General features: G+C 41.0%; 1 protein-coding gene across 1 annotated transcript; it reads right to left on the reverse strand.

Annotated features, from left to right (window-relative positions):
• Positions 1-3,580: 3,580 nt before the first annotated feature.
• On the reverse strand, positions 3,581-118,732 carry GDA (guanine deaminase). Its single transcript, XM_033237098.1, has 14 exons — positions 118,284-118,732; positions 61,918-62,006; positions 52,470-52,641; positions 43,922-44,009; positions 41,932-42,037; positions 36,388-36,415; positions 32,540-32,647; positions 30,367-30,474; positions 28,103-28,200; positions 25,310-25,377; positions 14,861-15,007; positions 11,183-11,313; positions 8,687-8,714; positions 3,581-7,866 (listed from the first exon to the last, which is right to left on the reverse strand). The coding sequence occupies exons 1-14, from the start codon at positions 118,404-118,406 to the stop codon at positions 7,796-7,798; spliced, it is 1,365 nt and encodes a 454-aa protein (XP_033092989.1). The 5' UTR covers positions 118,407-118,732; the 3' UTR covers positions 3,581-7,795.
• Positions 118,733-144,179: the final 25,447 nt, after the last annotated feature.

A 144,179-nucleotide genomic window follows, 5' to 3' on the forward strand; every position in this document is an offset into this window, starting at 1 on the left:
ATGCATTTATACTGACTTCTTATTTAATCAGGGCAATAATTTTCTAGGGAATGTGAAGATTTTCTATGAGTCTCATCATGAGTTTCCTCCATAAGTTACAATAAATAATACATCCATAAGAGATTGCAAAATTGTCCTGGATGACATAAAAAGCCTATTACCCAGCTTTAATAAATAAACAAACAACCTAAACTCCATAGCTTCTCTTTTACCCTCATGTTTCTGAGTCACTACCATGAGATTTTACAGGATGGATAGCATGCCATTGCATTATGCCAGGACATATTTATGATGCTGGAGGGTTTGTTGTGGTTATATAAATTAGTCCAAAATACATAAGTTGCCAATTCATCTTTCATAGTTCTACTAAGAAAGTTTATGAATTGAAAGAAGTGTGTGCACTTGTATTTCTGAGCCCCTTAATTTATCCTTTTGAGTATCCTTTTGAGGTAGGAGACAGGCAGGACTTGTTTTCTGGTCACAACCTTGCTGACCAAATCAGGATCTGGTCTAAACAGGATAAAGTGAAGAAACTTGTAGGAACCAGCAGATGGCTACCAAAGCAATCCATAGATGCCCTCATTGCTCATTAGCATAAGACACTCCCACCAGCACCATGACAATTTACAAAAGCTATGACAATGACCTAGAAATTACCACCCCTTTGTTAGAAAATCCTAAACAAACTGCCCTTCAATTTGCATTCACCCACCCCTTAATTTGCATGTAATTAAAAGTGGGTTTAAGTGAGTATACAGTTGCCAATAACCCATATGTTGTCAACTTTAGTTGCACTGCCTATGAGTTATCCCTGCTCTGTAGGGAGCAGTACTATTCAATAAAAGATGCTGTCTAACACTGAATTATTTCCCGGTTAACCTTCCTGGACAAAGCTCCAATTCGAGGGCTCATCTGTTCTGCAATACTTTGATAAATTAAGCCTTTCTTGCCTTTATCTGTTTCTGTGCTTCGGTCAAGGTTTTCAAAATGCTTTACAAACACAAAGCCATCCTTCACTTGTTCCTTAACTCAGGTGCGGATGAAACCAACTTTTGTGGAAGAAAAACAAAAACGAAAATCACCAAGGCCATTTGAAGTCTCTCAAGTGTTCCAGGACAGCAAATTTAGAAATTTGGAAAACACACACACACAAACAGAATTCTTGCTTGGGTTATTCATTTATGGGTTTTATTTGACAGCAGTTAACCAAAAGTCTGATCTGGAGAGTGACCCAGACTAAAAGGACAGAAGTTAATTTCACAGTGAAGCTACAAGTTCCAGTTTTCAAGCGAGTGGATGTCATCTGACCAAATAACAATCTTCCAGGGCCATTATTTCTGCAGTTTGATTTGACTGCTTATGACTTTGGGTTCTCTTTCTACAGACAGGGAACAAATGTTTGCTTGCTCTCTACAGAATCCAGGCAATAGCAGAGGGCTCAAGTGGACTATGAAATTCTGTGTGATCTGTTTTTGTTTTTTTTTTTAATTGCATTTTGTACCGGGGAGAAAACATTTATTTTTTACTTTTTTTAGTTACCACTGAAGAATTTCCCCAAAAAGTTTTTGTTAATAGAGAAAATGCTTTTAGCTCTCTATCTATATTCCTGCTCCAAAATTTAGATTCAACTATTATAGAAGCATGAACCATTTTTAAGTATGATAAATGCAATGTAGTCTTACAATGATGTGGTAGTAGGTTAGGGCCGGGCTGGAGATAAAAGTGGTAAGTCTGAATTAGTTTGAAAAATTAATTACACTTTAAAATGCTGTCCTATCAAAGACAGAGAACATTTCTCTTTTGTCCTATTTTAAAATAAGATTAAAACAAAACAAAACACCTGCTGCCACTGGTGAGCGTTACTTGTGAGTTCCGGTCCAGGAACTAAGTGGTCTCTTGATGGAATCTTGAAACACCATAACACAAGTCCTGTTTTGCTATTGGGAGGTGTTTATCTTATATCCAAATCTTTTTTTTTTAATTTAAATCCTGAATTTAGTACCATGTAATAATCTGCACATTTATATATTATCTATTGCAATACCCAGTGTCCACAATACGCAAACTGGACATACATTATTGCTAAATTATGCATGTGAAATTTCTTTTCTGGATATTTTATACTAAATTGATCTTTAGGAGAAAATAAGTGCTTAGTAAGTTATGGGAAGCAGTTTCATCATGCCCACTGTATCTGGGGACTGCAATTTCCACCCCTTGCATGAGTCTGGTGAGAAAGAACAATCACACAGCAAAGTAAGTGAAGCAACTTTATTCCTCACAGATAGGCAGCAAGGGACAATACAAGCTTAATATTCATGGCAAGTCTGTCAAGGCTCAGGATAGTTTCCCGGGGCAGATAGAGTCAGCTACATCTGCACGTAGCTGAGGGAACTTTGAAGCATGCTCCACCCTGGGTTTTATACCTTGAGGATACTTGACATGCTGGGCTAAGGCACCATAAGAGCCTGTTTCAGGAGGGATGGGAACACAGCCCAGTCTGTTCTGGCCAGTTCCTCCTTATCTGAGAATGTTCCATTTCCAGCACATTCTACAGTTATTCTGAGAACTACAAGAGAGAAAGGGGGGATGAGCTGGGTCACCAGTGCAATTGAAAGATTTGTTCTGCAAGCTGCTCAGGCATTGGAATGAATTTATAGACCTAATCTACTACTCTATGTTTCATATTACAAAAAAAAAAATGAACATATAATACTGTTGAAAAAATCAGATGCAAAGTGTTTCTATGTAAAGGAGGATCCATAATATCACTTGATTTATATTATAAAATATATACTGATAAAAATATTTATAAAATTATTTCTATTTTCATTTGGTCTATATTCATTTTTAGGATAATAGCTACCACATAGTGAGCACTCACTGTGTTCCAGCTGCTAGCTTAAGTGCTGTCTATGTATCCTTTTATTTAATCTTCATGACTGTAAAGCAGGCACTCATGTTATCTCCATATCACAGAATTAGAAATGGACCCGTGGAGACTTAAAGTAACATGTCTGCCACCCAGCGAGGGAATGACCAAGCTTAGACTCAAACATACTGGAGTATTGCTTCCGAATTGCAGGTGATTCATTAGAAGCTCAAGAAACCAACTGGGGAATCATCCGCAGCATTAAAAAGTAGAGAATAAAATAAAATGACATAGAATAAAATGTATAGAAAATAAATAGCCCAGATCTCCCTCAAATAGAGAAAGTATTATTATGTGAAACTTTTGTTTTAAATACACATGCACATATGTCTGTGTGAACTGATTCTTCATATAGAGTGCATTACTCACTCTGGGTAATGTCTTAAAATATATAAAATATACACTATGCTGAAATCAAAAGCAATAGCAATCTGCTTCTAAAAGGCTGAACATTCGAGCTTAATTTTTAAAAGCTATGTATAGTGACTATCATAGGATGTTAGATACATGTTGGCTCACAGCTAAGTATTCTATTCTATTTTTTAAAATTCATGCTAAAAGAAGAAAAACACTGTAAAATCAATTCCCCTTCCAGCAGATTGATAGAATTCACAACAAAACCAAACAGAGAGAACTCACAACAAAAAATAACGTAAACACAAAGTCTCATTTATTTTTGTCTGAAGCACATAGGAGCTCACTCAGCACAATAACAGTAAGCGAATCATACAAATATTGAGAAAAAATGTTCCTATGAATACATACATATATATTCTTAAGAGTAGCGATCAGGAGTTTCACAACAAATGTAAACTGGTTTCTCTAAATAATGCTTTCTGACAGGCTTTTGGGTTGGAAATGGTATGGACAGGTAAATCACTGTCACATAACAGATAAGCTCAGAATAACTTCTATTACCCTCATTGTGATTTGTTTCTGCCCCACCCTAAATGATCAATGTACTTTGTAATCTCCCCCACCCTTAAGAAGGTTCTTTGTAATTCTCCCCACGCTTGAGAAATGTATTTTGTGAGATCCACCCCCTGCCCACAAAACATTGCTATTAACTCCACTGCCTATCCTAAAACCTATACAAACCAATGATAATTCCACCACTCTTTGCTGTCTCCTTTTTCGGACTCAGCCCATCTGCACCCAGGTGAAATAAACAGCCTTGTTGCTCACACACACACAAAAAGAGTAACTTCTGTTACCCAAGTCATTTGAACCCCATGGACTGTGAAAGTCCTCTTGGAATTTACATTTAATTCCACCATTGGCCTGGTTGACTTCCACATTTCACTAAATTCAGACAAGATCCACAAAGCAACCCCTCAACTCTCAATCTCTCACACTCAGGGCTGTGGGAAGGAAGGTCAGGTGAAACCAGGTGTGAATACATGCATGGGGAACCAATGTCAGGATTTTCTAACAGTGTCCTTCTGTTTCTGCACTTCCAAAGTCATACCTAAACTGGCTAGTAGATCTGAAATTGCTAACATCTCCTTGAAGCCGTACAAAAAAAAAAAAAGCACTTCAAAAATTCTTCACAATCCAAACAATTTAAAAACCATTTCAAGTCATTACTTTTTCATTTACCTGTTAATAACTCACACCATTGCTTTTAAGCATGTGAATGTTTCCAACCATCATCATCAATTTTAAAAATGGACAACAATGAAAAGATGTCCAAGAGTCTCCAGAAGCATCCAAATTTTGGATCTCTCCCACGTATAGCACAAGGTAGAATTGATACAATGTGCCTTCCAGCTTGCCTTTAAAGCTCTCCATATGTCTGGTTCTGAGGTGAAAAGATTAAAAATAGGAAGAGCCTGGTAGGGAGTGAGGATTCAAAATGCATTGCTAGATCTCACACCCGTTACATTTCCTCTGTAAGATCTCAGCTGCAGTTGCCAGTGGGGATATTGGAGGGTACACTTTAAAGTTGGCTAAGCATTATGGGGAGAGTTTCCCACCATTTCTTTCCCTTTAACCTGTAGAATTCTTTCTGAAGTAAAAAATAGTCTTAATGGGGGCTCAATGCTCACAGCATTAACTTAGAAAGACCCCTGGCATGAAGGGAGCTTGTTCCAAGATCTCCCCTTGGGGTCTGATAATTCAACGAGAGAACCAGCCAAGAGAATAAATTAGGGCACAGTCTCCTTGGTCTGTTCAGGACAACCTTTCACATCCTAATCTTTTACTTCCCAGGTTTCCCTCTCATTTGAAAATGAAATTTACCTTAGCTGATCAGCCTGCTTTTGTGTTTTGGTTGCAAAAATATTTTGTGAGTTTATGATAATCGATACTTTTGAATGGTTTTTACCTTTCAAAGAGTATTCTGTTGAAAACACCATGGAACATGAAGGAAATGGTGGAGGGTGGGGTGAGGAGGCTGTTAAGTTAATTGTTTCTTTCCTGTCAGAGAGCAAGATATTCAAACAAAAAGTGACAAATAAGATTGGCTTGGAAAAGTGCCACTCCAAAATTCAGAAAGTCAACCTACATTAGGCAAAGGCAACATTTCAAAGTGCAGAAAATCTGGCCCCAGGTGTAGCTAATGCCCGTGGTACAGAAAAAAAAAAAAAAAAAAAAAAAGCATACATAACATTCAGGAACACCACACTTGGAGAAATAGAACACGTAAGTTATAAGCAATGCAGAGAGATCAAAGTACATATAAACATTTCAACACATCCTATTTTTACCAGGAAAGATATTCAGGTCTTAACACACTATCAGAGCTAAATTTAAATGTTTAACAGGATGGTTGTATACGGCCATTCCTACTGCTTCTGATGCTACACTTATTTATATTTACTGCACATGAGTCCTAGGTCTACATGAAAACTGATGTTCAACATCAAAATGTACACCCTTAAAGAAGGTAAAAGTGTAGGATCTTGCAAACACTAGAAGCAGCTACTGCCTGTAAGTGGATATTACACATCTCATCTAAATTCCTAAGCCTACTCATTTGGTTAGACACCATGTAATCAAGTTCCTTTGGCAGTGATTGAGGGATAAAGCTGAAGATTCTTGCTAGCCCCGTAGAGAAATGGGGAGAAATTTGGCAAGGCATCTTTGACATGGCTCAGGAATTAGAAATATTAGAAATACAGACTAAGACTGGAAATTGAGTTTACTAAGCTACTTATCTCACAAAACAAACTCTGTTGTTTATTAAAAAAATAAAACTAAACTTCTGTTCCCTCTTTAGGTGTCATGTATACATAAGCAAATCTAAAAGTACTTCTATTAGGGAAAAAAACCTGGGCCAATTACTGCTAAATTAGCATAAGTATGTGAAAATAAAATTTACACTATAGGAGGGGGAACTATGTTTTTTGTTCTGTAAATACGGAGTTAGCTATATTACATAAAGTTTTCAACTATAAGGTAATATTAAAGACTCACCCCTAAGCTCTAGGAATGAGTGTTATAATATATTAAGAAAGTCTATTCCTTTTCCTTGCTCATTTATAGTATTTGCAATTAAATAAGAAAAATATAGAATTTAAATAACATTCACACCAATACTTAAAGATTTATCATAAGGTCATAATTTGGTTTTAATTCTAGGTTATGGGAAAACACACTGTGTTAGGAAGCATAAAAATATTCTTTGCTTTGTAATGTTCCTAAATATCTCATAAGAATTGTCCTGTTAATGTAAATATTAAGTAGGACATTATGTACTCTTCATTATCCTAAAATTCTAATGTCCTAAAAATTATAGGGAGTTAAACAGAAAATTGGCTAAAATTAGAAAATAGAGTCCTTTCAATACACAGGGTTTAAAGATTTTTAACAGTATTTCTTTAACAGGATTTGTCCTTTATTTTAAAGTTCTAGCAGACTGATATCCGAGTATGGAGTTTCCAGAAACTACAATATATTGTTTGTGTGGAATAGGCCATGGCAATGGAACCTGTCCTGTTAGTATTGGCGGCTCCTGGATGCCCATCACTTGCCCCGGTTCACGAAGACTCCAGTCTACATAAATTTCATAAAGCACAGAATTTGTTTCTCTTCTGATAAAATGGAAGCAATGACATCTCACAGTTATAAGTTGATTTTAAAGTGCACAAAAAATACAACTATTTATGCCATGTAGTTACATGAATAATATTCCTAAGAGACTTTAAATCTTTAATATCCAACTTCTGTCAAACACTTTGAAGCACAAAACTATATTAAGAAAGCATGTGGCATTCAATTTCTGACATTCATCCCCAGAGAAGGCAAAGCACAACACTAACACATCTCTGAAATGCAAATTCCATTAAGTGCAAATTTCTAAAACACAAGGTCAACCTAGAAACACGTTTTGAAATTCAACAAGTTCTCTTTTTAAATGAGTATGCTCGGTATATAATTTTCAAACACAATCTGAAGTGATTTTCTAACATTTGTTCGCAGTCTAACTTTTGCTCCCTCATAAAAATATACTCTCATGGGTCCATTTTCTGTTTTCTAATTTTTGCATTTATTAGCTCAAAATATCTAACCTTTTAGGAACATCTTTTCTTTCCACATTTTCAAATATGAAAAAGGCTTTGCTTAAGTTTTATCGTAGGAACACCACCAGTCATAGCATTCCCTTCTGTTTGAGCTTAAAGTACGTCTGAGCAGCTCCAAAGGGAGACATTTTCATGAAATTTATGAACCCTCTCAACCAGAGTTGAGAATTAGTGCAACTTCCTTCGAACTATTTGTCAAGTGAATACTGTAACTAGACACAGAAAGGGATAGTCATCCCAAGAACAAGGTACTATTTTTTGACTTTCTAACTCCACCTGGGCACAAGGGAGATGCAGAACCACGCTAATCCCAGGAGAATGTCGTAGATGCCCGAGGGTCTTACACCGAGCTGGAAAACGGAACCACCTGCTTTCCGCCCACATAAACCTCCTCAATATTTCGATCATCTCCTGAAAGAAAAATCAAGGAATCATGTATAAAATCCTTTTGTGTCAATAAGTATCTTCCTTGCCATTGGGAGAGATTTTTTTTTAAGATACTTCTAGGAGAGGAAATACTAAAAGCTGCTTTCCCCCCACCCTCAGATTGTTTATAGTCTGAACAGGAAGATATGATCAGTAGAAAATGTCATAGTTAATTTGACGATTAGGGTCTGAATTCTGCACCAGAGGCAGAAATCACATAAAGTTGACTCAACCCCCTATAGCTGTCCTTTCTCAGCTAAAGTGGTTGGTTTATATTTTGCCCCCATTGAGAAATAAATACTACTCTTTACGCTCCAGAATCAGCTCCACAAGAAGCAACACATGTGTCTTTCCATCTCGAGTTCACTCAGTCCTGAGCTCACTCAACAGAATGGGAGGGAGAGTAGAATCTTCTGCATTACTGTTTCTCTCTCTGAATGGAATTGAATGTGAGTACATCATAAGCACGTGTGGTGAGACTCTACTATATATTTGTCACAAAAACATGGGAGGGGAGAATGTCAGATACCGAATAAGTACAAGGGGGTTGAACATGAAGATCTCTTCACCTTTGGCCTTCCATTCCTCAGCTTAGAATTTATGACTAGAGATTTCAAATAGAACCTTTAAATAATGTGCCACCAATGGGCTTGACGCTTCAGAGTGTTAAAAAAATAATGGATTAAAGCAAATTATCATACATAGAGTTTAATATATGGTATGGTAAATATATAGAGCCATACCCAAGAAAAAGACAGGGAAAGGTTTTATTTAATATTTAGCATAGAGACATACATCTACCTACCTAGATAGAGGAACTTCTGGATAACAGCCTAAAATGGAAAATAAAAGTAATAAGAAAGACTAGTTTGTGCATTTAGAAAAGTAAATTCACAGGCAATAGTGGTTGGCAAAGCCCAGAAATATGAATTTATTTCTTAATGTCAAAATCTACTTCTATTAATTAAAAAAGAAGTGGCTGTGTGCTTCATAAAAACCTCCCAGAACAACAAAATAATCCACTGGCAATTAACAGAAGTTTACCTATTGTGTGAAAATTCTGGGTATGTAACTTTTGAGTCATCAGAGAAACGGTATTATATATATTAAAGAAATTAATTTAGTAAAATAATTCAAATATTTCAAGAGGGGTATGATATAAGACAAGCTCGTCCAACCTGCCTTATTTTGTTTTTGTTGTTCTGTTTTGTTTTGTTTTAGGCTTTTAGCAGCCTGAAGCCACGGTTTTTAGTTTGTCTCTACTGATAAGCAGAAAAGAGGGATGAGGGAGGGGGCTTTACTGGCACAACCGTAACAGAAACTAAGACCCCATGACTGTATTCTCTCCCTTGGACACCCCTGATGTAAGAAAAATGACTAGGACCATTTCCTACAGCCCTATTCCCAGAAATTTACTCTAATAAGAGAGTAAAATAATAAACAATATGAAAACAATGATGGGGTCAGGACACATTACCTCCAATCAAACACAGGAAGGTCACTCTGACCCTCCCCTCACCCCTCACCCAGATGCAGGTCGTAAGACCATTAAGTAAAGGGGTGCCCTCCCTATGCCAGATCTCTGAAGACAAATGGTCACAGAGAAGAATCTGAACAAACAGGCCTTACTAAGTTCCCTCTAGCTTATTACCACTGGATCACACTCTTTGTCCTATCATATTTCTCTACAATTTTCCACTCTTCATCAAACCTAGCATAAAAATACCCAAGTTTACCTGTTTCTTTGGGTCTTCACTTCCTTATGAAGGCTCCTGTCATGTAAAATTTACATTAAATAGGCCGGGTACAGTGGCTCATGCCCGTAATCCCAACACTTTGGGAGGCCAAGGCAGGTGGATTACCTGAGGTCAGGAGTTCAAGACCAGTTTGGCCAACATGGTGAAACCCCGTCTCTACCAAAATTATAAAAATTAGCTGGGTGTGGTGGTGGGCGCCTGTAATCTCAGCTACTTGGGAGGCTGAGACAGGAGAGCTGATTGAACCCAGGAGGCAGAGGTTGCAGTGAGCTGAGATTGTGCCATTGCACTCTAGCCTGGGCGACAAGAGCAAAACTCTGTCTCGAAAAAAATTTATATTAAATAAATGTGTATGCCTTTCTCCTGTTAATCTGTCTCTTGTTACAGTGACCTCAGCCTTGACCCTAAGATGGGTAGAGAAAAAGATATTTTTCCTCTTTTATAATAACAAATGGTACAAACTTCACATAATACAAAATTTTTCTTTTAAAAACTTTAATGTATTTATTATCACATTTACTCTCATAAGTAGATCAATTTAGAAATGGCAATAGTTAATTCTGTTTTTAGGAAGAACTCAGTATCTTATAAGAAATCATTTTTCAGGTGAGATGAACTAGTTTATTGTATCCATAGAAAAACATTTTATAATAAGAGAAATAAAGTTCATTTTCTTACAAAATTAAAACCATTGACATAGCATCACGGTCAAGAGCCTCGCCTCCAGTAGTTAGAAAGTCCCGTGTGTGAATCCAAACTCTGCCTACTAATCACTGGCTATGAGTCTTTACGTAAATCACTTAACCTCCCTTAAGTCTCACTGCCCCTATAAATTAACATGGCAATATTAATAGTACCTACTCTCTTAGAGTTGCTCCGATGATCGAACAAAATTAGATATGGAAGTGCCTAATCCCATGCCTACCCAGCACATAGCAAATGTTCAATGAGTGCTAATTACATTATGGCTGTTTGTGGCCAAATACATTCAAATATACAAAAACATTCAAAATATAAAAGTTTTGTTGGCTGGGCACAGTGGCTCACGCCTGTAATCCCAGCACTTTGGGAGGCCAAGGCGGGTGGATCATGAGGTCAGGAGATTAAGATCATCCTGACTAACATGGTGAAACCCCGTCTCTACTAAAAATACAAAAAATTAGCCAGGCATGGTGGCGGGCACCTGTAGTCCCAGCTACTTGGGAAGCTGAGGCAGGAGAATGGTGTGAACCCAGGAGGCGGAGCTTGCAGTGAGCTGAGATCACGCCACTACACTCCAGCCTGGGCTAAAGAGCGAGACTCTGTCTCCAAAAAAAAAAAAAAAAAAAAACAAAAAACAAAAAACAGGGTTTTGTTAATACCATTATTTTTAACATTGCTGTCATAAAATTATAATAATTATTAAAGGGCTCTAGTGTCCCTTTTAAGATTTTCCTGCATTCCATTAAAATGCTTCAGTTTCTATTTTCCTTTCTACAGGGAAGCTATTATGACAAGGACTTTATAAAATAAATGCCTTTTGATTAACTTTTTTTTTTACTTACCTCAGAAATATCACCCAAAAAATCCCCATAAAACAGATCAATGGGAGAGTCGGATGCTTTGGGGTTGATCAGGAGGGCATCAAATTCCTTGCCCACTTCAAAGTTTCCAATTTCACCATCCAGCCCCAGGGCTATTGAGAACAAGTGAATAAACAGTCAGGATTGCAAGCCATCAGACCACACTAATGTCTCAGTTTGTAAGGACAGATTTTGCCAACATGTCGCTAGGAGAGAAAAAAAATAATATCTTAACAGTGAGACAGAAAAGCACTCTCATTCTAATAGGTCACAAGACTTCTACTTACATAAAGCGGAGTATGCACAGGAAAGCAAAATCTGAGAATAAAAACAGTTCCCTTCATTACTGTATCATAACTCTGATATGTCTCTATTTCAGCTCTACCAGTGCATTTCATTTCATAGCCCAGCTGGTCTATGCTTTTCATTTATCCCTCTAAGAAACATGATGATTAACATAATACCTTTATTCTTCTTCCCTTCTATTCTCCCCCCAACACTCCAAACTCCTTGCATTGCCTTTTTTTATTCTTTCTGTTCCATGAAATAGCTGACAAGATTTATTTTTACGGAAGTGAAATGAACCTTGAATAAATAAAAAATAATTATCCTTTTGCATATTTGTCAATGCAGGCATATCCATCAGAAATTCCTTAGTTTAAATCCTTTGAATGGAAAAAAAAAAAAAGCTCACTTCTCAAAGTGAACAGATTCTGATAACTCAAAAGTCCCAATGGCTTTTGAAAACAGACCAATCTCTTTCCAACCCTGAAGGTTTTCTGGTCACCAGAGAAGAATGGTTTTCTAAAACAGAGCACAGGCCAATAATTATCTATTGACTTGGCTCATCTCACAGCTACAACTCATGTTCCAAGATTATTGGATACCAAGGAAGAACATCTCTCATTTTTATGATTTAGTTTCAGAAACTTGGCTTTCCTCGCCAACGGAGGTATTGGATCTAAAGTTCCTTAAAGCCTGTAATCTGAGGAAGGTGTACACTGGGGTCACAAATGGAAGCATGAATGAAAGGAAGGTTAACCAGAGTGCAGTATTATTTATTTCAATTTTCACATGTGTTTGTTGCATTCTATCACTGCTAAGATACACTTTCATGTTAAAATATTGAATCGATTACCTTTGTTAGGAAATATCTAATACATTATATTTCTACCTGTAGGTATCCAAAAGTTGTGTCATTTCTCTAAACACTGACTTAGCAATCTTACTTGTTCTTAAAAGGTTCTTTAAAGGGCAACTCTTTTATTCTCAGAAAAGAAAAATGGCTTTTTAGCTGAAGTACTCTCTTTAGCAAGACAGGGGTATGAAAATAATCTGAAATGTTAAAAGGAGCCAGGTGACTTCTACTAATTGTACGGGGAAGGACTGAATGTAATAGAAAATCATTGGAAATTCTCTCCTCCTTCACTGATTACTCGACTTCTTTTTGCCCTTGACAAAGAAGCATGTCAAGTATAAGTTTTTAATGACTGACTTCAATGTAAAATTGTTGTGCATTTAATAGACCAGATAACCAGGTGCAGTGACTAGGGTTTAGGCAAGGTTAATGGTATATATAAACCAACTGGGTTGTTCAGTAGAGCCTGGAGACTTCAGGAATGAACTAACCAAAAAAGACACAATTCTTTTCAGTGAATTTGTAAACTGATATAAATAAAAATTGTTGCCCAGAGATCCCATTGGGCTGGTAAGTGACTCAAATGCATTTCAGGAAATGTGGTTTTGCTGCCTTTGGAGTAAATGTTGATTCTGTGAAGATCATTTTTGCTCATCTTGATCTTCTTGAGAATGAATGTAAAGGCCATGGCAGTGCTGGGAAAGTGCCACACTTTAAATACGGATCCATTCATCTCATTTTACTCTGACTATAGTAAAGAAACAAACTAAGGAAGAGAAATTCCATGAGTAAGCCCAGTGACCCAGAAAATAGATTTAAAAGCTACACAGCAAAGTACAAATGATTTCGTAGGCACTCATGCTGGCTTGATCAAAGAAAGAGGATACTGATGAAGTAACTCACAGAGAGCCTAGAATTCAAAAGGCACTATTTAAATACAACTTGTTTGTACCATGAACACAGATGGTAGAATAACTACTCAAACTCAAATTCAGATGTGAAAGGACAATGGTGGTGTGGGTGAAAGGTTGTAACACTTATTAAAATAGTGGGTGATTTGAAACTTGGGATTTTGGAAAATAAACCATAAGACTTTGGGAAATCAAAAAAAAAAAAAAATCCAAAAAACAAAACAAAAACAAAAACAAAAAACAACCCTGTATTTGTTTTTCTTGAAATGTGCTTATGGTGTTCATCCTAGTCCCCAACACTCAGAGAACATTTGAGAAGTTTCTCTTCCCAGGATAATCTTGGCTTCGATCATCCTCCATTTATAAGACTCAGGGTATCTATCATAAATCTACACCCAAATATGTTTCTAAATCTGTATCTACATTTTAATTTCTCACTAGCTACCTATGGTTTCATGCTGTGTTTCACTATCATCTATTCCGATTACATTTATAATTCTAAAGTGACTTAAAGAAATACAATGACCAATTTTTATTTTTTTCCATAACAATACAGTTACACGTGAGAACTGGGAAAAGCTGATGAGCAATATTTGCATATCAACCAACTAAATTTTTACATCTTTATCCTTTAAAAGAGGTCTGAGGAATTAGTGTACTTAAGCATATGAACCAAATGCATGGTCTTGGCAGGGATTTATACAGTAAGTAGTGGAAGGGCAGAAGGTAAGAAATCTGCATGCTGGCATCCGATTAGGTGGATTCAAATCACAGCACACTGTGGCTTGATAGCTGTGTAAGCCTCACTCAGGCTCCTTGTTTGTGAAACGAAATGAATAACAGTGGTTGTGAGGATTAAATAACAACACATATAAAGTATGTTGTATGATTCCTATCACAGGGAAAGAGCTTAGTAAGCCTTGGCTACTATTTTACTATTATGATCATCACTCAGGCCACTGGAGAGCAAGTTACCTGACTCAGTGGAAAAACAGATTCTTTAATTTATTTATTTGGAGACAAGGTCTCACTCTGTTGCCCACGCTGAAGTGTAGTGGTGCAATCACTGCTCACTGCAGCCTCTACTTCCCTGGGTTCAGATGATCCTCCCACCTCAGCCTCCCAAGTAGCCGGGACTACAGGCACACTCCACCAAGCCCAGAGAATTTTTTTATTTTTTGTAGAGACAGGGTTTTGTCACATTGCCCAGGCTGGTCTCAAACTCCTGGGCTCAAGGGATCTGCCTGCCTCAGCTTCCCAAAGTGCTGGGAGTACAGACGTGAGTTACTGTGATTCTTAGGCGCCTAGCCTAAGAATGGATTATTTTAAAGAACTCATATCCATGTAACCAATGTAATATCCATTAAAACAATCAATATGATAACTGTGTCTCAGACACCTATTCTACCAAAGACAGTGAAATCACTGAAGGAATGATTCCTCCGTCAGTGAACTTCACTTTACTGGCTGAGTTCTGGGTATGTTACATGAGATGAGATCATTATGAATATTGGAGTTTCCTAATATCAATCATGCACCTTCACACTACATCCAAGGACGCAGATCAGCATGGTTGTATATTATGTGAGAGAAAAATGTAATAGTCATTACCTTGGCTTCCTCCAAGAGTAGCTAGTCTGAAGACTTCTTTGAGTGTGAGGCTTTTCTCATTTACCTTATTAATTAAAAGGATATTGGAAACCATCACTGCTCTTCTGATTGCATCAAGCATGGAATATGAATAGCCACCAGCCACGTCTACAGTAGGTAAAATAAAACCAGAACAGTAACCTTGTGAGGATAAATGGTATAATACATATATAGCGTTGTTTTTATGACAGAAATTCAGTCCTTAATATACTTTTTTCAAAAAGCTCTTAACTATAAACACAAGATAGCCATAGACTAAGATTTAAAGCAATTCAAAAGCTGCAATTAGTGTCAAACGCATACTTGTATTAATTTCCTACAGCTGTTGCAACTAATAATCACAAATTTTCTAGCTTAAAACAGCAGAAATTTATTCTCTCACAATTTGGAGGTCAGAAGTCTGAAATTGAAGTGTTGGCAGGGCCACAATTCCCACAAGAGCTCTAAGGAAGAATTCTCCTTTACTTCTCCCAGCTTCTGGTGGCTCCTGGCATTCTTTGGCTTGTGGCAGCATCACTCCAATCTCTGCCTCCATCCTCAAATAGCCGCCTTCTCTTCTCCCTGTGTTTTCTATTTGTCTATCTTTTCCTGTCTCTTCTAAGGGTACTGATCACTGCATTTAGGACCCACTCTATTTTAGAAGGATATCATCTTGAGATCTCTTCCTTAATTATATCTACAAAGACCTTTATTCCAAATGAGGTCACATTTACAGATTCCGATAGACATATTTTAGGAACCCACACACAACCCACCACAATACTCAAATGGTTTAAAGAGTCAAAAGAAACTCTCTTATCTCTGAAGAGTCCATGAACCCTCACAGAAATTGTTGAACTATGCCCGCACAGTTATAAAGATAATTTAGATAATATGTGGTTTAAAATAAGCTCACGGTTCTGTTCACTAAAAATTTATCCTAACCTTGTTCTAATCCAGATGAGAACTTTGGGAAATTAAAAAGCCACTTCTTTATAATTTTTATGAAGAGCTTTTAGAATAAACTTGTATATTTTGGGAAATTAGTGTAATAAATGAGCAATGCTAATGTAGACAGCTCTATATTTTGGTAGGCATCATTACATGAGGAATGAGATTTTAGTGATTTAAATAAAGTCCCTAATCATAATCAAATGAAATACAACCTTTAACAAGAATGAACATGGAGTTAAGTGAGTTTATGTAAATAAATTTCAAGTTAGTATGCTTTATTAAAGGAAAACACATTTATAGCTAATAAAGTAAGCTTCGTATTTCAAGTGTTCCTTCTGTCATTTCTAGGTAGACATACGTAATTGTTAGTGCCTCTATATATGTTGCCAAAACAAAATCATTGCCTGTGTAGTAGTAACTCTAGATTGTAGCTCAATTTTATGCTCAACTATCTTACATGTCCTTAAACTTGTATTTAAATCAGAGAATCACCCAGCTCTCTAAAAAATTTCATTACATCTACTTAAGTTACTAGTCTGTGTTAGTATGTGGTAACCATTCCTTAAATCTTCATTTTTATCATAGCTGGGAAAACAAATACTAGGGAAACAAACACAATTTGGGAACAGCACACATTAAGCTTTGAAATATTCTGTCTGCTGCTTCCTTCTTTATTGCTAAAACCACAAAAATGTTAAATATAAATAAAAGTGGAATAAAAATTACATCACTGTGTGGTATGAAAATATGTAAAGACTGTGTTTTATAATATATGGGTAAAGACTGGAAGTAAACATAGAGAAACGAAAGCAATGCAGTTAGGATGGTGTGAATATGGAAGATTTAAATACCTGCAGTTATAAAAATAAGGTATACAATATCACAGAAAGTAGCATTTTCCTAAATACCTACTCAAAGTTAACCTTACAGAAAGAATAAGGATAGATTAGGAAATAATGCTATGCAATTTACTGGAAAAAAATTGAGAGATGCCTTATGATGTTGATTTAATCATCCTATATTCTTCTGGTTGCCAATGTTATGTCAGTAAAATAACTGTAAACCAAGAAACAATTTTGTGCTCATCAAAGAAAGAACCCTGGGCTGCACAATTTCATGGTATTTAGTCAGGACCATTTATGTAAGAGTCAAGCCTTTTTTTCCAGGGATTTCCACTGTGATAGTAACTTGCTGATTCTTCCCAACTGGATTAGCTTTGTAGTTCTCCCCTTCCATCTACAACACATTTAATGTAGGTGGAATCCCTACTTTATCATACGGCTAGAGGCACTGTGGTAGGATGGAAGGAGAAATCATGAATATCTACATTTTACAGACCTAGTTTTAAACTGTGCACATGGAACTTTTTGCTTTGTGGACCTTTGATCAGTAACTTAGGACCTATGAACCTCAATTTTCTCAGAAAATAGAAATAACATCACATATCTTAATAACTGCAGAGAAAATTCAGTTACATAACCAAAGTGCTGAAGAATGAGGGCCAAAGGGTGGAAACTGTGTGGAGGAGGGAGGAAAATTGAAGGATTTTCTCAGAAGATCTGTCTCCTTACCCCAAGATTCCCCCAGGACCATCACAATGAAGATGGTACCATTACTTGCTCGTCGGAGTCAATATTTGGACACTATTATTTATAGGAAGACTTTAACAAAATTATACAAGAGCAAAAACTTAAGCCAGAGGACAATGGAAAGACTAAAAAATGATTTCATATGTACGTACTCATTTCCTAAGCATTCATTCACTTACTCAGCAATCATTTACTACACCCCTTACATGTACTTGATTTACTGAAGCACTTGTAAATAAAACCTATGGGCTCTCCACATGAATGAGCTAACTATCTTGTTGGGGAGAAAGAAAAGAATCATATAGGCCGGGTGCGGTGGCTCAAGCCTGTAATCCCAGCACTTTGGGAGGCCGAGACGGGCGGATCACGAGGTCAGGAGATCGAGACCATCCTGGCTAACATGGTGAAACCCCGTCTCTACTAAAAAATACAAAAAACTAGCCGGCGAGGTGGCGGGCGTCTGTAGTCCCAGCTACTTGGGAGGCTGAGGCGAGAGAATGGCGTAAACCCGGGAGGCGGAGCTTGCAGTGAGCTGAGATCCGGCCACTGCACTCCAGCCTGGGCGACAGAGCGAGACTCCGTCTCAAAAAAAAAAAAAAAAAAAGAAAGAAAAGAATCATATAAACAGACACATATTAACAATACATTTTTTTCACTTTAGTGATCAAGAAAATGGAGATGAAGGGCCCATATTGATCGGATGGTGAGACAAGACCTCTTTAAGGAAATGACGTTTTAATCTAAGACAAGAACGAGAAGAACTCAGCCATATAAACAGAGGCAAAAAGGGCATTCAGACAGAGAAACAATGCATACAGTACTTTTGAGAGAAGGGAGTGCAATTTATAGAGAGGATAGCCAGGGTATTCAAAAAGCCAAATCTATTCATAAAAGATAGCCAGGGTAGGGAGGAGAGAGTAGTGTGAGATGAGGCTAGCAGTGGATGGGTGTCAAACCAATGCGGAGCTTTGTAGTCTTTGTAATGAGCCTTACACATTCAAAATCCCATTGAAGGGTGATGAACACGAGGGGGTGCCATGATCAGATTTTCATTGTGATTCTTTTGTAAAGAGGAGAATGGACTGGAAGGGCCTAGGATGGGTATGAGACCATTAGGAAGCTGGTGCAGCAGTTCAGCAAGAAACGATGGCAGCTTGCATCAGGTGGTAGTGACCAATGAGGGGAAAGAGGATGGTTCCAGGATATACTAAGGAGTCATGAGGTTGGGCATCATGCTGGAGAAGAAGTGAGAGAGAAGAAGGTCCCAAAGATAATGACCAAGTTTCTAGTTAGAGAAAATGAATTCTCTAAAAAGGAGAGCTATTTTAGAGAACTAGGTTTGAATGTGTTTTGGGATAGAATGAAGTTTGGGGGTTCCTTCAGGAGGGGTCTAAGAGAAGGGAGAATGTAGTTAGTTGAAAACATAGGTTTAGAATTCAGAGAAGTCTGGGCTGGATATAAAAACCTGTGTGTCATCTGAGTATATTAAATCACATGAAGCCATGGTTGTAGATGGTACCTCCTAAGAAGAATGTGTAAAGTCAAAAAAGAGACTGCCAAAGACTGAGCCTTGTAGCAAGCTTTCAAATGGCCAGGAGGAAGAGAATCAGCCTTCAGAGAAGACAAAGACGGGAAGAACTAAGGTTCTTCACTGGATTCAAGATAAGATTATTTGGACAATGGAGAGAACAGTCAATAATGGCAAATACTGCTGAGAAGTCCCATTTGCATGGATGAGGATAGAATGGCAACCTTTGGAGTTGGCAGCAGAGATCCCAGTGGTAATACCCACAGAATAAAAAAGCAAAGGCAGTTGTCATGGAGGGTGGGGCAAGAATCCAGACTGAATTTGACGGAAGAATGGAAAAGAGCCTAGAAAGTGGTGACAGTGTGGATCCCCACTCTTTGAAGAAGCTTTGCCATGAAGGGAGGCAGACAGGTAGAGCAGGAGCAAGAGGAGGATGTCTGATTAATAATGGGTTTTGGGCCAGGCATGGTGACTCATGCCTGTAATCCCAGCACTGTGGGAGGCCAAGGCAGGTGGATCATCTGAGGTCAGGAGTTCAAGACCAGCCTGGCCAACATGGCAAAACCCTGTCTCTACTAAAAATACAAAAATTAGCTGGGTGTGGTGGCGTGTGCTTGTATTTGCAGCGACTCGAGAGGCCGAGGCAGGAGAATCAGTTGAACCAGGGAGGCTGAGATTGCAGTGGGCCGAGATTGCACCACTGCACTCCAGCCTGGGAAACAGAGACCCCATCGCAAACAAACAAACAAACAAAGGTTTTGTTTCTTTGCTTAAATGTTTGTGTACCAGCAGGAATGATCCAGCAGGAAGGAGACACTGATGATATAGGACGATCTAGGGCCAAAGGAATTAGTTTATTGAGATGCTGGGAGAGGGAAAGACAACAGAACACATACTGGGGTATTTTGGTATTTTTGCCTTTGATTGGAAGAAGGGCTTTGTTGTTTTGTTTTTGCTGTGACAGGGAAAAGAAGAGAAAATGCCAGCAGATGCAGAAAGGTGTGTGAATTTGGTGGGAGATTGAGGGAAGGATTTCTGGTTATTTCTATTTTCTCAATGACTTATGAGATGAGGGAGGCCTTAAGCTAGAAGTTAGGGTAGAAAGTTTAAGAAGAAATGAGAAAATGCTGTCTTGGAAAAAGGAGATATATGCTTATTACAGACTAATAACTGTCTCTATTGCCCAAGCGGAGGGCCATTTGGGATTTGAGAACAAAATTTAAAATGAAAGCCCACTGGACGATTTTCTCCAGCAACTTCCAGATGCTCCACTGAAGGCACTGAGAAGGGAACTTTAGAGACAAGGGTGGGGCTTTTGTGATGTGAATACCAAGAAAATGAGAGAAATATGGGAAGCGAGGATGTTTCCAAGGGAATGATGACAGTGATGTACTCTGACATCTAAGAATTCGAATTAGAATAATGGATTTTGAGAAAGCATGGAGTCACTGGAATAGCGTCTACAAGAGATCAAAGAGCTGTTGTTTTTGGCATAATGGAAGAAGTAAGTTCGGAGAGGGAACTGTCACTGAAAAGTGAGGGACTGGCTCCACGTATGTTGCTTGTTTTAATGAGTTTAAAGGTCTTGTTGATGTAAACTTTTTCCATGTTTAAATTTTTCCTTCAGATGACTATTTTTGGTTATTTGCTATGTTTTCTTTGTTTTTATTTTGTTCATATTTCACCTAGGAGGTATCCTATCTTTAAAATTCTTCAAGTAGTTATCTCTAATATTTTTATACTGAAAAGTCTATAGTAAAATATGTGTAATTCCCTTTTTTCTGAAACAAGAATTTTTTTTTTTTTTTTTTTTTTGGGTCTCTGTCACCCAGACCGGAGTGCAGTGGTGCGATCTTGGCTCACTGCAACCTCCACCTCCTGGGTTCAAGCAATTCTCCTGCCTCAGTCTCTCATGAAGCTGGGACTACAGGCACGTGCCACCATGCACAGCTAATTTTTGTATTTTTAGTAGAAATGTGTTTCATCATGTTGGCCACTTGCCAAATACATCCTCCTCTCAGCCTTACACATAAATGACAACTTCTTGGGTTTTGTTAATAAAATTAGAAGACAGAATTATGTATTATACTTGGAAAATTCTTTCTTGCAGAGCATATATTATTTTTTAAAATTTTGTGATAAAATACTGAAGACATTCAAATCACACAAGGAAAGCATAAAACCAAAACTCAAGGACGTAACACTCAGTTTTTAAAATAAGTGCCATGTATTTAGGTTCCAGGAACCTCTTTCCAGCCTGAGGGAAACATCTTCCTGATTTATGTTGCCATTCCGATAGGTTTTTAACATGTGACTATTCTCTCTTGAGATATATTTTTGGCTTTTACTTTCATTTTTTAAACTCCTTTACAATTCTTTGATCTTCTTATTCTGATTGATATTAGCTTTCCATGACATCATATTGTACCATTATTTCCCCACATGGCCCTTCATTTGCCTCATCTTTCATTGAATGATGTAGATTTTCAAGTAAGTTTTTCAAAGGGTTCCTACGGAAAATATTTTCCAAGTCTTTGTATAGCTGAGAATTTTTTTGCCTTCCTACGTAAAGGAGAATTTGGCCAGATATATTATTCTTGGCTAACAACTGCTTTGTCTCCAAACTCTTTTCTTGCCTTTTGGTATTTTGTGTGCCAACAAAAACATCTGAAAGCAAACTGCTTTTTAATTGTTTTGTTGATAAGTGACTTTTTTCCTTGTGTCAATATTTTAGAATTTTTAAAATTGCAATTAAAATATTTTGCCACCACATGTTCAGTTATGATTTAGCGTAAAACAGGGTAAGCACTTTCAAGGCAGTTCTTTCTTAAGCTCAGAAGAGATTTACTCTTCAAAGCTCTATCGCATCTGTCCCATTTGTTCTGTGTGCTCCATCAGAAAAAACCCCATGTGTTGGCTCTGTGCTTTCTGGGCTTCACATCGATCATCCTCAAAAACCCTCTATCATCTTTGGTTGGCTTTATTCTCCACATCACTGATTTGATTTTCTGCAACGATAATTCTGCTTCTCAGAGCTTCCTACAGGGTTGGTGGGTTTGTCATTTTTTTAACTGAGGTATAACTAAAATATCATAATACATACAGAATTTAGATGTTCAGTCTGGAGAATGTTAACAATTATATAGCTTTAACTACTTTGCAAAAAAACTAAGATATTAAACATTTCCATCACCCCAGCAATTCCCTCACGGCCTTTTCCTGTCAATTCCCCACATTCTTACCTACAACATTTGGCAACCACTTTCTGATTTCTACCAATATCAGTTAGTTCTGTTGGTCTGTGAGTTTCATACATATGGAATCATGCAGTGTGTGCTCTTTAAGCCCACACACTGGCATATATTTAACCACATTTTGCATATATCAGTAGTATGTTTTTTTATTGCTAAATAATATTTCATTATATGAATATACCTCAACTTGCTTATCCATCCTCCTGCTGATAGATGTTTCTGATTTGGGGCTATTATAAATAAAGCTGGTATAAACATCCTCTTACAACTCTTTCATTTATTTATTTATTTAGAGACAGGGTTTCACTCTGCCACCCAGACTGGAGTGCAGTGGCATGAACACGGCTCACTGCAGCCTCGACCTCCCAAGCTCAAGCGATCCTCCTGCCTCAGCCACCCAAGTAGCTGGGACTACAAGTGCATGCCACCACGCCCCGCTAAATTTTGTATTTTTGGTAAAGACAGGGTTTTGCCATGTTGCCAAGGCTGATCTCTGAGCTCAAGCAATCCTCCTGTTGTGGCCTCCCAGAGTGCTGGGATTACAGGTATGAGCCACTGCATCCGGCCTCATGCAACTATTTCTGCAAATATATATGTTTATTTCTCTAGGGTAAATACCCAAGAATAAAATTGCTGGGTCATATGTAGATGTATATTTAACTTTATAAGAAACTCCCAAAACGTTCTCCAAAGTAGTTGTACCATCCACTCTCCTTCCAGCATTGTATAAGAGTCTACGTACTTTTTAATCTGATTTTTTTTCAGTTTTCTTCCTTGATTTCTAAAATTTCTAGCACAATCTTTTCACAGTATCATGTTTTCCTATACTTCAGGGATGATGGCAATTTTCTGAAATTTTCTTCTGGATCCTAAAGCAGATCATTTTCAGGTATTTGTTCACACTCTTAATCTTTGTGGTATCACTTGATCTTGTTTTGCTATATTTCTGTTAAATTTCATGTGGGTTTCTTCTACCTAATATTTCTGCAAGTCAAGATCTGTCTGCACTTGTTATAGACAGAGTGTGTGAATTGCTCTTGGACTTGCTCTCTATTCATAGTATGAGGTATAATAATCTTCTAAAGTTTACAAATTGAAGGGCAAATTGATACATAAAAGTCATGCTTAGGAAATAGTGGAGTAGAGGGTGACTATTGCAAAAAGGACTAGGTAAAAATGAAACATCATTCTCTGAGTAAATAAGCTAATAGGTCATCAAACGTTTGGTCAACACACCAACCTCGCCCTTTCTCTTTTAAGTCAATCTTTATTTATTTGTGTCATGTGCCAGGCAGGCACTGTGCTAACCATTTTGCATGCATTTTAAAATTTAATTCTCTAAACAGCTTGTAAGATAGACACAGTTGTAACTGCTAGTTACTATTGTTGCAGAAATCAGGAAATGAATCCTTGACTAACAACTGCTAGAAAATTAATTTTCTCAAGCTCTTACAGATAATAAGTGACAGCTAGAACTCGACTTGAACTTTATAGACCATCACTAAACAACCCAAAGTCAAGAAAGGAAAGCCATGTGATGAACTTAAATTATGGAGACCAAAATCCTAGAATATCTGAAAACAATATCTGACTGATTTTTATGCGAATGCAAAATTTTTCATATTAACTGACTATAGTGTATAACCAAAACTCTTGGCCATTTTTTTTCTTATCCCTTAAAGCTTTTTGTGAAAGTAAAATCACTGACTTCCTCCTTTGACACCTGTGACATTATGTAGAATTATCACAATCTTGATGATTTAAGGCTTAAATTAGAATTGTCAAAATCTTGATTACTTTGATTCCCATAAAATTGGGAAAAACTTCTAATCTAATATATAGCTCTCTTAAAATACTAAAATCATTATGCCTATTGTGTTTTACCAATTAATTGCTTTGTAAAATGTCTCACTACAACAAACTGAGACTTGAGTTACTGCAGAAAGTTATAAAAACCACCAGTGTCAACATGCACATAGCCTGATGCTCTTAAATATGAGGAAGACAAAGGTATCAAGAACAGAAAACACGTTCTCGTGCCCCATACCCATTAAAAAAAATTTTAATTCAGTCATTCAGTCATAAAAGAAGCCTCACAGAGGACACCGAGACATTTGGGCCTGACTCCTACTTTCAAAGCGAGTACTGCTTGCACACTTTCAAGAAACACAACTAAAATGTGCTGTGGGGAAAGGAAACATCATGAATCCATCACTAATCCATATGCACTTAGAACGTCCCTCAGCCTAGTAGCCAAGCAGGCTGCCTGTGGATATGGAGAGGTCTCATTTGGCTAACTATTGCTTAAAAGCAAAACCAATTCTTAACATACATCAGAATTCTCAATTCTGCCATAGACTGAATCTGTGCTCGCTACGGCAAGGACAAAAAAATTTCTTTTGAGACAGTATTTGTAATGACACAGTTACTGAAAACTAAAAATATACAAATCCAAACCATTAAAATCTAGCCAGAAGAACAAAACAAAATGAAAGTCAAGGACTGTTTTTAAAATACCTCTGAAACACGTTAGAAGGAATTAATTATCCTTTATAGCCTAATCTTTGAATAATAAACAGGGATAACAGCTTTCAGGGGGTTAGTGTCATCAAAACTTCTCCCTTTGCATACATTTTCTTACTGCTTCTAACCCCTCTCTATTTTGTTAGATACTTATTATCAAGATATTTCTACTAGATAATCAAACTTTTTTTTTGAGACAGAGTCTCGCTCTGTCGCCCAGGCTGGAGTGTAGAGTCACAATCTTGGCTCACTGCAACCTCCGCCTCCCGGGTTCAAGCAATTCTCCTGCCTCAGCCTCCTAAGTAGCTGAGACTACAGGCGCACACTGCCACGCCCGGCTAATTTTTTGCGTTTTAGTAGAGACAAGGTTTCCCAGACTGGTCTTGAATTCCTGACCTCGTAATCCACCCGCCTCAGCCTCCCAAAGTGCTGGGATTACAGATGTGAGCAACCGCGCCCGGCCCAAAACTCCTTTTTTTTTTTTTTTTTTTTAAAACAGAACATTCACCCGCAAATTAGTCACATTAGAAAGTGACACAGTAATCAACCACTTTGCCATAGCTCCAAATAGTGAACTACTAACCTGTACCCAGCCCTATCTTGACTTCATGCTTCAGGACTTCTAGCACATTTAGAAAGCCACTGCTGAGCCTGTAGAGAGAGGAGACGTCAGAACAAGGAGATCCATGTGGTTCCAATAAAAGACGAACACTAATAACAACGATGGTGATATCACTGAAAATTGCGCTTCCCAATATATCAGCTCTAATGTTGACACAAACATATTAGCCAAATCAGACCATCCAAGTCCTGGAGTAAACAGGATCATAAAAGAGCCTAATCCTTGGGCCAAGGTTAATCTCAGGTGGGCACAAAGCAGCAAGAGCCAGAAGGAAAAGCAGGGGATCGTTTGTATGGGGAAAAAATGAAGAAATCAAACCTTGCAATTAATACAAAAGTCTTACCTGTCTTTAATATTTTCTAACCAATACATCCCTTTATGTTAGGAAGTAGAAATTATAAAGCATTACCTATTCTCTATGCCTGGAATAATTTGTTACCCTGAATGAGTAGTAACTTACAAGATCAAAAAAGGGGTGTACAACTGGAAAAAGGGGTACAGCCTAAAGAGTCAGGACCTGACCAAATGCTGCCTCTGAAGACAGGGAAAGTAGGAGAGATGGTTCCTGGGCTGAATTTGGGATCTAGTGACCCTGAGTTTAAGAGATGTGCCAGCTTCTTCTTTTTTTTTTTGAGACAGAATCTCACTCTGTCACCCAGGCTGGAGTACAATGGCACAGTCTCGGCTCACTGCAACCTTCTCCTTCCAGGTAGGTTCAAGCGATTCTCCTACATCAGCCTCCCGAGTAGCTGGGATTACGGGTGCCCGCCAGCATGTCCCACTAATTTTTGTACTTTAGTAGAGACAGGGTTTTGCCACATTGGTCAGGCTGGTCTCAAACTCCTGACCTCAGGTGATCCTCCTACCTCGGCCTCCCAAAGTGCTGGGATTACAGGCATGAGCCACCACGCCCACCATGTGCTGCCTTTCTAAAGAGACAAAGGAAAACTAAGGTGATCCTTAAAATTCTAAAACGTTGCAAAGTTCAAAGTGGTCTGCTGGCAGATGCACATAACTCTAATTTCCAAAGCCCCAGTGCGTACACAATAAATCTCTCTCAGTTGTTGGAGAAAGAACAGCAGTGACCATTTAAACAGAAATGTGTCCTAAAGAAATTTAACTTCAAAACTCAATTTGCAAAGCTAGATTATGCTTTAATTTAGAGGATATTAACACCCAATGGGTGTTAAATCCTTCCACTATCAAGTAACTAGACCATAATTATAGTCACTAAGCTGTACACAGACAAGATTCCCTGTAATGTGTCACTCCTTTAAGTCTGGAAACTCAGACCCTCTGGGGTCCCTAAAGCACTCCAGAAATATGTCACTGTGGCTCTCAGCACCCTTCTCATAATGACACTGACATATATCTTTGGAATTGCAAAGTCCCTAGATTTCCAACTGTGAACGCCTCTAGCTCTTTGCCTAGGAGCTTTCTCAGCTCTCTCCTGTGCTAGAGCCTGCTCTGCCCTTGTTTGGGGAAGGCCAGAAGTTCCAGGGAATGAATACTGTTCTTCCCTCCAACCAGGAGCCCTCAACAAGGACCCAAGCATTTGGGTATTACTATCACAGCCAGCTCCCTCACTTCTTGGGCAGGATAACTTCGAGTTCTGTTTTGGACACTGGTTCCCTGGGTTTTCTATTAAACAGAAGGATTAAACTCCGGGAGCCCACAATGGTAACTTCCTTGATGATACAATCTTTACTGACTTCTTTCCCTTCCCTGCTTTACTTCCCTGAAGGTGTTTTCTGAGATCACCACCCACAAGCATGGGTTTTTAACCTTAGCATCCATGGACTGGCATCATGAGCTCTATGATTTCCCTGAAATTAGATGCAACATTTGTAATATCCATGGGCTTTTTCCCCCTGAAAATACAGGCTATAATTTATTTATTTTTCTGAGACAGAGTCTCACTCTGTCACTCAGGCTGGAGTGCGGGGGTGCAATCTTGGCTCACTGCAACCTCCGCCTCCCAGGTTCAAATGATTCTCTTGCCTCAGCCTCCTGAGGAGTTGGGATTACAGGCGCCTGCCACCACGCCCAGCTAATTTTTGTATGTTTAATACTGATGGGGTTTCACTATGTTGGTCAGGTTGGTCTCGAACTCCTGACCTCAAGTGATCTGCCTGCCTCCACTTCCCAAAGTGCTAGGATTACAGACGTGAGCCACTGTGCACAGCCAATAACTTTCATTTTATTCATTTATGGATCCATCACCTTTCAAAAGGTTAAGAACCAGTTAATAAATAACACCTCTGTATTCTGGGGAATTATAATAGGACAAGGTCCTCCTGGGCTGGACTGTGTGGGCTGGCATTCCATCAAGTCCAACAGGGTAACATACATCACAGTGTATTGACTTTGGTATTGCTGCGTTTCCTTCTAACACTACAGCACAAACAGTAATGGGAGTGACTACCCTCTTCCTAAATTTCCTGGCTGACATATGGGTTCCCCTCAGTACTTTCACTAGAAATTTTTTATGTTGTATTCCCTATTGTCCTTTTTTTTGTACAAACTCAGATTTCAGAAGATACTGTGCTCTTCACATGTGTCCTCTGAGACAAATACCCTCTCACGTGTTCTCTTTTACTACTCAACAGCACGAGTAAATGTCTATCTATCTGGTTCCTGTCAAACACAGAATAGAGGAGAGATCCTGGAGGAATGACAGAGGAAACAAAGGCATTTGGCTGCTAATCTGCAACCCAACCATTCACAGTCTACCAAAAATCATTGTCTACTTACGATAAATTAGAATTGGGACAGTGTGCGATGGACGCTCCTCGTTCATGGAATACATTCAGTTCTTCTGCAGAGAGGTAGCAGCCGTGTGCCATCACTGTCTGGAGAGAAGAGTGCCCTACGTGGAGTTCACCGCTCACAAATGATTAAGTGGGTGCTCACTCACAAGGTATTTGAGAGAGAGATCGAAGCTGTAGCTTGACTGTAGGCATCTTTACAAGAACATTTATGATGATCTATATGTACAAAGTGGCTGGGTACAAATTATACCTCAGAAAAGGACTGTAAACACATTATCTTACAAAAATCTCAGCAAATTTGTGGCATTTACTTAGGTTCTTTTTGTTGATCTACAGAGTAATGAGGGTTTGGTCCAGGTGATCTTTAGCACAGAATATCCATCCAGATGGAAGGAAACATGATTTTTTCATCTCTACTTGAGAAGACTGTCAAGTTACTTTCTTTTCTAAGTTTTCATGGTGAGCGACTGGTAGGGTTGTGCTTTCTCCAATTTTAAACACTTTTAGAACTAAAAGTCCCTTCTCCGTACGTGGAAGCTGTGAGAGTAATCCTGCAAAGCGCTGTTCTTTATTTCTGCCCCTAGCTTCCATATAGGTGCCAGTGACCTTGATATTTTCAACTAAATAAACTTTAACTCACCTATGTTTAAATTTTCATAAAAACTAGGAAATTTAACATCTTCTAATCACTAATTCAGAAAGTAAAATTGATCCAAGAAAGCAGGCACTACACACATATGAGACCTCTCTAAATTTTTAATCTTGTTAGTATTTATTTGTAGATTTTCTTAAATAAGACTTTACTCTTTCAAAATTATTTCTCCCTCAGTACAAAACCTGTATCCAACTTGCTTTCTCCTTTGAGAGGCATGGTTCAGTGATTATAGAATTATTATTATTTTTTTGAGACAGAGTCTCGCTCTGTCACCCAGGCTGGAGTGCAGTGGCGCGATCTCGGCTCACTGCAAGCTCCGCCTCCCGGGTTCACGCTGTTCTCCTGCCTCAGTTTCTCGAGTAGCTGGGACTACACATGCCCGCCACCACGCCTGGCTATTTTTTTTGTATTTTTAGTAGAGATGGGGTTTCACCACGTTAGCCAGGATGGTCTCGATCTCCTGACCTTGTGATCTGCTCACCTTGGCCTCCCAAAGTGCTGGTATTAAAGGCATAAGCCACCACGCCTGGCCCAGTGACTACAGAATTATTATTAAAATATAACTTTCCCAATCTCTGTGCAAATAAAATTAACATGCAAATGGAAGCTTAATTTATTAATCATATGGAAATATATGTAAAGGATGAAAATTATGGTGTAGCTTTTACATGATTTATGCAGAGTATTAACCTTTTAAATCAGTTATATTCATATCTCCATTCATATAGTCACTAAGAAATTATTTGCTACAGTAAACTCTCCACGTGGTTTGTACATTTCATTGAAGGCCAAGGCCAAGTAGTACATTATTGTAATGAGGTCTCTTTACACATATTAATTTTAATTATAGAAGTAATGCATACTCATTTTTTAAAAGCACTCTCAGAGTATTTAAAAATAAAAAGCAGAAAGTTCTTCTGCTTTGTCCCTCAGGGTCATTTTTAATACTTAATGTATGTCTTTCAGACAGTTTTTTTCTAAGTAAGCATCCATCTATACATATGTACATACACATCAAATAATATTACACAAACATTCTTCCTTGTAAGCTTGTATACCTCTTTCTTTGTGAATGCTGGATAAAATCCTATGTATGCTCTGTAATTTAATTCCCCACCAATAACAATTTTTAAACCTTAATATTAGGTTTAAAATAATAATTAGCATCCCTATTCACATTACTTACAGAGTGAATTCTTAGAAATACATCTGCTGACTTAAAGAAATGCACGTTTACATTCTAATAGATACTGTTAAAATGTCCTTGGACCAAATGACATTCCCATCTTCAATGAAGCCTTTAGATTTAACTAACTAAGATGAAACTTCGGGCCCATTTTTAACTACACACACGCACACACACACACACACACACACATACACACACACTCTGGGCTTTACTCTAGTTTAAGAAACGTATGCATATATACTCCACAGATATATAAACCTTCTGTGTACCCACAAAAATTAAAAATTTAAAAAGTTTTTTAAAATAAACGTATTCATATAAGAAATCTGAAGACTACTATTGAGATTTTAAAATTTAGATAATGCCCTCCTTTAAACAGATTATGTCATGATATAAAACTTACCTTAGTTGTCAAAAGATTGTTTTTATCATACACATCTGTGTAGTTTTTATAATTGGGGTGTAAGTTTTTCACAGCTTCAACTTCATCACGAGTTTCACTTATATGGCTCTACAAGAAAAGAATAATGTTTTCATTTTTCTTCTGTAAAATACCATTAGAAATTACACTTCCTATCTCAAAATGGTGTGAATGGTTTTCTACTTGCATATTTAAGGGACCACATAGAAAGGCAATGAAGATTGCACGCGCATTTTATTAGAAACAATTATATACATCACAGATAATATAATGTATATGACAAAGAAACTGAATATCATGAACATGTAGTGTATATGTGTGTGAGTGAGTGTGGGTGTGTATGTATATGTGTAATCTCAAGACAAATTTTTCCAACAAAGTCTTGCCAAATTCTAACCTACAGCTAGAACAAATATGAAGTCCTCCTTGTAGATAGTCAGGAGCCTAGCAACCTGCCTCTTCTGGAGCTCACCTTCTTTTTGTTTTGTTTTGAGATAGGGTCTGGCTCTGTCGCCCATGCTGGAGTGCAGTGGCACAATCTCCGCTCACTGCAACCTCTGCCTCCCAGGTTCAAGTGAGTCTCCTGTCTTAGCCTCCCAAGTAGCTGGCATTACAGGCATGTGTCACCACACCTGGCTAATTTTGTATTTTTAGCAGAGATGGGGTTTCACCATGTTGGCCAGCCTGGTCTCAAACTCCTGACCTCAAGTAATCTGCCGACCTCAGCTTCCCAAAGTGCGGGGATTACAGGCATGAACCATTATGCCTGGCCATGCTGGCCATTTAAGAAAAGAGCCCAATGTTCATAAAAAAGCGGACAGTGGGGTTCACTTATATGCGCCCCCACACTGAAAAAGGCCCCTAAGACCCTTTTGTAGGGCACCACAAAACCCAAGAGGGCATAATTAATACTTCCAATAATGGCAATGCCGTTTCTCTCTTTCCACAAGGTAGAACATGGATAACTAAATTTTTAAAAGAAAAAAATAGCAGTGTTCTGAAAACAGGTGTTTTACCCGGACAATGAACTCCATCCCTGGCCTCGAGGAAATCCCAGACCACTGATGAAATGCATGGACAGCAATAGAAGATAGGCCAACCTGATGATTCGAATCATTTGGATACATGTGAGTAAATGTGCATACATTCACATGCATCTGTCTGGCAAGGATAAATTTGATTTTGTTGTGTGTTCTTCTCATCTTATTTTTCATGTATTTCTAAATGTTCATTGTATTTTATTTTGTCAGTGACAGAAGCATTTTGTTTGCAAAGCAGAAACATCAGGTAAGTTTTGAATTTTATCTCCAGGAGAGAAATGTGTGGGACTGAATTAAAAATTCAAATATTATAGGCTGCAAAAAATAATAATAATAGGGAAGGTGAGAGCAGTTAATGGTTCCTAAGAAAATAGATTTGGGAAACAAAAACCAAAGAAACACCAATCTATAAATGATAAAGAATGAATGTGTTGTCTCTGCCCTGATCTGACCTTTCTTATAAGACCATCAACTCCTAAGAGGAGAAATTTTAGTACAGTATGTAATTAAGCTTGGATGGGAGAAGGGGAACTCTCAATTTTAACCCAGATATAAGCTTTAAAAAGTGTTTTATTCCTAAATTGCAACAACTTAATGACAAAGTAAGGTACACCTTTTTGTTCTGATTTTAAATTAAGAAACTCAGAACAAAAGGGGTTTTAAATGCTATTTTGTAAGGTGGAAATAAGGTTATTTTGGTTTTTCAAATAATAGCTGGTTTCTCTAAGAATGAAGGTACAGAACACACTGAGAAAGTATCAAGTAAAAGAGAAGTAGGAAATAAATGCATTAAATGTATCTTATGGAGAATAGATAACAGTCTGTTATTGATCTTGCCATTACTTATAAAGATTTTCTTGTCTTTAGAAGACTGATCAGAAAACTTTGAGGGTATAAGGAACTTTGGGTTTCTTATCTGCAAAAGCAGAGAATTGGATTAGGTGATATCTACAGAGGTCCTTTCTCTCCTGTTATGCTGTGACTCTAGGAGATCTCAGTTGAAGAATTAGAGATTACTCAGTAAAAGAACTATAGATTATTGGAGATGATGATTTAAGGGTGCTAAGAAATCTTGCAGGTCTGCATAGAGGCATAAAGAAAATAAGAATACCCACCTGAATGTGCAAATCACGGGTTTTAGCAAGGCTGCCGAGTTCACCCATCAAAGTCTCAGAGCAGGAGAGGGAAAAACGTGGTGTCACTATGGGCTTCACTCTAGAATACTGGAGATAATTAAAAACAATTGAAACATCTTCCTTACGCCATATACCAAAATTAACTCAAGATGGATTAAAGACTTAAATGTTAAAACGAAAACTATAAAAACCCTGGAAGGGCCGAGCACGGTAGCTCACACCTGTAATCTCAGCACTTTGAGAGGCAAAGACAGGCGGATCACCTGAGGTCGGGAGTTCGAGACCAGTCTGACCAACATGGGGAAATCCTGTCTCTACCAAAAAATACAAAATTAGCTGGGCGTGGTGGTGCATGCCCCTAATTCCAGCTACTCGGGAGGCTGAGGCAAGAGAATTGTTTGAACCTGGAAGGCGGAGGTTGTAGTGAGCCGAGATCGTGCCATTGCACTCCAGTCTAGGCAACAAGAGAGAAACTCGGTCTCAAAAAAAAAAAAAAAAAAGAAAGAAAGAAAAAGAAAAAAAAAAAACCTTGGAAGACAACCTAGGCAATACCATTCAGGACATAGGCATGAGAAAGTATTTCATGACAAAGATACCAAAAGCAATTGCAAGAAAATCAAAAATTGATAAATGGGATGTAATTAAACTAAAGCGTTTCTGCACAGCAAGTGAAACCGCCAACAGAGTAAACAGACAACCAACAGAATGGGAGAAAGTTTTTGCAAACTATGCATCTGACAAAAGTCTAATATCCATCATCTATAAGGAACTTAGACAAATTTATGAGAAAAAAAAAAACAATTAAAAAGTGGGCAAAGCACATGAACAGACACTTTTCACTGTTTTTCATATGATTGATGCAGCCAACAATCATGTGAAAAAAAAGTTCAACATCACTGATAATTAGAGAAATGCAAATCAAAACTGCAATAAGATACCATCTCATACCACTCAGAATGGCTATTATTAAAAAGTCAAAAAAATAGCAGATGCTGGTGAGGTTGTGGAGAAAAAGAAATGCTTATAGACTGTTGGTAGGAGTGTAAATTAATTCAACCATTGTGAAAGACAATGTGGTGATTCCACAAAGACCTAGAGACAGAAATACCACTTAACCCAACAATCTCATTACTGGGTATATACCCAAAGGGAAATAAATCATTCTGTTATAAAGACACATGCACACATATGCTCACTGTAGCACTGTTCATAATAGCAAAGGCATGGAATCAACCTAAATGCCCATCAATGATAGACTGGATAAAGAAAATGTGGTACACTATATACACCATGGAATACTATGCAGCCATAAAAAGAGAATGAGATCATGCCCTTTGCAGGGACATGGATGAAGCTGAACGCCATGATTCTTAGCAAACTAATGCAGGAAGGGAAAGTCAAATACTGCATGTTCTCACTTATAAGTGGGAGCTAAATGATGGGAACACATGGACCCACAGAGGGGAACAACAAACAGTGGGACCTATCGGAGGGTGGAGGATGGAAGGAGGGAGAGCATCCAGAAAAATAACTAATGGGTAGTAGGCTTAATACTTGGGTGACGAAATAATCTGCACAACAAACCCCCATGACACACATTTACTTTTGTAAACAAACCTGCACATGTACCCCTGAACTTAAAAGACTTTTTTAAAAAAAGGAAACTATGGATATCATGAATGTGAAGGGTACCCCAAAATGTGTATCATACAGCAAGATGATTTTATGTCTTCATTTTGGGGAGCAGTCCCCCATTCTAACAGTCGGTGGAAGTACTGGGTTTCATGATAACAGCTCAAAGTGGAGAATAAAGGAGGGTATATTCTTCAGCACCCAATTTCAACAAAAGATCCTATCTCAAATGACAGATGCTCCTCTGCTGCTACATTAAGGCTCCGATGAAGGCTAGACTGGGTAGTCTTTATGAAGAGAAGTGGAGGCTGAAGTTTTAAAAGAGTGCTGCGGAGACCAAAAGTGAAGTGATAGCCTATCCCCTTTTGGGAATACATCTTGTGCAAATGTGCTGGTTACAGCCTTCCTGAGAACTATTCAGTGGTTGGATTGGCTCTGGTGCCACCTGAGGCGAGTGGCCAGGCAGGAGAGAAGGACTCAGAGAGGGGTGGTGAGGATAAGGATCTACAAAGTTTCATCTAAATCTCTCAAGGTTAGATGGAAAGAAATTTTGAGATTTCTTACGATTTCCAATCAGGCCTCAAAAGATGACCAAGGAAGGGTCAGGCTTGCCAATCTAAGAGATCGCTTGATGGAGCCACGTGCAGCCTGTTGGGGTGGAGGCAGGAAATAGCATCGTCTCCATAGGCTCACCAACACCAGGGGACCACAAGGGGGGTGCCTGCCGCAGGCCTGCAGCCCATGTGAGGTGTCGCGCACATGGGGACCAAGACAGCCAGTGGCAGGGGCATCAGGACTGGACACTGCCTGTGTTGCAGAGCAGGCCAAGGGCACCGGTGGCCAGAGCCAATGTTGAGGTAGCCACCAAGCAGTCCCCAACTTCCAGGTGCCACCAGTCAGCCCATGCCCATCAAGCCCTCTCCCTGCTTGCCAGAAACCAATCCTGTGAAATCAGAAGATCCCAGAGGAGGGTAAGGAAAACCACTGAAGAAGGGAAACCTACCCTTAGACGGTAACCCTAACCTGGGTAGTGACTGAGATTGTCCTAATAGAAAACGGATCAACTAAAAGCTTAGTGAACTTAAGATGAAGTTTACCTGCCTGACAAAATTTAGTTTTTCTGTTGCATGTAGGCATGGGTTTGGGAGCCAAGAAAAGTACACACAAGTTTAAGAGTAAAGCAAGCTTGATGTTTGCACATATGTGAATGGTGTCTAAACAAATCCACTAAAATCGTTAATATTTCATGATTTCAAAATTTATTTAAAACAAAACACAGAAAGCTAGGTACACAGCTGCCCCCAAGAAAGCAAAAAATGCCTGATCTCTGTTTCTGTAAGTTTGACTTTTTTTGGATTTCACAAATAAGTGATATCATGCAGTATTGTCTTTCTGTGGCTAACTTATTTCACTTATTGTAATGGGCTGTAGGTTCATCCACGTTGTCACAAATGGCAGGATTTCCTTCCTGTTTATGGTTGAATAATATTCCATTGTGTTTGTATATAGACCTACACACTGCATTTTCTTTATTTACCTGTCTACGGACACTTAAGTTGTTTCCAGAGCTTGGCTATTCTGAATGATGCTGCAATGAACATAGAGGTACAGATATCTTTTCAAGATGCTTATTTTGCATCTTTCGGATATACACCCAAAAGTGCGATAGCATGCTGACTTATGTGGGTCAAAAGTGGGATTGGATATACACCCACCAAATCTCACATGCAAATCCCAAAAGTGGGATTGGATATACACCCGAAAGTGGGATTGCTGGCTTATGGGGGTCACCGTGTCAGCCAAAGATGATGGTCAAAGGGTAAAAATTTTCAGTTATAGCATGAACAAGATCTGAGGATCTAGTGTACAGCGTGTGTGGGAATAGATGTGTTAATAAATTTTATTCTAATAATCATTAAACAGTGTATAAATATATCTAAATCATCACATTGTATATCCTGAGTGGATACAATTTTTATTTGTCAATTAAATATTTTAAGATAATTTTTTAAAAACGTCTGACTTCACTGAGCTGACAGTGACAGTCCACAGTGACACATCAGGCTCTAGATAAATACTTCTTTATGCATGGGATAAGTCAATCGTACACAGACTAATCACTATCAAGCAACTTTATGAATCCTACAGCTAATGCAAAGGCAATCTAAAAGCGAGCTCTAAACAAAGTTACTCACGTTCTTTTGAAGCATTTCTGACACAAATCTGAAATAAAGCAACAAGTGGGTTAGAAAACTTGAGCATTTTCTTTTTTTCTTTTCTTTTTCTTTTTTTTTTTTTCAGACAGAGTCTGGCTTTGTCGCCCAGGGTGGAGTGTAGTGGTGCGATCTTGGCTCACTTCAAGCTCTGCCTCCTGGGTTCATGCCATTCTCCTGCCTCAGCCTCCCGAGTAGCTGGGACTACAGGCGCCCGCCACCATGCCTGGCTAATTTTTTGTATTTTTAGTAGAGATGGGGTTTCACCATGGTAGCCAGGATGGTCTCGATCTCCTGACCTTGTGATCCGCCTGCCTCGGCCTCCCAAAGTGCTGGAATTACAGGCGTGAGCCACCACAACCGGCCATTTTCAAATAAACATCTTAAAAAGGTAAAAATATGATTCTTACATATCCTGATTTTCATGCAAACATTTCTAATGCTGCACATGTTCCACCACTACTAATTAAAGATTAACAAGTAGTAATTACTCTGCTTTTTTACTTGCAGCCAGAGATGGAGTGCAACATCACAGGGAAATGTAATCTTATCATCTAGCATCAGTTGGGCTGTTCTCAAATATTCCCACAGCACTCAAGCTGTTCTACTAGCTCAAGCTCTGTTTGGAGAAATGTTGCAATATATTGTGCTATATGGATGTTAGAGTCATGAAGTCCTATGCACCTGGAGGCTTTCAGAAGCCATGAAGCTCTTTACTTCAAATTCTCCTAAAGTGGAAGCTACTTGTTCCCACAATATCACCATTTATTTCCAAGGGCAGAGTTATCTTGGGGATGAACATTGGAGTAATGCAGAAGGAATAGTCGAGAGGTGGTTATGAGGTGCGTGGGGAATAGGATGGTAGTGATCCCACCAGTTTATGCCTGCAGGGATGGTGCCAACTGTAAAGACATTGAAATGGCTCCTTCTGCCCTGGCTAGGCAGCTGCAGTTTTCTGCCTTCCGGCATTTCTTTGTTTCAGAACAAAATGAGAATTAAGGTTTACTATCACCACAAAAATGGATTAATACATGAGCTGGGCTAGGCCAATGCTAAAGGAAGGTGGGTACTTCCTCCTCTCTGTGAGCATATAAGCAGCCCCTCTGCCCCCTTTTCAGAGGACACTTTTAAGGGGAAAGAGGTCTGGGGAATAGAAAAAAGCTGAACTTCTAAAACTTGCATCAGAGTATGTTTGGTCTTGGGAAAGATTTATATCTAAAGCATTTTCTTCTGTATCTCTTAGATGTTGAACAGAATAAAATTACATTTTGGCCAGGTGCAGTGGCTCACGCCTGTAACCTCAGCACTTTGGGAGGCTGAAGCAGGCGGCTCACTTGAGGTCAGGAGTTCGAGGCCAGCCTGGCCAATGCAGCAAAACCTCATCTCTACTAAAAACATAAAAATTAGCCAGGCATGGTGGCAGGGGCCTGTAATCCCAGTTACTAGGGAGGCTGAGGCAGGATAATCATTTGAACCCGGGAGGGGAAGGCTGCCGTGAGCAGAGACTGTGCCACTACACTCCAGCCTGGGCGACAGGAGACTCCATCTCGGAAAAAAAAAAAAAAAAGAATACGATACAATTTCTTGCCAAATCCTTAAGGTACTATAGAAAAGCCATTTTAAAATATAAGAAAAGTATTTATATGGTCAGTAGAATCTCCTAATGTTATATGAAAAAGAACATAATGAAAATTCATAATCTCAAGCCATAGTATAACCAATAACCAAAAGTAATTTAATGAGCAGGCCGTATGTACTTAAAAGCAAATCCAATCTACAGGAGAAACCCTGATCTATAATAAAGGGTAAGGAGAGGGTAAATTATTTACTTCATTTTACAAGAGGATTTACCCTGCGACTCCTATAGCAAGTTCCTGGAGGCTTTACATATAATTTGTTACACGAAAATAATACTGACATGCAAGCTGGACAAACCCGTACACTGACCTTGGCAAATGGGAAGAATGCCTCAGTGCATTAATTCATCTTTCAACTTTAATTCGACGGAGTGTGTTAATACATCTTGAGCTTCTCAGGCCTTTTTGGTTTTGGCTTCAATGAATCGTGATTAAGGGAGAAAAGTGAGGGGAAGAATACTAGAAGCATCAAGGGAAGCTCTACTGTACCACAGGAGCAAATCACAGAGAGCTGGGGTCTCTGCACATATGCTCACAGCTATTTATTCTGTACAAAATCTTCTTTTTAAAAAATCTAATCACTTTCTACTCAACTCTTCTCTAAAGTGGATGTGAACTAGAAAACACAAATGTACACGAACACAATCTCACCCACATACTGCCATTGTTAAAAACTATTTCTGGCCGGGCGCGGTGGCTCAAGCCTGTAATCCCAGCACTTTGGGAGGCCGAGACGGGCGCATCACAAGGTCAGGAGATCGAGACCATCCTGGCTAACATGGTGAAACCCCGTCTCTACTAAAAATACAAAAAAAAAAACCTAGCCGGGCGAGGTGGCGGGCGCCTGTAGTCCCAGCTACTCCGGAGGCTGAGGCAGGAGAATGGCGTAAAACCCGGGAGGCGGAGCTTGCAGTGAGCTGAGATCCGGCCACTGCACTCCAGCCCGGGCGACAGAGCAAGACTCCATCTCAAAAAAAAAAAAAAAAAACTATTTCTATCGAAGTATAATTTACATGCCATAAAATTCACCTGTTTTAAGTGCACAAATACATGATGTTTAGTAGATTTATTGGGTTTTACAACCACCATCATAATCAAGTTTTTGAACATTCTCATCACCCCAGTTAGATTCCTTGGGCTCATTTAGTTAATAGTTATTCCTACTTCCAGCCCCAGGCAATCGCTGGTGTTCTGTCTCCATGAATTTGCATTTTCTATATACTTCACATAAATGGAATCATATAATATATGGCCTTTTGTGTTTGGTTTCTTTGTCTTAGCACAGTGTTTTTAAAAATCACCCATGTTGTAGTATGCATCAGTACTTCATTCCTTTTTATGGCTGAATATTACTCCATTGTATACAACATTTTGTTTATCCATTCACCAGTTATAAACATTTTGGTTGTTGGCTGGGTGCAGTGGCTCACGCCTGTAATCCCAGCACTTTGGGAGACTGAGGTGGCAGATCACGAGGTCAGGAGACCAAGACCATCCTGGCTAACATGGTGAAAGCCCGTTTCTACTAAAAATACAAAAAAATTAGCTGGGCGTGGTGGCGGGCGCCTGCAGTCCCAGCTACTCGGGAGGCTGAGGCAGGAGAATGGCGTGAACCTGGGAGGCGGAGCTCGCGTCACTGCACTCCAGCCTGGGCGACAGAGCGAGACTCCGTCTCCAAAAAAAAAAAAAAAAAAATTTGGTTGTTTCCACTATTTGGTGCAAGACTAGTTCCCATATGGCCTTGGTGACCCAGTTTTTCCCCTTTTCTTACTTGTAGTTATCAGAATAACTGTAGAATGTGCTGGAAATGCAACTACCCTGAGATATGGAGAAATTGGTCAGAACAGCCTGGGCTCTGTTCCCATTCCTCCTAGAACAGGATGTTTTGCAATGTTTCAGCTCAGTGAGTCCAGTTTCATCTGGGTATAAAACCACAGGTAGAGCATGCTCGCAGGGTCCCTCAGCTATGATGTGATGTGGGGTATGCACATATGAGACTGCTGAGCAACTTTCCTGAGCCGTGGAGGATCAGTTCACCTAGGCTTCTATTGTCCCTTGCTACCTATCTGTGCATAATAAACTTGCTTCACAGGTGCAGCACACGAACATGGCACAAGTATACATATGTAACAAATCTGTACGTTATGCACATGTACCCTAGAACTTAAAGTATAATAAAAAAAAATAAAATAAAAAAATAAACTTGCTTCACTTAACTTGTTATATAAGTGTGCTACCTCACTGGACTCATGCAAGTGGTGTGCAGTATTGGTGAGGTGTTTGGAGTCCTCCCCTGGGACTAACACCTGTATTCAGTGAACCTGCTCCACATTTGTCTTCCATAAATAATGACACTACGAGCATTTACCTGCAAGTCTTTATGTGGAAACATGTTTTCATTTCCCTTGCACATCTTTACCTTTTATGAGCCTATCTGCATATGGTACCCTGTTCTTTGAGGTGGAAATCTTCCCAAAGTAGGCTGTCCACGACCTCTGGGAATCCAGCTCAATGGCCAGCAGCAGCAGAGTGGGCCTTGTTCCCTCCTATGGTCTCTCTGTAGCCTGTGTCACCACAGAACATCCTCAGAGCCTTTATTACAGGCAGTAGAGTGAGGCCCTACTCCCTGTGAGCACAGATGTGGAACCAAAGCAGAAACAGGAACCACATCTTCCCCCCGTATGCCAGCGCTTCAGCTTGCAGAGATGTTCTTTCAGGTCACCTTTGTGGAGAGGGGATATTCTAGCTCCCTACATTAGCATATTATGGCCATTCCAGCATACATCCAGAACAACTTTCCTGTTCCCAAGGTAGGACGAAATAGTAGTGAAGGATGCATATACCACCTTGAGAAAACAATAAAAGATACACAATTATGGTAACTTTTGGTGGTTTCATTACAAAAAAAATTTTTCTTTGTACCTTTTTGTGCCTCTCTAAGTTCTGTACCATGGAAACATATATTACTTTGGTATCTTTTTAAAAAATCCTTTTGTAGTGAAAGTCTCATTAACCTGTAAATATAACTCATTTTTCCTAACTTCTTATATAATATTTCATTTCATAAATAATTCTTCACTTCCATCATTTTTAAATTAACATATGCTATAGCAAGTATTCTTGCATACCCTCTATTTCTCTTTTATTCTCTTTATTTACATTGAATATGGGGTGAGATCTGTATCATGATAGAAAGAACTTTGAGCTGGGCGCGGTGGCTCACGCCTGTAATCCCATTACTTTGAGTGGCTGAGGAGGGTGGATCACCTGAGGTCAGGAGTTCGAGACCAGCCTGGCCAACCTGGTAAAACCCCGTCTCTACGAAAAATACAAAAATTAGTTGGGTGTGGTGGTGCACGCCTGTAGTCCCAGCTACTCGGGAGGGTAAGGCAGGAGAATCTCTTGAACATTGGAGGCAGAGGTTTCAGTGAGCTGAGATCACGCCATTGCACTCCAGCCTGGGTGACAGAGTGAGACTCTGTCTCAAAAAAAAGAAAAAAGAAAAAAAGGAACTTTGAATTTAGAGTCATAGGCCCTGGTTGTGAATTCTGGCTCCACTACTTAAAAGCTGTATGACCATGAGCAAGCCTCTTAGCCTATGTCAGACTCAGTTTCCTTATCATAAAAGATAGATGCTTCATGGAGATTTCTATGAGGATCAAGTGTGGCACTACAAAGGAAAGCTCTTTGTAAATCATTAATGATTATCAAGTGTTTGATCAAATTCACTGTAGACTACCTGACTCATTGCATTAAACAAAGCATTCTGAGTATGTGCACATCCCAAATGGGTGATAACAGTATCCTGTTTCCTTTTCCCATCTATAACTCCATCAGTGCAGTACAAGAACTAACCTGTAAGACAAATAAAGACAAATGGGCTTTTTACCTCTCGGTTTCCTTGATCGATTCCTCAGTGGTCTCCTTGTATTCTGGAAAAGTGTCATTCAAATCCATGCAAACTTTGCCCACAAATGCCCGCTGTCCAAATTTATCTGTAAAGCATACACAAAAAGAATATGAAGGCATGTTTGTTTCCGAAACAGTACTCTTTCTAAGCTTTTAACAATCAGTTTCAAATCAAAATCATTATGGAAAACATAAAGGAAAATGTAAAAGATCATCCACCATCACACCACTTACGAACAATAACCACCACAAACTCCCCACTATATTCAGTAAACAGTAAAAGTTTTTCTATTCATCACTTTAACCCACTACCTCCCCCATCCCCATTCTCAGGCTGTCAGGTGGGGTTTTTTTGTTTGTTTTGTTTGTTTGTTTGTTTTGTTTTTGAGACGGAGTCTCACTCACTCTGTCATCAGGATGGAGTGCAGTGGCATGATCTCAGCTCACTGCAACCTCCAGCTCCCTGGTTCAAGCAATTCTCCTGCCTCAGCCTCCTGAGTAGCTGAGATTACAGGTATGCACCATCACGCCCAGCTAATTTTTTTATTTTTCGTAGAGACAGGGTTTCACCATGTTGGCCAGGATGGTTCAATCTCCTGACCTCATGATCCACCCACCTCGGCCTCCCAAAGTGCTGGGATTACAGCAAGAAAGTTGAGGCTACATGGGACAATGGTAATTGTTTTTACAGTGTCTCCATCTCTGTCATAAAGAGATTTTCAAAAACCTTTCTGCCTCTCTCCTTACCCTGTAATTCATTTTAATAACTGCCCATTAGATTAATCTTCCTTAAAATACCACTTTCATCACATCACTCACACCTAGACTCAGAACCTGTTTTGGGTCTTTGGTGTGTATTTGAGCTCTTCCACAATCTGAGCCCTCCCATCTGCCTACCTTCTTCTCCCACCACCTCCAGGTGATGAATCCACTCCTCCCATTAAACTACTGTGGTCCTTGCATCCACTATTGACACTCCTGTTCCCATACCTGTGACCACATCATTTCCCCTATCCGGAAGACAGTTTGTCCTCTCCTCATCTTGTCTTTACTTCAAAGCCCAGTTTAAAGGCCCCTTTCATAAAGTCTTCCTAGATGTCCTAGTTCTGGGTTTTCTTTGCCTTCTCTGAAAACTGTACTATCTATTTTCAGAGTCACCCATTAGGTCTTTTGCATAAGCAAACAGTGGCATCAGTGTATCAGCCAACAGTATTTACTGAGCATCTGCTATGTGTCAGGCACTGTGCTGGTTGCAAGTTTTGGACTCATCAACCTAAATCCAGAATCAGCTCTTCTTACTAGCTGTGCAACCCTGGGCATGTTACTGACCCTCTCTGAGCGTCAGTCTAACCATCTGTAACATGAAGACGTCAGTAACCACCTCAGAAGGCTGTTTGCTGCTGAACTAATCCTCACAGAGTGCTTTGCACAACACTAGACGTCTAGTAACAGCACCATAGAGGTTACTAAGGTTAGTAATCAATGTGTGTAGGTATTCTGTCTGGCTCCTCAAGGGCAGAGACTATTTTTTATCTCACTGTGTTCCCAGCATCTAGCACAGTGCCCTGACTCTAGTCAACAGCTCTACCAACAGCCACCATGTATCTGCTGATGTAAGAAACTATTACCACAGCTAGAATTAGTAAAGTTTCCCTAAAAAGCCCTAAATTAATACACAAAATTCAGACTCATATATGTCATTCTATAACCAAAAATTGTAAGTAAATAATCAGAGTATTTAGAAAATAGAAAACACTCTATGATACAGTTTTCTATTTTCTAAGTACTTCAGAAAATTTTCTAAGGGCCACAGTGACACACAGACACTTAATTACTTGCAAAAGAATGTAAATGCTCATGTTCTAGCAATTAAAAGGCAGATCTGCCCACAGGGACATGTGAGTTGTTTGCCACGATGGTCTGGCTGTCTTTGCTTGATGTGCCCATAAATCATGCTTTCACTTGCTCACCTGTAATTTCAGCAAGGAGCAGAGATGAGTCAGTGTGAAGTGTTCCAAAGTAACAAGCTGTGGTTGTTCCATTCTTTAGTGTTCTCCTCTAAAAATAAATCACAAAAACCATGAATCACGTGTGCTCAGAAAAGTCACATGATACATCCAGAGGAAAACAGAATTTTAGTTTTTAATTTTAAAATGTTTTTATTTGAAGGTATGCCATCTTGATGTAGAGTAGTTAGGTAAATGGCAAAAAGTATTTATATTTCAAAAGTTAGCTGGAAGAGAAGCTGATACTTCTGATATTTTCTGGATTCACACAGTTCTGTGCTTCAGAATTCATTAAAATGTGATACTAATGAATTCCTTCTTTCTTAGGATTGTTTAAGGATATCCAAATTTTATTGCATCTGGGAGTACATAAATAAGATTTTTCTTCTACTACAGAATAAAAATATTCAGCCAGACTTTTAGCTCAACCTGCAAGGTTGATCACATATACCTCCTTTCCTTCGCAAATTACAACTAACATAACAGTAAAGGAGTACAAACGTTATTAACCCACAAGAAGAACATGAGAGGAGAAGCATGAGCAGAGAAAATATTTCATCATCTTCTCAGAAGACAAAAAACATGGACAAGAACCTGGAAGCAACTTGGAAAGAAGGAGAGAAGTGTGTGGGTTTTAGCAGGGGATTGGGTGGAAGTTTGTGTGGGTATGATTAAACAATGGTAGGAACCTTGTTGAAATCAGCCAACCACCCTTAACCTCTTCCTTGTAGGAGAGATTTACTCTTTATAGAACCTGGATAGTATTTAGAGGTTACAAGCCCCAAGAGAGAAGGTAAAGCAGAGGTTTAAGTGAAAATCTGGCCAACCTCAAGGGCACTCAGTCATTTTCCTCAGAATACCGCATGTAATACTCCCACAACTCCTGGCAGGGGACTAGAGGATTCTTTTCTAGAGAAAATGAATGGCTCTAAAAGAAAGATGTCTTCACAATGACATTTGGGACCCAAATTCACTGCCTTCACTACTCATCCTATAATGAAGTTACCAATCAGCACCTTACAGCATCACAGTATGAATGTATGTCCAGGGTTTGATAGGCATTGGAGGGAATCTATTATCAAAAAGATAAGGAGGGGGAGAAAGAATCTGGAAAAAATCTTAGAGGAAACATAATCTATAAGGTCAGAAGAAAACTCAGTTAAAAGAAAACAACTATGACTCACATCCTCAAAGAAATAAAAGACACTATTGCACCCACAAAACAAGAACAGAATGCTATGAAAATCAGAGAGCAGGAGCTCTCCAAAAGTAAAAATATTATAAATGAAATGTGGAAGCCAGTGGGAGGGTTGTAGGATAAATTACAAGAGAATTGCTCAGGAAAAGGAAAAGATGAAAATCAAAGGTGAGAACATAAGAAAATTAGGCTCAATCTAGGCAGTCCGAAGTTTAGAATAAGAAATCTAATTTTTTAAAATAAATGGAAAGGACAAAAATATGAAAAATAATATTCATCTCCAAAATTAAAATCCTCATAGAATTGTCAGCACAGGGAATAAAAAGAGAACCCAAAGTAAGGCATATAATTGTGAGATATTAAGTCCGTAAGTAGAGAAAAGATGTTAAAAACTCCAGGAAAAAAAAAAAAAACTGGTCACAGATAAATGACAGACCTCACAATGACACCGGATTTCTCACTAACAATGCTGGAAGCAGAACAATGCCTTCATATTCAACTCATATATATCATTCTGTAACGAAAAATCCTAAGTAAATAATCAAAGTACTTAGAAAATAAAAAACACTCTATTATATAGTTTTCTATTTTCTAAGTACTTTAGAAAATTTTCTAAGGGCCACAGTGACACACAGACACTTAACTACTTGCAAAAAAATGCAATGCTCATGTTCTAGCAATTCAAAAGGAGGTCTTCCCACAAGTACATATAAGTTGTTGGTCACAACAGGAGTTATTTTTTAACATACAATTTTATACCCCGGTAAATTATCAACCAAGTGTGAAGGTAGCATAGAAATATGATTAAGTACCGAATGACTTGAAAATGTTGCTCTCCATGAACTCTTTCTTAGGAATTTTTTAGAAACTGTCTTTTAGTAAAACATGAAAGTAATCCAAAGAAAAGTTAATTCCTGGATCCAGGGAGTGGGCATTAAACGCAGGAAAGAGGCAAAGAGAATACCAAGATTACCATAGTGCCAGAGAGAATGCTGACCAGAAACAAAAGAATGGGAGGAGGTGAGAAGATCCTCAAGAAAGAAAATGGAACTGATATTGCCTGACCTGTCTGAACACTTGGAAAAAGGACTAGTGAATTGAGTACTTTGGGGCATATCTTTAGCAGAAGCTTTTAAAGTGCAGAGGAAAACCCTCCAGATGGTGGCTCTTGCTGATGTTTTGCCTGTGATTAGCTATGTGACCTTGAGAAAGTTGCTTACATTCCGTGTTTCCTCCTTTGTGAAAAAAGAGAGTTTTCTTGACTAATACTGACATCAGAAGCTCAAGTGTCTGTAGGATTGAAATAGTTTGGAGTTAGGATAATAGAAAGGAACATGCTGTTCCTTGGACAGTAGCCTCTAACAAGATTCAGTGTGTTGCATTTTGTTGTTGTTGTTGCTATTTTAGGTTTTGTTTTTTGAGACAGGGTCTTGCTCTGGAGTGCAGTGGTGCCGTCACACATCACAGCTCACCGTAACCTTGAATTCTTGGGCTCGAGAGAGCCTTCCACCTCAGCCTCCCAAGTAGCTGGGACTACAGATGCATGCCACCATGCCTAGCTATTTTTTTTAAAGACAAGCCCTTGCTATGTTACCCAGGCTGGTCTTGAATTCATGACTCCAAGTGATCCTCCTGCCCTCAGACTCCCAAAGTTGTTGGAATTACAGGCATGAGCCACCGCACCTGGCCCAGTCAATTGTTTTAAAAAAGCAAACGAGAACTCAGCAACATTGGTTAGTCCCAAAAGTCAAAAGAATTTGGAAACCTGTCAATTTTTCCAAATATTAAGACAATTTTCATGTAAAACAAAAAGATCTGGCTACCAGTAGAGAATGTTTAGAACTTGTCAGTTACAGACAAGGATGAACTCTCCATCACAAATCCAGGTGAAAAGCCAATACCATGACAAAGGTATCAAATTTAATCTCCAGCAACTAGAAAAGTGTATTGGTTCTAGGAGGTGCTTAGTAAATATCTACTGAATGAACACCTGAGGAAGCAGAATTACTAAAACAACAAGAGACATAAAATGAATGAAAAATAGCATACTTCGATGAATAGGACAGGATGTCATATCCTTGAAAGAGGAACAGGTTATTATAAATAGTAAGAGTGAATTAATGATTTACAAAATTGGCCCATACCATTTCCTAAGAATGTAGTATGAAAGAAAAGTTTAGAGACATGAAAATAGAACAGAAGTCTCAACATTTTTCTAATAATAATTATCAAAAGAAAGAATATATTGAAGAGAGGAATATACTCAGAAAGAGAGAGACAGAAGGAAAAATAACAGAATTCCTAGAAACAGAAGGAAGGCAGGCGTTCTCCTATTGAAAGAACTATGTATTAAAGAGAATGAACTGAAGAATTAAACTGAGAATGAATTGAGATGATCAACAATTATAATTTCAAAATATCAGGAATGATGTCAGCATATTGGATGCTGATAAATAATTTCAAATAGAATTCTCTCTACAGCTAAGGCATTGTTCAAGAGTCAAAAAAAAAAAAAAAGTAAAGCCATTTTTGATAATTCTAGGTTTTAGAATATTTATCACCCACCTGATTGGAAAGAATTGTCAGAGGATATAGTCCAACAAAAATGAATGAAGACAGGGATCCAAGTTGCAAAATAAAAAGCAAAGTTCATTGTTAAATTATAATTATAATTATTATTGAGACGGAGTCTTGCTCTGTTACCCAGGCTGGAGTGCAATGGAGCACCTTGGCTCACTGCAACCTCCACCTCCTGCGTTCAAGCGATTCTCCTGCCTCAGCCTCCTGAGTTAGCTGGGATTACAGGCACCCACCATCATGCCTGGCTAATTTTTGTATTTTTAGTAAAGGCGGGGTTTCACCATGTTGGCTAGGCTGGTCTTGAACTCCTGACCTCAGGTAATATCCACCCGCCTAGGCCTCCCAAAGTGCTGGGATTACAGGCATGAGCCACTGTGCCCAGCCCTCATTGTTAAATTAAGTGCAGATGTTAATAAATAAAAAACTGGAATTAAATTGAGATAATTTTTTAAAATTAAACTTAAAAGTTAAATATTTCTTAAATACAGTATACATGACAAAAAAATGGAACTAAAATCTCAGATGATATACCATAGGACATGGCAAAAAGGGTAGGGATGAAGAAGGGAACAGAATGAAAATGCTCTTGGCCGGGCACAGTAGCTCAAGCCTGTAATCCCAGCATTTTGGGAGGCCGAGACGGGCGGATCACGAGGTCAGGAGTTCGAGACCATCCTGGCTAACACGGTGAAACCCGTCTCTACTAAAAAATACAAAAAACTAGCTGGGCGAGGTGGCGGCGCCTGTAGTCCCAGCTACTCGGGAGGCTGAGGCAGGAGAATGGCCGGAACCCGGGAGGCGGAGCTTGCAGTGAGCTGAGATCCGGCCACTGCACTCCAGCCTGGGTGACAGAGCGAGACTCTGTCTCAAAAAAAAAAAGAAAGAAAGAAAGAAAATGCTCTTGTCTCACCATTATGGGAGAATATGGAGCAAAATAATAGAACTGTTCAAGACTTTTAACAGCTTCATCTCATAAAGACAGAAAAAAATGTCAAATCAACAGAGAAAACACAGTTTTCTTTTAAAAAATTGCAGAATAATCATAAAAATTAACCTTTTATTCGGTCATAAATCTCAGCTATCCCCAAGAAAAATGACACATTACATTTACTAACCAAACTAAAATAAAACTCAAAATTAAAACAGGCATGTAATTTAAATTTTTCTAAATTTTCAAAATTTTAAGCACTTTTCTACAGTCTTAAAGATGAAATCAAAATGGAAAGCAGGGGCTACTTAGAAGCACTACAGGCCGGGGGCGGTGGCTCAAGCCTGTAATCCCAGCACTTTGGGAGGCCGAGACGGGTGGATCACAAGGTCAGGAAATCGAGACCATCCTGGTCTACACGGTGAAACCCCGTCTCTACTAAAAAATACAAAAAACTAGCCAGGCAAGATGGCGGGCGCCTGTAGTTCCAGCTACTCGGGAGGCTGAGGCAGGAGAATGGCGTAAACCCGGGAGGCGGAGCTTGCAGTGAGCCGAGATCGCGCCACTGCACTCCAGCCTGGGCGACAGAGCTAGACTCCGTCTCAAAAAAAAAAAAAAAAAAAAGCACTACACAAACACTGACAGTAAGCCCCTTCCCTCAGTGTCCGGCCTAAACCAGGAGGTATGTGGCTTATGTGGGGAGAAGCTTTTAATGAATGAGAAATTGCAGCTTCAAATTGGACTGTGTTAAACTAAACTAAATTTGGCCTGAGCATGCTTCTCAACTTTGAGTTCATAAGGAACTGCAACCTAACTTAGTATATCAACTCACTGAAAGCCTAATTAGTAATATGCTTTTGTAACAAATAGCTGAGTCTCAGCCAGTCACAGCAGCTGAGCTCTAGCCAGTCACAGGTGCCAAGTGATCAGAACAAGTTTGAATAAGGCAAACCCAGAGCTGTAACAATCAAGCTGTTGCTGGACCTCACTTGCATTTTCTGTCTTAAATGCTGCCTGCCCACATTGCTGGGCAGAGTTCTCTGAACCTTTCCTGGTTCTGAGAGCTGCCTGATTCTGGAATCGTTCTTTGCTGAATTTACTCTGTTAAATTTAATTTGTGTGAAGTTTTTCTTTCAACAACTAGAATGAACTGAAAACATTAGAAAGTTCAGGAACTGCCCTAATTACAGTAAAGGGACCGGACAGGGAGACCCCTGAGAAAGGGAAGAAGGAAGGGAGGAAGGAAACCCAAAGCTACTCCTGTTTATTCCCACTGAGCTCAGCCCACTGAGTAGGCTACGTGGCTAGTTAACACATCTCAATACCCTTAAACAGATGTCAGCCATACCCTCAGTGCCTCCAGCTTAAAAGTTTGTGGGCCCACACTCATTCATTCTCAGACACATAAGAAACATAGGAGATGTGCTCTCCAATTTATTATTTATTTATTTATTTATTTATTTGAGACAGAGTCTTGCTCTGTCACCCAGGCTGGAGTGCAGTGGCCTGATCTTGGCTCATTGCAACCTCCTCCTCCTGGGTTCAAGCGATTCTCGTGCCTCAGCCTCCTGAGTAGCTGAGCTTACAGGTGCATGCCACCATGCCCAGCTAATTTTTGAATTTTTAGTAGAGACAGGGTTTCGCCATGTTGGCCAGGCTGGTCTTGAACTCCTGACCTCAGGTGATCTGCCCACTTTGGTCTCCCAAAGTGCCAGGATTACAGGCCTGACATCAAATACTTAAACCACCACCACACTCGGCCTGACATCAAATACTTGAACAAATCTCTGATGTCAGAAATAATTTATATGGAATATTGCCCGAAAAATATATAGTCCTTGATACTCTCTCTCTCTAAACATAAAAGAATGATCTATCTGGACTTTTTGGTAGTATAGCATCTTTACAATATATATTTTGACAGCATAGTGTCTATCCATACTAAGGAATACTGAGACTAATTTTCTTGAGTTTCAGTATGAAGCATAGATATGCTTTACCTTAACAAATGTGTTTTTTAATCATAAAAGCAATGTAAATTTCATAACTGATTTCCCTCTTTGGGTCAGGTTCTAGAAATGTAAAGCCAAATTCATGACAAACTAACAAATGCATAGACCCCCACAGTAGACACTGATTTCTTGGTTTTATTTTACTTTTCCCTCCCCCTTGTTTTCTTTGCCTTTATTTCATGACTCATTTTCTTTTGTTGTATATTACGTAATTTTCAGCTATCTCACATTCTTTTAGAACAATGTGAGGTATAAATAAATTTTGAGAATAAAGATTTGGTGTGGTTAACATCATTCATTAACACAATGCGCCAGCTACTTTATACACAGCTTTAGTCCTTCTCAGCTTTTCTAGTGTCATGTGGTGCATGCTAAATGTGTAAGATCCACAATTGCACCGAATTTATAATTACGTGAGGCAAGCGTATAAATGTTAGCAACTGCTCGGCCAGGCGCGGTGGCTCACGCCTGTAATCCCAATACTTTGGGAGGCTGAGGCCGGTGGATCTTGAGGTCAAGAGTTCAAGACCAGCCTGACCTATATGGTGAAACCCCGTCTCTACTAAAAATACAAAAATTAGCCAGCCATGGTGGCAGGTGCCTGTAATCTCAGCTACTCGGGAGACTGAGGCAGGAGAATTGCTTGAACCTGGGCGGCAGAGGTTGCAGTGAGCCATCATACCACTGCATTCCAGCCTGGGTGACAGAGTGAGACTCTGTCTTAAAAAAAAAAAAAAAAAAAAAGTTAGCACTTGCTTTTACTCTTTAAGGCTGGAATGATGCAAGACCAAAAAAACTGGCAAGGTGGTTAGGTCAGTAGATGTGGAAGGCTTATAATACTGCCACCACCACATGTAGTGAACACCTTAGGAGGAATCAATGGGTCCGACAAAAATCCATGAGTGTTCAGACCAAGTGCGCTGAACACCCGAGACGTAATGGTCAGATAAGGCGGCGTTTCCGCTTTAGCTCCTTTACTGCAGAAACTGTTTCTGATTCCTGAGTGGATTCTGGTTCTGGGCATAGGATTGGAGTACAAAGAAAATAACTGATTTTCCTGAAAGAGGAGAAGGAAGGACACTTTCAGAGCCTTCAACATATGGCTGGCACACACTGCTGCCACTGTTCAATGACTGTACTAGCCCTAGAGTTCCCTCTAGTGGTGCCAGTGCTCAAGTCACATTACCAAGTGCCTCCTTGCAAAGCTCCCAGAGTAACACAATATCCCTTCTAACAGTAATTTAAATTTTTAATTTTAAATTTCCTTGGCTATTTTTAAAGCAAACAAATAGAGCTCTTACCATGTGCCAGGCACTATTCTAAGAATTTTACAAATATTAACTTGCTTAATTATCATGAGAATCCTGTGAAATAGGTACTATCATGATCTCTATTTTTTACAGATGGGAAAAGTGAGTCACGTTAACTCTGCAAAGGTCACATAATGAATCCATATGGTCCTGAAAACAGCATTATGGATTGGCAGGAGCAGGGAAACACACATATTCAGTAAACCCAAATTTAGTAAAGTAAAACAGAGGAAGTAAAAGAGTAACGTAAACCCACCAGATTGGGGTTTTGGAAACTTGGATTCAAATTCTCTCTTTGCCACTGACTAGCTGTGTACGTGAGGTAGTCACAAACTCACTGGACTGTTAAAAAAAAAACTTAAAAATTCTCTGTGGCCCATCTTAGGCTTAACTGCCTAGGCTTTATAATTTAAATCTATCCTAGGAAAATGATACTCCTATAGATGACCCAACAGAATATTGTACTCACACACAAGATACTTACGACAACTCTGGTATATACTTCTTCCGCAAAGTCAATGTTCTGGAATCTGTGTTCTGCAGGAAATGTGTACTTGGTCAGCCACTCCAGGAGTGGCAGGTCTACATTACTTCCAGAAAAGGAATACTGAGAGGCATGGATGTGTGTATCAACCAGCCCAGGCATGAAGAACTCACTGGAAATTAAGATGAGAAGAAAAGTGTTTAATAATATCTTTAGTCATTTTCCGTATTTTTTAAATCACATTTTTTCCCAAGCATGATTTCACTGTTCACCCCACACAGGTTTATAAGTGATGCAATCAGACAACTGTAAATTCTCCAATTATTTAGAGGTCAGGACATAAAAATGAAGCTCTGCTAGGAGAGATATAGCTCCTAGGTTGGAATAGCTGGTGGGGGGTTAACCAGTGATGATGGAGGGAGGGAAAAACACAGCATTGAGAAGAGGCAAAGCAGTGGTGGCACAAGAAAGGAGGGGAGCCCTGATTTAATCCTGAGACTTCGTTCTCACAACGGGTGGCTGTAGGTCAGAGAGCAAGAATGGAAGAGGAGGTCTTTAAAACTTCTATAGCCATGCTGAGGAATATGCACACGAGTCACTAAGGGGGACTAAAGGTGAGAAACAGACAGGCTGCAATTTTAGACTCAGCAGTCATCTTGATCTTGTCTGACCACAAGAAACCTAGTCTTTTCCCAGGTGTTACAGAAACTGAGTTCCGAAATAGAAGCAGCAAGAGCAAGCTGGTTAGGGACAGGCGATCTCAGGAGATGGACCACAAACGGGCAGTGGTGTAAGTGGTGAAGTGAAGAGGGAGTTATGATGCTGTGGCAACCATGCTCAGGAGGCTTGTGATCACTAATGCTGCCACCATGATCCACCAATTCATATTCATATTTCTATTAATTCTTAAAATTAGAAAGTCCTGGAAAGTGTTCAGAAGCAGTACCCACAGAATCGAGGCAGTATGGTGCTGACAGACACTTAATGTTTTTCTAAAGAGCTAATGCAGTTCACCACAGTCTCTATTAAGTATCCAACCTCATCCAAACAGATATTTGCCAAAAGATGGGACCCTCTACTGCCACCATTATCCTAGGTAAACATTCAATCACATAAGCAACTTGAACTTGAAACCTGACATCACAAAGAATTCCTCATGCTATCAATCAAATGTATACATACCACCTAACTGTAAGCCTAATAAAGCCATGAGTAACTCTAAATGCTTTATTTTAAAATAAGAGCAAGGAATGGCAGACTCAGTGGTCATCTTGATCTTGTCTGACTACAAGAAAGCCTCTACATCACATGGAAAAGACTAGCTTTTTTGTAGTCAGTTATTATAATAATGATGGTGACGGCAGCTAATGTTTCCTGAATATGTACATTCACTAGGCACTGGCACAGCGTTCTACATACATCATCTCATCTGTGGGCAGCAGTTAAGTGTATACATTCTGGTTTTGGCCTGCTTAGATCTGAAATCAGGTTTGACCATAAATCAGCAGTTAGATATTTGACATATTTTTTTTTAAAAAAAATTTCTGTGTGACTCAGTTTCCCCTTATGTAAAATGGAGATAGTAGTAGCATCATAGAGCTGTTGTGAGGATGTATTCAGTGTGTGTAAGAACAATGCCTAGATAATGGAAAGCATCAATAAATGTTATGGATGATGATGATGATGATGTAATGTTCACAAGAAACTTACGAAGTATGAGAGTACTGTTACCCTCCTTTACATAAGGGTAAGCTAAAGCTCAGGAAATTTATGTAGCTTGAAAAAAGGTAACTGTTAACTAGTCAGCTTTGGAGCTGAGATTTAAATCCAGGCAGTTTGTTGGTTCAGTACTCTTGGTCACTACGTTCCACGTGATGGAATTGTTAATTCACTAACTATGGAAATAAAGAACTTTTAAGGACATCAAGAAGTCAGCATTAAGTGGGCCTATAATGTGGGAAGCACTCCGAAAGGGAAAGTGGAGTATGGATTTCTCTCAGGTATCAGTTACTGACCTCTCCACAATGTCAGTCCTTTGGGTCTTTGCTTTCTCTCCCATCATAAAATAGAATAGCAGTGTAACTTCCTCATGCAGTTAAATCGTTTAACCAAATAATATTTCCCAAATGTCTACTATGTTTAGGAAACTCTGCCAAGCCCTGTGGAGAGTCCAGAGAAAAATAAGGCATATTGTCCTCAAAGACTTTATAATCTAGTTGAGGAGATTACGGGGTGAATGAAGGGAGAGAGAGAGGAGGAAGAAACAGGAGGAGAAAGAAAAAGGCGAGGAGGAGGAGAAGAGGAAAAGGAAGAGAAAGGAGGAGAAGGAGAAGAAAAGGAAGAGGAGGAGGAAGAGGAAGAGGGAAGAAAAAGAGGAAGAAGAAAAGCAAGAAAAGGAAGAAGAAGGAGAAGGAGAAGGGAGAAGAGGAAGAAGAAAAGAAGGAGGTGGAGGCCGGGCGCGGTGGCTCACGCCTGTAATCCCAGCACTTTGGGAGGCTGAGGCGGGCAAATCACGACGTCAGAAGATCGAGACCATCCTGGCTAACACGGTGAAACCCTGTCTCTACTAAACACACACACACACACACACACACACACACAAATAGCTAGGTATGGTGGCAGGCGACTGTAGTCCCAGCTACTCAGGAGGCTGAGGCAGGAGAACCGTGTGAACCTGAAAGGTGGAGCTTTCAGTGAGCCAAGATCGCACCGCTGCACTCCAGCCTGGGTGAGGGAGCGAGACTCCATCTCAAAAAAAAAAAAAAAGGAGGAGGAGGAAGAAGGGAAAAGGAGAAAATAGAAAGAGGTAGATCTGGTCTCAGACATAAAAAGTCTTAGTGAGCAATTTCACTTCTATTTACCCAAATGCAATAAAACATAGGTTTAAGAAAAGAATTGTACGAGAATGTTCATAGAAATTGTATGCATACTAGCCCCAAACTGGAAGCAATGTAAATATCTACCACCAGAAAATATGGATAAACGAACTGTGGTTCAGTGTAATACTATGCAGCAATAAAAGTGAATGAACTGATAGATACAACAATATGAATATGTCAAAAACGTTAGGTTGAATGGAAGCATTCAGACACAAAAGAGTACATATTGAGTTATTCTATTTATATGATGTTCAAAAATAGTCAAAAGTAATCTGTGTGAGAGAAGACAAACAATGTCTGTCTATCGGGGCAGTAGAGACTGGAAGGGGCTCAAGGGAACTTTCTAGGAAAAGAATGTTTTACATCTTGACTGGTGCGCTGGTTATGTAGGTAGATACATATTTGCCAAAACTTATCAAATTATGTATCTGAGCTCTCTGTATTTTGCTGTATAAAAATTTTTCCTAAAAACAAGAAAAAAAGTTTTTTTAAAGAGTTTTGAATACTCAATTTAGTGAATTAACATACATGTGTTATTGGGGAGCTAAGACAAAGGGAATCATGAGAATATGTGTTGTAGTTTTTTCCTTTGGCAGACTGTGACATATTGAGCTTAGGGTTTAGGATGATGAATCTAGGGGTGTGGCCACATGTTGAGTGACTCCCGAGTCTCCCAGTGGGGATACTTTTAAATAAAAACCATGGTGGTGGATACAGAAAGGAAAAGGATGAATGTGGAAAAAAAAAAAAAAAAAAAAAAAACTTCATGTTTTATTAGCTCTAGGAAACAAAGGAGAGAAGTAAGTCAAAGTGAGTAAGTTTTTTGTTTGTTTGTTTGAGATGAAGTTTTGCTCTTGTTGCCCAGGCTGGAGTGCAATGGCACGATCTTGGGTCACTGCAACCTCTGCCTTCCAGGTTCAAGCAATTCTCCTGCCTCAGCCTCCCGAGTAGCTGGGATTACAGGCGCCCACCACCACACCCAGCTAATTTTTTGTATTTTTAGTAGAGACAGGGTTTCACCATGTTGTCCAGGCTGGTCTCGAACTCCTGAGCTCAGGTGATCCACCTGTCTCGGTCTCCCAAAGTGCTGGGATTATAGGCGTGAGTCACTTCACGTGGCTGCAAGTAAGTTTTTGAGTATGTGAGCATGAACATATGACATAAAGAATAGAGAATCTAGAAGGAAAGTCTGTTTTTTATGGCAAGAGGGTTATGATGCCATATTAAACCTAGTGTCAAAGTGTGACTGCCAACTGTCCAAGAAGTAATTGGGGATGTGGGATAAGAGGTCACATAAGAGTTAAAGAAAGGATTCAGGGCTGGGCGCGGTGGCTCACACCTGTAATCCCAGCACTTTGGGAGGCCGAGGCCGGCGGATCACGAGGTCAGGAGATCAAGACCATCCTGGCTAACACGGTGAAACCCCATCTCTACTGAAAATACAAAAATTTAGCCAGGCGTGGTGACAGGCTCCTGTAGTCCCAGCTACTAGGGAGGCTGAAGCAGGAGAATGGGTGAACCCAGGAGGCGGAGTTTGCAGTGAGCGGAGATCGCGCCACTGCACTCCAGCCTGGGAGACAGAGCGAGACTCCATCTCAAAAAAAAAAAAAAAAAGAGAAACGATTCAGATTTGAGGGTCTTCTCTATATAAGTAACTCTAGAAGTTGGTGATGCCAGAGATCTCTGTGGAAGGAAAAAACAAACCAACATCTTAAGCAGCACATTCGACTTCAGGAGTAAGACTGAGAAAGAGAATGTCAGGATCAATCTTGGCAGAGTTACTATGAGGAGGATAGAGGGAACCCAGGATGGAGAGGTGTCAGGGACAGTAACGAAGAGACATTCAAGAAGGAACAGGGCAGTGACTAGTGCCAAAAACTGTCAAAAATGCGTGACTTCAGGAATAATCCTGAGACCCCAGTGCAATCAACAGGGGAGACACCCAGTTTCAGAAGGATTTAGTTCTTCTTTTAAAAAGTACTCACTTGGTCTCTAGAATGTTTTGATTACTGCACTAAGTGCTAAAAAGAGAATGTTTGAAAAAGTCCTGTGCAGATGGAGAGTTCCCTTTTAAAATATTTGATAGTGAAAGTTAGGATGCAGAAGAGTTCAAGTCACTCTATGTTTTTCATGTAGGGGAAATGAGCATGTTCTTCCTAGCTGAGATGAGAGAGTTAAAGATGATTCAGAGTACAAAGTCTTCAGAGGCAACAGAAGCGCAAGGATTTATTGCATCTGAAGTGTGATTTTTTTTTTTTTTCACCCAGAAAAGTTACAATCCTTTTAAGGAAATAGTAAGCATTGTGAAATGATTATTAATAAAAAGATTCTGATAATCAAGGTTACAGTCCAGGATTTATTACAGATATATCTGTACACACAGAAGCATGGAATGTGAGAGTGCACATGACATTAGAGGTCAGCGAGTTCACCTACTCATTTTACAGAGAGAAGAAAAGGAAGGTCTGGGATTGCAAGTTATTTTCGACTTGCAATTTGTTGGTGGCTCAGCCAGGATTCAAACTCGGTTCTCCACTCACAACATCACTTATGGCTAAATTGTAGCTACTAACAGCCCAGCTGCAGGCAAAGCAGAGAAGAGATCCGAAGGCTGCAGCAGAAGGTAAAAAAGCTCTCCTTTCTCCCTTCTTTTCAGCTTTCCTCTTCTCACTTTACTTAATCAGCATCATAATTTCCTCAGAGAATCTCAACTTCCCCCAGGTATTCCAAATCTGCAGTGTTGGCCAAGGCACATCATAACCTGAGCAAAAAAAATTATATATAGATATATCCCCCATATATGCTTATCAGAACATCCACCCATCTTTTCACCAAATGGAAAACATTAATAAAGTTTTATCATCAAAAAACAATACAGGTATGTATCAATACATGTGTGTATTACCCAAACCATCATCACCCTCATCAACCTGCCCTACCAGTAATGCAATGGCCCCGTGGGTCTGGGAATCCAGGTTATTTGAAAGTGACTGTTCCATTGCACAAAAAAAAAAAATGCATGGCTGTACAACAAACAACATCCTGTCTTTATTTAAAATGTTGGTGTTTTGTTCATCATGAGTTTTGCTTTTTTTTTTTTTTTTTTTTTTGAGATGGAGTCTCACTCTCTGGAGTGCAGTGGTGCGATCTCGGCTCACTGCAACCTTCACCTCCCAGGTTCAAGCAGTTCTCCTGCCTCAGCCTCCCGAGTAGCTGGGATTACAGGCACCTGCTACCACACCTGGCTAATTTTTTTTTTTTTTTTTGAGACAGAGAGTCTCACTCTGTAGCCCAGGCTGGAGTCCAGTGGCACTATCTCTGCTCACTACAAGCTCTGCCTCCAGGGTTCACACCATTCTCCTGCCTCAGCCTCCCGAGTAGCTGGGACTACAGGCGCCCGCCACCACGCCCAGCTAATGTTTTGTATTTTTAGTAGAAACGGGGTTTTGCCGTGTTAGCCAGGACAGTCTCAATCTCCTGACCTCGTGATGCACGCCCACCCAGGCCTCCCAAAGTGCTGGGATTACAGGCATGAGCCACTGCACCCGGCCCACACCTGGCTAATTTTTGTATTTTTAGTAGAGATGGGGTTTCACCATGTTTGCCAGGCTGGTCTTGAACTACTGGCCTCAAGTGATCTGCCCGCCTCGGCCTCCCAAAGTGCTGGGATTACAGGCGTGAGCCACTGCCCCCGGCCATGGATTCATTTTTTTATTTTAAAATATTGCCTGAAAAGTATTGATCTTGGTTACTGAATTTTTGCCCCTCCCCCGCTGCTTTTAAATTTTGTGCCTGAGGTGAATGCCTCACTCCCCTCACCCTAATCCTGGCCCTGCAAACCTGTCCACGGTCCATGGCCACCATCTGATTCGCTCCTACCACAGCACTGCCCATGGTACGCCAGCTGTGATTTTCATTTTTAAAAAATCCACACGGTACTGAGATAGACTTGTAGATACATTGTGTATTGGGCCAAGTCTATTAAAAATTGTCTGAGACATCCCTTTATGGTATTTTAATCATGACTTAAATTCAACTGCACATAACTTGTATGCTTGATATAAGAATCTCTTTGCATTTTAAATATAATTTTTCTTCAAAGACTTCAGTCTTCTACTAAAATTTAAATTATTTCTTACCTTACTACTTCTTTGTGTGCAGTGCTTACATACGGCCCCCAGAATCTGCGTTTCTGATGGATTTAATTTCAAAAGCAACCTCATAAAGAGGAAGAAAAGGATGTGAAGACCCACAGTTACGTTTACCCTCCTCCTCATCCTACAACCACTTCCGCCATTCTCTCATCCCATCTCAGCCTCCACTTCAACTACTTCCAAGCCTTCTTCTAATCCTCCATCACAAAGACACACAAGGAGGAGACTATCAATGTCAGTTGTTCCTCATCATAGATTCTTACGTGAAAATCTGGGAAGAGGAAGTAGATGGTAACAGCAGAAGCTACTATATTCATTACCATGCCCACCACCCACACACTTCCAACTCCATAGAGAGGCAGCAGGGAGAGGGAAGGAGGCAAGGGATAGGAGTAGAACTGCAGGTGGAGTGAAACTTTATAAACAGTTACTCTGTCTCTCTGGACTATGACCAGAGATGAGCTTCATAGTCTAGATGAGCTCAAAGAGGGAAAGTGGCTTATCTCACATTTAACATCTACAAAACTAGTCTGTGGATTCAAACCAGGTATTTTCATTCCTAGTTCAATGTTTCTCTATTATGTGAAACAATGCTCCTCTATATTATGTGAAAGTCAATTTCCAAGTTATCAGTGTTTTCAGAATATAAATGGTACCACTTTTATTGGCCTTGGAACTTATTTGGCCTGAAACAAGATAAAATATTTTAGCTTTAAAAACGTCTTCCCATTCATGTCCTTTGCAGGGACATGGATGATGCTGGAAGCCATGACTCTCAGCAAACTAACACAGGAACAGAAAACCAAACACTGCATGTTCTCATTCATAAGTGGGAGTTGAACAATAAGAACAAATGGACACAGGGAGGGGAACATCACACACTGGGGCCTGTTGGGGGCTGGGGGGCAAGGGGAGAGAGAGCATTAGGACAAATATCTAATGCATGTGGGGCTTAAACCTAGATGAAGGGTTGATAGGTGCAGCAAATCACCATGGCACATGTATACCTATGTAACAAACCTGCACATTCTGCACATGTATCCAGAACTTAAAGTAAAATAAATATCAAATAAAATAAAATAAAAGTTATAATCAAAAAAAGGTTTCCCATTTCCATAAAACATATCAAGTAGGCTATGAGGAAACTTGAGTGTTTTTTGTTTTTTTGTTTTTTTTTGACAGAGTCTTGTTCTTTCACCCAGGCTAGAGTGAAGTGGAGTGATCTTGGCTCACTGCAACCTCTGCCCCCTGGCTTCAAGAGATTCTCCTGCCTCAGCCACCCGAGTAGCTGGGATTACAGGTGCCACATGCGCCACCAGGCTAATTTTTGTATTTTTAGTAGAGACGGGGTTTCACCATGTTGGCCAAGCTGGTCTTGAACTCCTGATCTCAGGTGATCCACCCGCCTCGGCCTCCCAAAGTGCTAGGATTATACGTGTGAGCCACCATGCCTGGCCCAATCATTTCTTTAAAAACTGTATAACATATATTAAATATATGTTATATATAAAATACATGTTATATATAAAATATAACAAATATTAAAAACCACTAAAAGTAGTTGAAATATAATATCACAGCTCAAGTGGGCTTCTGAATTTCCCCAACCAATTGATTCTCAAATTTTCTTTTCTCCCTACTTCTTTTGTTTTTTTTTTTTTTGAAACGGAGTCTCGCTCTGTTGCCCAGGCTAGAGTGCAGTGGCGTGATCTCGGCTCACTGCAACCTCCGCCTCCCGGCTCACTGCAAGCTCCGCCTCCCAGGTTCACGTCATTCTCCTGCCTCAGCCTCCCGAGTAGCTGGGACTACAGGTGCCCACCACCACACCCGGCTAATTTTTTGTATTTTTCGGTAGAGACAAGGTTTCACCGTGTTAGCCAGGATGGTCTCAATCTCCTGACCTCGTGATCCGCCCGTTTCGGGCTCCCAAAGTGCTGGGATTACAGGCGTGAGCCACCACGCCTGGCCTCCTCCCTACTTCTTAATAGTTAACCTCTATCATACCCACCCCACCTTGTTTTCTTCCTTTATAGAAGCTATCACAATCTACCATGGTCATGCTCAGGTATCTGTTTGCTTGTTTACTGTCTTTGTCCCCCATGGACTGTAAACCCTGTAAGGACAAGGACTTTGAAGATCTTTTTCACCTCCAGACCCTAGGTACTGCACATAGCATGCTCAACAAATATATGCTAAAGAAATGGATGAACGATGGCAGCCTCTAGCTCTCTGAAGTTTCCATCCTTCAGCTTACTGTTTACCTTTTCCTTCCCATCTCCTCCCTTAACAAATAATTAATAAAAAATAATTATTTTAAAATTAATATTTTTTAAAAGTCTCTGTCTCTCAAAGCAGGTGTTCTATAATTTAAGCTTATGAGTGGCACCCAGTAAAAGGGAAGAAGTAACAACTTACTGGTGGCTCAGTTCTCTTATTTCACATGGCTTGAAGCACCATTCTTGGGCCAGTTTTTCTTGTTGAGATGCTTCTTCTAAAAACACTATCTTTAGAAGAAAGAAAGAAAAGAAAAGAAACACATATTAGTGAGTCATAGTCACTTGTTTTTATTAAATATGTAAATCTTCTTAAAAGAGACTATACTATAGCTGAGTTAAAAGGTATGTGATACCAAATGGAATTGCATTTAGAGGCAAAAAAAAAAAAAAAAAAGACAAGGGTTTGCTTTTGGTCATCCAAAGACAAGCTGTGTGTGATTTCTCCTTTTCTGCCCTAATATTCATGTAAGTGAGACCTCAAACATTCTCAGTTGAAGATACAAGGTATTAAAAGTGGCTAATTGGAGAGGCGGAGCAGGATGGCAGAATAGAAGGCTCCACCAATCACCCCCTACAAGGACACCCATTGAACAAGTATTTATATTAAAAATACCTTCATAAGAACCACAAATCAGGTGAGCAGTCATGGTACCTGGTTTTAACTTCATCTCGCTGAAAGAGGCGCTGAAGAGATACAAAAGCCAGCCTTGAATTGCATATGCCACCCCTTCCCTACCCGCCAGGTCGTTGTGGTGTGGTATGGAGAGCATTTATGGGCGCTGATGGAAGGAGAGCATAGCAATTATGAGCCACTAAACTCAGTGCTGTTCTGTTATAGCGGAAAACAAAACTGGACCAAACTTAGCTGATGTCTGCCCACAGAGGGAGTATTCAAACCAGCCCTGGCCAGAGGGGAATTGCTGATCCCAGCAGTTGGGACTTGAGTTTCCACAAGCCTAGCCACAGACCACAGCGGACTAAAGTGCCCAGGGGCCCTAATAAACTTAAAAGGCAGTCTAAGCCACAAGGACTGCAACTTTTATGTGAGTCCTAGTGCTGAACTGGGCCCAGAGACAACAGACTGGGCAGGGGGGAGTACAACCTCCCGAGACACAAATTGGGGTGGCTGCAGGAGGGGTGCCTCCCCTCCCCTAACTCCAGGCCACACAGCTCATGGCTCCAAAAGAGACTCCTTCCTTCCACTCAGGGAGAGGAGAGGGAAGAGTGGGGAGGATTTTTTCTTGCATCTTGGATACCGGGACAGCCACAACAGGATAGGGTACCTGTCAGGGGTGTGAGGCTGTCTTTCCAGGCCCTAGCTCCTTGACAGCATTTCTAGACATACTTTGGGTCAAAAGGGAACCTGATGCCTTGAAGGAAAGGACTCAGTCCTGGTAGGATTCGTTACCTGCTAACTGAAGAGCCCTTGGGCCCTGAATAACCAGCAGCAATACCCAGGTACTATGTTGAGGGTCTTGGGTGAAACTCAGCACATTCTCAGCTGTGGTGGCTATGAGGCAAGACTCCTTCTGCTTGAGGAAAGCAGAGGGTAAACGGAACTTTGTCTTGCACTTTAAATACCAGCTCAGCCACAGAAGAATAAAACTTCAAGCAGGCTCCTGGGGTCCCCAGTTCCCCAACTTGGCTCCTATACAGCATTTATGGATCTGCCCTGGTCCAGAGGGAAGCCCACTGCTCTGAAGAGTGAATCCCAGGCCAGGCAGAATTCACCCCAAAGCAGATATATCTTAGATCACAACACCAAAGTCTTTTGAAATATCTGGAAAGCCTTCCCAAGAAAGACAGGTACAAGCAAGCCCAGACAGTGACAACTACAATAAATACCTAACTCTTCAATGCCCAGGCACAGACAAACATCTACAAGTATCAAGACATTCCAGAAAAAAATGACCTTACCAAATGAACTAAATAAAGTACCAGGGACTAATCCAGAAGACAGGAAGATATGTAACCTTTCAGAAAGAGACTTCAAAATACTTGTTTTGAGGAAACTCAAAGAAATTCAAGATAACACAAATAATTCATAATTCTATCAGACAAATTTAACAAAGAGATTTAAATAATTAAAAAGAATCAAGCAAAAATTCTGAAGCTGAAAAATGCATAATGAAGACTGCATCAGAGTATTATTGTTGTTGTTGTTTGAGAAGGAGTCTTGCTCTGTCACCAGGCTAGAGGGCAGTGGCGCCATCTCGTGTCACTGCAACCTCCACCTCCCGGGTTCAAGCGACTCTTGTGCCTCAGCCTCCCGAGTAGCTGAGATTACAGGCATGCACCACCACACCCAGCTAATTTTTGTATTTTTGGTAGAGACAGGGTTTCACAATGTTGGCCAGGATGGTCTTGATCTCCTGACCTCGTGATCCACCCACCTTGGCTTCCCAAAGTGCTGGGATTACAGGTGTAAGGCACTGTGCCCAGCCCAGAGTGGTTTGATAGTAGAATCGATCAAGCAGAAGAAAAAATTCATGAGCTTGAAAATAGACTATTTGAGGCCAGGCACCGTGGCTCATGCCTGTAATCCCAGCACTTTGGGAGGCCAAGGCAGGTGAATCACGAGGTCAGGAGTTCAAGACCAGCCTGGCCAAGATGGTGAAACCTCTTCTCTACTAAAACTACAAAAATTAGCTGGGCATGGGGGCGGGCGCCTGTAATCCCAGCTACTTGGGAGGCTGAGGCAGAGAACTGCTTGAACCTGGGAGGCAGGGTTTGCAGTGAGCCGAGATCGTGCCACCGCACTCCAGCCTGGGTGGGAAAAAAAGCCTATTTGAAAATACACAGTCAGAGGAGACAAAAATAACAAGAATAAAAAACAATGAAGCAAGTCCATAGGATCTAAAACTCCACAAATTTAGTAACTCTTAGATTTGCCTCTAAAGAGGAGGCAGGAAAAGGGATAGGGATGGAAAGTTTATTCAAACGGATAATAAAGAACATTCCAAACCTAGAGAAAGATACCAATATCCAAGTACAAGAAGGTATAGAATACCAAGCACATTTAGTCAAAAGAAGAGTACCTCAAGGCATTTAATAATCAAACTCTCAAAGATCAAGGATAAAGAAAGAATCCTAAAAGCAACAAGAGAAAAGAAACATGGCCAGGCACAGTGGCTCACGCCTGTAATCCAAGCACTTTGGGAGGCCGAGGTGGGTGGATCACCTGAGGTCAGGAGTTCAAGGCCAGCCTGGTCAACATGGTGAAACCCCATCTCTACTAAAAAATACAAAAAATTAGCCAGGCATGGTGGTGGACACCTGTAATCCCAGCCATTGGGGAGGCTGAGGCAGGAGAATCGCTTGAACCCAGGAGGCGGAGGCTGCAGTGAGCCAAGATCGCACCATCGCACTCCAGCCTGGGCAACAAGAGTGAAACTCCATCTCAAAAAAAAAAAAAAAAGAAAAAGAAAAAAGAAACAAATAACATATAATGGAACTCCAATATATCTGGCAGCAGGCTTTTCCATGGGAAGCTTACAGGCCAGGAAAGAGTGGCATAACATATTTAAAGTGCTGAAGGAATATCAAATATTAAAATAATATCAAAAGATCCTTTTATCCTAGAATAGTATATCTGGCAAAAATATCCATCAAACATCAAGGAGAAATAAAGACTTTCCCAGACAAACAAAAGCTGAGGGATTTTATCAACACTAGACCTGTCCTATAAAAAACACTAAAGGGAGTACTTCAATCAGAAAGAATAGGATGTTAATGAGTAATGAGTAATCATGTGAACGTATAAAACTCACTGGTACTAGTAAGTATGCAGAAAAGCACAAATATTGTAACACTGTAACCATGGTGTATAAACTACTCTCATCCTAAGTAGAAAGACTAAATGATGAACCAATCAAAAATAATAACTACAGCAACTTTTCAAAACCTGGACAGAATACTAAGATATAAATAGAAATAACAAAAAGTTAAAAAAGGGAAGGGTGGTAAAGTTCAGGCGTGGAGTTTTTATTCGTTTTCTTTTATTTGTTTTTTCTTTTGTTTATGCAAACAGTAATAAGTTGTTACCAGCTTAAAATAATAGGTTATACGATAGATACAAAAAGATATAAAAAGATAGGTATATGATAGATGATAAATAGCAAGAAACTGAATCACACCATCAGAGAAAATCACCTTCACTAAAGGAAGACAGGAAGAAGGAAAAGAAGACCACAAAACCAGGAAACAACAAAACGGAAGGACTAAGTCATTATTTATCAATAATAAGCTTGAATGACAGGACTAAGTCTTTACTTATCAATAATAGCATTTAGTCCATTTACATTCGATAAAAACATTATTACATTCGATAATAACATTGAATGTAAATGTACTAAACTCTTCAATCAAAAGACACAGAATAGCTGAATGGATTTAAACACACACACACACAGGACTGAATGATCTGTTGTCTACAAAAATCACACTTCATCTATAAAGACACAAATAGACTGAAAATAATGGGATGGAAAAAGGTACTCCATGCCAATGGAAACCAAAAAAGAGCAGGAGTAGCTATATTTCTATCAGGCAAAATGGATTTCAAGACAAAAACTGTAAGAAGAGACACAGAAGGTCACTATATAATGATAAAGAAATCAATTCAGCAAGAGGATATAACAATTTTAAAAATACATGCACCCAACACTGGAGTACCTAGATATACACAGCAAATACTATTAGAGCTAAAGAGAGAGATAGGCCCAATAAAATAATAGCTGGAGACTTCAGCACCTCACTTTCAGCATAGGAGAGATCTTCCAGCAAGGAAATCAACAAAGGAACATCAGACTTAATCTGCACTATAGATCAAATGTATCTAATAGATATTGATAGAACACTTCATCCAATGGCCACAGAATATACATTCTTTTCCTCAGCACAAGAATCATTCTCAAGGATAGACCATATGTTAGGTCAAAGAACAAGTCTTAAAACACCCAAAAAATTGAAATGATATCAAGCAACTCTGACCACAATGAAATAAATAACGAGAACGTCTGAAAAGTATACAGACACACGGAAATTAGATAACATGCTCCTGAATAACCAGTAGGTCAATGAAGAAGTAAAGAAGGAAATTGAAAAAGTCACTGAAACAAATGATAATAGAAACACAACATACCAAAATCTATGGGATACAGCAAAAGCAGTACTAATAGGGAAGTTTATAGCTCTAAGTGCCTACACCAAAAAAAGAGAGAAAAACTTCAAATCAGTAATCTACAACTAAAGAACTAGAAAAGCATCTTAAAGAACTAGAAAAGCAAGAACAAACCACACCCAAAATCAGCAGAAGAAAAGAAATAATAAAGATCAGCGCAGAAATAAATGAATTTCTTTTTTTTTTTTTTTTTTTTTTTTGAGGCGGAGTCTCGCTCTGTCGCCCGGACTGGAGTGCAGTGGCCAGATCTCAGCTCACTGCAAGCTCCGCCTCCCGGGTTTACGCCATTCTCCTGCCTCAGCCTCCCGAGTAGCTGGGACTACAGGCGCCCGCCACCTCGCCCGGCTAGTTTTTGTATTTTTAGTAGAGACGGGGTTTCACCGTGTTAGCCAGGATGGTCTTGATCTCCTGACCTCGTGATCCGCCCATCTCGGCCTCCCAAAGTGCTGGGATTACAGGCTTGAGCCACCGCGCCCGGCCATAAATGAATTTCAAATGAAGAAAACAATATTAAAAAAATCAGTGAAACAAAAAGTTGGTTTTTTGAATAAACAAAACTGACAAACCATTAGCCAGACTAAGTAAAAAAGAGAGATGATCTGGCCAGGTGCAATGGCTCACACCTGTAATCCCAGCACTTAGGGAGGGCAAGGAGGGGGATGGGGAGGCGGATCACGAGGTCAGGAGTTTGAGACCAGCCTGGCCAAAATAGTGAAACCCTATCTCTACTAAAATATGAGCCAGGCGTGGTGGCAGGCACCTGTAATCCCAGCTACTCCGGAGGCTGAGACAGGAGAATAGTTTGAGCTCCAGAGGTGGAGATTGCACTGAGCCAAGATCGCACCACTGCACTCCAGCCTGGGTGACAGTGCGAGACTCTGTCTCAAAAAAAAAAAAAAAAGAGAGAGAGAGGATCCAAATAAAATGAGAGATGAAAAAGGTGACATTATAACTGGTACTGCAGAAATACAAAGGATCATTAGTGTCTACTATGAGCAACTATATACCAATAAATTAGAAAATCTAGAAGAAAGGGACAAATTCCTAGACACATACAACCTACCAAGATTGAACCAGGAAGAAATCCAAAACCTGAACAGACCAATAACAAGTAAAGAGATCAAAGCTGCAGTAAAATGTCTCCCTGTAGCGGAGCTTGCAGTGAACCGAGATCACCGCCACTGCACTCCAGCCTGGGCAACAGAGCGAGACTCCATCTCAAAAAAAAAAAAGAAAAGTCTCCTTGTAAAGGAAAGCCTGAGACCCAATGACTTCACTGCCGAATTCTATCAAATATTTAAGAAAGAACTAACACTGATTCTATTCAAACTATTCTGAAAAATAGGGAAGAAGGGAGCACGTCCAAACTCATTCTGTGAAGCCTGTTTTATCCTGATACCAATACCAGACAAAGACACATCAAAAAAAGAAAACTGGCCGGGCGCGGTGGCTCACGCCTGCAATCCCAGCACTTTGGGAGGCCGAGGCAGGCAGATCACAAGGTCAGAAGATTGAGACCATCCTGGCTAACATGGTGAAACCCCATCTCTACTGAAAATACAAAAAATTAGCCGGGCGAGGTGGCAGGCACCTGTGGTCCCAGCTACTCAGGAGGTTGAGGCAGGAGAATGGCGTGAACCCGGGAGGCGGAGCTTGCAGTGAGCTGAGATGGTGCCACTGCACTCCAGCCTGGGCAACACAGCAAGACTCCGTCTCAAAAGAAAAAAAAAAGTATCTTCAATAAACGGTGCTGGGAAAACCGGATGTTCATATGCAGAAAAATGAAACTAGACCCCTATCTCTCACCGTATACAAAAATCAAATCAAAATGGAATAAAGACTTAAATCTAAGACCTCAGACTATGAAACTACTATGAGAAAACATTGGGGAACTCTCCAGGACATTGGTTTGGGCAAAAATTTCCTATATAATACCTCACAAGCACAGGCAACCAAAACAAAAATGGGCAAACGGGATCACATCAAGTTAAAAAGCTTCTGTACAGCAAAGGAAAGAATCAACAAAGTGAAAAGATATCCAGAACATGAGAAAATATTTGCAAACTACCCATCTGGCAAGGAATTAATAACCAGAATATGTAAGGAGCTCAAACTGTATCGGAAAAAAACTAATAATCTAATCACAAAATGGACAAAAGATCTGAATAGTCATTTTTCAAAAGAAGACATATAAATGGCAAACAAGCATATAAAAAGGTGCTCAACATCACTGATCAGCAGCAAAACGTAAATCAAAACTACAATGAGATATCATCCCATCCCAGTTAAAATGGTTTATATCTAAGACAGGCAATAACAAATGCTGGTGAGGATGTGGAGAAATGCAAACCCTCATACATTGTTGGTGGAAATGTAAGTTAAAACCACCATGAAGTTTGGAGGTTCCTCAAAAAACTAAGAGTAGAGCTACCATATGATCCAGAAATCCTATTGCTGGGTATATACCCAAAAGAATGTATATCAATATATCGAAGACATATCTGCACTCCCCTTTATTGTAGCACTATTCACAATAACTAAGATTTGGTAGCAACCTAAGTGTCTATCAACAGATGAATGGATAAAGAAAATGTGGTATGTATACACAATAGAGTACTATTCAGCCATAAAAAAGAATGAGATCCTATCATTTGCAACCATCTGGATGGAACTGGAGATCATGCAGTAAAATAAGCAAGGTACAGAAAGACAAACATCACATGTTCTCACTTATATGTAGAATCTAAAAATCAAAACAACTGCAATCATGGACATAGAGAGTAGAGGGATGGTTACCCGAGGCTGAAAGGGGTAACTGGAGCAGGGATGGGGGAATGGTTAATGGATACAAAAGAGAAAAATATAAAGAATAAATAAGACCTACTATTTGATAGCACAACAGGATGACTGTAGTCAATAATAACTTAATTGTACATTTAAAAATAGCTAAAAGAATAGAACTGTATTGTTTGTAACACAAAGGATAAATGCTTGAGGGGATAGATACCCCATTCTCCACAATGTGATTATTATGCGTTGTGTGTCTTTATCAAAACATTTCATGTACTCTATAAATATATACAGCTACTATGTAACCACAAAATTAGAAACAATTTTTTGGGTTTTTTTTTTTTTTTTTTTTTTTTTTTTGAGATGGAGTCCTGCTCTGTCACCCGGGGTGAAGTGCAGTGGCACAATATCAGCTCACTGCAACCTCCGCCTCCTGGGTTTAAGCAATTCTCCAGACTCAGTCTCCCAAGTAGCTGGGATTACAGGCATCTGCCACCATGCCCAGCTAATTTTGTGTGTGTGTGTGTGTGTTTTTAGTAGAGACAGGGTTTCACCATGTTGGCCAGGCTGGTTTCAAACTCCTGATCTCAAATAACCTGCCCACTTTGGCCTCCCAAAGTGCTGGGATTACAGGCATGAGCCACTGCGCCCCGCCAGAAATAAAATTTTTTAACTGGTTAATTGGCATCTATTTCTCCTCTACCTCTGATGATGAAATGAAACAATTATTTATAGAACTTATACCTTATCTCAGATGATTACTAGATTTTTTTGTTAAGCTGTTATGGGAAACCCAAGAGTGCAACCATAGTGGTATCATGGAGCAATTTAACACTAAATATAACTACATGTAATAAATGCCTGTTGATTTTCTGACACTAGACATCTGCGATACAGAGGTATTTTTCAAGCACCATGTGTAATAGACACTATAATGAGATAAATAAGAGAGTGACTTCAAGTTAGGCTCATGAAGTGTGACGCCCACAGAGAACAGCGGAGCAACCGTGGCTGGGTCTCTTAATCTTCCTTCGCTCGGTTTTCCCATCTGTAAACTGGGGGTAACTCAAGCACATATTTCACAGAACTATCGTAAGGACTAGCTATGATAATTCTGGCAAAGAAGTTAGCATATCCCCGGAACATGTTAAACGCTAAATAAACTATTGTTGATTTTTTTTTTAGTGAAGTGTGATTGCTTTCTCTAGAAAAGTAGATTGCAGAGCAAGAAAGGACAGGAAATAACAAAATTTATATGCAGGAAATAATCCTGTTTTATCATTAAATGTAGTATTACGAGAAAAAATATCCTATGGAACATGAAATACTGAAAAACTGGAAGTTTTCCCAAACCAGAAGAAAAAATGAAAGTATAATTCTCATGATTAAGGAAAAGTAATTTGTTGATTCTAAAATTATATTAGAATCAATAAATGTTAGAAGAATCATAAACATCAAAGCAGATATGCAATTAACCAAAAAACATAAAAACAGAATTTATCAATGCATCTCAAAGCTGGTTTACTGTAAACTCTATAAATAAGTAAAGCACTATACTCACACATTTGAAAATATATTTGAAAAAAAGACTTTTTTTTTTTTGAGACAGAGTCGGCCGGGCGCGGTGGCTCAAGCCTGTAATCCCAGCACTTTGGGAGGCCGAGAGGGGCGGATCACGAGGTCAGGAGATCGAGACCATCCCGGCTAACACGGTGAAACCCCGTCTCTACTAAAAATACAAAAACTAGCTGGGCGAGGTGGCGGGCGCCTGTAGTCCCAGCTACTCGGGAGGCTGAGGCAGGAGAATGGCGTAAACCCGGGAGGCGGAGCTTGCAGTGAGCTGAGATCCGGCCACTGCACTCCAGTCCGGGCGACAGAGCGAGACTCCGCCTCAAAAAAAAAAAAAAAAAGAGACAGAGTCTGGCTCTGTCGCCCAGACTGGAGTGCAGTGGCTTGATCTCGGCTCACTGCAAGCTCCGCCTTCTGGGTTCATGCCATTTTCCTGCCTCAGCCTCCCAGGTAGCTGGCATTACAAGTGCCTGACACTACGCCAGCCTAATTTTTTGTATTTTTAGTAGAGATGGGGTTTCACCGTATTAGCCAGGATGGTCTCCATCTCCTGACCTCGTGATCCGCCCACCTCGGCCTCCCAAAGTGCTAGGATTACAGGCGTGAGCCACCGCGCCCGGCCTTTTTTTTGAGACAGAGTTTTGCTCTGTCACCCAGGGAGGAATGCAATGGTGCAATCACGGCTCACTGCAACCTGTGCCTTCCAGGTTCAAGTGATTCTTGTGCCTCAGCCTCCCGAGTAACTGAGATTACAGGCCTGTGCCACCATGCCGGGCTAATTTTTGTATTTTTAGTAGAGATGGGGTTTCACCATGTTGGCCAGGCTGGTCTCGAACTCTTTTTTTTTTTTTTTTTTTTTTTTTTTTTTTTTGAGACGGAGTCTCGCTCTGTCGCCCAGGCTAGAGTGCTGTGGCCGGATCTCAGCTCACTGCAAGCTCCGCCTCCCGGGTTCACGCCATTCTCCTGCCTCAGCCTCCCGAGTAGCTGGGACTACAGGCGCCCGCCACCTCGCCCGGCTAATTTTTTATATTTTTTAGTAGAGACGGGGTTTCACCGTGTTAGCCAGGATGGTCTCGATCTCCTGACCTCGTGATCCGCCCGTCTCGGCCTCCCAAAGTGCTGGGATTACAGGCTTGAGCCACCGCGCCCGGCCTGGTCTCGAACTCTTGACCTCAAGTGATCTGCCTGCCTCGGGCTCCCACTGCTGGGATGACAGGTGTGAACCACTGCACCTGGCCAAAAAACAAAAATTTTGGAGGAAAATATAAATGATAGAAGTTTATTCTGGAGAGAGAGAAAAATTCAATGAACCAGTAAGTTTAGAAGAAATTAAGAAAGTTTCATTAACCCTTTAGGAAAACTCACGGTTCAGAACAGTGCCATCTAATAGAAATAAAATGTCTATCGTCCGGGCGTGGTGGCTCATGCCTGTAATCCTAGCACTTTGGAAGGCCAAGGCAGGTGGATCACGAGGTCAGGAATTCAAGACAAGCCTGGCGACGATGGTGAAACCCTGTCTCTGCAAAAAAAAATTAGCCGGGTGTGGTGGCAGGTGCCTGTAATCCCAGCTACTTGGGAGGCTGAGGCAGAAGAATCGCTTGAACTTGGGAGGCAGAGGTTGCAGTGAGCCAAGATTGCACCACTGCACTCCAGCCTGGGCAACAAGAGTGAAACTCTGTCTCAAAACAAATAAATAAATAAAAATAAGATAATAATTCAGCATGTCTGCAGTATGTAAGTCTTCATTATTCCAACCAAGTGAGACACATCTATCAACTTATACCAGATGTTTAGTAGTTAGGCAAGAGTCCGGCTCTTCAAAGACTGCTGGACTAAAACTACCTATTTCCTTTCTGTTTTCTTCAGTCAGTACCCAAACTGGAACTCACACCAGGAATCTTAATTTGCACCAGTATCTTCATAAAGCTCTGTACATCCATGTCCCTGAACGAATCCCTACCACTGCTCACTTACCACAGCCCTTCACAGTGACCTCTTGCTACTGCCCCTCCATAAGCAGCAAACTCCCTTTTGTCTTCAATATCTGCTCTGAGTTCCTCCCTCTTAATAACTGGGGCTCTCCCCTGGGCACATGGCTTCCACTACACTTCTCAAATGGTGGATACTCATACATCTGGATAAGTCAGTGAGTCTGGTACCCTCCATGTCCCTCATGGCCATTTCCAAACCGTTTTCCTCTAGCTTCTTGTAAACAAACAAATCTGATTCTTTGAGACTCTCCCCTTTCAGTTTCAACATCTTTCCTCTCTCTTGGGAGTTTTCCTTCACCAATCTTTCCCTTGTTCTTCAGATCTGTTAATGCCTACTGTTTCTCTCCACTCCAAGCCCTGCCTCCATTCCTTATGATTTCAACTCTTCTGAAGATCAGGGACACCTATTTCTGTGAACACATCATCAGTGATCTGTTCTACTTTGCTTCAGCCACAAAACCCATGACTAGACCTTGGACAGGTTCATGACTCATAATTGCTCCAACTCCAAAACCACTGAATCACACATCTGACAACACTTTCTTGTTTCCTGTTTCCTGTTTGCCACTTCAATTACTACAACCAATCTTGCACCTTAAAGAGCCTTCTCTTTACTTTCTTCCTGTACTGTTGCCCAGTCCACCAGCCATCTTCTTCCTCCATTTTCCTTGTCGAGGTTAGATCCCACCATCTATTATTTCATATTTCCATTGTCTTTCACTTAACATCCAGCTGGTAAAAATAACTGAACCCCACTTTCCCTTTTTTTGGGCTGTACCCGAGTAGCCAAGCAGTACTGGAACAAGGCACGCAGAGCAGTAGACGGAATAGCCACAGTCACCAAGCTCAAATGTGCCCCTACCAAGGCTTCTGCCTGGCACCCTGTGATATTTCTGTAGCATTGTGGTCTTTAACTGTCAATAAAATGATAGAAGAGCTCATTGCTTATCAATTAACAGATCATTAAAGACATTTCTGATGATAGATTAATATGTAATTTTTATCCCATAACAAGTTCAAAGAATTGAGTGATATTGCTACAATAAAATTTTTTCCATTCCCATCTACTTGATTTATGTTAAAATTATTCCTAAAACTCACATCTTATTATAAAAATGGAAAGTAAGAAAAAATTGATGCTGCCCCTTATTTCATTCTACCAACAAGTAACATATATATATTATCAAACTGGAGGAAAAAAAACTTTATTTTATACTTAACAAATTACTTTAAAAATTTGTAATACAATATTTTAAAATTTCCCTATATTTCCAGGCCATTGTAAATGTGTAAATCTATGTACAGACATTTTACTGCAATGCTTGATCAACAGAAGAGCTTCAAGTGTAAAAACTTATTGCATTAGTAAAAACTCCATGAGGGAAGTAGAATAGAATTAGTAATTCAAGAAGAAAAAGGAATTACAGTTGACCTCTGAATAATGCAGGGGTTAGGAGCACCATAGTCTAAAACAAGCAATAACATTTGATTTCCCAGAAACTTAACTACTAATAGCCTACTGTTGACCAAAAGACTTACCAATAACATAATCAACATAATCAACATAAAGTTAATTAACACATATTTTCTATACTAATGTATTATATACTGTATTATTCACTAAAGTAAGCTAGAGAAAAGAAAGCATGATGGGGTGTGGTGGCTCACGGCTATAATCCCAGCACTTTGGGAGGCTAAGGTGGGCGGATTGCTTGAGGTCAGGAATTCGAGACCAGCCTAGCCAACATGGTGAAACCCTGTCTCTACTAAAAATACAAAAATTAGCCAGGTGTGGTGGCAGGTGCCTGTAGTCCCAGGTACTCGGAAGGCTGAGGGAGGCGGAGGTTGCAATGAGCCGAGATCATGTCACTGCACTCCAGCCTGTGCAACAGAGCAGAGTCTCCGTCTCAAACAAACAACAACAAAAAACCAAACAAAAAACAACAACAACAAAAGGAAAGAAAACATTAACAACCTACTCTCACAATAACTAACCCACTCGCTTCATAATGGCATTAATCCGTTCATTAGAGCTTCATCCTTATGACCCAGTCACTTTTTAAAGGCCCTATCTCTTAATAATGTTACCATGGCAATTAAATATTAACATGAATTTCAGAGAAAACAAACATCCAAACCATAGCATTCTGCCCCTGGCCCTACAAAACTCATATCCTTTTCACGTACAAAACATATTTGTTTCTTTTTTCTTTTTTTCCTTTTTTTTTTTTTTTTTTTTTTGAGATGGGATCTGACTCTGTCACCCAGGCTAGAGTGCAGTGGCATGATCTCGGCTCACTGCAACTTCCACCTCGCAGGCTCAAGTGATCCTCCCACCTAAGTCTCCGGAGTAGGTGGGACCACAGGTTATGTGCCACCATGCCTGGCTAATTTTTATATTTTTGGTAAAGAAGGGGTTTCACCACGTTGCCCAAGCTGGTATCGAACTCCTGAGCTCAACTGATCTGCCTGCCTTGGCTTCCCAAAGTGTTAGAATTACAGGCGTAAAGCCACTGCATCTGGCCTAAGATAGATTCATTTCATCCCAGTGGTCCCAAAAGTCTTAAGTTGTTCCAGCATCAATTCAAAAGTCCAGAGTCTCAGGCCAGGCATGGTGGCTTATGCCTGTAATCCCAGCACTTTGGGAGGCTGAGGCGCGAGGATCAATTGCACCCAGGAGTTTGAGACCAGCAGTATAGCAAGACCCCATCGCTACTAAAAAATCAAAAAAATTAGCCAGGTATGGTGGTACATGCCTGTAATCCCAGCTATTCAGGAGGCTGAGGTGGGAGGATCACTTAAGCTTGGGAGGTCAAGGCTGCAGTGAGCTGTCATGACACTACTGTAGTTCCAGCCTGTGTGATAGAGTGAGACCCTGTCTCCAAAAAAAAAAAAAAAACAGTCTAGAGTCTCATCTATATCAGATGTGGGTGAGACACCAGACAGGATTCATCCATAGGCATATTCCTACAGCTGTGAGCCAGTGAAATCAAGTAAGTTATCTACTTCCAGAATACAATGGTGGGGCAAGCATAGGATTGACAGTCCCGTTCCAAAAGGGAGAAATAGGCAAAAAGAAAAGAGTAACAGGCTCCAAATAAGTCCAAAACCCAATGGGAGAAAACACTTTAAGCCCTACATTTAGAGAATAATCTTTGACTCCATTTTCTGCATCCTGGGCACACAGGTTTTAGGCAGCCCCACTCCTGCGGCTTTCCTAAGCCCAGCCCACGTTTCAGCTCTCACAGGTTGGAGTCTCCTGCCTGCTCCTCTCACAGGCTGAAGTTGCATGCTAGTAACTCCACGATCCTGGAGTCTCAGTGGCAGTCCTGCTCCCAGGGTTCCACTAGGCATTACCCCAGTGAGGACTCCCTGTGGCAGCTCTGGCACTAACCCCAACCCCACATTTCTGTGCAGTATTGCCATAGTCAGGGCTCTCTGCAGTGGCTCTGCTTCTGCGACAAGTCTCTGCCTGGGGCTCCAAGCTATTTGCAACACACTTTGAAATCTAGGTGGATGAAGCCATGCCCCCATAGATCTTGCATTCTGCATGCCTGCAAACTTAACACCACATGGATGCAACCAGGATTTGCCACTTGCATCTTCTGAAGTTGTGGCCTGAGTCACATATGGACCTGCTTGAGCCATGGTGGGAGCAGTGAAAGAGCACTGTGCTGGAATGCAGGAAGCAGGTATGTGAGGTGGGTCTGGGCACTGAGCCTGTGTAGGTTGCTCCTAGCCCAACCCCTCAAACTACTCTGCTCTCTTAGAGCTCTGGGCCTGTGATGAGCAGGGCAGCCTCAAAGATCTCTGAAATGCCTTCAGGGTCTATCTCCCATTGTATTAATGGTGGTTTCCTTCTGTCTGTGTTAATCTCCTCAGTAAATGGTCTCTTGGTTCCACACTAGAATGCTTTTTTTGTTGTTGTTTACATGGCCAGGCTGCAAATTTTCCAAATGTTTTCACATAGCTTCCTTTTTCATTATAAATTCCATCTTTAAATCATTTCTTTCCTCTAGCATCTTACTATAAGCGGTTAAAAGTAGCCATGCATCAGCCTGAATGCCTTGCTGCTTAAATATGTCTTCTGCTAGATATCCTATTTCATCACTTTTAAATTCCACCTTTCACAAAGCCCTCAGTTATAGACACATTTCAGCCAAGTTCTTTGCTACTTTATAACAAGGATGGTCTTTGCCCCAGTTTCCAATACCTTGTTCCTCAGTTTCATCTGAGATCTCATCAGGATGGCCTTTACTGTCCATACTTCTATCAACATTCTGGTCACAACCACTTAGGTAATCTTTAAGAAGTTCAAAACTCTCCCCAGTCTTCTCTTCTTCTGAGCCTTCACCAGAATCACTCTCAATGCTCCATTTGCAGCAATCTAGGCTTTTTATAGCCTGCTCTTCCAAATTCTTCCAGCCTTTACTCATTACCCAGTTCCAAAGCCACTTGCATATTTTCAGGTATCTATTACTCCAACAATGCTGGTCTTGGTACCAATTTTCTGTCCCAGTACATTTTCTCCTGCTACAGCAGAATACCACAGATTGGTAATGTATAAAGAGCAAAATGGGTTTGGCTCACCATTTTGGAGGCTAGGAATTCCAAGAGCATGGCACCAGCATCTAGCCAGAGTCATCGTACAGCAGAAAGGTGGAAGGGCAGGCAAGAGCATGTGAAAGAGGGAAGCACGCGAGGCCAGACTCATTTTATAACAACTCACTGTCAAGATAACCACTACCATGGTAACAAGATTAACCCATTTATGAGAGCTCTGTCCTCACCGCCTAATCACTTCTGAAAGGCCTCACCTCATAATACTATTAAAATGGCAACTGAGTTTCAACATGAGTTTCTGAGAGGACAAACATTCCAACCATAGCAGGTGTCTAAATAATGACAGTGGTTATCTCTTTAGGAAAGAAGTTGAGAGTGACTCCATTTTTATCTTTACTCCTTTTTAGATACAAAGTTGTTAATAATAAATGTCTTATTCTAGCCAATATAATACAAATATGCATTAAATGTATATGAAAATGCAAAGTATGAAAAATAGAAATATATATGCACAGTCTCTACTCATGGAGCTTAAGGTTGAGGAGTTAAGACAGGCAGAGGTAAAAAATGAATTAGACGTGAGACGGGAGGATGAGGAAGTGCAATGGCCCTATGGGTTCCAATGGAGAGATAATAAGTGTGATCAGTGAAGATTTCAAAGAAAAGGAAGAACTTGGACAGTGACTGGTAGGATTTGGTACTTGGTAAGTATCCAGGGTTGAAGGAAAAGGGATGGAAGGGGTAACAACAGGAGCAGAGGCAAAGAGGCAAAAAACTACAAGATGTGAAATAGACAGGAGAACTCTAAAAATAATGTGGAAGCACTGGGTTGGGGAAAACTTTAATTCACAAATCAAGTACTTAATAGATTTTTGTCTTGCTTTCATTGATGTTTTCACTCAGAAAATACTTCCTGAGTGCTTCCTGTATGCTCAGGATTATTCCAGAGATTGGGAACAATAAATTGATAAAGATATACTGCATAGTGAGTGTTAATAGTGAAAATAAAGGGAGGTAAATAGACTAAAATGTGGAGCGTGATGGTTTCTCTGAGGAATGAAGTTTAAGCAGAGACTTGCATAAAAGGAGAGCGTGAACTACTTAGATATTTGGGGAAGAGCATTCCAGGCAGAGGGAATATCTAGCAAGGACCCCAAAATGGGAGTGTGCTTGGCAGGTTCTGAAACACCAGGGAGGCTAGTGGGGGATACAGTACAAGGACTACAAGAAAGACTGATAGGAGATCAGATCAAGGAGGGTAGCCAGGGATAAGCCCTAAGATTTATTTCCAGGAAATCTCTAAAAAAAATTTGGAAAGCAAATGTGGCAGAATTACAAAGTATGATTGATGCTTTCTTAATGGGGCTACTGCTTTTTCATCCCAAGGTTTCCTGGATTTATGCAGGAAACCTGTTCACTCATTCACCATCTAGTGGGTACCCACCATGGCCAGTGGGCCTTCCCCTTCACAGGCCACACTCTAGGTGGGCTGTTAAGCATATACACAAGTCATTAAAAACCAAGTTTCACAAAATAATAAAGTCATGGATGGTCCCAGCTGGCAGGTACCATCTCAACTGACCCCTTGTTTTCCAGATGAAATTGAATCCCTTCTGCTAAGCAAACAACTCCAAGTGCTTTATTACTTGAAACTGGGACTATTTAGGATGAGCAATAATGAGAATGTTGGGAATACTAAAACCAAAAGCAGATGAGTAATGGCTGTCAGCTAATGAAAAAAACTGCTGCAAGATACAGGCTTCAAACACCAGATGGCAAATTTGGGCAAAAGGCTTGTTGCTATGGAACAAAGTAAACTGCTCTTTGAGCCACTGTGAAATAGCTCAGCCATCCAACAAAATGAAATAACATATTTCAATCCATTATACAAAATCCACTCTTACGTCACTGTGAGAGGAGATAAAACCAGATAAAAATATGATGTCTCAAAGATTTCTTGAAGTTTTTGAACAGAGACAAAAAATGCCATATTAGCTCAATTCATGTCAAACATATTAATGGAAAAGAGAGATGAAGTGAGATTGCCTTAAAATAAAAACCAAAGGGGGTGGGGGAAACCCTGTCGGACTAGTACAATGAGGTGAATAATGCTACAAGGGCATCAAAGAATAGCATGAGGCATGAGGGACTTAGATCTTCAGATCCGATATTCTCATTTCATAAATAAAGAAACAAACCAGGTTATTTTAATTGCCTAAGGTACAGCGGAAGCCAGGAGTATCTCCTAAACTAGACATGTCTTCCCAGAGATTCTTCCAAAAGTTTATGATTGCTTCTCTAATAGTATAAACTGTTGCGGGAAGTCAGAGACCCCGAACAGAGGGACCTGCTGACGCCGTGACAGAAGAACATAAATTGTGAAGATTTCGTGGACATTTGTTAGTTCTCCAAATTCATACTTTAATTATAATTTCTTACGCCTGTCTTTACTGCAGTCTCTGAACATAAATTGTGAAGATTTCATGGACATTTATCACTTCCCCAATCAATACTCTTATAATTTCCCATGCCTGTCTTTACTTTAATCTCTTAATCCCATCCTCTTCATAAGCTGAGGATGTATGTTGCCTCAGGACCCTGTGATGATTATATTAACTGCATAAATTGTTCCTAAAGCATGTGTGTTTGAGCAATATGAAATCTGAGCACCTTGAAAAAAGAACAGGATAACAGCGATGTTCAGGGAACAAGGGAGATAACCATTAAGTCTGACTTCCCGCAGCAATAAACCAAGGATCGGCACAGTTTTTCTAAAGGGTGAGGCAGTAAATATGTTAGGCTTTGTGGGCCATATTGTGTCTATTGTACTACTTAAATCTGTCGCTGAATTGCAAAAACGACCATAGACAATATAGTAGCAAATGGCTATGGCTATATTCCAATATAACTTTATTTATAGTAACTGAAATTCGCATTTTATGTAATTTTCATTTGTTATAAAATCTTCTCCTTCCTCCTCTTCTTCTTCACTTTTTTTCAACCATTTTAAAACCATAGTTAGCTCACAGGCCATATAACTCAGGCAGGGAGCTGGATTTCGCCTGTGGCCTATAGTTGCTAACCTCTGATGCGAACTCCTAAAAAGATGCATGTAAATTAAAATTATATAACTTGAAAACCATCCCAGTGGCTTTCACTAGCATTTCTCAGAAGCTTTATATTTATTTATGATTAGCTTCCAGATAGAAATAACATTTAACATTTTTCTTTCTTTTTTTTTTTGAGACAGAGTCTCATTCTGCCACCCAGGCTGGAGTGCAGTGGCACAATCTCAGCTCACTGCAAGCTCCGCCTCCCAGGTTCATGCCATTCTCCTGCCTCAGCCTCCCAAGTAGCTGGGACTACAAGTGCTCGCCACCACGCCCGGCTAATTTTTTGTATTTTAAGTAGAGATGGTGTTTCACCATGCTAGCCAGGATGGTTTCGATCTCCTGACCTTGTGATCCACCCATCTTGGCCTCCCAAAGTGCTGGGATTACAGGCGTGAGCCACTGCACCCGGCCTTAACATTTTCCTTTAACATCAGGGACTGATCAAATGCCCTTGGAAGAGTACAGACTCTGGTGGCTTACAAGTATCATTTTGCAGTAGAAAACACACACTCCTTGATAGATGAAGGATGTACCTTTAGGAAGCAACCAAGATGTCCTTCAGTAGAAGAATGGATAAATAAACTGTGGTACATCCAGAAAATGGAATATTATTCAGCATTGAAAATAAATGAGCTATTAAGCCACGAAAATACATAGAGAAACTTACATGCATATTACTAAGTGAAAGATCCCAATCTGAAAAGCTTCATTATTATATGATCCCAACTATATTACATTCTGGAAAAGGCAAACTATGGAGACAATAAAAAATCAGTAGTTGTCAGGGGTTGAAGGGGAAAGGATGAATAAGCAGAGCAGAAGATTTTTAGGACAGTGAAAATACTCTCTACGATACTATAATGGTCAGTACATCATTATACAAGTGTCCAAAACCACATAATATACAAATCCAAGAGTTAGCCCTAGTGTAAACTGTGGACTTTGGTTGATAATGATGTGTCAATGTAGATTTATCGGTTGTAACAAATGTAGCACTCTGGTGGGGGACACTGATAATGAGGGGGCTGTGCATGTGTCCAAGCTGGGGATACATGGGAAAGCTCTGTATCTTTCTGTCAATTTTGCTGTGAACCTAAAACTTCTCTAAAAATTAAATGTTTATAAGATAAGTGCAAAGATTCAAGATTTGTAACAGTAATTTAATGTAATGCTTATGTTGCAAACTGGTATAAGGTAGAGACAGTCAAATCTGAATAAAGAAAGTAATATTCATGGCAGAAAAAAAGTAACTTTAAAAATTCTTCTGATCTCTGCAGAAGACACCACTAATAAATCATTGGTATTTAACACATTTTTATTAGATATATAAAGCAACATATTATAAAATGATGGGATGTCTGATAATAATAAAAGGATTAAAATGTATTTCCTATGTGCCAAACACCATCCTACATACTTTACATGCATTAACTTGTTTAAACCTCACAAGAACCCCATGAGGCACTATTACTAGCCCCATTTTGCAGATGATGAAATTAACGCACAGAGATGTTAAGTACCTTGCCCAAAATTACACATCTGGCAGGTAATAAATCCTGAATTTGAACCCCAGTCTGCCTACAGGTTAAGGGCTATTAGACACTATGTTATGTATTTTTTCATATAAAATATTAAAAAACAAACAGCCTTTTTCTTTTTTTCTATATAAATTATTTATTTGTGCCTTTCCCTTCTTTTTCCTTCCATTCATACAACCCCAGCAGGTGGGCCTGGTGGATCTAGGAATGCAGAGGCAGTTGGGGCTAAGGGAGCAGTCAAGGCTGAGAATGCTAATAGGGTCAGGGGAACTGGGGTTGGAGAAGTGCAGTGTCAAGGAGGCAGGTGGAATGGGCAAGGCTGTAGCCAAGGAGACAGCCACCACGGTCAGGAGACTGATTACGTATAGGAGTAATATATATTTACATGTATTTACATACACACATATACATTACATGTACACACATACTAGTTTTATCTGCTGAGAGGCCTAGAGACAATGAAACCCAGATGCAATTAGTACCCTTAGTTCTCAGATCTTGGTTTCTAAATATCATTCTCCACTAAACAGAACCAAGTGACTCCAGAGCTCATTTCAGGGCTCTGGTAAAGAAAATACAAGACGAATCTGAAACATAATTTTGTGCCAAAAGTAAGGAAGTGCTAGAATATGGTCGGAAAGTAGTCAAAAGGACAAAGAAGCCACTCTAAACAAACTCCCACTAGGTAAATCTGGGCCAATTTGAGCATCAAAATAAATAATAATACTAACAGATTAAAATCCAATGAATAATATGGGAATCCATGAGTCCACAATGGTAAGTAAGTGAGTACTTGAGTGAGAATGTAGAGTTAGTTCTTTCTTCCAGTAGAATACCAACTAATATATGTGGAAGAAATGACACAATTAGAAAATGAGCATTTGGCATCCATCATCATAGAAAAAATGATTCATGCAAAAATCATCAATGAACACTAAAACTAGTAGGTGAAAATTTGCTGAGAAGCAGGATATTTATATAATTATCAGAGTACCTCCCCACAAAGTTTATTTTACAAAGAGAAGTGCAGAAAGCTGGCCCACACCACTTCAGCCAAGTCACCAAAGTTAACATCACCAATAACGGGACAATTCCACATCCTGTGCCTCCTGATACGCTGCAGCAAGAGCACAGCATCATTTCTCTGACGTCCCTGCCAAAAATGCACAACCTGAATCTAATTGTGAGGAAACATCAGACAAACCCAAATTAAGGGACAGTTTGAAAAAAGAAGAAACTGTTCTATATTCTTGAAAATTATCCAGAGCATGACAGACAAAGAAAAACTAAAGACTCATTACAGATGAAAGGCAACTAAAGGAATGTAATACATAAATAGAGCTTGTGGTTCTGGAGTGGATTCTGAACAAGAGGAGGGGAAATAGCCACGAATGGCATTATTGCACCAGCGGGCAAAGTTTGAATGGGTCTACGGATTATGTGGTAGAATTATACCTATGTTAATTTCCTGACCCAGCTAATCATACACAATTATGTAAGGCAGTATCCTTATTTTTTAGGGGAAAAAAATAAAGTATTTAGACTCCAACAGCATGACTATAACTTATTCGCAGTCCAGAAAAATACGGTGTGTGTGTGTGTGTGCGTGCGTATGTGTGTCTACCTATACAAGTAGAGAGAGTAGAGAATAATGAAGCAAATTTTGTAAAATATTAACACTGGAGAATTTGGGTGAAGTCTATAGGAGGGTTATTTTGTATATTCTTGTAACTTTTTATATCATTTTTTAATGATTTAAAATAAAAATTTTTAACTGAAAAACTAAATATATTATTTAGAAACACAAATATAAAAAGTGAAAGTATAGGCTGGGCGCAGTGGCTCACACCTGTAATCCCACCCTTTGGGAGACTAAAATGGGAGGACTGCTTGAGCCCGGGAGTTCAAGGTTGCAGTGAGCTACCATTGCGCCACTGTACTCCATCCCAGGTGACAGAGCAAAAGTCTGACGAAAAGAAAAAAAGAAAGTGAAACAAGATAGTGAGCCAGGAGTGGTGGCTCACGCCTGTAATCCCAGCACTTTGGGATGCTATGGAGCGTGGATCACCTGAGGTGGGAAGTTCAAGACAAGCCTGGCCAAGATGGTGAAACCCCATCTCTACTAAAAATACAAAACTTAGCCAGGCATGGTGACGGGCGCCTGTAATCCCAGTTACTGGGGAGGCTGAGGCAGAGAATTACTTGAACCCAGGAGGTGGAGGCTGTAGTGAGCAGAGATTGTACCACTGCACTCCAGCCTAGGCAACAGAGTGAGACCCGATCTCAAAAAAAAAAAAAAGATAGTGAAAGTATAAGTAAAAGGACATGATAAACATAAAATTTAGTATAATGGTGATAAGGGAAGAGATTGGATATTTAGGACACACAGGGCTTCAAAGATAACCACAGTTCGTCACATCCTTATTCATTACACCTTACAAAGACATTAGAACTGTACTTTCTTTACCCAACGAGTTAATTAAAAAGAAGAATCACTTCAAAAAAATATGTGAGATGCACAAAGATCACCAGAAAAACATATAAGCAAAACCAAATTTTCTACTCACAATAAATGTTATTTTTAAAAAATCAAAATCTGGCCAGGCGCGGTGGCTCATGCCTGTAATCCCAGCACTTTGAGAGGCTGAGTCGGGCAGATCATGAGGTCAGGAGATCGAGACCACAGTGAAACCCCGTCTCTACTAAAAATACAAAAAAATTAGCCGGGCGTGGTGGCAGGTGCCTGTAGTCCCAGCTACTCAGGAGGCGGAGGCAGAAGAATGGCTTGAATCCGGGAAGCGGAGCTTACAGTGAACTGAGATCATGTCACTGCACTCCAGCCCGGGCAACAGTGCGAGATTCCATCTCAAAAAATAATAATAATAATAAAAAGTAAAAAATCAAAATCTGTTTCATGTGAAATGCACACATTGGTAATCTGTGGAACACCCAAGTAACTAAAAGGGAAAAAACCACAGGAGAAGCGAAGGCAGCGAGGAAACACAGTGATAGAGATCTCACATTGGTAGCACCGCAACACCAGCAATCTAAAACAAGGTCATAATCAGTCCCGTGTTTTGATAAGTAGTTGGTAATATGCTAAACAACCCTTGAATATACTTGATAACTTGTGAATCACTTTGGGATGCAAATTGTTACTGCCTAATTTATTTTTTTTCCCCTAAATTCAGAATCCCTTGATGCTTTAACCAACTTAGGGAAGAAGGAAACTGCTTAGATGTGTGTAAAATTAACACCAAGCTTGGAGTGAAATTCACCACAAATTTCAGCTCTAAAGTTAAATGACACATTTGAATCCTGAAATCATCAAACAAGCAAATAATTTCAGCAGCTGCCTCACAAAAGACGTCTTCAGAGACTACATTCAGCAAGTAGACAATTAAGAATGAATTTAGGAAAAGCACTCACTCTCTCTCTTTTGAAAAACTGAAAGGCAGTATCAACTGACCATAAAGTTGATCTTAACAGACTGTATCAGGTACATAGACACTGATTTAAAAATGCAGGCACACATAAAAGTACTCCCCACACAAGCCTATATTCCTTTGGCTTTTTTTGTTTGTTTGTTTGTTTTGTTTTGAGACAGACTCCTGCTCTGTTGCCCAGGCTGGAGTGCAGTGGCATAGTCTTGTCTCACTGCAACCTCTGCCTCCCAGGTTCAAGCGATTCTCTTGCCTCAGCCTCCTGAGTGGCTGGGATTACAGGTGCCCGCCACCATGCCCGGTAAATTTTTGTATTTTTAGTAGAGATGGGGTTTCACCATGTTGGCCAGGCTGGTCTCGAACTCCTGACCTCATGATCCGCCCCTCTTGGCCTCCCAAAGTGCTGAGATTACAGTCATGAGCTACCGTGCCTGGATGGCCACTTAAAAAAAAAAAAAACTTGAAATCTGCCTTAAAGACCTGGTATGAGTTGAACCTTCCCTTTCCACTCCAATTTAATATGTTACAGTCCTAACCCACCCAATAATTCAGAATGTGACCTTATTTAGAGATAACATATTTACAGAGGTAATCAAGTTAAATTGAAATCATTAGGATAGGCCCTAATTCAGTATGACTGGTGTCCTTTTGGACACAGGAACACGCATAGAAAGAAAATGATTTGAAGAGACATAGAGGGAAGACAACCATCTATGAGCAAAGAAGACAGGCCTGGAACAGATCCTTCTCTCAAAGTCCTCAGACAAAACCAACTCTGCTGATTCCTTGATCTTGGACTTCAAAATTGTAAGGCAATAAATTACTGTTGTTTAAGCCTCCCTGTTTGTGGTACTTCATTACAGCAGCCCTAGGAAACCAGTACAGACCCTATAGGAGGACGGTTATAAGACTGATCTGTCCTAATAAATCAAGGATGGGAAAACACTGCAGAAACTCCCTTTTTCTTGCCTGCAGTCACTTTATCTGAGATAGTTTGAGATGGTCAAACACACTGGATTTACTGAAGGATCAAGATTCTGCTATTTACTAGCTCTGTGAACAAGGGCCATCCCTTAACCTCTCTGAAATACCATTTTTGAAAATAAAGTAATGATATCTGCCACATCTCCCTTCAAATCTATATACACAAAATGTTTTAAAATAGAGATATGCCAAACACTCCAGTGAACTATGAAAGTTCTCTGTATACATAAGGTATTATCCATAGTGTTAATTTGTGGTAGGGTAACCAGAGTGGCATTTCAGGACACCACTACTGACACAATATACTTTGATTTCAGAAAGGCATCTGATGGCACCAAACAGGTAACTTTGTTGGACAGGCGTGAAAACGTCAGGCTGGATGACAGCAGAGTTGGAGAAATTCATAGCTGCTGTATATTCCTACTTAAAAGGTTGATTAATAGGATGAGGGAAGTATGGCCGGAGAGCTCTTAGAGAGCTCCGGAAACATACCATTGAGCTCGGCCTCAGTCATGTTCTTGCTAATGACTTACTGTGAAAAGGATAACAATTTGAAGAAGACAGTTTGTTTACTAGCTAGCACAATCCAACTTTAAAAAGACAAAGACCCCCACAAATATGTACAAATATTATGTATCAGAAAATTTTTAAAGTGTCAAAAATACAGCCACAAGCTAACTGGAATGTATGTAAAATCCTACACTTACATTTTACACAATTCAAATGCATAGGTAAAGACATATGAGACTTGATCACAGTGAGGACCATGAGCTTAAAATAAGCAGCATAGAACAGCTGCCCATAAAAATCGATTCCGGATGGGGCACAGTGGCTCACGCCTGTAATCCCAGCACTTTGGGAGGCCAAAGCGGGGGGATCACCTGAGGTCAGGAGTTCGAGACCAGCTTGACCAACACGGGGAAACCCCGCCTCTACTAAAAATATAAAAATTAGCCGGGCGTGGTGATACATGCCTATAATCCCAGCTACTCGGGAGGCTGGGGCAGGAGAATTGTTTGAACCCAGGAGGCGGAGGTTGCAGTGAGCCGAGATCACACCATTGCACTCTAGCCTGGGCAACAAGAGTGAAACTCCATCTCAAAAAAAAAAAAAATCGATTCCAACTCCAGACCAATTCATACGCCTACAGGCAGACTTTGCTTTGCATGAATCTGATGTACATAAATTTTCAATGCCATGATTTAGTTAAATACTGGTCCCCTAACAATATGGTTCAAATATCAGTTACCATGGTCTATTAACTGTGAGTAATCGAATGAAGTGCAAACTTAGCTTCTAGTTCTGCAGTCCACAAGTCATTACATACAAAACAGACGGGCATCATGATCAGTGACCAACCACACTCTTTATTCCAAAGTATGTGTGGCTAGTCACTGTGCATCTGGTCACACACTGATATCAAAGCATGTAGCTGTGTTGCTTCCTTGCTTCCCAGCAGTAAGCCCATGTGGCATTTTATAAGAATGGATAATTGAGACAGTGAATTGGTCAACCAAGATGAAAGTACAGCAAAGAAGTCAAAAGTGATAATACAGTAGTGAAGTGGGAATCGGACCTACATGTAATTATACAGCTAACCATGGCAATGTGGTCACTGCCACTGTCAGAAACACTAAAGTCTACAGCCAGAGGAACTTAGCAAAGGTGAACTTATCAACATAAATGTGGACAGTGATTAAAGTTGTCTCCAAGGAAATGACACTAGCAAAAACAACTTCACATTAAAGGAACTCTCAGAGAAATATCTCAGAGATGTTTTATAACACTGAAAGCTCAAAGAATATAACGTTGAAAGCCAATACAAATTTTAAAAGCAGGATGACAATTTGCCAAAGCAAAAATACTCAATCTGTATTATAAGTTATATACCAAGAAGAAGGAGGCAGCAAGCACTGTTCAATCTACTATTGATGTTTTTGTTTGTTTGGTTTTTTCTTTTGCAAAAGTATTTTAATCCTCTGTAATTTAAATTCTCTATTTTTATGTAATATGTGATATTTTAATTACAGAATACTAACAAATACTAAATGAACACTGGTTTTTACTAATTTTTACATTTAAATTTGAAATAAAATTTTTAATTTTATTTTAACAAGTTTTAAAGTTTTAAAAACAGGTATTTTGGCCAGGCACAGTGGCTCACGCCTGTAATCCCAGCACTTTGGGAGGCCAAGGTGGGCAGATCACAAGGTCAGGAGTTTGAGACCAGTCTGGTCAACATAGTGAAACCACATCTCTACTAAAAATACCAAAAACTAGCCATGTGGTGGTGTGCGTCTGTAACCCCAGCTACTTGGGAGGCTGAGGCAGGAGAATCATGTGAACCTGGGAGGTGGAGGTTGAGGTGAGCCGAGATCGCGCCACTGCATTCCAGACTAGGTGACAGTGCAAAACTCCGTCTCAAAAAAAACAAAAACAAAACAAAACAAAAAAACCAGAAGTTTATAAAGGTCTCACAGTGATCATCATTTTTCCCATTAAGGTCATTTTGCATTATTTCAGGTTTCACAGTCATTTTTCAGTCCTCCACTATTATGCAAAGTGAGGAAACCCTTGCTGTGTCCATTTATACTTAGCTCGGGCTACAGAATTAGTAATGTGTTTTCAGTTTTGGAAGGATAAACTGCATCAGAATGTTTTCATAAGGAGGTGACCAGAATGTGGAAGAAGCTTGGAATTAAAACACGAGAGGAAGCTCTGAATGGAACAGAAAAAAATTCATCTGGAGAAAAGTTAAGATTATCACAGTTGCAAATATTGGAAAAGTCATCATGTAAAAGTGCCATTCTAGAGTAGCAGAACTAGCTTTAATAATGGAATATCCACAATAGAGCTTTCAATTTCATGAACAGAAAAAGCTTCTAATGATTAACACTGGATATATATGGAATTCACCAACTCACAGTGTAGTGAACTCCTCGTAGATGGAAGTGGCAAGCAGAGGCTGAATGACCATCTGTCAGGGATGCTGTACCCGAAATTAATTCCTACACAGGGTGAGAGGGAAGGCCCCCTTCACAGCTCAGATTTCAAACACCCATGTGGTGTTCTAAAACATGCCCACAAAATCTTCAACACTCTTCCCTTCAGAAAGTGGAGCCAAGTTCCCTCCTTCACCCTTGAGGTGGGCCAAACATAGTGACTTGCTTGGAATGAAGCACTCACCACACTGTGACTTTTAAGACTCGCTCATAAAAGGGATGGCTTCCATCTGGCCTTCTCACTGTTGGGTTGCCTAGGGGGAGCTTTCTAGTCATATGGTATGGACACTCAAGTCGCTCTGAGAGAAGCTCTTGTGGCAAGAAACCAAGGATTCCTGCCAACAGCTAACACTAGCTTGCAGTCATGTGAATGAACTTGAACCTCAGAAGTGGATCCTACAACCTCAGTCAAGCTTTCTTGAAGCACTCGCTGACATCTTGACTGAGACCTCTTGCCTCCTGAGCTCAAGCCACTCAACTAAACTGCTCACAGATTCCCGGATGCACAGAAACTGTGAGGACAATACATTTTTATTGTTGTTTCAAGCCCCTAAGTTTTGGGGTAATTTATTATACAGCAATAGCTAACAAATACACTCCCTTTCGACTTGAACACTGAAGTTACATTGCAGTCTTAAGAAGCCTTCTCACACAGCTTTTTGGTTGTTTTTTAGTCTTGCCAGCTTCCTTATAAGAGACTCAAATTACAATTTCCAAAAACTAGTTCCTATTATTGCAGGATAAATGATTATCCAATGGTATTCTGTTGTAAAAGTAGAAAGTGGGGAAGGACTCTAAAATTAATTCTTCCCACTCTGACTTATTTTCACCCCACATTCAAATCTATAACAAAAGATTAATGCAGTCTCATAAGTAGAACTTAAAATTCTCCTGAGCATGATAGAAGTCCTTCAAAAGGTGCATCTTTCAATTGCAAAAAGGCAATGAAACAAGGGCTGAACTTAAAGGCCCAGCCCAGACATCTACTATGAACTCCGGATCCAAGTATTTGAACTTTTCCTTCACATCTCTTTTGTGCTTCTCAAAGTCAACAGGTCCAAAACAGAGTCCATGGTCTTATTCCTGAACGTGGTCTCTTTCCTGGGTTCCCTTTTTCAGAGAATGAGACCATATCAATTCAGGGAACAACCCAGAAACCTCTGACACATGTCTGTCATTCCCCCTGAATAGAAGCTCAGTGGGGCTGGGTGTGGTGGTTTACCCCCATGGTCCCAGCACTTTGGGAGGCTGAGGTAGGAGGATCACTTGAGCCCAGGAGTTCAAGGCTGCAGTGAGCTATGATCACACCACTGCACTCCAGCCTGGGTGACAGAGTGAGACCCTATCTCAGAAAAATGAAACAAAACAAAAACCCAATGGCAATGGCTTGCCATTGCATTTATGATAAAGAAAAAGGTTCATAATATGGCCTATAGGGTCCTGGGTGATTTGGCACCTACCTGCCTCCCCAGCCTAATCCCACTGCAGCCGAATCCGGTATCATGCTTCTCCCTCTGCCTTTGCTCTCTCAGCTCCACCTGGTCGCATTTCAGACCCCCTAAGCACTCTGCTCCTTGCCTCCATATGGCCTTGACACATGACCTTCCCTCTGGATGGAACACTTTTCCTTTCTTCTTGTCCAATTACTGCCAATGTATACTTCCAACTTCAGTTTAGCTGTCCCTTCCTTAGGAAGCTTTTCCAATTCCCCATTCTGTCTCTCTCTCTATATATATATATGTGTGTGTGTGTGTGTGTGTGTGTATGAACTGTTGAGGATATATATATAAAGAGAGAGAAGATATATATATGTAAGATATAAGATATATATGATATATAAGATATAAGATACATATATATCCTCTCTCTCTCTCTCTCTATATATATATATATATATATCCTCAACAGTTCCTAATAGATAACCTCAACAGTTCCCAACAGACCCGACATACCACCAAGTTGTGTACCCTCCTCAACACATCACCGATGAGGCACTTTTGCTTCTCTCTGTGCTTCTTTCTACCCAGGCTGCACTCCCAATTGATGATCCTCATAGCACCAGGCACTTCTCTTTTATCAAAATATGATAGTGGTTCCATACACAAAATCTGGAACCAAGCTACCTGGTTTAAATCCTTTCCAGCTGTGTGAATGTGGGCAAATCACTTAAACTTTCTGTGCCTCTTTTCTCATCCATAAAGTAGGAAGTAGCAGTTATGAACAAGTTCTGAAGATTATATGAGACAGTATATGTAAAATTCTTAGAATGATGCTAGATGCATGGCAGGCATTACATAAGTCTGAGCTGCTGTTTTATTGTAGTTGCAATTTCACATTTCTTCATAATTATTATTTTATTCATATCTGTCTTTCCTATTAGACAGCAAAATCTGCAAGGGTGGACAAGCCTACTTTTACCCACTCTCCTACTCTAAGTGCCTGGCACAGTCTTAACACATGAGAAATCCTGATGAATAAGTAAATGAAGTTGATATAGGTCTTGAACTCCGGAGAACCTTCAAGTGTCATGCTAAGGAGTTCAGAATTTATTCTCTAGAATTCTTTAAACAAGGGTCACATAGAACAATTAATGGAACAATGCTTGTAAGGTAAGTTGGGAGGAGAGCTTAGAGACAGGGAGAACTCTTAGCTGACCATTTGAATGTTTATCCGAGTAAGGGCATCAGCCAGTGTAGAGAGGAGCAGAGAGAGAGAAGAAAAAGAAATGCCCCATGGGTGGTATTTTGAGAAAGGACCCACACAACCTAGTGGTACACCAGGTCTGGATGGAACTGTTGAGGATACACACACACACACACACACACACACATACACACACAGAATGAGAGAATGAGGACAAAAGAACAAAACTATACAAGTTAGGGATCTATGAATGTTGCCTTATATGGCAAAAGAGACTTTGCAGACATGGCTAAATTAAGGATATTGCTATGGGAAGATTATCTCAGATTAGCAAGGTGGACCCTAAATACAATCACAAGTGTCCTTACAAGGGGAAGTCAGGGCTAGGCGTGGTGGCTCACGTCTGTAATTCTAGCACTTTGGGAGGCCGAGGCGGGTGGATCACTTGAGGTCAGGAGTTTGAGACCAGCCTGGCCAACATAGTGAAACCCCACCTCTCCTAAAAACAAAAAAATTAGCCGGGCATGGTGGCACACGCCTGTAGTCCCAGCTACTCAGGAGGCTGAAGCTGGAGAATCACTTGAATCCGGATGGCAGAGATTGCAGTGAGCTGAGATTGCACCACTGCACTCCAGGCTGGGCTACAGCGAGACTCCATCTCAAAAAAAAAAAAAGTTGGGGGGAAGTCAGAGGAAGATTTGACCAGAAGGCAATGTGATTACTTAAGCAAGATGCTGCACTCATGGCTTCGGAGATGGAGGGAAGTTCCTGGAACTGAGTATGCAAGGAATGTGGCTCTAGAAACTGGAAAAGCAAAGGAGAACCTAGAGATTCTCCTCTAGAGCTTCCAGGAGACTGCAGCCCTGTTGACACTTTGATTTTGGACCAGTGAAACAGATTTCAAATTTCTGACTTCTAGAAATGTGAGAGAATCTGCATGTGTTGCTTAAGCCATCAAGTTTGTAATAATTTTTTACGGCAGCCATAGGAAACTAGTACAAGCACTTAACTCACTGTGTTATAATTTGCAGTTAGGATATTTGTCTCCCCACTAACGTACAACCTTCTCAAAAGACAGTGATGTTCTTGTACTTTGGTATTTCCAGCACCAAACAGAATGCTAGACACACAAAGGTACTCAAATACATGTTTGCAGGAGGGTTGGAAGGAAGAAATTAGAAAAAGAAGAAAAGAGAAGAGGGAGTTTCAAAATAGAGTAAGTGGCTAACAAAAGCCTATCCTTAAACATACAAAACTAACAAATATGGATGCAGAGAAGATGGGCAAGGTTGAGTTTCACGCCCTCCATCCCATTCCCCAGGAAGTAGCAATCCTAAAACACACTGGCACAGGCCACATCCAGACGTGGTGTAGGGGTTAGAAAGGAGATCCTAGCGCAAACCCTAACCCCAGCCTTTACTCTAACTCTTGTCCTGATCCACTAGAGAGGAGCTAAAGATGTCAACCCCCAGTCAGATCCCTGTGAAAAGCCAAAGTGTGCAGGCCCAGGAACCATGAAGACTTGGGTTTGAATCCTAGCTCTGCTTCTTACTATCTGCAAATTCTTGGACAAGTTACTTAACTTTTGTAATACTCAATTTCTCACTTACAAAATAAAACTAATAATTCCTCAGAAGAATAAATGAGATAATGAATGAAAAGTAACAGACATAGAGTAAGTATTCAAGAAATGTTACTTTTTGTTATTTCAATTTTTCTAGCAAAATCAGACACATAATGTATAATAAAAATGATATACTGTAATATATATACTAGATTGTATGTTTTGTACATGATCCCTAGAAAAATATGTAAGAAACTGGTAATAGTTGCCTCCCGGGAGGGGAAATGGCATGTCTAGGGCACAGGAACAGAAAAGGACTTACTGTTCACTAAATTTCCTATCATGTGCATAAATATTTTAGGTGTTTCTTACAATCCCAGTTCTATTCACTGTGTAACATTATCAACTCGTGTAGCATGTATCAGCTGTGTAACATTGGCAACCTGTTTCTTAATCGCATTGCACCTCAATTACTTCACCTGTGAAATGAGAATAAAAATGTTACTTTTCCTCATGAAGTTGTTGTGAGTGTTCAATGAGCTAACACAAGTAAAATGCTTAAAAGAATGCTTGGCACAGGGTAAGCATTCAATAACATCAGCAATTTCACTTTTAGAAATATGGTGGGCAAGATACCCTACGGAGCCCTTCAAGTTGTAAAATAACATTATAATGTACAAGACCTTTCAGGTGGCACTTTGCAGGACCTAAGGAAGAATATGAAGGTTAAAGGAGAAAAAAGAGGAAAAAGAAAAGCGATTCTAAGCTCAAATGGGAGCAGTGAACAATAAACTCAAACAAAATGCATGGCGGCCCCAATGGTCACTATCTCTGAACAGGCAAAAAAATATATATATATATTTTCTGGAGAATCACATCTTGAATTTCAGCCTCCAAATTTTCCCAGGTTAAGATTAACCAAAACTGAACCCATTAAAAAAAGGTCACCACAATCAAAAGGAATAAACCATCCCACGTAATAAAGGCTAGCTGAAGCTACAAAGTCCAGATTTAGAATCTCAAGGAGTCTAGATGATCTGATACAAAGTATACACAAGTATACACGGTATGCTTAAAGAAATAAAGAATGGAATCATAAAATGGAATAAGCAACAAGAGACAATCAAAAATGATGAAGCAAATTTGAAAAAGAACTAAGTGGAACTTTAGGAATTAAAATTATAGTTGTTGCTGTAACAAGGTCAACAGATGGCTTATACAATAGATTAGAAAAGATCAACAGATGGAATATACAATAGCTGGAGAAAGTATACATGAACTATAAGAGCTGAAAAAATGACCCAGAGCACAGTGGACAGTGGCTCATGCCTGTAATCCCAGCACTTCGGAAGGCTGAAGTGGGAGGACTGCCAGAGCTCAGGTGCTTGAGACCAGCCTGGGCAATGTGGCAAAACCCAGTCACTAAAAAATATACAAAAATTAGCTGAGCATGGTGGTGCATGCCTGTAGTCCCAGGTGCTCAGGAGGCTGAGATGGGAGGATCACTTGTGCCCCAGGGGATTGAGGCTGCAATGAGCTATGATCGTGCCACTGCATTGCAGCCAAGGTGACAGAGCCAGAGCCTATCTCAACAACAACAACAACAATAGTAACTCACTGGCCTCACTAGATGTCATGGGTAGAGAGACAAGGCGCCTTCATCTTTGCGGCCCCTATCACCTATCGTGGCCCGGTACACAGCAAGCACTCCCTAAATGTTTGCTAACTTGTAGCTCTTGCTGATTTGCTCATGGGAAAACAAAAGAAGTACTCTAAAATGCAAAGGTATCAGGAGAGAAATATTTGAAATGGCTGGAAAGGAAATAGTAAGCCTCCCCATATTCATTTTAAATGAGGGAGACAGGCCCACTGACAAAGGATACTGACTAGCCCATGACCACACAACTCTCTGAGTGATACAATTCCTTTTTTATAGCTCAGCTATCCCGGCTTGTGCCCAAATATATTTTTCACATTATTTAACTTGTAAAATCCACAAAAATCTAGTTATGTGCTAAGAAAGATCTATACTGGTATGAAGACAGCTATGAGCTTTATTTTTCTCTTTGTCTATATATACATTCGCTGCTTCTTGCTGTATCTTTTATATAGAACTAGGAGAGCCATTTTTGCCAAGCAGGCTTCTATCTTTAAAAGTAATATGCACAAGTGCCCCAGAAGCTACTGCACTTGGTTCATTCTAAGAGCTCAGGAATAATTATGTGCTTTTAAAGCACAGCTTCATTAATCAAATCTGTGGGTCTAATTCAACTTTACTCTTGTATTTTTATGGCAACCTGAAAATGATCTTCTTTGTCATATCCCCTAATATTAAAGGGGAAAAAGTCTTTATTGCCTCATTGGGTTTGTTTAATTTACAGATTGTCTCTCTTCATTGCATTGGGTCACTGGGACACAGTTGTATGAAATACAGAGAACACTTCCTCCTGGACGCTTAGATACAGAGGACCATTATCTGTCCTCAGAGCAAAAGGATGCATTTTTTAAATTAATTTTTTGGTCTATCATATTCGGTGCAATTGAAAACATCTTTGCTTCAGTTTTTTTCTGACACATTAATTACAAAACCATTCCCAGTTCCCCTGGAAAACCAAATGTTTTATAATTTCTAATTCTAGTATGAGCTCATTAGCCTGTTTGTTATCAAATTGACTGCATATAGGAAGTTGGACGATAACAGAAAAGCAAAATGTTGGTCCAGTTTGTTTCTGCCAAACAGAACTTCCAATACTTTGTGCCTGCAATTTGAGAGAGCTCTTTATAGAAGTCGCATCAGGATATTTAGTCCATAGTTTGATTTACAAAGCCTATTTAGAAAATTTATATCAACCTGCAAAGAAATTATAGTGGCCATGGATAAAGCATGCATTCAGAGTAGCCACGTTAAGTTAGATCATGGCTCTATTTCCAAAAGAATAGATTTAAAACATAAAATCCGAGTTCAGTAAGAAATATTTTATGTGACTTGACACTCCCTCCCTCCTTGTTTATCTATGTCCTCTTCACGGTGGCTCAGAAATAGACTTGGCATTACGTTTCACATGATCAGCATATTGTGAGCTTTATTTACTTAATTCAACAAGCCTAACTCCTGAAACTAATAAAAGAAACTCAGAACAAGCCCAGCTACTTGCCTTGCAAATTCCTCTCCTGTATAAAGATGCTAGCCATGCATCAATTACTAGTCAACTTTCCCCCACTCCCCAAAACCAGTATCTATTTCACCTGCTTCTAAAACCCTGACATGAAACAGTGTGATAGTGTCAGTGAAAACTGCTTCAGAATTAGCAATATGGCAGTCTTAGAAGGGTTTAGAAAGTTTACTAACAAATTGCCAGAATCCCTTAGGAGTTTGCCTTGGCAAGACAAAAGACAAAAGCAAAAACAAACAACAAACTTGTAACAGGCTGGTGACTATATCTTGAGGCTTTCATGTCCTCCCACATATCTGAATAGCAGTATAGCATTTAATTTATTCCATATGAGAGCTGCTAAATGTAAAGCCAGACCATGTGGATTATAAATCATAACTCTACCAGTAACCAGCTATGTGACCTTCAACAAGGCACGCAAACTGTTGGTGACAACAGTTTCCTCATCTGAAAAACAGAGATAAATAATAGTTAATTTATAGGGTTGTTACGATGATTAAATGGGTTAATATATGTAAAAGATTTAGAGCAGTGCCTGGCACATACGTGCTATACATTCTTCATTTGTTCGAAGACAGGGTCTCAGCACTTTGGGAGGCCAAGGTGGGCAGATCACTTAAAGCCAGGAGATTGAGACCAGCCTGGCCAACATGGCAAAACCCTGACTCTACTAAAAATACAAAAATTAGCTGGGTGTGGTGGCGCATGCCTGTAATCCCAGCTACTTGGGTGGTTGAGACACAAGAATCATTTGAACCTGGAAGGAAGAGCTTGCAGTAAGCTGAGATCACATCACTGCACACCAGCCTCAGCGACAGAGCGAGACTCTATCTCAAAAAAAAAAAAAAAAGACAAGGTCTCAGTGTATTACCCAGGTTGGAGCGCAGTGGTGCATTCACAGTTCACTGCAGCTTCCTGGGCTCGAGCCATACTCTACCTCAGCCTCTTGGGTAGCTGGAACCCACAGGCATGCACCACTATGCCCAGCTCCTGTTTTTTTGTTTGTTTTGTACAGAGGGATCTCACTATATTGCCCAAGCTGGTCTCAAACTCCTGGGCTCAAGTGATCCTCCTGCCTTGGCCTCCCAATCTGCTGGGATTACAGACACAAGCTACCTTACCCTGCTCAATCTTTTCCTTTTATTAGAGAGAATCATTTCCTTATTTAGCCATTCCTCAGATATATGTTGAGCACATTCTATCTCCCAGGTAACGTACCCCAGCACTAGGGAATGAGGTGAGTAAGACCTAATCCCTGCCCTCAGGGAGCTTATAGCCTATGGCAGCAGCAACACTAGTAAAAATAAACTACTTTGATAGGTGCACATCTTCATTTGGTCAGCAGTTTTCTCAAAACCACTAACACTTTACTAAAATGCTAAGCTTTATTTTTCAACTACTTCTTTAGAGTTTCTGCATATATGACAAGGACAAGAAATTACACTGAGGTATTGATGCTGATGAGCAGCAAGGCTCGCTGGCTGGTGAAGGGACACTGATCAGTGCACCAATGTGCTGCTCTTGAATACACACCTCCACAAAATTACAAATTATATTCCAGGTTCATTTGTGAAAGTTAGACCTGTGCATTCTGAGGGCCTGTGAGAGGGTGTATGCCAATCACACATTGCAGGCAGAGGCTGGGGGCAGAAACACTAGGATTGAACAGAAAGTTGCTTAAGCTGTGCTTCTTAGACCAGTTTTTGCCATGTTCAGAAATGCAGCACTTCAACTGATAACAATTCAAGGAATTCTATATTTCTTAAATATATGCCCATGAAATTGCTAAGCATCCAGGTAAATATAGAAGAGATTGTTACCAAAACATTGAGACAATGATTATGGGTGCTGCAGCTGAGGAGATGGGAGATCAGTCTCAAATCTATTTCCCTGATGGACCAAAATTAGGGGTTTATATAGCAGGGAAGAAAGGTATGAGAAAACAGAACTCCAGAGGGGTAAGGAAGCAATCATGATGAATGAGAGGCCTGGCATTTCATTGTCTGGATGCAGTATCTGGTTAGTTTCAGTTCTTTGATACTTTTGAGAGGCCTGGGGTCATTTCCTGAACAAGGAACTCAGATAAAACAAATGTAAGTTTCAGGCTTTAAGACCAAAAGTGTCAATTTCTATGTTTATTAAAAAAAAAAAAAAGAAAATCCAACAACAACAACAACAACAAAACCTGTCTATGGAACTATTGGGTCAGTTTCAAAATTATCTTTGCCTTTCAAGAATTTACTTTCTGGTAAAGAAAATTAAATTTACACGCCTATGAAAAATCGAGAACAATGCACAATGATATGTTTCTAAGCACCAAATTGGCATTATGGACTGATCTGTGAAAACTCTGAGAAAAATGAAATTGGTGAGGACAGAATAACCAAGGTGTTTCTGGAGGAAGCAATGAGTCTGGTATATATAGGCGAGAAAACACAGTAAGGGCAGTAAGAGTGTGAACAATAAGATGGAGAAGTCAAAAGACATGAAATTGATACATAAGTTTATATTGGCACAATTAAATTTTTAAGTTTTTTTACGGATAAATAATATTTTACTTATTTATAGGGTACATGTGATATTTGTTACATGCATAGAATGTGTAATGATCAAGTCAGGGTATCTGATCCCTCATCTTGAGTATTTATTATTTCTATGTGTTGGGAACATTTCAAGTTCTCTCTTCTAGCTACTTTGAAATGTATAATACGTTGTTGATAACTTCTATCTAGCTGCGCTTGTACCCATTGACTAACCTTTCTTCATTCCCCCACCCTCACCCACACATCCTTCCCAGTCTCTGATATCTAGCATTCTACTGTCTACCTCCATGAGGTCAACGTTTTCAACTCTTGCGTATGAGTGAGGACACTGGCGTAATTGTGCAATCATTTCCTTTCCAAATCTTGTTCTATTATTGTCTTCTCACTTACTCTACCTGCTCAGTGATTTGGCACTTTTGAAACCTCCAATCCTGTCTACATCACAGGGATAGTTTTCCTTCTAATTTCCACTGAAATAAATCTAGTAAAAATCTTATTTTTCTCCTTCCCACTTGATTGTCAGGACGGTGAAAAAAAAATGATTATACAAACCTCCATTCATACATACAAAGGTTGTATATGAGTCATCTATGTATTGTTTTTCTCAACTAGATTAAATCTTCATTGTGCAGTCATTCACCCGGAAGAGGGGAACAGAAGGAAGGGTAAGATTTTCTCTCTTCCCTTGGGGAAGGGGTACATCTTAAAATGCTTCACTAGGAACAAGCTGCATTTTTTTTTTTTTGAGACAGAGTCTTGCTTTGTCACCCAGGCTGGAATGCAATGGCACGATCTCAGCTCACTGCAACCTCCACCTCCTGGGTTCAAGCAGTTCCCCCTCCTCAGCCTCCCAAGTAGCTGGGATTACAGGCACCCGCCATCATGCCCGGCTAATTTTTGTATTTTTAGTAGAGACGGGGTTTCACCACGTTGGCCAGGCTGGTCTTGAACTCCTGACCTCAGAAGATCTGCCCACCTCGGCCTCCCAAAGTGCTGGGATTACAGGCATGAGGCACCGCGTCCAACCCAAACTGCATTTTAAAATTTATTTTTATTTTCTTTTTAGCCATTCCCTACACATACCTCACATACCAATCGCATTTTTAAACACAGAAAACATCTGCTTCTATTGTCTTACCTGGTTTTGCTTGTTTTCATTTCAAACAAGCTCACATTTATAGGAAAATAATGCCTTACCTGCTTGATGTTAATAAAACGAAGTGTTTCACTACTGGTATCCTGTACTTCCAAAAAAAAATACTGACTACCTACCGAGATTTCCAGTTATGCTGAAATGCTAGATTATATTTCTGAGATAAAATGGTAAACTGATTATTAAGAAGGCTGTAACTAACTCTAAGCTCTGACACATATATTTGTCAATGTTTTGGCATCCTTTGAAATTAAGTATTTGTAAATGGACAACAGCAGCATGCTTTCTTAACTTTTGAAATATCCTTGGAAAGAAGTTATTCACCATACAATACAGGAAGGCTGGGAGAAATCATACAAATACAGGAATATGAGCACAAATGAATTGTATTTTTAGTAGAGACAGGGTTTCACCATGTTGGCCAGGTTGGTCTTGAACTCCTGGCCTCAGATGATCCACCCGCCTTGGCCTCCCAAAGTGCTGGAATTACAGGCATGAGGCACCATCCAGTAGACTGAATGTGCACACTTAAGTCACCTGAAATTTAAAGATTCACAGAAACCTAAGCAAAGTATTTGAAGAACAGAGGACAGCCAGAGCATTTTTGTTTTTTGTTTTGCTTTGAGACAGAGTCTCACTCTATTGCCCTGGCTGGAGTGCAGTGGTGTGATCTCAGCTCATCGCAAGCTCCACCATCTGGGTTCATGCCATTCTCCTGCCTCAGCCTCCCGAGTAGCTGGGACTACAGGTGCCTGCCACCATGCCTGGTTAATTTTTTTTTTTTTTTTTTTTATTTTTAGTAGAGACAATGTTTCACCGTGTTAGCCAGGATGGTCTTGATCTCCTGACCTCGCGATCAGCCCGCCTCAGCCTCCCAAAGTGCTAGGATTACAGGCATGAGCCACTGCGCCCGGCCCACCCAGAGCATTTTTTCCTCAGAATGCTAGAAGTGCACATGTTCGTATAAAAGTCCTCTGATAACTTAAGCAGCGGGGGGAATAAAATGTATGTAACCTATTTGTATTTTATTAATGTTGGAAGCAATTTATTCTTTTTCTCATATGATAAAACATTACACATTATTTTAATCTCAAAAGAGTTGTCTGTGATTACTTGTCCTTGTCGTCTTCCACTCATTCCAAAACCCAATCCAAGCTGACTGCCACCCTCTCTCTGTGCTAAAATAAGCTTCCTAGGGTCAACAGTTACCTCAGGTTTCTAAATCCATTGGATATGTTTCCACTGTTGTTCTTACGTCTCAGTAACATGACAGCTGCCCTACTCCCTCCATCCTGAAATGTCCCCATCTCTTGCAAGCTTCTAACACAATACCCTCCTGTGTCTTCATCTGACATTTGGGTTGTCCTTATCCTACTCACTCTCCTTTACTCTAAACTCAACAACAGGAATTAGTCTAGTTCCTGTTGTCTTCTCAACCTTTACTCCATATTTTCTATCGCCCATTCAGATATCTCCTCTGAGCTGCAGACCAGCAAGTCAACATCTGCTTCAAATCTCCATGTAGATCTCAACTCAACATGACCAAAGCAGACCTCTGGATCCCCCCTCCCTGGCTGGACCTCTTCTTCTCTTCCCTATGTGAAAGTTAATCAACAAATGTGTCATTCTTGTCATACCCAACTAAAACAGAGAGGTCAGGGGTAAAAGCACTCAGGGAACAAAACATTGCTCCAAGAATGTAATTCTGTGCAAGTCTGGCTGCTGAAATTGCCTCCTGCACCTGACACAGTTTTATCTAATAGCTGCTGAAACAATCTCCTGTGACTTTACGAATAGTTGGCCAGGGATGGTGGCTCACACCTGTAATCCCAGCACTTTCAGAGGCCCATGTGGGCGGATCACAAGGTCAGGAGATTGAGACCATCCTGGCTAACACAGTGAAACCCCATCTCTACTAAAAATACAAGAAATTAGCCAGGCGTGGTGGCGGGCACCTGTACTCCCAGCTACTGGGGAGGCTGAGGCAGGAGAATGGCATGAACCCGGAAGGTGGAGCTTGCAGTGAGCCCAGATTGCGCCACTGCACTCCAGCCTGAGTGACAGAGTGAGACTCTGTCTCAAAAAAAAAAAATTGTAGGCCGGGCACGGTGGCTCAATCCCAGTACTTTGGGAGGCCGAGACGGGCGGATCACGAGGTCAGGAGATCGAGACCATCCTGGCTAACACGGTGAAACCCCGTCTCTACTAAAAAATACAAAAAACTAGCCGGGCGAGGTGGCGGGCGCCTGTAGTCCCAGCTACTCGGGAGGCTGAGGCAGGAGAATGGCGTAAACCCGGGAGGCGGAGCTTGCAGTGAGCCGAGATCCGGCCACTGCACTCCAGCCCCCGCGACAGAGTGACACTCCGTCTCAAAAAAAAAAAAAAAAAAAAAAGAATTGTACCTGTTACTGTCACTTACCAATCAAAACTTGGCAGCTCCCTCAAACCTTATTAGTGCCAATGAACTTTCTCAAAGAGCAATATGCAACATTTCTCTTTTTATAAAACTTCTAACTTTCTCTTTGTTCATGGGACATACTGAAGGCCAGTCGGTCTGTGTGCATGCCCCCCAAATTGCAATTCTTTCTTCCCAAATAAAATGTTTTCATTTCAGAGATTTGTCTATTTTATTTGACTTCAGTAACTCAGTGACAGCCACCACATCCATCCAGTTGTACAAGCCTAAAACCCAGTAAAGCTCTTCCCTCTGCCTCCCTATCCATTTGTCATCAAATCCCATTGATTTGCCTCGTTCTCCTCTCACAGGTCTCCCTGTTTATCTCCATCCCTAGCACCATCTTTTGGTGGTCCACTGCAGTCATATTTCTAACTCATCTCTTCCAGCAGCTAGTCTTGCTCTGCTCCATTCTGCTCCTTACTCTGAAATTATTTTTAACATATTTTTAAATGTAAATCTGACCCATCTTCCTCTAACACTCTTCATAGGCTTTCCATTGCTCTTGGGCTAATGGGAATGACTATTATTTCTCTCTGCCCTCATCTAGTTCCACCACCTCCTCTTCCTCCATTCTTTGCCACATGGTTCCTGGTTCCTCCTCCCCTCTGGGTCCTCCCTCTCTGTGCCTAGTTAATTCCCATTTAACCTACAGACTCAGCTCCAACATGACTTCTTTGGGGTTACATTCTTGAAGCATCTCCTCAAAATAAGCCAAGTCCTCTGATTTACATCTCCAGAGCACTCTGCATGTTTTCCTTTTAGAAATTGTATACTGATCCGTACTAATTTGATTATTGACTCCAAGTGCAAATAAGGCAGGAACCACATCTCTTCTGCTTACCATTTTATGCCTAAGACCTTGAGATCCTTGCTCTCCATCAGCTATTGTCAGCTCTCATGAGCTCCAAGCATAGTAGCGTCACAGACCATTGAGTCCACGCTCTGCAGGAAGGTGAGGAGGCACAAGTGTCCCCACTCATGTAGGAACCCGGAATGGCTTCTGTGTTTTGCATTTCCAAAAAGGGTTAAAGGGTACATGAGACCACTCTACACAGGCTGAAAGGAAATTGTCCGGAGCCGTGTAGCCCGGATATTGCTGTGGCCTCTGTTGCTTAAGCTCCACATTGCGGAGACAAGATGGCGCACTTCCTGGTTCTTCATCATCAAACCTTCCCGCGCGCGCGAACTTTTCCCGCCGGCGGGTAAATTACCTCCCGCGCCCGGGAGAGACTAAGCCTACCGAGCATGCGCCCGGTGACGTCTTTCATTCCCCGCCTGCTCCTAGCCCTCCCCCTATTGTCAGCCTATATAAGGCGTTGCTTTTCCACCATTAAACGAGACTTGATCAGAGCACTGTCTTGTCTCCATTTCTTGTGTCTCTTGTCTCTTTCCATTCCCACCCCCTCCTCCAGGTCTGCGTTGTTCATCCCGCGGGTCGGGACACGTGGCGCCCAACGCCGGGCTTGGATACGAGGGAATTGCGTGAGGAAGAGGGCGCATAGGACGGCCGGCAGCTAAAGTAAAGAGAAATCCCTTCAACCGCCGCGGGAGCCTGCTGCGTCGGAATTAAGGAGATGAACCCCAATTACAAATTCCTCTGGATCCTAGTGCTGACTTACCAAGCATTCCAGGCATTCCAAGTTCATGCCGGCTTTGGCGATCCACGTGAAGCCATTACAATAATACAACAGCGACATGGTAAGCCTTGTGATTGCGCTGGAGGATATTTTGCCAGCCCACCTGAAACCTATATCACAACTGTATCCTGTTCCTCTCACACTGCATACCAGCCAATTAACTCCCTTAAGTGGCAGTGTGTATCAACCCCAACAATATCTAGTGGAGAAAATATTGGGCCCTGCCCTTGCACCTATTTTTGGGATTCTATACACAGCTCCTGTTACACCGCCTATCAAGAATGTACCTCTGGCGGTAAAACATATTATACTGCTATCCTAACTAGATCTAGAACCCCTACTTTAGGGGCCAGTAATGTCCCTTCAGTTCTAGGAAATACCAATAACCTTGTAGCAGCTGGCTGTACTGGTATTGTAGGGCAGCCTATATGCTGGAATACTCGCCCTCCTCTTCATATCTCTGATGGAGGAGGACCACAAGACAAGGCCCGAGAAATCATGGTACATAAAAAACTTGAAGAATTACAAAAGTCCCTGTTCCCAGAACTCCACTACCACCCTTTGGCCTTGCCCAAAGCCCGTGGTAAAGAAAAAATTGATGCACAGACTTTTGATCTCCTCACCGTTACACATAGTCTACTCAATAATTCCAACTCTGATCTAGCCAATGATTGCTGGCTATGTTTACCATCAGGAAATCCTGTTCCTCTTGCCATACCCAGTAATGACTCATATTCCACATCCAATCCTTCCTGCCCCATCATTCCCCCCCTTTTTAGTGCAGCCCTTCGAGTTTGCTAACTCCTCTTGCATCTATTCCCCGTTTCGTAATGACTCATATGATATTGATGTAGGCATAGTTGAATTTACTAATTGCTCTATTGTCTCTAATGCTTCCCATTCCCTGTGTGCCCCAAATAGTTCAGTTTTTGTATGTGGCAATAATAAAGCATACACATACTTGCCCACAAACTGGACGGGACTTTGTGTCCTAGCCACCCTTCTGCCAGATATAGACATTATTCCTGGAGATGAACCTATACCTATTCCAGCCATAGATCACTTTTTAGGAAGACCAAAAGAGCAATACAATTTATCCCTTTACTTGTAGGATTAGGCATAACTACTGCCGTAACGACTGGGGCTACTAGCCTAGGGGTTTCTGTTACTCAATACACCAAATTATCTCGCCAATTGATCTCAGATGTACAGGCCATTTCAAGTACTATACAAGATCTACAAGATCAGGTAGACTCTCTGGCAGAAGTAGTGCTTCAAAATAGAAGAGGCCTAGATTTACTAACTGCAGAACAGGGAGGTATCTGCTTAGCTCTACAGGAAAGGTGTTGTTTTTACGCCAACAAGTCCGGGATCGTCAGAGACAAAATCAAACGACTGCAAGAAGATTTGGAAAAACGACGGAAAGAAATGATTGAAAACCCATTTTGGACTGGTTTCCATGGACTCCTCCCCTATATTTTACCCTTGTTAGGCCCTTTGCTTTGTTTATTGCTGTTACTTTCTTTAGGACCTATAATCTTCAATAAGCTCATGACATTCATTAAGCAACAAATCGAGGCAATCCAAGCCAAACCCATACAGGTCCATTATCATCGCCTTGAACAAGAAGATCACGGTGGTCCATACTTACACTTGCTATAAACCACCTTCCTTGTGCGCTGAACTGGACAGCCAATGACGGGTAAGAGAGTGTCATCCCTCACTAACCTAAGACAGGAGGGCCGTCATAGCTACTGCCTAATCCCATGACGGGTACCATGAAGAGATGTGTCACTCCAACCTAAGACAGGCGCAGTTCCCGAGGGAATATCTTCTAGTCGTTTAATAATATAATAAAAAAGGGGGACCTGTCCGGAGCCGTGTAGCCGGATATTGCTGTGGCCTCTGTTGCTTAAGCTCCACATTGCGGAGACAAGATGGCGCACTTCCTGTTCTTCATCATCAAACCTTCCCGCGCGCGCGAACTTTTCCCGCCGGCGGGTAAATTACCTCCCGCGCCCGGAGAGACTAAGCCTACCGAGCATGCGCCCGGTGACGTCTTTCATTCCCCGCCTGCTCCTAGCCCTTCCCCTATTGTCAGCCTATATAAGGCGTTGCTTTTCACCATTAAACGAGACTTGATCAGAGCACTGTCTTGTCTCCATTTCTTGTGTCTCTTGTCTCTTTCCATTCCCACCCCCTCCTCCAGGGTCTGCGTTGTTCATCCCGCGGGTCGGGACAGGAAATAATTTATCAGTTAAATAGCTCAGGAGAAAAACTCTGCCTCAGTGTGTGGAAGTCACCAACGATGTTACTTCTTGTGTTGCACCTTCAAGCACATTGGCTACAACCATCTGAGAATGTCAACTATTTCTTGTCTACTCTGTGCAGAGCATATACCCATTCTATTCATTGTTTCATTTAAAAGCATGTATTGAATGTTGATTTTGCGCAAAAGCACTGTGTCAAGTACTGTGATGGGCAGGCGATGGATAATAAAAGCTATTGCTTATGGAGGGTCTACCATGTTCCAGGACTATAAATTTTAAGTGGCATTTACAAGCAGCATTTCAAGTAAATTACCATCTTATGAAAAAGCTAATAATTAATAAACCATAATAAAACCATAATACAAAACCAAAAGAAGCAAGCAGGCCTTTATAATCTACATTATTGCAGGTCCTTAACATAGTCAGAATTAAAGGCCTTTGACAACTTCATGAGGTCTCAGAGTTCTAATTAAAATGTACTCTTCTAGGGTTCTTAATTACTCACCAGGACATAAAACTAATTACAGCTCCCAGTAGCCAAATACATTGGCATTAGATTAGAAAAAAACAGAGTTCTTATTCAAACAACTGGTTATTTGGATGATAACCTGGTTATCCTGTGGTGAAAAAAATCCAAGCACCGGTTATTGAAGAAATATTCATCAGAGTGCCTACCATGTGTTAAGGGCTGTAAACACAAAGGTGATAAAGTTGTGAACCTGCCTTCAAGGTCAGGTTTGGGAAGACTCATGAGATCAAGTAAGAGTTGTAAAGAGACACTGAGTAGAAAGTGGGACACAGGCCAGGGGCAGTGGCTCACGCCTATAATCCCAGTACTTTGTGAGGCCAAGGCGGGAAGATCACCTGAGGTCAGGAGTTTGAGACCAGCCTGGCCAACATGGTGAAATCCTCTCTCTACTAAAAATACAAAAAAAAAAAGAAAGAAAGAAATTAGTTTGGTGTGGTGGCACACACCTGTAGTCCCAGTTACTTGAGAGGCAGAGGGTGGAGAATTGCTTGAACTCAGGAAGTGGAGATCACAGTGAGCCAAGATCACACCACTGTACTCTGCCTGTGGAAGGAAGGCAGGAAGCTATGTCAGCAATGATCTCTTGAGGAAGTAACACCTAAATTGAGTCTTGAAAGGTGTATCCATCTAGCAGATGGAAGGTGAAAAAGGAGCATGGACACAGACACAAAGGAATGTAACAACATGGAAGGTTGGGCAAACAGTCAGCAAGGCCAAGCCTGGGTTTATCACAGGGTTAGGCAATGGGAAGCCATACAAAGATTTTTTTTAACCAGCTGGTTTTTTAAACATGTGCATGAAATATTTATAGCAGCACTGCTGACAAATAGCTAAAGGGCAGAAACAACTCAAATGTCCCTAAATTGATGAAAGGATAAACAAAATGTGGTATATCTACACAATGGAATACTACTCAGCCATAAAAAGGAATGAATTGTGACACATGCCACAACATGAATGAGCTTTGAAAACATTAGGCTAAGTCTAAAAAGCCAGACACAAAAGGTCATGTATTATATGTGTCCATCTATCTGAAACATCCAGAACAGGCAAGTGGATAGAGAAAGCAGATTAGTGATTGTTGCAGAGGAGAAGAGAGGAAATAAGGAGTAACCGCTTAATGGGCCACGAGTTTCCCTTTGGGGTGATGAATATATTCTTTTCTTTTTTTTTTTTTTTTTTTGAGACAGAGTCTCACTCTGTCGCCCAGACTGGAGTGCACCATCTCCACTCACTGCAAGCTCCGCCTCCTGGGTTCATACCATTCTCCTGCCTCAGCCTCCCGAGTAGCTGGGACTACAGGCGCCCGCCACCCACGTCCGGCTAATTTTTTGTATTTTTAGTAGAGATGGGGTTTCACCGTGTTGGCCAGGATGGTCTCCATCTCCTGACCTCATGATCTGCCCGCCTTAGCCTCCCAAAGTGCTGGGATTACAGGCATGAGCTACTGTGCCTGGCCCAATTTTTTTTTAAATTCATGAATCGATGGGCTGCAAATAAACTGATATTGGCACAGTTGGATTTTAAGGTGGGGTTTGCTGAGAAAGGTTTGTTCTATCAAACTAATTTTTTTTTTATTTTCTTTTTTGGAGACGGAGTCTCACTCTGTCACCCAGGCTGGAGTGCCGTGGCACAATCTCGGCTCACTGCAACCTCCACCTCCTGGGTTCAAGCAGTTCTCCCCCGTCAGCCTCCCAAGCAGCTGGGATTACAGGCACCCGCCATCATGCCAGGCTAATTTTTGTATTTTTAGTAGAGACAGGGTTTCACCATGTTGGCCAGGCTGGTCTTGAACTCCTGAGCTCGTGATCTGCCTGCCTCGTTTTTGTATTACACATCACATTCAACACACTTTACTGACCGCTTACTTTGTGCTAAAACAACATGACAATGTTGAAGGGGCCTTAAGGACAAGAGTTTTGGCCCTCTCCATGACAGAAGACAGCAGGGACTCCTGGAGAGCACAGACCTTGGACATCAGACAGGCATGGCTCTGAGTCTTGCCTTTGCCACTTATTTGCTGTGACTGCAGCCAAAATAATTCTCTGAGCCTCCATTTCCTCATTGGTAAGTAGATATGATGATGATGATGATGGTGATGGTGTCCTTACCTTGTCTCAAGGTTGTTGATTTGTAAGGGATTTGGCAGACTGTCTGAAATACAGTATGACTTAGTGTTACCTTTTCTCCAGTTCACCTCTCTTTTTCCAAAAACTTTAAATCATTTCAGTGAGTGAGAACATTCTGTAAAACTAAGTATAATCCAAGGCAAATTGGAATAATTACTTCAGAGAAAGAAAAATAATAACACACTATCTCACTTGCCTCACAACTCTATCAAGGTACTATTAATCCACATTTTCTTTCTTTCTTTTTTTTTTTTTTGAGACAGAGTTTTGCTCTTGTTGCCCAGGCTGGAGTGCAGTGGCACAATGTTGGCTTACTGCAAGCTCTGCCTCCCGGGTTCACGCCTTACTCCTGCCTCAGCCTCCCAAGTAGCTGTGACTACAGGTGCCTGCCACCACACTCAGCTAATTTTTTGTATTTTTAGTAGAGACGGGGTTTCACCGTGTTAGCCAGGATGGTCTTGATCTCCTGACCTCGTGATGAGCTCACCTCGGCCTCCCAAAGTGCTGGGATTACAGGCGTGAGCCACCGCGCCCGGCCTTAATCCACATTTTTAAATGAGGATGCTGGGGCTCAGTTATGTCAGAAAATTTGTCCAAGTAAGTAGCAGAGTTTTGATTTGAGTTCACATAATCGGACTCTAGAAATCATGTTCTTAACTACCCGTAAAATACTGATTTTAAATTTATGAAAAATTTTATGGAAGAACAGAGGAAGGGGCAATTCATTTCAACTTGGGAATGGTGGTCAAAAAACCTTTGTGAAAAAGAGAAGATCAGAGCTGGGCCTTAAAGGGAGAGCAAGATTTCATTTTGATAGAAGTAAAATGGAAATAGGGATATAAAAAGGAGGACTATTCCAGGCAGAGAAATTGGTGCCAACAATGTGGAGGCATAAAAAAGGACATGATGTGCTGGAAAACAGGGAGAAATTTGCATGGATAGACATCCCTTGGCTCATGGATACAACATGGTGTAAACCAGTCTTGGTAAACCTATTCCCACTTGCCAGACAGAGAAATGATGTAAGAGAAAGAATTAGAGAACATGTTGGGGCCAAATAATGTAATGTCTAGAACATCTTCCAGGACATTTGAACCTTAGAGGCAATAGTAAGTCATAGATGGCTATAGAAGAGGGAGATACTTGATACTACCCATCGTCCAATAAAACAATTGTCAGTAATGTGGGGGAAATATTAGAATGAGAGAAAACAGTTAAGTGTCTCCTGTCATATTTTAGCTCAGAGACAGTAAAGGGCTGGATGGGGGCAATGGAAGTGAATATGCACACAGATATCCCAGAGGAAAATTGGCTGGGCTTGACTATTGATATGGGTTCCCAGAAAGGCCAATAAGGAGATGAAGGAGAAGGTAGCTATTACTGTAAAGTGTAAAATATTGTTCATTGCAAAGCAGTGTAGTAATGAGGGTGCACTGGGCTGCAATGAACAGTACCCAACTAACAGGGATTTGGACAATAAAGACATTTCATATCTCACAAAAGAAGTCTGGGCTGGGTATGGTGGCTCACGCCTGTAATCCCAACACTTTGGGAGGCCAAGGTGGGTGGATCTCCTGAGGTCAGGAGTTCAAGACCAGCCTGCCCAACATGGTGAAACCCCATCTCTACTAAAAATACAAAAAATTAGCCAGGCATGGTGGTGGGTGCCTATAATCCCAGCTACTCAGGAGGCTGAGGCAGGAGAATCGCTTGAACCCAGGAGGCGGATGTTGCAGTGAGCTAAGATCACGCCACTGCACTCCCCAGCCGAGGCAACAAGAGCGAAACTCCATCTAAAAAAAAAAAAAAAAAGTCTGCTGGTAGACAGTTCCAGGGGTAGTTCAACCGCTCAGTGATGTTAGAGAATGGGCTGCTGTCTCTGAAATCCCCTTAACCTTTTCTTCACAGTCTCACATGGTGGAAGCAGCAGTTCCAAGTACCTTCTCTTCATATGAGAGTATCCAAAAAAGGCAGGGTTTCTCTTCCTTCACATCCTAGAAGCTTCTGAGCAAACTTCCTGTATGTCAGAATGTTACCACTAGCCACCCTCAGCTACCAGTAAGCTGGAAGAGCAAGTATCTGGTAAATGGAGATAGGATTACCATGACTGGCTTACACCATGATGTATCCACAGGCTGAGTCTATTACGGGCTGATCAAATTCAGGTGTTAATAACGAAAAAGAGGTCATGACTGCTGAGTAGCCATGACTGCTGAGTGTTTGCCATGAGCATTTTGAACAAGCAATCAGCCTTCTAGAAAATGGAAATTTGCAATATGATCTTGTGATAACTGGGAGTGAAAGCACCTTTCTGATGAAAGCCAAGCTCCTATTCAGCAGCCTCAGAAGGGAGGGCTTAGCCCAATTTCCTTTCTCAGGACCAACAGCATATTTTGAGTTGCTGAGCTTGGCAGGAAGGTGGAGGAAAGGATGATACACAATAACTAGGATTTGTGATTCAGCCTGAGAGAACTTCTGGAAAAGTAGTCTCAGGTGAGAAAGAACTCTTTCTCCTCCCAGCAGTCTTCAGAAGTGAAGATCATTGGCTCACTCTTTTCACCAGGGCTATATAATCCTCTTTTGCATGTTCCAGTCCTAACAGGACCAATTCAACTACCACTTCCTTCAGGAAGCTTTTCCTATCACTGGTCAACTTGTACCCCACTGTACTATTTACAAACATTTACAGACATTTTGCAACCACTCTTGATGCACTTGCCTTCCAACCTTACATATGGAAGCTATCATCAAATCCAGTCAACTTGATCTTAATAGCTACTGATTCTGTCCACCTCTCTCCATCTTCATTGCTGACAATAACTGCTGAAATCTAATGGACATGTACTACATGCCAGGCATTATTCTATATATTTTACACTTATTAATCCATTTTATCCTTTCAACAACCCTAATTAGGTAGACCATAATAATTACTTTATGCATAAAGAAATTTGGAGATGCAAATGATAAGGAACTTGATCAAATTCACATAGGTAGTAAGTAATAGTGGTACTGTTAGGAGTTCATATCTCAATATTGATAACTACACTGCCTCTCTCATTTAAACCACATTCCATTTTACCTAAATACTGCAACAGACTCCTATCTGACCTCTTTGTCTATACTCAACTTCTTTTCAACGCATTTATCCTGAAGTTAGAATGACCTTTATAAACCACAAAATATAATCATGACACAATTCCACCATCCCCGATGCCCTCCATAATGTAGCCCTGCCTACCTGTCCTGCCTTACCCTGTGTTAGCCTTCTTCTCAACCTTTGGACTCTAACTACCTTGACTGTTTCATTCCTTCTTACCCCAGGGCCTTTGCACAGGCAGTTCTCCCAACCTAGAAGGCTCTTCTTTACTTCAAATCCTGTCCACCTTACCTACTGATATGGTTTGGATGTGCCTCCATCCAAATCTCATCTTGAATTATAATTCCCACATGTTATGGGATGAACCCAGTGGGAGATAACGTGAATCATGGGGGCAGTTTCCCCCATACTGTTCTCATGGTAGTGAATAAGTCTCACAAGATCTGATGGGTTTATCAGGAGTTTTCACTTTTTCATCTCCCTCATTTTCTCTTGCTGCCATGTTAAGAAGTGCCTTTCACCTCCCACCATGATTCTGAGGCTCCCCAGTCATGTGGAACTGTAAGTCCAATTAAACCTCTTTTTCTTCCCAGTCTCAGGTATGTTTTTGTCAGCAGCATGAAAATTGACTAATATACCTACTTAACTTCTCATTGTTCACATCACAATTTCAATGTCACTTCTCACTAGGGAAAGCTTCCCCTAACAAGTTCAAGTTCTGACAGGTCATGGAAGATTCTGTCAATTTATTACTAGATCATCAACCTCAAAAGGGCAGGGCAGTATTTGCATACTTTGCTCATCAATTTATCTCCAGCAATAAGCCCAGTGTTTGGCTCAGGAATGAGTCCACTTTTACTACAGCTACAAGTCTTAGCTCCCTTGCCAAAGTGCAGATTTGTTGAGGTCTGGGACTGTGTCCTAGAGAAGCAATCAGCTATAATAAAGAGAACATGGCCTTTGGCCCATACTAATTCAAAATCCAGCTACACCACCACATCTGAATGCATGACCTCAAGTCTCAACTTCCTCATCTGTTAGTGGGAATAATGGCATTATCAAGTCTAAAAGAGATACTAAAGATAGCATGCTAGTGAATCTAGCACTAAATGCTTCTTGATCTTTCTTCCTGGGTGCATCTTTGGGTCCCAGAGGGTCAATGACACAAGCAGGGAGAAGAAAAAGCTAAGGTTCTGCAACTACCCCATACAGTTCATCACAGGCCATGGCTTCCTTCTCTACCACTTGGCATGTCACCCTGTGAAAACATGCAAAAATGTCACAGTGAGCAAGAGGTTAAGGATTTGCTAGGAGGCAAAGGGAACAGAATGAACATGGTACATGTTAAGTGGAATAGAAAGAACATGGTACATGTTAAGTATCCACTAAGTGCCAGGCATTTTCATACATTATCTCATTTAATACATAGCAAAAGGAAATCTGACTCTACAAATGAGGAGACGGAGGCTCAGTCAGGTTAGGTCTCACCTATGGTCTCAGCACAGGTAAGTGGTAGAGACTCTGACCTGAACCCAAGTCTCTATTTCTCCACTGGACTTGCTCCTGCCACCCCAGGGCACAATCCCAAAATTAATCTCTTCCTCACTTGTTTCTGGGTAAGTGTGCATTAAAAGGCCCAAGGCATCTTTATGCATCTTTACCATCAACCCAACCCTGATATGTGTGGGAAGAATCAGGCAACTTAGTAATATTTGAGCATGCAATATCTCAAGATTAAATATTTGCAAATGAATTAAACATGTTAGAGTCTATATTCTTTTTTTTTTTTTTTTTTTGAGACGGAGTCTCGCTCTGTCGCCCAGGCTGGAGTGCCGTGGCCGGATCTCAGCTCACTGCAAGCTCCGCCTCCCGGGTTTACGCCATTCTCTCGCCTCAGCCTCCCGAGTAGCTGGGACTACAGGCGCCCGCCATCTCGCCCGGCTAATTTTTTGTATATTTTAGTAGAGACGGGGTTTCACCGTGTTAGCCAGGATGGTCTCGATCTCCTGACCTCGTGATCCGCCGGTCTCGGCCTCCCAAAGTGCTGGGATTACAGGCTTGAGCCACCGCGCCCGGCCAGAGTCTATATTCTTAAAAGCTACATGCTACTTGAGCAGAAAGTATAACTCTGTATTTTGCTTTATATCAAAAAGTTGGCTAGATAATTTCTTTTAATTAACCTGCTTTTGAATGAGCTTTAATTTAATGTATTAAGAGCAGTTAGTCATTAGCATTCTCTGGGCCTAAATGAAGTTACACAAAATAAGGAATAAAGTCTAAAAAGAAGACCAGAAGGACAGAATAAGCTGTGTGCCCTCTTGCTGAGATGCTACCCCAGATCTGAGCTTGCAATGAGGAAATAAGCTCCTGATACTTCACACAACTTGTTCCATCACAGGAACTATGTGCTACAGTTATTCAAAATGTAATCCACCCGCTACCTGCATCTGAATCTCCTGGGATGCTTGTTGGAATGCCACTTTCTGAGGCTTACTCCAGGTCTATAGATTCAGAGTCTCTGAGGATGATGCCCAGAAATCACCTACTATCAAGCACCCCTAGATATTTCTGATTCATTGCAAGGTTTGAGCTCCTAAAAATTTAGGAGTAAAAATTTACAGATCATTGGCCGGTGCAGTGGCTCACACCTGCAATCCCAGCACTTTGGGAGGCCGAGGCGGGTGGATCACGAGATCAGGAGATCGAGATCATCCTAATACGGTGAAACCCTGTCTCTACTAAAAATACAAAAAATTAGCCAGGCATGGTGGCAGGCGCCTGTAGCCCCAGCTACTGGGAGGCTGAGGCAGGAGAATGGCATGAACCCAGGAGATGGAGCTTGCAGTGAGCCCAGATTGCACCACTGCACTCCAGCCTGGGCAACAGAGCGAGACTCTGTCTCAAAAAAAAAAAAAAATTATAGATCATAATAATTCAACGTATTTCTTTATTCCAAAGGGATATTTTCTTTTTTGAACCTTGAAATGTTTAAATAAATAACATATTTATCCCAGCAACTCTAAAAACAAGACATTCTCCATTTCGAAATGGGGGATGTCAAGTTTTGAAACATGTATGGCAGGCCCTCTCTTTAAACACAACCAGGCATCAACTGCCTTGCACCTAGGAGGAGAGGAGAGCAACAGTTAGCAATCCACTGGTTCAGGAGCTCTATATCATACATTCCAGCCAGTGACTAACTCACCTTTGTATTCAATTCCTAAGGAACTTTGTCTCGTGGGGGAAGGGCATGTTTTCTAAATTTATAACTTCAGTATGATCTTTAGTTAGGAATAGACTCCCTGACTCAACTACTAATTGCATGTTCAGGAAACTCTTTTTTTTTTTTTTTTTTTTGAGACGGAGTCTTGCTCTGTCACCCAGCCGGGAGTGCAGTGGAACCATCTCAGCTCACTGCAAGCTCCGCCTCCCGGGTTCACGCCGTTCTCCTGCCTCAGCCTCCCGAGTAGCTGGGACTACAGGCGCCCGCCACTACGCCCAGCTAATTTTTTACATTTTTCATAGAGACGGGGTTTCACCGTGTTAGCCAGGGTGGTCTCCATCTCCTGACCTCGTGATCCACCCTCCTCGGCCTCCCAAAGTGCTGGAATTACAGGCATGAGCTACAGCGCCCGGCCAGGAAACTCTTTTATTCTTCTTCTGTACAAGCAACACAAAAGGTATTTTTTAGACAAATTACTTCCTTTTCTTATTCCTCTTCACTGGTAAAGCCAGTCGCCTGCTACTCTACCAATTAAAATTCTGGATATGGGAAATTAATTTTTAAAAAAGAAACCTAAGAGTTGAATAGCTGCTTGTGATGAACACCTCTAATCTTACACCAGTGTAGCAATATCCATTCCTTTGCTTGCTGGGACTTGCCCCAAACCTGAGTTCCCTGAAACTTGAGGACCAAGTCCCCAAGCATGGGATCATCAGTCTCAGGGTTTACCAGAATCTCCCCATTTGGGAGAGCTCTGAGTTTTATCACCTTGGAAACACAACAGCAGGCTCCCTGACCATGCATAGAAAAAGTATTTTTTAAAGCACCATGAGAAAACAGTGTTCAGTTACCCCCCAATGTAAGAGTCACGATTCAAAACTGTCACCGATTCAGTGGCATCTTAGTCAAGAATAGTATCTTCAACTTGACAAATCACAAGTATGTGTACTTTTGCTAACCAAACTGGTAGTTGGAAAACAGCTCAAAAAATCCCATCTCCATATTTATTTTATGATTTTTTCTTCTAAAAATGGAATGGCTTCACTTATCAAACTTGCCAGGCCATGGCTGATACAGTCACTATATGTGTGTATGGAACAGTAAATATTAGACATCAAGTTACCTGCGTCATTTGTAGAAATCCTGATTTTGGAAAAGGAAGTGTGAAAGATACATTCAAAGAAGACATTTTGAACGTTAAAATGGAACTGCTTGCTTTGATGCAAATGGCTATGGAGTGTGTGTGTGTTTGTGTGTGTGTGTGTGTACGCGTGTGTGTATAAGAGAGAGAGAAAGAGAGAAAGGAAAAGAGATGGATGAATTATTTATTTCGGACTATCCCGTCTAGTATTACAAGTTGTGGAGCCTGCATCGTTAGTATATTATCTCTGTTGAATGATAGGGTGAATGAAATCAGTTCTATTTGTTCTATGTGCTGGACACGCTAAACAACATCGATCAAATGACCCCTCCTCTTATTTCTTTCACAATAAATTCAACCACATTTATGGAGAGCCTCCTGTGCCAGGCACAGTGCTAGGTGTTGAAAACAAAGATGACTGAAACAAGATTGAAGATTATTGCCGGTATTTTAGGATTGGAACGGGGGGCGGGGGAGCGGGGTGTGACATCCTTGCTCCCGGCTCTACCGCAGCCCGGACTGCTGTCGAGCCAGTTGTGGCGTTAGCACGCCACTGCTCCTGGCTTCTGGGAACTCCCCAGCCAGCCCACGAGCCTAGCGCCAGGGTTCTCTCTGCGTTGCCCAAGAGCCAAAGACTCAAGTTCAACTCCGGAGCCGCGGCGCTCCCTGCGCACCGAGCGAACCCCGGGCTACGCGGAGCACCGCGCCAGGTTCCTTGCACCTGTCCTCCCGCCCGTCGGAGTGCGCTGGAACCCGCGCCTGCTTACTTTGCCGCTGTCGCTCACGCCGAGGAGGTGATCCCGCAGCACCTCCATGGGGCAGGTCCAGGTGGAGTGGACGAACGTCCCTCGGAAGATGTGAGCCAGGGGCGGCATCTGGGCGGCACACATGTCAGCGGCGGAGCGCAGCGCGGGTCTGCGGGGCGAGGAGGGCGCACGCGGCGGAGGAGCAGCGGGGCTCTCTGCAGCTGCGGGCGGCTGCCTGGCGAACACCGGCTCCAGCCTTGTCCTGCCCCCGCTTCCCCAGGCGGTTGCCGGTACCCTGCAGGCCGCGCCCAGGGGCTGGCTCCCTACCTCCTCAATGCCAATAGGATTTTTCTCCCGCGAGTTGGCTCCGGGCTCCCGTGGGGTGTGGTCTTTCTCCCCACCCTTGCGTTAGTTTTGGATGTGTTAACTCTTTGAGTTATCAAGATCAACCACAGCTGAGGCTCACAAGATCCGCTTCCTCCACTTTCTATGAGTTGTGTCAGCCTGGCTGCTCTGACCCTTCAACTCTTAGGATCACTTACTTCTTCAACCTGTAGCACTCAGGTCCTGAACTTGCATTAGTTCAGGGACAGGTGAAAGGTCAGCTGGGGCTGCCTACCTTATGACCAGTTTCATTTTCAGTTTCTGTGGACTGCAGAATTCGTATTGGTCCTCACCTGGAAGGTTCTGGAAGCATGTCTTACAAAACCTCTCTGGGGAACTGGGTGTCATTGTGGACCCCAAGGTTCCTCTCTTCACCTTGAGGCTAATGTTTTTGGTTCTTGTGTTTGTCCGCAAACAATTCCAATACCAATTTTTCTCGTGTAAAATGAATCTCTTTTATTTACTTCCAGTTGTACCAGGGGAGAAAATTAAGTTCTTAAGTCAAATAGGCAGCAACTGTAGCGTGGGCTCGGGTGCTGAATTGGGAATCAAGAGACTGTGGACAAGACACGTGGGACTCGGTGTCCTTATCATCCCCTCTTGTGAAAATGGAGCTTGGACTGGGTCATAACTAGGGTCAGCGTTCCCACCCTAAACAATGACCACAGGATCCTTCACTAAGTTCCTCCATGAAGCCCAGCTGGCTTCCATTCAGGGCCCTCTAACGTGCGCTTCCTTCTGCCCGTAATGCCTCTTGTGGCTTTTCACTTGGCGGCTTTTCTCACCACTGATTTGTCTCAAATGTCAGGCTCTTTGGAGTCACTTTTCCTGACCACCAAGCTAGTGGCACCGGACTCCCAGCAGTTTCTACTCCACTAATCCATCTTGTTTCTGCCATTGCATTTATTGTATCCATCCTTATTTATTTTGTGTTTTTTAGTTTACTCCTGTTTCCCTCTCCCCAGTGTACACACACACACACACACTCACACACACACACACACACAGCAGTAACAGAAGCACCACAGGAGCAGGGGACATGTCTTATGCCTAGAACAATGCCAGTGTTCCATACATGTTTATTGAATAATGGATGGTTTTTCTGTGAGCAGAGCCATAGCCTGAGACAAATAACTATTTTGACACCTACATAAAGGGTGAGGGTTTCATTGTAGTGTGTGAGCAGTTTTTCTCTGAATTGCTGCTTTTATGACACAGAACCGGCTTACAAAAATGATTCATTCTCTTCTCAGTTCCTTCAGCTTCCCCATAACCAATGTCTAGGGTGACCAACTCATCTGGGTTTACCAGGCACTTTCCTGGTTTTAGCACTGAAAGTCAGGCCATTCAGGAAAACCCTCAGAACCATGCACACAGATGGTTGGTCACCCTACCAGGGACTCAGAATTAGGAATCTCTGCAGCTGAGGTCATTACACTTGTCCCTGCTCCTTGTCACTTTCTCCTGATTCTGCCGACCACACTCCCTCCCGGCAGTACCAACAGCCAGCACACTGAAAACATTCCCTTGACTTTATATACACAAAAACCTCGGACAGAAAGGTGAAGAAAATGGTCACTTTTGAGACAGGATTCAATGAGATGTTTCCGACGGATGTACTACTTTCCTAAAACAGATACACAATAATTTTTTTTAATGAAAACCTAAATGTCAAAAAAAGAGACTAGTTTTATGAACTAGAATATATCTACTTGATATTTTACAGTTATTAAAAACAATAGGGGAGTATAGAGCCACAATGTTAAGCTTTCAGAAATGGCTTCTGGCCCAGCGCGGTGGCTGACGCCTGTAATCCCAACACTTCAGGAGGCGGAGGTGGGCAGATCACGAGGTCAAGATTGAGACTATCCTGGCCAACATGGTGAAATCCCATCTCTACTAAAAACATAAAAATTGGCTGGGTGTGGTGGTGCACGCCTGTGGTCCCATCTTCTCAGGAGGCTGAGGCAGGATAATGGCTTGAACCCCGGACGCGAAGGTTGCAGTGAGCCGGGATTGCGCCACTGCATTCCAGCCTGGTGACAGAGCAAGACTCCGTCTCAAAAAAAAAAAAAAAAAAAGCTTCTATGCTATGATTAAAATCGTGAAAAGCTATAAGCATATTGGCCAGAATTGAAAAGGTACATCAAACAATGCATGCTATTCTGTTCAGATAATGGAATTGCTAAGTAGAGAATTTTGTTCTGTTTTTTAATGTTGTTACTATATGGTTTATAGGATGAGTAATCATTATGATGCTTTTAAAAAATTAATTGTCTTAAACAGAAGGATTGGCCATGAACCTCCAGGTGACATGGCATTAGTGCTCCTCAGGTAAATTTTAGCTCTTTTGAGCAATGCATAGTTCCACTTCCATTCCTAGCCGAGTTGTCGGTACCCAGGATCCAGAAGCCCTGGGTGCTATACTGCCAGGCAGCATGGCTCAACCACACGTCAGAAGTCTTGGCTTCCCAGCCAGGCACGGTGGCTCATGCCTGTAATCCCAGCACTTTGGGAGGCCGAGGCGGGTGGATCACTTGAAGTCAGGAGTTCGAGACCAGCCTAGCCAACATGGTGAAACCCCGTCTCTACCAAAAATATAAAAAAAGTAGCCAGGTGTGGTGGCACACACCTATAGTTACAGCTGCTAGGGAGACTGAAGCAGGAGAATCGCTTGAACCCGGGAGGCAGAGGTTGCAGTGAGCCAAGATTGCACCACTGCACTCCAGCCTGGGCAACAGGGTGAGACTCCACTCTCGGACTTGTCAACTCCTTTCAATTGCTGGTCCTCCTGCAATTTTGACTCCCATTCTGGTATCCCCAGGGGAATATTATCCTGGCTACAGAGGTTTGGAGGAAAAAGGGAACACAGAGCTTTCATATTCACCTTCAAAACACAGCCCAAGAACCATTAGTGCTCCACCCCCACATATCACTTCCTTCAGAAAAAAAGAACCTCGCCTTGGCATGGAATATTCCCTGGCTGCTTCTTCAGGTTTGGCTACCTCCACTCTCCCATATGCTCTGAATCCGCTTTGCTCACACTCTTCTCTCTGCCTGTGGTGCCCTTTTACCACCTCATACCATATCTGCCTCATTGTCCCACCCACTCCCCCCAACCCCCTCACCTTTATCCAGGATATCTTTACATTTCTGCTCTAGAGTGTTAAGTCTTCCTCCCCTGAGTTTGTGGGGGTGCTGTAATTGTTCCATTACTCATCTATACCCCAAAGAAGATTGTGTTTTTCTGAAGGACCATGTCCTCTTTCTTTCTGTGTATCACCTTAACACAGTCCCTGGTCACTAGGAGGTGCTCCATAGATTTATATGAATATTGAATTGCAGGAGATGGCTCTACTGCCTATATTTTAATGATAAAAATTAAGAGGCTATAGTGGGTGTGTGCTAATGGTGAACAATTCACTGGGACTAGAACTTAAGGATGAGTTTTATTTCATTTATTTAGTTTTCCAACATTTTATGAGAATGTTCAAACATACAGAAAAATTTTAAAGCTTCATTTCTTACAATCTCAATTTTCTCTATTTCAAACGGAGCCAAGTAGTCCCCAAACTCCCCAACTACTGGGGTGGGATCAGCGGGTTCTAACCCTCTAATTGCCTGAGGCCAAAACCTAGACCATAGCGTGATTAGCTTTGACATTTTGGTCATATCGTGAATGTAATTATACCTGTAGCTTAGTCAATCAGTCCTTCTTGCTAAATAGAACCTGACTGTTTGAAAAGGCTTTCTCCTCTACTATCTAATTTTGAGCCTCTCAACAACCCTATAAAATAGGAAGAGGATGTATTTTAACCATTCCACAGATGGGGAAATGGGTTCAGGGAGGTTGGCTTGCCTATGCAGTTAGTATAGGATGGACTTAGATCTTGAGTCCAGTTGTTCTCACACATTGTCTCATCACAGTAAACTCCCAGGAATGGTTCATTCAGTTTTGCCATGACTCACTTGGCCACCGCACTGTGGGCTGTCATCTACAACTTTCACATTGTACGTGGTTTTCCAACAGTTGCTGGTGACACTCAGATCTAGCCTGCAGTAAAACTAAAGGGAATAATGGACCTTGAGAAAAATAAGAATCCAATCAGCGTAGGTCAGTAGAATGGGCCAGCGAGAATAAGTCAGGTTTTCACGAGGTACAGAGTGCAGGGAAGCAGTTTAAATGAGAAGCCACTTTTCTCTCTTATCTAGGAGAGAAATTGTCATTGTACAGTGAAATAAATGCCTGCCTATTTTATTTATTCTTTTCGTGTAGCTAAATCTATCAGTTTCCATGGTGCCCTGTGTTCACCATGGAAACTCTGACAAGCTCGTTATGCTTTAGGAAAAAAAAAAAAAAGATACACCAAAAATTTGAGATGGGATAAATGCATTCCTTTTAAAACTGTATGTTCTTCTGAGTAGGAAGCCTTAATGGATAGCAAATCATAATGATCTCCATTTTCCAGTTCTTAGATGAGAACCCAGGTTTGCCTAACCATAGAAGCAGCACCCTTGGCCCCCCCAAACTACTTTATCTGTATAGTGTGGTTATGCCTGTGAGGATCCCACCTTTGTTTACTGACAATAGAGAGATGGCTCAATCCATATTTTGTTAATTTTTATGAGGATATAGTGCTAGTCCCTATAAATATTCTTTAACAGTTTGTTCACTTAACAAATATTTATTGGACATCTATATTATGATAGGCACCATGCTAAGCACTGTGGGTATGACTGTATGAAACAGATATTGTCTTACCCATAAGGAATTTAAACTAATATATTTTCTCTCTGCCACCTCTAGGAGTAGGAATTAATAGCTTTCATAGTATTACTGTAACATTTCCCTAGCATAATTAGTGAATGTCGTATTATTATATATACTACATGTCAAATCTTAAGTGATACGAATATAATAAAAGGCACTTAATGATTGATGCTGAAGTGACACATTGATAACAATGCTCTAGTGTACTAGAAAACATTACTTGTTTTAAAGAAGTCTATTGTTACGATTATTAGTATTCTGAGGCAGAGTCTCACTCTGTCGCCCAGGCTGGGGTGCACTGGCACCATCTTGGCACACTGCAACCTCCGCCTCGCAGGCTCAAGTGATTCTTCTGCCTCAGCCTCCCCAGTAGCTGAGACTGCAGGCGCCTGCCACCACACCCGGGTAATGTTTGTATTTTTAGTAGAGATGAGGTTTCACCATTGTAACCAGGCTGGTCTCAAACTCCTGGCCTCAAGTGATCCATCCTCCTCAGCCTCTCAAAGTGCTGGGATTACAGACATGAGCCACTGCGTCTGGCCAGAAGTCTGTTATTTTTAAATAGCTACTATGTTACTCTTGAAAAATAGCCATATGTTTATTTTTTAAGATTTGAACATTTTAAAATACCCTATCTCACTATCCAGATATATTATCACCATTAGCACCCTTGTGGTTTACTTAGAAAAGTTCAAATATAGAAAAGACAAAAGATAGTAGCCTAGAAGTTTGCAGATGAGAAAAGTAGGGAAGAGGAAAGCTACCTCTACTTCTTAGAATAGCAATTAAGTTTGAAGAAATGCATACATTTCACCTGAATTTTATAGAAAAGGGGAAAACAGAATGAGAGGAATGAGTTGCAACTTGACTTTGGTTTTCTGCCAGACAGGTGCAGGGAGATATTTTTCTGGCTGGAAGGTTTTAAGTAGCATGTAGGCAGCGGTTTCCATCACCTACTCATAGTGCTGATCCCTTGAATCTAGTAGCACGTTAGTAAAATTTAGCTGATTCCAGCTTCCTACCATGACAGCAGGCTCAAAGCAAATATTCTTGGGCCAGGCGCAATGGCTCATGCCTGTAATCCCAGCACTTTGGGAGGCCGAGGCGGGTGTATCACCTGAGGTCAGGAGTTTGAGACCAGCCTGGCCAACATGGAGAAACCCCGTCTCCACTAAAAATACAAAGTTAGCCGGGCATGGTGGCGCATGCCTGTTACTCCAGCTACTTGGGAGACTGAGGCAGGAAAATCGCTTGAACCCGGGAGGCGGAGGTTGCAGTGAGCCGAGATCGTGCCATTGCACTCCAGCCTGGGCAACAAGAGCAAAACTCCGCCTCAAAAAAAAAAAAAAAAATTATTGACCTGTGTTAATTTGTGTACATTTATGCTCCAACATGGATTATAAAGGTATTCTAGCCAGGCACAGTGGCTCATGCCTGTAATCCCAATGCTTTGGGAGGCCGAGGCAGGTGGGTCATCTGAGGTCGGGAGTTCGAGACCAGCCTGATCAACATGGAGAAACTCCCTCTCTACTAAAAATACAAAATTAGCCGGGAGTGGTGGCACATGCCTGTAATCCCAGCTACTTGGGAAGGCTGAGGCAGGAGAATTGCTTGAACCCAGGAGGCAGAGGTTGTGGTGAGCCAAGATCGTGCCATTACATTCCAGCCTGGGCAACAAGAGCGAAACTCCATCTCAAAAAAAGAAAATTAATTAATTAATTAATTAATCAATTAATTAAATGAAAAAGGTATTCCACTTTTACTATCAAAGTAAGCAATACATACAATCAATATCTATAAGTTCCTATTCCAGCTCAGTCACAAGCCAATGATATCTTGGCAAAGTCATTCTACTTTGGGCCTTGGTTTCTTCATCTGCAAGATGAAAGGTCACGTGCTATCACTGGTTCTATACTTCTTTTTTTTGTTTTTTGAGATGGAGTCTCACTCTGTTGCCCAGGCTGGAGTACAGTGGTGCAATCTTGGCTCACTGCATCCTCCACTTCCCGGGTTCAAGCAATTCTCTGCCTCTGCCTCAGCCTCCCGAGTAGCTGGGATTACAGGCGCCCACCACCACGCCCAGCTAATTTTTGTATTTTTAGTAGAGACAGGGTTTCACCATCTTGGCCAGGCTGGTCTTGAACTCCTGACCTCGTGATCCACCCGCCTCAGCCTCCCAAAGTGCTGGGATTACAGGGGTGAGCCACCATGCTCGGCCATTTGGTTCCATACTTCTTTACTCCCAAGGATTCATTTCCTTATTTCTGCTACTTATGTGCCTTAAGTTTTACATTGTATCAAGAAAACTAGTACAAGATAGAAACTCAATAAAAGCTGTTAAATGAAATATCTCCCCACTTTTCATTCATCAAAGACCAAAATAACTACAATCAGAGCTTCTGATGAACATCAACTGTCTAGCATGTCGAGTTCACATAATTCAAACCAAAAGCAGGTCTAACATTTTAGCCCAGCAACCTATCTCAAGTTGGACAAATTCTGTTAAATCTTTGTGAAAAGTTAGACTCAAGAAACACAGCTTGAATTTGTTGAGCAGTCCTCCTAAGCACCCTGGGACTCCAAGTTGATCAATATTGAAGTAAGGTCGGGAAGCCACTGAAATGATTTCACACATTTTTGGAAGCTAGTTTGCCACTTTTCTGCTTTGAAATAGAAGAATCTATACATCTCCAATGTGTCACATTGACAACTGAGATGTAGGGCATGAAATGAATCCTATTAGGCTCTCATTCTGGGGATCTCAGAGAAGGATTGGTTTTTCCCAAAGTTATTAATGTGCAGCTTAACTGGTTTGAGCTGACAGTGGATCTAAAGTGAAAAGACGCTCGCCCCAGCTAACAATGCATGCTAGCCGAGGTGCTGAGAGTCGTTGCATGCATGTTCCTGGAAACCATAATGAGATTGGACTCCACTCTAGCAGAAAGCCAAACATTATCATCCCAACAGATGCTACACAATTAGTGCCCCTTTAGATAGGTGTAAATTTCATACAGAAAGTAAAAACCAACTGAAGCTCAAGTTAAATTGTCATAACAATGATTTTAAGGAAAAAAGAAAGTTCTAAGGAATTCTCACAATATTATTTGAATAGGTAAAATTAAACTTATTGGAAAAACTATGAGTGTCAAAACTTCCTTCCTTTGTGTATATTTCTAAAGGGATGATTTTTAATATTATATATAAATGAAATTAACCATTTATGTAACACTCCTCCACATAAAATGCAAAACCCACTAACTATAGTTGTGACAAGAATCCAGCCCTCTTATTAGAGGGAAGAAACCATCTCTGAGAAGCAATTTTTGTTGCTGCTTTTAGAAGTGTGGTTTGCGTTTTTGGAATTCTTTGTGGAATGGCATATAATAGGGAATCAGTAAATAATAATATTAGACAAATTAATGTTATGTTATATACAATAAAACTCCAGTTCAGAATCACTCATTCTCCCCCATGGAGCATTAAAATTGCCATAGTGTCCATATTACCAAAACATGCTATGAAATGAAGAACATGTGATTGGGCTTTGGAGCACATGTAAGTTCAGACAAGGCCGAAAGTGACAGAAAACCTCAAGCGATCCTCCTGCCTCGACTTCCTAAAGCCCTGGGATTACAGGTGTAAGCTACTGTTTGGTCGGGAATGACTCTTCTCATTTTTATTTACAGACTTCACTTCCCTTAGATCTCAGACTACAGACTACATAGATTCAGGTCACCATGACTTAGAAGAAAGGCATTTAACATTTTGGTGCCATGAGGAATGTACTTCCTTTTAGCTAATTACAGTCATTTCCAGATATGGGACATTTTGCTATACTTATTTCAATGGAGAAATATTTTAATGGCCCAGAACACATAATAGTACAATGTCAATTTTATCATTAATATGTATAATTTTTACCCATTCTTCATGTCATCCTAAGATTGATTACAAAATCAATCAAAAACCAGCTAAAACTCCGCAGTCTAAATGGGAATGGGAATATACTGTTTTGCATAACAACAACAAGGAAAAGTCTATGGTCACCCTCTCTTCTGACAGCACAGCTTTGTTGCAGGTTCAATCAACGTATACAGCACCCAACTTCTCTCTCTCTCTCTGCCCTCTTTCCTCCTCTTTTCCCTCTCTTCCCTTCTCCTTCTCTCCTCCACACACACTCCATTATCTGACCTCTCCCTCCTCATGATCACAGGGTGATGACAACAGCTCTATACTTTATACTCTCAAATTCAGGTGAAGAAAAAGTGAAGCAACCTTTCCCAAAAGTTTCAGAAAAATACAAAAACCAAACTCATCATCTTATTTGCCACAATAGGCTGGTATGCCCAGCCCTAACAACAATAACAAAAGCATTATAGCCAGGGCAGTGTGATGTGTGACACTCTGATCTGGATCTCATGCCCCATCTGTTAGTTAAGGAGCAGGTAGGTGAGGAAGTACAGGCATTCAGGATGGGTAGCGCGGGGTTCCCAGACAACTTGGAATATAGTGTCCAGAAGAAGGTGAATGGATGCTGGGCAGCAGCAGGTGTTTATTAGGGTGTGGTAGGTATAGGATTTTGACTAAAAGTTACTGACAACTAACTGATAGGCACAGATATAATTAGAAATATAACCAGCATAAACATTGATAAAGTATAGTAGAATACCTGATGTAAATTAGTTATTGCAAGATGCTCTCATTCTCCTCTCAAAACAAAACCTTATTTGTGCCTCTTATGAGTAAGATGCTATGCATTGTGTAGGATATAAAACTGAGACTCCCTGCCCTCACACTAAGAATCACAGGAGGAAGGGTAAAAAGATGAAATGAATAATGGAGCATTTTTTTTTATTAGAGGCGGAGGCCTCCCTATACTGCATGCAATCTGGTCCCAAATTCTTGGCCTCAAGTGATCCTCCTGCCTCAACTTCCCAAAGCCCTGGGATTACAGGAGTAAGCTACTGCACTTGGCCTGGAATGACTCTTCCCATTTTTATTTAGAGACTTATCTTCCCTTAGATCTCAGACTACAGGATTCAGGTTAGAGATGTGGTCACCATGACTTAGAAGAAAGGCATTTAACATATTGGTGCCATAAGGAATGTACTTCCTTTTGGCTAATTATGGTCATTTCTTGGTATGGGACATTTTGATGTACGTATTTCAATGGAGAAATATTTTATTTTATTTTATTTTATTTTATTGAGACGGAGTCTTGCTCTGTCGCCCGGGCTGGAGTGCAGTGGCCGGATCTCAGCTCACTGCAAGCTCCGCCTCCCGGGTTTACGCCATTCTCCTGCCTCAGCCTCCGGAGTAGCTGGGACTACAGGCGCCCGCCACCTCGCCCGGCTAGTTTTTTGTATTTTTAGTAGAGACGGGGTTTCACCGTGTTAGCCAGGATGGTCTCGATCTCCTGACCTCGTGATCCGCCCGTCTCAGCCTCCCAAAGTGCTGGGATTACAGGCTTGAGCCACCGCGCCCGGCTGAGAAATATTTTAATGGCCCAGAACACATAATATTACAATGTCAATTTTCTCATTAATGTGTATAATTTTTACCCATTCCTCATGTCATCCTAAAATGGATTACAAAATCCAGTAAAGCTGCGTTTGACCAACTACACCAAAATGCTTGGTTCAAACAAGTCACATAAAAATGTCCTACTTTGATCATTTCTGTTCATCAAATTTTTAGTTGTTTTAACCTTAAGGTAAAGCGCTTGAAAGAGGAATAGAAGCCCATGCCTTGTCCATATTTTTAGATATTGCTAGATGTGTTAGGATGATGGACTATGTCCATAAAAACAATATAACGTGAAATGCATGGAAAGATACAATGACACAAATGTTTCATAAATGTAATAAAAACTTAATTACATAAATTCTCCTATTTCCCTAGTCAACTAAATATGATTGATGTTGCTGTTGTCACTGTTTTTTAATGTGTTGCTACCAGTTCTCGCCTTTACCCATTCTCTTACTCTCATTCATTTAGTCTATGAACATTTGTTGAGCCCCTTCTATATTCCAGGTATTCTGTTAAGCCCTAGAAATTGAAGGATTTTAAAAAGTCATGACTCTCATCCTTAAGAAGTTTATAAGATAATGGTAGAAACTGACAGGCACACATGTGGCTGTGATAAACCGTCTGCAGGTGTGTCTCTTCCCCCTTCAACTCCTGCATACTCCATCGACCCATCACAAGGCTCTGTGAGGACTAGATCTGTCTCCTTTGCTGCTTTGGAAACAGTGTTTAATGCAGTACCTGGCATGCTGTAGACACTCAATAGATGATTGTTAGATGCGTTAAGTGCAACAGTAGAAGTATGCGTGAGATACTGATTCCTGCCTCAGAAGAGTAGATGTATAGAGAGAAGTGGGTCTGGGGCAGTGATTTTCAACTAAGAGCCGTTCTGCTCCCTGTCAGAGCAGGAGCACCATCATCTTGGACAAACACCACCACTTTAAGTTCCAGCTCCCTTTCTAGCCTCATGCATTTAAGACAATCACTTCTCTTCTAACTACAAGCTGCTAGAAAGAGCAGACAGTAAAACACAGATAAAAGAGCTCGGGCACAGAGGGAGGTGGTGGGAAGTCTCTTGGGTAACTGCCAAACTTCACCCTCATACAATGGGCCCCAGTAAAACAGTGGTCCTTAATAAGCACATTCCTCTCCCTTCGTGCACTAAGATAGGGAAGCCAAAAGCAGACTCGGGGAGGGGAGTAAGCCTGCAGCTGCAGAAAGATGTGTGGGAACAGACACACAACTCTCCCTCCCAGATAAGCACAACAAGGAGACACAGAGGCAGTTCCAACCTCTGATAAACTCTCCCACCCTGAGTCCTTAAAAACTCTTGGTCTGTAAGAGAATGTGGCTCTGACCTAACTCGGCCAACAGCCTCTCTCAGATTTGTTTAAAATAAACCTACCACTGTTGACTATAGAGCCACCCTTCGTGTTTCTCTCCTCTTTATTTAATTCTTACACTCCCCAGGGAGCATTTGGCAAAGTCTGAAAATAATTCGGGTTGTTACAATTGAAGGTAAGGTGGTCATGACTGGCATCTAATAAGAAAAGAACAGGGATCTAAGATGTTTAGCAGCACAGCCTCCCACCACAAAGTTATTCAATCCAAAATGTCAATAGTGCTGAGACTGAAAATCTTAATCTGGGGTAAGATCCTCAGTTATAGGATCTTAAATGTTCAGTGATCTTTGAGCTTCTAGAAGCATCACAGAGTCTTAGAAAATTGTGGAGTTAAAAAGGATCTTAGGGCCAGGTGAGGTGGCTCACGCCTGTAATCCCAGCACTTTGGGAGGCCGAGGCGGGTGCACCACAAGGTCGGGAGATCAAGACCATCCTGGCTAACACGGTGAAACCCCATCTCAACTGAAAATACAAAAAAATAGCTGGGTGTGGTAGTGGCCGCCTGTAGTCCCAGCTACTTGGGAGGCTGAGGCAGGAGAATGGCGTGAACCTGGGAGGTGGAGCTTGCAGTAAGCCCAAATGGCACCACTGCACTCCAACCTGGGCAGACAGAGCGAGACTTCGTCTCAAAAAAAAAAAAAGATCTTAAATTTTAAAGGATCTTAAATTTCACTCCAATTTCCCAATGAAATCATTTGTATTATTCTTGAAAGATGGTCTGCTATTAATTTTCAGAGGCAGAAAGCTCAGTTCTTTGAGTGACAATCATTTTCTTTGTTAGTTTTAATATTCATATGTATTTTTGTTGTTGTTGTTGTTGTTGTTGTTGTTTTGAGACAGAGTCTCACTCTGTCACCCAGGCTGGAGTATAGTGGCATGATTTCGGCTTATTGCAAGCCCCACCTCCCGGGTTCACGCCATTCTCCTGCCTCAGTCTCCCCGGTAGCTGGGACTACAGGTGCCCGCCACCACGCCCGGCTAATTTTTTTGTATTTTTAGTAGAGACGGGGTTTCACCATGTTAGCCAGGATGGTGAATCTCCTGACCTCATGCTCCGCCTGCCTCAGGCTCCCAAAGTGCTGGTATTACAGGCATGAGCCACGGTGCCCAGTCTCATACATATGTTTTAATGAGCCAAAAGTTGCATTTGAAAATGTCACTGTTTGTGCTAGGTAGAACTTTCTGGGACAAATAAGAATAAACCAGTATTCTCTCACATGTCAATCTTCCAGGATTTGAAAATGATGTGATTGCTCTGAGACTTTTTCTCCCCATCAGATTCATCATTCTACCATTTTTTAGGGCAATTAAGAATAGCACAGCGTATACTAGAAAATATTCGATATGAACAACTGATAAAGTGTGAGATGACATTAGGTGCTTCAGGACTGATTTTAGCTATCTCACAGGCACTGCATTAAGCAATATTGAATTACACATAATCACATAATGAGAACATTGTTTACATTTGGATTTTTAAATCCTTCTTAAATCTAGGAGACAGGCTCAGTTTGTTATAAAAAATCTTTAACATTTCTGTAGACTTGTTAATTTCTCTTTTTAAAAGAGACAAAGACCTCAGAGTTAGAACTTTCTGTAGACCACAGTATCTAGCTAGAATTCAATAACATTATATTGTTTATAATACATTTATGTTTATGGTTTCCTTCCACTTATAGTAAGAGTTGCTGGCCTTTCTTTTATTGATTTGGTATAGCTGGTTTCTTATTTATGGTTTTGTGTAAAGTTTTCTACTTAAATAATTGAGTTTAAGCCTGAAAAATGGGATTTAAAGAAAAAGTTAATTACAATACAGAGTTACAAATAGAACGAAATCAATGTAGGTGCCATTTGTAATACCTGAAGTTAGGGAAATAAATGTCAAACTATTGTCATAGAATCAAACAGGCCCCACGTGGTGGCTCATACCTGTAATCCCAGCACTTTGGGAGGCCAAGGAGGGCCAATCACTTGACATCAGGAGTTCAAGAGCAGCCTGGCCAACATGGTAAAACCCCATCTCTACCAAAAATACAAAAATTAGCTGGGTGTAGTGGGGGGTGCCTATAATCCCAGCTACCCAGGATGGTCTCAATCTCCTGACCTCCTGATCCGCCCACCTCAGCCTCCCAAAGTGTTGAATTACAGGCGTGAGCCACCACGCCTGGCCAACTATTCTTGAAGTCACAGGAGCTTGATCGAGGATAGAAATAATTTCTACTTTGTTCAACCTTCTATCCCCGGTAAGCAGCACACCTTCCTCAGAATAGATGCCCTTAGGTGAAGATAGGAGAGGAAAGCGAATAAGAGCCTGGGATGTGGAATCAGACAAAGCTGAATTTGAGTCCTGGATCTGCGACTTATGACTATGTGACCTTGTCATGTGGCATCATCTTAAATCCCACTTTCTCAACATGAGAATACAAATGGCTACTTTATTTCACTATTAGAATTAAGTGAAATAATACACATATAATTCTTGGCATAGTAGCTAGAATATAAAAAGTGCTCAGAATATTATTGCTATTTTTTATTATTTGATCATGTGATTACTTTTGTTGACTGAAATTGAAAATGTGCGCGCGTGCACACACACACACGTACGTAGGCCATGATGTTCAGAACCATACTTTAATTCATCTTTGGTTAAGGAAAAAAAGTACTTATTGTAAGAATGTAAAAATGAATCAATCTTGCCAATAAAGAGCTAACTGTGGATATTGATATAGAGAAAAAAATGAGTGGAGTAGGCTATATTTAGCTGACATTGTCTTCCCTGAACTGTAGAACCATGTGGTTCCACAGGAATATTGCACAACAGCGAAGTAACCAACAAGAAACTGAAGACTTAATTGCGTATCATTGACCAATATGTCCAACCACTTCTTTTCCATGATTTGCCTAAAGGAGTTTGGTTGACTAGAATCAGCTCTGTACTAACAGTTCCAGGATTGCTACCAGGCAAAATTGCCAAGTGGAAACTCTTCTGCTTCTTCATATGACTCACAAGTATTAATTAAATTCTATGTACTCTTTTTTACCCAACTTCTTTCCCAATAAATTTTGAGGCAGAATCCATGCATGCTTACAACACCGTCAAAACCAAGTGCCAGTTGGGTGCAGTGGCTCACGCCTGTAATCCCAGCACTTTGGGAGACCGAGGGAGGTGGATCACCTGAGGTCAGGATTTCCAGGCCAGACTGATCAACATGGTGAAACCCACATCTCTACTAAAAATAAAAAAAAAATAGCTGGGTGTGGTGGCGGGTGCCTGTAATCCCAGCTACTTGAGAGGCTGGGGCAGAAGAATCTCTTGAACCCGGGAGGCGGAGGTTGCAGTGAGCTGAGATTGCGCCATTGCACTCCAGCCTGGGCGACAAGTGCAAAACTCCATCTAAAAAATAAATAAATAAATAAATAAATAAATAAAGGGCCTTCCTAGAGCAAAGTAGGTTTTATGGAGAGTTTTCAGAAATGCAAATTTAGGTTTCACCCTCAGCCAGGGAGCCAGGTAGAGCAGGCATAGTACCTTGCATTTTACAGATGAAGGAATTGTGATAAACATTAAATGTCATGTTTAAGATGACATTAGCTCTCTAAGATTCTTGGGCCTTTGACAAGTAGTTCAAGGCCCATTTCATGGCCCTATTTGGTCTTTAATTTGATCAAACTACTTCAGCCCAAAACTGGGCTGTTCATCCCTATTTGCCAAGACCCTTCCCTTTCCCTACTCCCTCCACTAATTCTCTTGTTCATGATCCTCCTGATGTTTGTCCCACCAATGATTTTCACTCTTTAGACAAGAAGTAGACAATCTGATAGGTTCTTACACACTACACGAGAAATACAGGGAGAGCTCAATGTGTAACCCAGAGGACCAGATTGCTAAACCTTGGAACCTGGCCGGGCGCGGTGGCTCAAGCCTGTAATCCCAGCACTTTGGGAGGCCGAGACGGGCGGATCACGAGGTCAGGAGATCGATACCATCCTGGCTAACATGGTGAAACCCTGTCTCTACTAAAAAATACAAAAAACTAGCCGGGCGACATGGCGGGCGCCTGTAGTCCCAGCTGCTTGGGAGGCTGAGGCAGGAGAATGGCGTAAACCTAGGAGGCGGAGCTTGCAGTGAGCTGAGACCCGGCCACTGCACTCCAGCCTGGGCGGCAGAGCGAGACTCCGTCTCAAAAAAATAAAAATAAAAAAAAAAAAATAAACCTTGGAACCTGTTGATAGCACACTCCTGTGATAACTCAAATTCCAATATAATGGAACTGGGGATGGTTTCGGTTCGCACAGTGAGCCCTCACAGCTCACATCTTGAACCTTGCAGTGAAGCAGCACTGCATCATACAGAGGACCGCATTCATAGGGTCACAGCAGTGTTTTATGACAGTGGAATTTCTAGCATTGTTTGGGAGAATATTTCTAAGAAGCCAGTTTATGTGAGAAGAAATAAGAGGGCTTTCCCAATTCTCCTTACATTGTAACCAGAGTGAACATTTACTCTGCCCTGGAGAAATCAGGATGATGAAAGGCTGTGGCATTTCGCAACAAATGATCAGGGAATAATTGCCATGTGGGCTAAGGTCACTCTGCTAATCTAAAATCAAGCCTTGCCAGCTCGACATTCCCAAAGAACAATGTTCACATAGATCAAAGAAGTCCAAGTAGTGTCAAAATCATTCACATTGCTGATTTTTAAAATGGAAAAGAATTCATGTAATAAAATAGCTGACATGCTAGAAGCTGCAAAGCAATAGATAATACAGATTAAGGACTGAAAAAGAAAGCTCAGAGACTGCTTCCTAGTCTAAAATAATAATAATAATAATAATTGTTATTATTATTATTATTATTATTTTAGACAGAGTCTTGTTCTGTCCACCGACTGGAGTGCAGTGGCATGATCTCGGCTCACTGCAACCTCTGCCTCCTAGATTCAAGCAATTCCCCTGCCTCAACCTCTGAAATAGCTGGGACTACAGGCACAAGCCACCACGCCTGGCTAATTTTTTTGTATTTTAGTAGAGACAGAGTTTCACAATGTTGGCTGGGATGGTCTCGATCTCCTGACCTCGTGATCCACCCACCTTGGCCTCCCAAAGTACTGGAATTACAGGTGTAAGCCACCACACCCGGCCAACTAAAGTCATTTCTTGTTATCAGAGAAGAACAGTTCACCTGAAATTGATTATTACACAGGGGATACCCAACTGCCTCCTTTTCTTCCCTGGTGTCACTTTGTCCTTCGCAGTAATGGAACCCATCTCACAGTCAAGTGCAAATATCCAAACAGCCCAGCATAAGGGGGTCTCATAGCCAGAGTCACAAATCTGACAGCTTAGTCGGGCACAGGGATATTGTTCTGATTAGTGTTGGAGTGGTGGGGGGTGAGGGAACTCCAGAAACTATAACTACTTAGGGTCCAGTAAAACCTCAATAGTCTGGCAGTCTCTCAGTGTTTCTGGACTACCATAGTAGTGCTCTTTGGGGTACTTTTGGGGGTACAGGTCTTGACACCAACTGCATCCTCTTGACTGATTTGGAAATCTTCAGAGTGATGACATGATTTTAAAAATAGGCTAAGATATCTGCACTTGTCATTTACCATCAAATTAGGCAAGAGAGAAGAGATGCCAAACAACTCTTCGCTCTCTTCATTGTGTAATGCTGTCTGTCACAGCAATTTTGTCACTAGTACGAGGCATTGTTTCTTCCATGCTCCTAGGAGCCATCCTACAGTCTACAGTGTGCACTCACCCTCCCTCAGGTCCCTGCCAGGGTATTATTATATCCTGTGTCATGGGAGAGTGTTCCCATATCGGTAAACTCTTTTGTATTCAAACTTTCTTGTACTTACCATGGTTGGGCACCCTCAGAATCCACTCTCAGGCATATTCTCCCAGTTAGTTAATCTTGAAATTGGACCTAGAAGGGTGATACGGTTTGGCTGTGTTCCCACCCAAATCTCATCTTGAATTGTAACTTGCACAATTCCCATGTGTCATAGGAGGAACCCAGTGGGAGGTGATTAAATTATAGGGGCAGGTATTTCTTGCACTGTTCTCATGATAGTGAATGAGTCTCATGAGATCTGATGGTTTTAAAAGGAGCAGTTCCCCTGCCTAAGCTCTGTCTCTTTGCCTGCCACCATCCATGGAAGATATGACTTGCTGCTTCTTGACTTCCATCATGATTGTGAAGCCTTCTCAGCCATGTGGAAGCGTAATTCCATTAAACCTCTTTTTCTTCCCAGGTTCAGGTATGTCTTTATCAGGAGGGTGAAAACGGACTAATATAAAGGGATATAGTTTTTTTCCTCCCATAGCAGTCGAGCATTTTCTTGACACAGTTATTTTATGACTTAACCCTAGTTATTGACCTAGCAGTGGGGAAGGCAGATGGGTGACATCCTGAAGAGAGTGCATGATGTCTTGTAGAGAGAGGCTTTGGTATTGTGTGTGAGTGTGTGTGTGTGCACACGTGGTGTGTTTCTAGCCCTCCATAAGGAGAAGTGGGCCACTTGTGCAGGCTCAGAGGCTTCAGAGCTAATATAATTTGGGTAACTGTCCCCTCCAAATCTCATGCTGAAATATAATTCCCAGTGTTGGAGATGGGGCACGGTGGGAGGTGATTGAATCATGGGGGTGGATGCCTCATAAATGGCACCATTCCCTTGGTGATAAGTAAGTTCTTGTTCATTTAGTTCACTGCCTTTGGTATTTCTCTATCGCCACAAAAGAATGGTCTAATGCAAGGGCAATCTGGACACTCAAGATTCTTGGCAGGGAGGGGCATCAACACACATGTGCCCTTCCCTGTGTCAGTGCCCATTTTTCCCAATGCTATTGGCACAGCAGACCTACTTCGGCTACTCTTACAATTAAATTCTGGCTTGGATCTTCCTATTTGCACCCCTTTCCCCTTCCAATTTAAGAGATGAGAATCTTTTGGTGTGTTTCCAGGGAGGTCCTCTGGTCTTCCCACTTAGAATTTATTTAGTTACTGATTGATCAATCTCAGCTCTTTGCTACCTTTTCCCAGGGCATCAGTGGAACTTAACCACAGCCGGCCAATTGCACCGTCCTTGTGATGACTATTCCTCCCTTATTTCTCAAATGCCTGACACATGGCAGCTGCTAGTGCATCCTCTTCCATGGGTATACATCCCAGGGTGTACATCCAATGGAAGGAGGTTATGGGTTAAGGCACAGTTGTGAATAAGGACAGGAAGTGAAGATAGCAGGTGAAACACTTGGAAACCCCTGAGTGTTTGTCCAGGGACTCTTATCTGCCTGGATTATTTCCCCCGTATCCTTTACCTAATTAAACTCTATACTTACCCTTCGCAACTCAGCTCACACAAGAATCAATTTCACTCTAAAATCTTCATGGACCATCTCCAAGCCTTAGACTGGATTAGTTGCCTGCCTTGTTATTCCTATTATTCTTTTTTTTTTTTTTTTTTTTTTTTTGAGACGGAGTCTTGCTCTGTCGCCCAGGCTGGAGTGCAGTGGCCGGATCTCAGCTCACTGCAAGCTCCACCTCCCGGGTTCACGCTATTCTCCTGCCTCAGCCTCCAGAGTAGCTGGGACTACAGGCGCCTGCCACCTCACCCGGCTAGGTTTTTTTTTTTTTTTGTATTTTTTAGTAGAGACGGGGTTTCACCGTGTTAGCCAGGATGGTCTCGATCTCCTGACCTCGTGATCCGCCCGTCTCGGCCTCCCAAAGTGCTGGGATTACAGGCTTGAGCCACCGCGCCCGGCCTATTCCTATAATTCTTTAGCCACCTCAATCATATAACAACACACTGAGCATCTGCTCACATATGTCTATTTCAATACACCAGTGGTGTATTGAACCTCAGACGTACATATGGAAGTGGAGTTTGGCCACTAATACATTATAAAAGTGTTAAGAAGAACAAGAGTAGACTTTGCCTCTTCCTCTAACCAATGGTGTGGACTTCAGCAAGATGTTGAGACTCAGTAGGGCTCAGCTGCTTCTTATGCAATGTTCTTAATGGTCATTTTTTTGTAAGCCAATCTTTAGATCTCACCAAGAACTTCTTCATTTACGTGCACTAAGTTATGAGTATTAGGTGGGCTTACACCTCCTGGTAGTATCCGTTTTGTAAAACAGCTCTTAACCACATACATAAGCCACTAAATGGTATTGAAAGATATTTGGATCAGAGGCCCACTTTTCAGTTTTTATTTTTGGCTTACTTTCAACTGTATTCCTTCGTGATAAATAAGGGAAAACCATATGGCATCTTATTTCAGAAAGGTGATCACCTCGTAATATGAATGCAGGGTTAGAATAAGGGATTCTGTGTCTCCAGGCTACGAGTGTTTATTGTCTAACTTTCTCTCAGTGCCTGCTCAGTGCAATGTGCTGGGGGCAGGTGCCAGAGGCCAGGGGAAATATTTCCAATGCCCATCCAACAACATCTGGCAAGCACAAGTCATCTCCAGGATGGGAAATTTCCAGGGGATGAAATTATCTGGATCAAAGATTTGTCTTATCTCGTCTTGTTGGCAAGATGAGTGTCCTGGCCCGGGTCTGACCTAACCTGGGACTTGAAATACACAACTCATTCTGTTAACTTCCCTGCCCTTCCTTCATGCTTACCAAGCAACCCTCTGGTTAACGTTTAGCTTCTCATATAGATGGCACTAATAGAGAGACATTGGGGTGGTTACATTTCTCATGGTCAGCTAAATACCCTAGCAGTTTGGGCTTTCCATGGAATCTGTTGTGAGCAAAGTGAACATCATCGGTCTCCCTTTACCTGGGAAATCCTGAGACCCTGGCAATACTGCATCTGTGGAACTATAAGACTGAAGGCTAGAATATGGGATGTGAAAGGTACACTGCAATAGATACTACGAACCCTGTGTGGGTCCCAACAAGTAATTTTTCTTGAATGACTCCTCAGCCTTATCCTATGTGTGATTCAACACCCATCAAGTCTTCACTGGGACTGTAGAAACAGTTGGAGGATGTCCACGGGTCTGGAGGTGGAGTGAGAAGAACAAACTCAGGATGACATGGCCAACATGCCAAGAAGAGCGAAGCAAAACCTGTGGAGAATACAGCCGTGCCTGGCTCATTCTCTGGTTTACTCATGGAGAGAGGCTGCTGGTCTATTCTGTTGAAAGTCTGAATATTTTTTTTAATCAACAGAAAGAGGCCAGGCACGGTGGCTCATGCCTGTAATCCTAGCACTTTGGAAGGCCGAGGCAAGTGGATCGCCTGAGGTCAGGAGTTCAAGACCAGCCTAGTCAACATGGCAAAATCCCATCTCTACTAAAAATACAAAAATTAGCCAGGTGTGGTGGCGCACACCTGTAATCCCAGATATTCAGGAGGCTGAGGCAGGAGAATCACTTGAACCCAGGGGGCAGAGGTTGCAGTGAGCCCAGATCAGGCCACTTTACTTCAGCTTGGGCAAAAGAGTGAAACTCTATCAAAAAAAAAAAAAGAGAGAGAGAGAAAGAAAAGAAAGAAAGAAAAAATTGGAGTAATTTTATTCCATCTCTCATTGACAGGCAAGGACATAACTTCAGACACCCTAAAAACAACTGCAATGAGACTCCACCCAATCTGAGAAGTATATTTGTATTTTTTTATTGTATTGCTATTCACTATTTTATTTTTATTACCATGTATTGCATTCTAAAAATAAGCTAGGTGCTAGTCAGAAAAGTGAATCAGGCTCAAGCCCTGCTTATATAAAGATGCTGGCTGCCAGCCTGTCTCACAGGACTCCTGTGAGGGTTTCGTGCTAGCTTGAAGACTGCCAAAGAACTCCCTGAAGGAGTTGTCAAAATCTTTATACAAATAATCCACTCTAATTACACAGACTTTATATGTTTATTACAGGATATTATATATATTACATATATTTATATATCAACATTGGAAAGTGAATAATAGTATCTGTCTTCCATTATTGTTGCAAAGGTAATGGCTATAAAATGCCTAGCATGTGGCAAGTGCTCAAAAATGATAGTAGTTATTTTAAAGTCATTATCATTATTACTGTTTTAACTAGCAAAGATATTGCCAATGTAAAGCAAATTTTTCAGAAGAATGACAAGAAAGCTGCCCAACACATTCCCATCCCACCACACTCTCTCACTCCATTATTTGAATCACTTACTTGAAATATGAGGGGAGTATAGAAGAGAACACAGAATAGTGAATAAACACATTTGCCACTTTCACTAAGATATGGAGATAGCTTTATAAATATGATAGTAATACGTCTGCAAGCAGCCACGCAACCCTCATTTAATCTGTTCACTTTTTTGCCACTTGTATTCATCTCATCCTGATATGAAATAATTTGCCATTTATCATAAGCCCTTTCTCTGTGAGGATGTGGGTAACTAAAAACAAAATCCAGTAAACAGGAAAACCTGGAAGTCTGGTTCAAATGAAACCACTAAGCAAAATAGGTGATTAAGGTAGACTTCAAAGTCCTCTCTAATAAACGGTTTACAGCCTCCAATTGATAAGAAAAAGAACAAATGAGCCAAAAGTAAAAGATAAACAGATACATAAAAACTGAATGTGGAAAACAATCTAGTCTCTTTTGGAGGAAACGACTTCCTAGGTCATCAGTTCATAGTGACAACACCTTATTTTTGCATAGAAGAGTAGAGTCAGTGCCCAGTCTCATGCATTATTTCATTCGATCCTCACAACAACAAGACAGACAGATAACATCACAGAATATCCAAGGACTAGCTTGAAAGGAAAGACCAACTAAACCTACAGACATATTGTTGATTACCCCAGGAAAGATTTTCTTTCTTTTTTTTTTTTTGTTTGTTGAGACGGAGTCTCGCTCTGTCGCCAGGCCAGAGTGCAGTGGAGCGATTTCTGCTCACTGCAACCTCCACCTCCTGGATTCAAGAGATTCTCCTGCCTCAGTCTCCTGAGTAGCTGGGATTACAGGCACGTGCCACCACATCCAGATAATTTCGTACTTTTAGAAGAGACAAGGTTTCACTATGGTGGCCAGGATTGTTTCAATCTCTTGACCTCGTGATCTGCCCACCCTGGCCTCCCAAATTGCTGGGATTACAGGTGTGAGCCACTGTGCCCAGCCCCAGGAAGGAATTTCTTTGAGATCCTTTTGGTTCTGTTTTGGTTTGTTTATTTATTTCTTCATTTCAGAAGAGATCTATTTTCCCATCAAGCAATTTAAATTTTTTTAAAACTGGTTTTGATTCAACCTAGTTCAAATACTTATTTTAAAAAACAGAATATAATTTCTACTCTACTCCAAGTTTAGTAGTCCATTACATATATCAAGTGTCATGCTGTGTGAACAAGATCTTGCCAAGTCTGACATAAGTAAATACAAATCTAGGATGCAACAGGCTTCCCAATAATTTTGAGCCTGATGGATGGTAAGTTTGGAGCAAGAGGGTCATGGAGAATATTTGAATCTGGGAAGTAACCTAGGTGATTTGTTTTTCTAAGACCAGCCCAGCGGGCACAAAAGAACCAGCGAGTAGGCAAGGGTAGGAGCAAAACTGCAAGTTTATTTTTGGTCACCTAAGGTGTCGGGGAGAGGTCTGTTGGCCTCCGGCAAAGGAGGCCGGCAGAGTCGCCCTGTAGAGCTCTCCGAGGGAGTTCCTGATACAGTCCCGACATCCGGACAGGAGTGGGGCTGGGAAGTCCCCGTGGCGCACTGGCCGGGAGCGGCTTTTCTAGGAGTGGGAGGGCAATAGGCGGGGCACCGGCGTGTCGGGGGGCATTCCGCAGGTGCAACCAGGTAAATCTTGGTCTCTTCGGATTGACGTCACCTGGCGCATGGCCGGTTGGTCTGCACCTTCCTGGGTCACCGGCTGCATTTTCCCGCGCGTGGGAAAAGTCGGTGAAGAAGAACCCGGAAGTGCACCATCTTGCCTCCGATGGCCCAAACACTAGGAATGGCTGTATCTTCTCTCTCTGAGCTGATCTATCACAGGCTAGTAATTTGCTCAAGCATGGCACCAGGTACTCTCAGAAAAGGTCAGGCAGTCAAAGGACAAATCTGAATAGGGATAAAAAAAACTAACCAGGTTCGGCCGGGCACAGTGGCTCACGCCTGTAATCCCAACACTTTGGGAGTCTGAGGCGGGTGGATCACCTGAGGTCAGGCATTCGAGACCAGCCTGGCCAACATGATGAAAACCCATCTCTACTAAAAATACAAAAATTAGTTGGGCATGGTGGCAGGTGCCTGTAATCTCAGCTACTTGGGAGGCTGAGGCAGGAGAATCACTTGAGCCCGGGAGGCAGAGGTTGCAATGAGCCAAGATCACATCACTGCACTCCAGCCTGGGCGACAGAATGAGACCCTGTCTCAAAAAAACAAAACAAAACAAAACAAAACAACTAACCAGGTTCCCAGTCTCCCTTTGCAGTTCTTGTCATCCTAGTTCCTATAACTCCTATCTTGTTCCAGTTGGCAAGCGCATATGAATCAGATATAAAGCTGAGATGCCATGTGTCTATCACTACAGTTCATGGCTACTACTCAACATCTGGCAAGTCTGTGAGTTGTTAACATTTATTAGCTAAACCAGCATAGTCTCTGGTGTATAGCAGATGCTCAAAAAATGTCTGTTGGATGGATGGATGAATATATGGACAGATAGATGAACAAACTAAGTACTGGGAACCATAGTAAAGAAAATATCGTCCGATCGCAGTGGCTCATGCCTGTAATCCCAGCACTTTGGGAGGCCGAGGCAGGCAGATCACAAAGTCAGGAGATTTAGACTATCCTGGCTAACACGATGAAACCCCGTCTCTACTAAAAATACAAAAAAATTAGCCAGGTGTGGTGGCAGCCGCCTGTAGTCCCAGCTACTTGGGAGGAGAATGGCATGAACCTGGGAGGCGGAGGTTGTTGTGAGCCGAGATCATGACACTGTACTCCAGCCTGGGCGACAGAGAGAGATTCCGTCTCAAAAAGAAAAGAAAAATATATCACGTTTAGCCAGGTCAGAATACTCCAAGGGATTCTGCCTTTATTTAAAAACGTTCCTGGCCAGGCGTGGTGGCTCACGTCTGTAATCCCATCACTTTGGGAGGCTATAGTGGATTGATTGCTTGAGGTCAGGAGTTTGAGACCAGCCTGGCCAACATGGTGAAACCCCATCTCTACTAAAAATACAAAAAATTAGCTGGGCGTGGTGGTGCATGCCTGTAGTCCTAGCTACTCAGGAAGCTGAGGCAGGAGAATCACCTGAACCCATGAGGCAGAGGTTGCAGGGAGCCGAGATCATGCCACTGCACTCCAGCCTGGGCAACAGAGTGAGACTCCATCTCAAACAAACAAAATTCCTGAACCTGTCGTTCACCTGCTGAAATCATAGAAAAGTCATATCTACTATGTAATATTGTAAAATATATTTTCCTTATAAATAACTGGGAGGATCAGGACATTGGTGTGAATGGGGACAAAGTTAGAACTTTCGGGGTCTAGAAAACATGGGGAAAAGACTCATTCAATTTTAGAAGCTAGAGAAACCAAAGTGACCTAAATTCTGCCATTGACCTGCTGCTAAATCTTGTTGTTGAATGTTCTGGTAAATATTGATAGCACTATATCATTAATTTATTCTTTTAATATTTTGATAACAATATATAGTTGGTCTCATTTTTAATTCTAAGCACATGATTTTATTTTATGCCTATAAAATGTTATTTTTAAGAAAGAATCAGCCAAGCACAGTGGCTCATGCCTGTAATCCCAGCACTTTGGGAGGCTGAGGCAGGAGGATCACTTGAGCCTGGGGAAGTCAAGGTTGCAGTGAGTCGTGA

The sequence above is a fragment of the Trachypithecus francoisi genome, unplaced genomic scaffold (assembly GCF_009764315.1).
Source record: "Trachypithecus francoisi isolate TF-2019V2 unplaced genomic scaffold, Tfra_2.0 Lachesis_group16, whole genome shotgun sequence".
NCBI classification, from domain to species: Eukaryota; Metazoa; Chordata; class Mammalia; order Primates; family Cercopithecidae; genus Trachypithecus; species Trachypithecus francoisi.

What these genes read in the sequence shown, in the direction of transcription:
- GDA (XM_033237098.1), bottom strand. Translation starts at nt 118,406, where the DNA reads ATGTGTGCCGCCCAGATGCCGCCCCTGGCTCACATCTTCCGAGGGACG. An exon ending in ATAAGAGAACTGAGCCACCA is followed by an intron (nt 52,642 to 61,917) that starts GTAAGTTGTTAC and finishes CTTAATTTCCAG; the next exon opens with TGAGTTCTTCATGCCTGGGC. An exon ending in CCCGTGATTTGCACATTCAG is followed by an intron (nt 30,475 to 32,539) that starts GTGGGTATTCTT and finishes CTTTTCTTGTAG; the next exon opens with AGCCATATAAGTGAAACTCG.